The sequence below is a fragment of the Lissotriton helveticus genome, chromosome 2_1 (assembly GCF_964261635.1).
Source record: "Lissotriton helveticus chromosome 2_1, aLisHel1.1, whole genome shotgun sequence".
Classification (NCBI taxonomy): domain Eukaryota; kingdom Metazoa; phylum Chordata; class Amphibia; order Caudata; family Salamandridae; genus Lissotriton; species Lissotriton helveticus.
Genome location: NC_136059.1, coordinates 1,997,378,716 through 1,997,522,894, shown reverse-complemented (window position 1 = coordinate 1,997,522,894; position 144,179 = coordinate 1,997,378,716). Strand labels below are relative to the sequence as shown.

Sequence of the window (144,179 nt, the reverse complement as noted above, 5' to 3'; positions counted from 1 at the left end):
ACCTTGGGGCATATTCTCAAGGATTCATCGCCGAGTTATCGGCACTTTATCGCACCCAAAGTGGCGATACATTTTTCGCCCCATTCACAAGCTGGAGAAAAAAAAACAGAACACCAGTTTACCTGCGATAACAGCTTAAAAAAAACATTGCCACAGATGACCCCGGCAACTATCGCTAATGGGATGCAGAGTAGGCGTTCCCGAACCAAAAGCCGCAACAGCACCACTTCGCAACATTCTCAATGACCAACCAGATCAGCGATAAGAACCCAAAGCAGGCGATACTGCGCGTTAGCACCAGGAAATCAACACCTGCCCTGACCTGGTGTAAAGTCGGACGACAGCCTGCACCACAAAAGGGAGCCCAGGCCAGAGCCACACCTGAAGGGCAACAGATGCCATGGAGCCACTGATCATGCAGCTGGGAGCCCCAACAGGGCCACAACACCCACAGTCACCACCCCCAGAACCCCTCCCTGGGCAAAGACATGTCACATCAACTTCAAGAAATCATGTACAAAAAAATCTGCCTGATGTTGCACAGTCACAACAGGTAACATGCAAGTGCCGTCACAAAAATGAGCACCACACATTCACCTTCGAATTACCAAACGGAAATGTATTCAAAAGAACATTAATTAGGACTCATGGCGGGGCTCCTCGGGACAATCTGTAGGTCACAGCCTGCAAGACATAAATCTAGATAAGAAGGTGTGTCATGCGCTCATCAAAGGACCAAGAGAGAGCGAAGAAGAGAGAGAGATACAGAGAGAGAGAAAGAGAGGGAGAGAGAGAGAAAGACGGAAAGAGAGGGAGAGGAAGAGAGAGAGGAAGACGGAAAGAGAGGGAGAGAGAGAGGAAGTCGGAAAGAGAGGGTGAGAGAGAGGAAGTTGGAAAGAGAGGGAGACGGAAAGAGACGGAGGGATAGGAAGACAGAAAGAAAGGGAGAGGGAGAGGAAGACAGAAAGAGAGGGAAAGAGAGAGGAAGACAGAAAGAGAGGGAGAGAGAGAGAGACGCACAGAGAAAAGAAGAGAGGGACAGCAAGAGAGAGTGCCGACACTGCGCACCCAGGCCTCACTGCTCACCTGCTGCCACTGGTGTGTCTCCAACCACGTGCCGGTATGTACTGCAGTTCACCAGGTCCCTCATCTCAAACAGATCCCTCATCTGAAATAGAGTCCAAATACATGAACGGCAAAGTACATACAATTGCACATGTCATCATCGCCTGTCCGCCCCTGCTCACTCAGGCAGCTGCACCCCAGCTCCTTCTGCCGCCCAGCGGTGTATGCTCACCCTTGCACACCCAGCCAGCTGCACCCCAGCCCCTTCTGCCGCCCAGCGCTGCATGCCCGCCCCTACACACCCAGGCCTCACTGCTCACCTTCCACCACCGGCGTGTCGCAAAGAGGGCACACCATGTGCTGGTGCAAACCCCAAGCCCAGGGCCCGGGAACATGGTTCTTGATTTAGCTATGGCAGAGGACATACCAGTGCACATGACATCATTGCAGGCTGCACACCCGCTCAGCCCTTGAGCTGCCACTAACTCTGTAACCCGCGAGGCAATGCCACGTGGCGGTAGGTACACACTGCCCCTGGTTCATGCCTACACTGTGGTCTAGCATTGCTCACAACGATCGTCACCAGTCCGGACCAGTCCGGACCGCCAGGATGTGGCATCATCGCAGGCTGCACACCCGCTCAGCACTTAAGGTGCCCCAACCTCAATGCACCAAAAGTCACCGTACCCTGGCGGTGTGCCTGTGCCGGCCGCAGTGTATCCGGTACCACCAAGTCTGTGCCCCGCAAGTCATGGACCCTCTATAATTGAGTATTGTGGTGCAGACGACATCATGTCACCTCCGGCCCTGGGGAATGTGATGTTGCAGGGCCATAGGCCCTCATGCCTACATTAACACCACACGGATACACCCAGATAGTGAGTGGAAATGGCATCGAGCAAGTGAGCCCAGCCCTTTTTATTGGCAGGGTCACATGTCCTCTGACGCGTGTGCTGGATGGCTGTGGTGTGGGTGTAAACCAGCCGTGAGGGAGTGGCTGTGGCATGCTGACAACTAGACCTGTGATCTGCAGATCACTACATGGAAGACCTGGCACATGTAGCGATGTCGTCCCCACCATGAGCGTGAGCGGAGTGGGCTGGCCTGGCGTATGGCAGTCCAGCATAAGGGTTTGAACAATGACCCCGGTGCACTTGGCATGGTTCCGTACTCGGCTGGACAAGGAAGTAACTAATGCATGTGCCCCTGTTGTGTCGGTGCCACCCGGACCGCATTCTGCAATGTGTCACCCGGTGACCCAAGTCCAATGACATGAGCAACATGGACATAAGGGGGAATCACTGAGCCTACATTCATCCATACTTCCACACTTGAAATATCATAGACATGACACATCTGTGTGATTATGAATGTTTAATGCACATTCAGTGGAGTGTTGCAGCTGGAGCAGTACAGGGCAACGCAAACCCCACTTTACAGAGTCCTTCAGGGAATGACAAGTCCAAAGGAAGAGGAAGAGATCAGTCCGCAGTCTGATTGCTGTGTCATTGGCGATCAAACAGAATATGGCAGTCCATGTCGAGGTCCAAGGTGAGTGTTGCAGAGTGTATCGGGGATACAGTGGAAGGTGATGATGCAGAGGGCAGAACCAAGCAGAAACAGGCCATATAGAGGAGATGAATGCTACAGTTTTCTTCTTACCAGTAAGGCGGTTTCATCTGCATCTTCATCCTCTGCTGTTTCATGTACCTCACATGTGGGTGGTGGTGTTCTGTCTCCAGCACTGTGTTGCAGTGATCCCTCAGGAGCCGGAGGTGGAATGCCTGCCGCACTATGTGGCACTGACACTTCAGGGGGCGGCGATGTGGATGTAGTGGTAGCAGCGGCATGCATCAGCGCCAGGCCTTGTGGCAGCAATGCCATGAGGATGGTCCTGAGGTCATTAAAGAAACCCAGCTACCTCTCGCTGGTGTGCAGCTGTGGCAGCCGCTCTTTCCATCTGCGTCCGCTCCATGGTCTACATTAACCTCCGCATGTGTCCCAACTCCAGCGTGACATCCCTATAGCCACTCTGACTGGACAGTTGTTCTAATCTCTGAGTCAGGGCTCCGGCGATGTCAGCCATGGTCCGTTGGAGAGCATGGGGCAGACTGTGGGTGTCCGTTAGGGACCGTGAGTGGTCCCTGATGGGACTTAGACACCCACGTATGGCATCTACTTAGGCTTCCACGCGGTCGAAGTCCACCCGCACCTGTTCACCCAGATTCTGCTGGCACCCCAACACATGGCGTGGAAAGGCCATGTGTTCTTCGTGGGGGTCCTGGGAGGCAGCCGTGGCGGTGGGGGCTGCCTGCTGTGTGGTCTGTGCAGGGGGTGGGGTCTCCTTGTAGCAGGTGGGCTGCCCTGCTCCTGAAGGTGGGCTGCGGAGGCTCACCATGAGCTGTTGGAGGGCGTCGGAGTCAAAGCTGTGGTGGTCCTCTTCGTCAACAGAGAAGAGAGGTTCTGGCTGCTCTGCAGGAGGTGTTAATTCTCCTGCTGCAATGTGAAGGGGAGATGCAGTTTAAGAATGTGTTCACATGTATGTTGTCGCATTGTACATATTTTCATACAGACTGCATGACTATGTACATTGTGAGTGTTTGGGAGGAGCTGCCTATTTGATGGGGGACTGTGGACATTTCGACAACGTAACGGATGTATGTTTGCCAAAAGTAATTGGCCAATTTATACACACTAGCGGCACCAGTTGTGTCCTGTGTTCTGTTGTGGATGTGTTGCGGTTTGTACCACATTGGTTTTACTGCCACTTATTCGTTTCATGTGGTGTGCCTCTGACTTCTGTGCTTATACAGTGCTGAGATGTTGCATACTTGGGTACATTGGCCTCCTGGTGGGAGTTGAGGGCTAGGACATGGTTTGTCCGCAGATGTGCTCTACTTAATTGTACATGTGTGCGATTGTGCCTGTTAAACCTGACATCATTGGCGTGAGTCTCCCTTCCATTTTTAACGGATTACCTCCTCTGTTTTGAAATGTTTTTGCTGGTTATATGTTTTGGGCACTGTGCCACTGCTAATCAGTGCCACAGTGCAAGTGCTCCCTATGTTAAATTGATGTACTAATTGGTAATTCCATGATTGGGTTATTTGATTTATCTGTCAGCCCCTAGTACAGTGCACCATGTGTGCACAGTGCTTGTAAATCAAATGCTGCTGGTGGGTTTACATCACTGGTTGTGCCACCCACAGAAGCAGCTTGAAAAATGTGTCTCAGGCCAGGCAGCTTGAAAAATGTGTCTCAGGCCAGCCATTGCAAGGACTATGTGCAATCTAGCACTGCCATGTCGACTTGGCCAAGTGCACCCACTTGCCAGTCCCCAAACCTTCCCTTTGCTTCATCTTAGACACCCCTACGGTAGGCCCAAGGGCAGGGTGCATTGTAAGTATAAGGTAGGACATGCTCTGATGTGTGTAGCATGTTCTAATAGTGAATTACAGCCATTTCCGTTTTTCACTATTGAAGGCTACCTGTTCTCATAGGCCAGAATGGGCAGTTAGATTATTACATTCTTATAATCCCAACTGACTCAGGGAACATGGTAGAAATTCAAATTTAGTATGCCTGAACTCAGAATAATAAAATATACCTTTTAGTAAAGTTTATTTTAATATTCTGTGTTTGCAAATACCAATTTTAAAAAGCAGGTGTTTGCTTGCCTAACCATTTGAGCCTGCCTCTGCTGGGCTGTGTATTCCTTGTCTGGGTTTGTGAGTGACAGGGCTGGCTGATTCCAGGAGACAGGCTGGGGCAGCCGGTGGTGAATAGAGAGATCTGCATCTAGATGGGAGGGAGGAGTTGCACCTGGGACCTGAATAGGGCTGGGCCTTCCCTCTACAATGCTGGCTCCACCCCCTGTGGCTTGTCTGATGTCTCTGCCCTGCACTGTGAAAGGAGCGAAGGAATCATGTCAACAAAGTGCTCCAGAGCTGTATCTTCCCTCCCCTGTTCTGGCTCCAGCTCCTGTGGGGCGGCTGATGTCTCTGCCCTGCACAGTGAATGGAAGAAGAGAGTCATGTAAACAAAGTGCTCAGGAACAGGTTTGGACTAGGCAGAGGCCTCTCTGCCTTCAGAGAACAAAGGATTTTGGGGTATAAATATTGGGACCCTGATCCCAAGAAATTAGATCACTTCTGGAACAAGAAACCTTTCTGCCAAGGAGAAGAACCAAGGAAGCTGCAGGAGTTTGGACTGACCCTCTGCCAGTGTGCTGTTTGCTGGGTTGGCCTGCAGTGGTTGCTTCATTGCCAAGGGAAAGGAGAAGGAACTGTGTAAGGACTTTGTAGGAAGGTGGATACCTGACTATGGTTACCCCCAACTTTTTGCCTAGTGTTTAGCTGGTTTTCAACTTAGTTGGACTGGGATACTGCTATTCAGGACCCCAGGCTATCTGCTCTCTCTGTAAAATGGACTCCATGTACCTTAGGTACATCTCCAATTGGGAATTGGGTCACCTTATGAGCCCCTGTACAGTGTACTGTAGGTACCCAGGGCATAGGTGCCTCCAAGGCCTACCAGGGACGGCAGCATGTATTATGCCACCCCTGGCTGGCCACTCAAACTGACACAACTGGCTGATCACTCAGCTGGGGCAAGGTCGTGTAATCACCCCTTGCTTAGGTGTAGTATTCCCATACCTACTTATATATAGACACATAGTAACCTATAAGTCACTCCAATGTCAGGCCTTAACAATCCTGGAGGCAGAGTGCTTGGTTATGTGTGAGATGGTGCTCTATAATGAGCTGAGCCTGTCTGCATCTTGCGGAACTATGTCCTTATAGCTGTTCTATGATATCGCCTTACCATATACTCTTGAGTGCATTATAATCCTCGCGGTTGAATGCTAACTTTGGTTTGGCTTTATCAAAACATGTCGTGTAAGGTGTCATACGCTTTGGAATACTATCCTCTTGCTAATTCTGGTGACGGGGTAGCATTCCACCCTTCTAGAGGCAGAAGACATGTTGTTGCTGACTATCCCGGTTAAAGTTAACCAGAGCCCCAGCGTCACAAAATGGACGCTGCTGCCACAGACACAAGTCTGACCTCCTGCTGCTGGGAGTCCTTCCAGTCACGGAGGTTTGGACAATAGGTTTCCTGCCTGGAGAGGTGCGAGCACCATCCCAGACAGGACTTTGTGTATTGGGACAGGGAGGGCTGAATAGATTGAGACACTCCCTGGGGCCCACTAGGTGCTCCATGCATAGTCCAGTTCAAACCGGTGCTGGGGCACTCCAGCCCCAGCTCTGGCGCAAAACTGGACAAATGAAAGGGGGTGTAACAACCCCCCTTCCTGGTCCCACCCATAGGAGGGACCTAGAAAGTAAACCAGCCCCCTTTAGTTGTATAAAGGTAGGAGCTGACCCAGGAGACTTTAGATTAATCCTGGAATCGACTTGAAATGAAACTCTGGACCCTTCGACATTCACCTGAGCTGAAGACTGAAGAATCTCTCTTGTGGCCAAGGAGTGACCACCCTGGGCAACCAGGCACCATCCAGCAACTCGATGGGTTGCTTTGTCCCCGTTCCCACCGGAACCCAAGCAAAGAGCCTGACAAGACCTCGACTCCCGGACCTCTCTGACCCCACTGCATGGATCCAGCACAGCTGAGCCCCGTGGAAGGCGTCGGAACCCGTGGAACAAGGCAACTTGGAAAGTCTTCAACTTGCTAACAGCGCAGCTCCTGAGGCATCCTCGAAACTGTGCCCTGGGGACTGAGACACCCCGACACCGAGCTCCACCTGCACCGAGGACCAGCCCTCCACCCTCCACGAGATCTGCGTGGGGCCCTTCTGCTTGTGTTCTGCTCGACGCGTTGTCCCGGTTGCTGGCCAGTTGGTTAGTAGCCCTGTGACGACGATCCTTTTGAAAATCCATCGCTGGTCTGATTGCTCCAGACTGGCCCTTGCTTCCCTGAAGAGGTGAAGTACCTCAGACCCTCCTGGTCTGCACCAGAAGCCTTTTGTGTATCCTGCATGGGTTGCCTTTGCTTAGGCTTGTTGGCTCCGATCTTGAAGTCGACCCCTCCATCTGCGAGAACCTTCGTGGGACAGCTCCTCTCCAGCACCTGGTCATCCACGACGCCTCCTGGTCCGCGTGGCTGCAAAGACAGGCTTCACGACAACACCTGATTGCTCCTCGACGACGTCTGGTTCCTTCCTGGTTCCACCCGGTCACGGGCTAGTGACCTAGACTCTGTCCCCTCTGCTGTCAGGTCTTCTTCAACTCCGCTCCACCCTTGGATCCACCCGGACATCTTCCTCCTGGTCGCCTGCAGCATCTTCTTCCAAGGCTCCATAGGAATCAACGAGAAAACCCAACACACTTTGACACCTATGCACCCGCAGCCCGTGGGTGAGGTAACGAGAGTACTTCGGTGCTCCTGTAGGGATTGGCTATCCTAGTGTCTAGTTTTGTTTGTTGTATCTTCCTATTTAGACCGTAAGTGTCCCAAATCTTCGTTACTTACCTTTTTAAGTTCCTATTGACTTTCTATTGACTCTCGCGTGAGTGTACTGACACTGCACGCGCCGCCTGTGGGCCTCCTACTCCTAACCTAAGGTTCAGATAGCATAGCCCCAGCGATTCTCTAGGCCCTAGGCCTTTCCTTTTCCCGAGTCGTGGTTCTTATAACACTTACTTAGTATATGGTTTTACGCGCCCCTAGGGCCTAACTGTAAATTGTGCTATTTAAAGTATTTCTAAGAGTAACTTGTTATGTGCTTACGCCTCTGATCTCATAAAGAGTTCCGAGGAGTGTGTTAGTGAATAAATACTTATATATTTTATATACATCCTGTGTGGTGTCCTTTCATTTGGTATTCAAGGGGTTACATATGGTAAAACAGCTGGCTTTACACGCCCTAAGAGTCTTTTAGCCTAAGACTGTTCTGTCCACGCTACCTCTAGGATAGCTGGTCTATAAGGTTGACTTTACAACCATCACCATAAGGGTTGTTTGGACTGGTGCAAGGTGCTCACTAGGATAGTGAACATCATATACCAGGCCAACTTCTCACAGACTTTCATCTACATAATATTCTCCAAGGGCTTAAACTGTGCTTGCCTCTTGCTGAAGTCTCAGGGACAAAAGACTTCACCTCCAGCTCCCTCCTGAATTTCCTTGCTGGGAATTCCGACTCCAGACACTTGTGTGCGGCTGGGAGCTGGAAGCGCGACGCATCGAGAAGAAGCGTGTCGCCGCCGCAGCTGAAATTATCGCAACGCCGGAGAAGCGAACCTTCGTCGCATCTCCCTGGAAGCGTGTGTTCATCGTAGCTGCCTGCTGTCGCATCAGCGGAGAAGCATAACGCCATTGAGAGAGTCGCCATCGCATCACCGGAGAAGCGTGTCGCAGGGCCTGTCGCGGCTCCAAAGTACAGAGTAATCGCAAGGCTGTCAGGGCGTCATCGCATCGCCGCATCAAGGGCGCCATCTTCTCGCATCGCAACCGGATCGTCGCATCGCATCAAGGTGCCATCTTGCGCACCGCAACAGGCCCGCAAGCCGAGAATCTACGCATCACCTCCGCACCGGTAAGGCTCACGACGAGTCCCCTACTCTGCACAAGCATTGAGGAAGGACGCAACCATTCCCCCGGGTCACGTAACCGACGCATCTCCCCTTTTGCGAGCCTTTGTTCACTTTGCGTTACCCATCCAGGTACTTTGTTGAGAACTTTGTCGCATTTACCAACAACTTGAACTAAGGGACTTTAATCACCTTTTAAGTAATCTTAAGTGTAGTATTGTGGCTTTTTGTCGTTTGTGGTCTTGTTTTAAGTCTATATAAAGAATACTTATTTTTATAAAACCTGTGTTGTGTCCATCTGTAGTGTTATCACTGTATTACTGTGTATATTCGCAAATGCTTAACACACTGCCCCTGAAATAAGCCTGTCTGCTCGTGCCAAGCTACCAAGGGGGTGAGCAGGGGTATTAAGGAGTGTAATCCCCTTATCCTGACCTAGAAGTAAGGGTCCCTATTTGGACAAAGGTGAATACCATTGCTAACTAGAGACCCCTGGATCCAACAGTGCCCATCTCCCCCAGTCCCTGGCCATTACTCACCCTGGTGCTGTTGTGTCCAGTTTATGTTGAGCAGTGTCCGGTCCCTCAACTCCTGCCACTGTCTCCCCACTGATGACTGTGGACACCATTTCCTCCATCTCGTCCAGGTCCTCCTGTGGCGCAGGACTCCGATCTCCAGTCTGTATTGCTGCCTTCTGGTTGTTGGCAAGTTTCTGCTTGGTTTCGCGCTTTACATCATTCCAGCGCCTCTTGACCTCTTCCATTGTCCTCTTCAGCACTCCAACTGCATTCACCTTGCCCACTATGGACTGCCATAGTCCATTTTTTTTTGCCAATGACACAGTGGCGGCGACTAACAGTTGTTGATGGTGTTCTACCACCTCCGTTATCAGGATCCAGTTTTCCTGCAGACTGAGCGCTTCTTCCTACTCTTCTTCTCCTTGCCCTTCCCTGACCCCAAGGTCCCAGGCTGGTCCTCTGGGGGGTTTGTGGGGTTCTGGTTGTCCTTCGTACTTGCTCCTGCAACATCCATTGTGCTTCGTTGTTGTTTGGCAATTGTTTGTCCGTTTTTTTTTACTTTTATGGTGATTTTTCCCACCTGATGTGCGAATTGCAGGTCTGTAGCTGGTTTTCGCTGATTTTTGTATCGCAATTGGCCTCATCTTTTTTTGCGTTCGCGTTTAGCATTTTTGCGGCGTCACGTTGAGTTTATAACGAACATTCGAGGGGTTTTGGGCCTATCGCATGGTAACGCAGTGTTGTGAATGCTACGTTAACACAGCGTTATTTTACCGTGATAGACTGTGATAAGGAGAGTTGCGTTAAGCTAATTTAGCGGTAATTATCACACGTTCTTGAGAATATCCCCCCAAGTCTTTCCCTACTGTTGCTTAAGTGGGAGCAGGAATAGAACAAGCATTGGAAATGCAATAGGTCTCGCACCATTAGAGTTAGTGCTTTTAGAATTGTTTATGGGGTTTTTTTGTCAATGTTTAGCATTTTTGTTTCCTGTAGCCAATGCTAAAGTATTACAAATAAAAAAAGCCATAAACATTTCTAAAAGCTCTAACTGAAATGGTCTGAGAACTATTGCACTGTGTGAGGGTGAGTGAGGGTGAGTGAGGGTGAGTGAGGGTGAGGGGTTGAGGGTGAGTGAGAGTGAGGGTGAGTGAGGGTGAGTGAGGGTGAGTGAGGGGGAGTGAGGGTGAGTGAGGGTGAGGGGTTGAGGTTGAGGGTGAGGTGTTGAGGGTGAGTGAGGGTGAGGGTGGGTGAGAGTGAGGGTGAGTGAGGGGTTGAGGGTGAGGGGTTGAGGGTGAGTGAGGGTTTGAGGGTGAGGGGTTGAGGGTGAGTGAGGGTGAGTGAGGGTGAGGGAGAGGGGTTGAGGGGGAGGGGTCGAGGGGGAGGGGTTGAGGGTGAGTGAGGGTGAATGAGTGAGGGTGAGGGGTTGAGGGTGAGTGAGGGTGAGGGTGAGTGAGGGTGAGGGTGAGTGAGGGTGAGGGGTTGAGGGTGAGTGAGGGTGAGGGTGAGGCTGAGGGGTTGAGGGTGAGTGAGAGTGAGTGTTGTGAGAGAGGGGTGATGAGGCCTGGTTGTTGTGAGAGAGGGGTGATGAGTCCTGGTTGTTTTGAGGTACAGCTGATGAGGCCTGGTTGTTGTGCGCTCTGTGTATTTTCACATGGCGTTCTACATTCTTAATGGAGTGCCTGTAACTGTATATTCCACTCAGTTATCTCCAGTTGCATCTGGAGATCAACCTGGGCGGACGCCTTAGCTGTGCTGCAATAAACCTGCTTGTCTTCTTATCGTGGATTTGGCATCATTGTAATAAAGTCGTTCACTAAAAGAATTACATGAAATTACATTGGGAGATGAGGGTTGGAGGCGAGCTAGTGAGAGAAAGAAGAGGGCCGGCTTTCTGTGTGGAAATGAACACAGAACTGCAGCGGCTCCACTGTGGCGTCTGATAACAAATATTAAACATTATTTATCAGCATTGGGAGCCATTGAGAATGTAACCAGTGATTAGTGCTTATCTACTTCCATCGGATTTCCATTGTCTGCTGCGCAGCGCTCCTAGAGCAATGTTTTGTGCAGCAGGCGCTTAACAACCCCCTTCCCCATGTGTAAATGCACACGCACTATAACTCACTGCAAAGCGTTAAATGTCGCTTCGCCCAACAAATATTCATGACTTGCTGATTGTAGCGAATAAAGCAGATATAAGGCTGGAGACATTGTAGGCGGTGTGAAAAAGCTATGCTGCTTTCTGCCACGCCTATTCCTAATGCTGACATGACATTTTTCGATTACGGCCCCAGGAACGTTTTGGAACTTTGTTTCCTGTGACCGCAAAAACGCAACAGGCTGTTGAACAGCGGCCACCACTGACAGCTTCTGAATGACAGCAAAGTAAATAAAGAGATGGGCGAGCCGCGCAGAACAAAAGAAAGGCATGCTACCGCCATTATTAAAGATGAATAAAGGCACGCGCCGCCATTGTTAATGATGAAGCTACCCAACAAAAAAAAAAATGCAGTAAAACTTTCATTGAATAATTAAAATGTATCAACACATAAAAATGATCATCACTCCCCTAATTGTGCTACTAGATTGCATTAACCAGTTTCGCTGTCGGTGCCCCTCAGCTGAGATTTCAGGGAGAGTGTGTACCCACTGAAAGAACCTCCAGTAACCTCTTTCTTGTTCGTTCTCTGAGGTTCACGGCACAGGAGGACGTTAGTTACGAAGAAGCTGTGGCATGCAGTTACTGTGATTGGAACCTCTGTGCGGAGGAGCATGCGTGGGCTGCTAAAGGGGGCTGGTGGTGTGAAGGTGGCTTAATAGTCTGAAGCAGTAAGGTTAGGAACACGGATGTAAAGGGTACAGCTACAGGAACGTGAAAGCCAGCAGCATGCTTGCCTGAGCCAGAGAAACACTCACAAAGGGAGGAGAGCAAGCATCTGTATACATTAAAGTAAGGCACCCATGAATTGGGTGCCGCTCTAAGCCAGGGAAACGCTCATTCAAATAAACAAGCGAAAGGATCGGAGACACGGCGGGTAAAATAAACACACAAAAAAACGAAGCCGGAGGGAAGAGAGGGGAGGGGGGAGGAGAAATGCGACACGGTGGGAAGGGGAGGGGGCGGAGCGGGTCAAATCAACAAACAAGCCGAAGGGAAGAGAGGGGAGGGGGGAGGAGAAATGCGATACTAGATTGCATTAACCAGTTTCGCTGTCGGTGCCCCTCAGCTGAGATTTCAGGGAGAGTGTGTACCCACTGAAAGAACCTCCAGTAACCTCTTTCTTGTTCGTTCTCTGAGGTTCACGGCACAGGAGGACGTTAGTTACGAAGAAGCTGTGGCATGCAGTTACTGTGATTGGAACCTCTGTGCGGAGGAGCATGCGTGGGCTGCTAAAGGGGGCTGGTGGTGTGAAGGTGGCTTAATAGTCTGAAGCAGTAAGGTTAGGAACACGGATGTAAAGGGTACAGCTACAGGAACGTGAAAGCCAGCAGCATGCTTGCCTGAGCCAGAGAAACACTCACAAAGGGAGGAGAGCAAGCATCTGTATACATTAAAGTAAGGCACCCATGAATTGGGTGCCGCTCTAAGCCAGGGAAACGCTCATTCAAATAAACAAGCGAAAGGATCGGAGACACGGCGGGTAAAATAAACAACAAAAAAAACGAAGCCGGAGGGAAGAGAGGGGCGGGGGGAGGAGAAATGCGACACGGTGGGAAGGGGAGGGGGCGGAGCGGGTCAAATCAACAAACAAGCCGAAGGGAAGAGAGGGGAGGGGGGAGGAGAAATGCGACACGGTAAACAAAGACGGACATGCACGCGCCCGTGACTTTTAAGGTCAATGCGCATGCGCATAAGCTTAATGCGCATGCGCATTGACCTTAAAAGTCACGGGCACTGCAAGGAATCGCCACGATTCCTTGCAGTGTGGATAAAGAGTGGATAACTCGCAATACTCTCGCCTTGCTCGATGCGCATGCGCATCGACAGGCGAGACCTAAAAATCTAACCTCTCTGAAGTCCAAAACCTACCCTACAGATGCTTAGACTGGAGTGGAATAGTAAATCAAATCTCTCAAAAGTCCAATACCTTCCCTACTGTTGCTTAGACTAGAGTGAGAATCGTGAATCTAACCCCTGCGAATCCCAACTCATTCTCTAGTGTTGTTTAAACTGGAGTGGAATAGTAAATCTAAGTTTCCCAAAGTCCAACACCTTCCATACTGTTGCTTAAACTAGAGGGAGAATTGTAAATCTAACACTTGCAAAACCCAGCACATTCTCTACTGTTGCTTAAATTGGATAAATGTATCCCCTCTGAAGTAAAAAACTATTCCTACTGTTGGACTGAAATGGGAATAGTAAATGTATACTCTCCGAAGTCCAACATTTCCTTTGATGTTGTATACATTGGAGTGATATCAGTAAATGTAATGCATGCAAGGTGGAACACTTTTCAAATTTTTCTTTAAATTGGAGTTATTTTATTTATTTTTGATTTGCTGTTTGATTTTAATAGTTTTAATTTGCTTCAATATTAGGGGGTCATTAGGATGGTGGACGGACATCGGTCTGTTCACCATCGTATTGGATTTGGGACCGGCCGCCTACAAGGCGCCTACCCACCATCCAAATTATGATGCAACCACAACTGTGGTGGTCCATTACCTATATTTTGTATTGTGGCGGTGTTGCGGTCAGCAGCCCCCGCCACAATACAAAAAATAGGGTGCAGACATATCCCTGCACTACGTGGCAGGCACCATGTGGTGCCTTCCAAATGGTGCAGGGCTATGTAGAGGGGCACCGTAGGGGCCCCCCAGTGTACTTGTTCCTGCCCCAGGGATTAAGGGGGGCCTGCTTCGTGCCCCCAAATCCGTTCCGCCAGATGTTTTGGGGTGGATTGACTGTCGCAGAACGACCGGGGGAAAGGGATATCAAAATCCCTATGGCGGTGCCTACCGGGCACCGCCGCAATACAGGGATTAGCAGTTGGTCCGATGGGCGATCTGATTTGATCCACCCATCTGGACCGTGGGGGTTAGTCCTTCTGACTGCGACACTTCCCCCGCCATCATAATATGGTGGGAGGAAAACTGCATTGCAATGGTGGAGGGACAGCCACCGACAGCATGTCGGTGCCGGTCCCTCCAACATCGTAATGAGGTCCTTCGTTTTTGTAAATGTTTATTTTTTCAATGCATTTATTTGAAATACTTTTTCATATCAATTTCATTATTTGTATTTTTTTACTCTATCTTTTAAATGTTAAATGTAACTTTTTGTCACTTTCTAATTTGTTTTGTAATTTTTTTTATTGAGTAAAATGATTTTGTTTTACACTATATATAGTTTTTGTATATCTAGTTTAAAGTATTAAACAACAAGTTTTTAGGTTAATTTTAATTAAATTAGGTTAGATATTTTTGTTTTGTTCATGCTACTGTTAATATTTATATTAAATGTATTTAAAAATTGTTTGTTTTTATATTATATAAAGAATATATATGTACAGACGTGTGTATATATATATGTATATATATATATATATATATATATATATATACACACACACACACACACACACACACAGATTTGTATTATAACTTGTTAAAACCTTTAACTTTAAATTATATTTTTCACTAATTACACATTTCAAATAGATTATTCATGTATTTATTATTTCACAGAACAATATTCATATTTTTTGACGATATTCTCTTCCACAATATTTTTGTACTTTAGATTGTACATATATAAACACAATATTTTTGTAAACGATAATTTTGAAACTATAATCGTGTTGATCGATATTATTGTTCTTGATATTCTGTCATACAATCACTGGCCCATACAAAGTACAGGGCAGTAAGGTTATCCCCTTCAGAAACATTGAAACTAATTCCCAGGAGTCAAGCAGAGAATGGACAGAAAAACAGGCAACTGAAAACCACATGGAGATAACATGCCCTTTGTGGTGAAGAACCATCAAGTGACGAAAGAAACCGAAGAGAACAGCCCCATACAGACTCACTCCACATCCAACAACAGCAGAACAACAAGACACCGTAACACAGAACAGAGCCTAGCAAAATGGGTTGCAAGAAGAGTAGTTTGAGTCATGAGACTCACACCTGCTCAGTGCCTAGATACTCTCCGGGGTGATAGTGCACTCTACAAAACTGCATACCATGACGACACAAGACTCAGCGGAGAGGAAAAGTCCTAGTAAGAGGAAGGAGTTCAAATCCCACAGGTCACCCCAATGACAGATGATGATCTATTGTAAAGCTCATGAAGACACAGACGCCACCAGAAAGGAAAGGCACCAGATCAGACCCCGATGAGAACTGATAAACTGATATTGAGGTGATAATTTGTCCCCACTTTGGTCAATATTAGTGCTAAAATAACACTAACTGTGACCTGTAGGAATTAGAAGCCTACGCACGACTGCAAAACGCGAATAGATTACCACTGCTGTTAAACAGCTTCTAGAAATGTAGCAGGTACCCTGGGAAAGTGAAGTTAATAGAGTGAACCACTACTGCCCTCCAATGCCCTTATGGATCTACAGTGGAGCCACAAGAGATACACACATTGATATACAGTTAGGGTGGGTTGGGACAGTTTATAGCCCCATTCAGGTAACAGCTTTATTGTTTACATGCTGGAACTCCATGCAAATGCACAAGGCACTTAGAAAGATACAAAAAAACTCAGCCATGCTCCTCAAATGAAGGCAAATCTGCGGACAAACGAGATCACAAGTAACACCCTTCACCCACACACCAGCACCACCATGACTCTGACTAAATACAAAATACTGACCTGGAACAATAGGGGGTTGGAAAGCATGACCAAAAGGTACAACATGTACTCATAGTTGTGCAGGCCTGAAAGGGACATACCGAGCCTGCAAAGATGCAGCAACTAAAGACCGAAGGGATCAAAATACTTACAAAATGGAAATTGCAAATGTACTATGCAACATACTCATCACACTCAAGGGTAACACTAATATGGGTCAAATGAGGAGGGCCACTTGTAACATGTCACACCAAGAAAGACCTAGAAGGCAGATATGTGATATTGCAAGACACACTGGATGGTAAACTGATAGTCATAAAAAGCATCTATCCACCCATCTCCTCTTAACTAGAATACTTAGCTTCATTGACACCCTACTTGGTGGAACTTACATAGGCAACGTCCATATGAAAGGGCAAATGCATACATGATCTGATGCCAGACCGATCTCACCCACTTCTGCAGGGTACACTGCTGAGAGAAACGCTGAAGGATTCAGGGAGCGGATGCATAATTGAAAGTTGACAGCCACATTCATGCTCGAACTAAACTCATCTCCAACTGAATATACATGTTGTACCCCCTACAAGATCTCCCCTCTCGAATTGATTGATAATAATCTCTAAACATGCACAAAACAATAGATCATCTAAAGCACCTGGATCGCAAGCTATCTAACCATAATCCACTATTGGTACACCTAAACTGGGGAACGGATTCCTATCTGGAGATTTCACATCCCAGCCTTGCAGGACTCACTATTCAAAGGATGTATCAGGAATTAAATTGAACAATTTAATTGTCCTCAGCCACTGCCTAGGCATGCATGCATCCACCTCGGTGGTCAAGGATGGTTCACAGTGGGCCAGGTGACTTACTACATCTCACTCCAGCTTCAGTTCAGTTCATCTCCTTGACTGATGTATTGACTGATGCACCACATACAACGTCCTCAAGTCTCTGGCTGGGCTGAAGGTTGAGCCGAGGATCTGTCGCCAGCTTTAGGAGGGGGTGGGGGGGGGGGGCAGAGGAATCTGGAATTAAATTGTGCAATTTAATTGTCCCTGGCCCCAGCCTGGGTGCATGTGTGCCCGTGCCTCAATGGTCAAGGGTGGTTCACAGTGGGGCAGGTGGCTGACTACATCCCCTCCAGCTTCAGTTCAGTTCATCGCCTTGACTAACGGATTGTGCCACGTACAAATTCCCTGAGTCTCTGGCTCGGCTGAGGGTTGTGCTGAGGTCATGACTCAGACTTCTTTGAGGGGGTCATGTTGCTGGCTTCTGGTGGGCTGGATTGGCTCACGTTCGCCACTGAACCTGCTTGAGCTGTTGATCATACTCTCGGCCTGACTTCAGTGGAGGTAGACTCTGGGTAGGGCCCTCCTCGGAGTAGGTTCTGAAGGAGTCCTCCTCAGGTGACTCAGCAGCTGAGTCCCTGGCCCAGCTCCCTCTTGATATTAATTCCCGTGCAGCAGGTCCTCCTTTTTGTACCCTCACTGCCTCATTTTCTGCCTCTTGCCCTTGTGACATCTCTGCCTGATCTCCCCCTTCGTTTTCTTGCCCTTGTGATCTCTCTGCCTCTGTTTTCCCCTTCCTCAGTCACCGCAACCATCCTATTGATTTCATAGATCTACAAATGATACATTCACTACATGACTGTTCATTACCATAATAAGATTTTTTTTCGGATACCTGTATTACACTATAGACTATTTGATTTCACCATTGCTTCAGGACCAAATTATTTATCGAGTAATTTCAAACCTAAAATTGTCCTGTACCACCCTTATCTAAATGACATATTAAGGTGTCATTTTATACAGAAGCATTAATCTTTTAACATATATCCAGACTTCCTGTCTTAGCTATACAGGAATTTGTGGCCTTACTTCCTGTTGAAGGCGTCTCTAAACGCCGAAACACGCGTCGAATAATATACAGTTCAGCCACAGCACTATTTACTGGATCATGTTTTTCTCAAATACAATTGTCACATACATGTTTTGTATTTTTAAACCTTTTTAATAGTGAATATTATATGTTGAATGTTTACATTGTTTTTATACTCCAAATATTGAATAAAACCTAATAATTTGTCTTTCTATAAAATAGTTCCAATTTTATTATTCATGTTTGTTTGACTTTTTCTGCCCATGATTTATGAGACACATATTTTGTATTTGTTTATGGTGATTTATTACTGTCAAGGAAGATACTTACATTGTGATTAGCTGGGCTCTACAATTCCACTTTTTGAATTAACAATACGTTCACTACTAAAAATGCACTAGAGAAGATGCAATAACAGAATAAGAGATCTTCAGAGTTTTAAATGGGTCAACTGTGCCTATCCGTTTGCAGGTACATATAGCCATACAACATAGTGATGGTGATAAACCCACCCGGTTGCTAGCCTGGTTACTTACAAATGAGAGCCCGCAACACCCTATATCGACACTGAAGGCCCTAGAAGCTAAGGTTATTAACACACAAATTAGAATAAACAATATTTTGAAAGCATATATAATGAAGCTGCATGAGCCAGCTAGAGACTCCAACACAGACATACTAGACAATTTTTTAACAGAGTGGATTTGGAGAGACTGACGCCACCAGAACAAACCACAGTGCTGGATGAGCCACTAAATTTAGAAGAAATTAACAGGGCAAGCAAAACTCAGTAATCTGGTAGGAGGAACCCGGGAAGCAATGGGTTCTCTTCAGATTTGTACACCACTTACATCACAGCACTAGCCCCCAGGCTGCTACAAACGTATCAGATGGTCAGAAAGTGCAGATCAGTTTCATGCACCTGTAGGAAAGCTATTCCAGTCACTCTCGCCAAGTCAAACACTGTACCAGCACCCCTTAGACGTGTCCTCATAACACCCACTATGTTGAATACAAATACACTACTGGGTAAAATGCTTGCAAACAGGAGCATGCCTCTACTGGAGCTATACGTGGACACAGATAAGTCAGGATTCATTCTGCAGAGAAGCACAACAACAAATATTAGTCAACATTTCTGTCAGATGGGTTGAAAAGGTGTGCAGTAGTGTCCATAACTCTGGGAGTGTATTTGACTTGATTAATTGTGGATACTTATCTGGCATAAAACAGAATTTGATGCAGGAATAATTGGATGTACCAAACGCCTGTACAGTAACCCAGCATTGAGAATTAGAACTGGAAAAATACATACCAAGGATATCCACTATACCAATTATTTTTGCATTGGCAATGGAACTATCAGTGGTAATGTTCCACAGGAAGGGTGTGTGCCAGGTTACCTCCATTGGAGTACTTACACAAACCATGTCCCAATATGGGGATGATTTATGGCTCTATTTCTGGGATGCACGAGAAGACCTAGATCACTCATTAAAGGTCCACGAGACCTTCAGAGAAAATGTGGGTCTACGAATAAATAAAAAGAAATCGTCTGTATCCACGGAGATCACTAGTCACTAGAAGTACTAGGCCTTTGAGATTAACCCCCCTCTCTTGCTACAGTGGAAATCTGAAACGTTTAAATATCTAGGGGTGAAGGTGTACTGGCTAAAAACAAAAAAACAAAATAGTGGATGGGAGTATGATGAGAACTTTGTCTAAAGCCTGTGCATCTGCCTCATTCTGGAAGAAATTGCCTCTTTCAGTGGTGGGAAGAAACGCCATTTCTAATCTGGCGGTGTTGCCACTATGCTTCTACTCATTTCCAAATATTGCACTTGATTTAACCAAGGAGTTGTCCTCTACTATGGACAAGCTCCTCACAGATCTAATGTGGGGTGGGCCAAAACACAGATTTTCCATTCACCAAACTGCACCTGCCACTAGTTATGGGTGAATTGGGAGACCCTAACATAGAGAATTACATTTTAGTTTTAGTGGGGAGCATGGATAACTGGTGACCCAACTGGTCCTGAGGCCCACACTGTGAAACAATTACTGAGTAAGATTCTGGTAGTGACATATAGGCTTTCGAAAAACACGAGGAAGCAATTGATGAACACTGAGTCTTACTTAAAACCAAAAGAGGGGTAACTTTGCCCCCATACCTACACTAACTGTGGTGCCTGAATTTTCAAAAGAACTGAAGCTACAGAATGGGCATGTCAGAAACCATCTCAGAGGGCCACGGGGCAAGCAAGGGTTACTGCGGCCAACTGGAGGGGCTGAGGCCTTTTACTCGTGACGTCCCGTGGCCCGACATACTATGAGTTGTGCAAAAAAGAACAGATGATGGACGGAATGCTGAACAAATCAAACATTCACCCCCAGTCAGAGATCTGGTTTAAGTCCATCATTTTTTGCTCGCCATGCCTTTCCAGTTTGGACCCAGCCAAATGCAAATCAGTCTTGACCCTGGGACCGGTTTTGGGGTTCACAAACTGGGGTGGCATGATGAGCAAAAGAATGATGGATTTAACCAAGATCCCTTGACTGAGGGGGAATGTTTGAAAAGTTTCAGCATTTCGTCTATCATCTTGTTGTGTATACTATGGATTCTGAGCAACTGGGCCAAGCACCACTTATGTATTTGACTCTCAGGGTAAGGGGTCCATTAGTATGACGGGCAGACTTTGTCCGTCCGTCATCCTACCGGTGAATGGGACCACCCGCCATAAGGGCGGGGGTCCCGTTTTACATATTAAGATGCGCCCGCCACAGTGGCGGGTGATTCCCGCATTTTTAGCACTGCAGCGGGCGGTGCTGAAAGCACCGCCCGCCGCAATGCTAACAATGCACGTTGTGCATTTCAATGCACAACATGACAGGCACCGCGAGGTGCCTGTCTTGTTGTGCATTGAAATGCAGGGGGGTACCATAGGTACCCCCCATGTGCACCCCCCACCCCCACGGAGTCCCTGGGGGCCCGCAACGGGCCCCTGCAGGGGGACTCCGCATGCCTTTCCGTGGCGGCATTGCCGCCACGGAAAGGCATTCCCAAATGCATATCCTAATATGGCTGGTGGTGTCTAATAGACACCGCCACCATATAAACCCTTTTCCGCCCCGGCCGCAAGGCGACCGGGGCGGAAGAGCGGCGGACGGTCTTTCCGTCCGCCGCAGCCAACCATGCCATGATAATATGGCGGGGGTGTTTTTAGTCAGGATGGCGGGCGGATTGCCCCCGCCAGGCCGGCGGTGGCTACCGCCTGCCTGGCGGGGGCAATCCGCCCGCCATCCTGATGGACCCCTAAGTGTGGCCCAAGCAATCCAAGGTTCCCTCGGGGGGAGGGGGTGCAGGATACAAGGGAGTCAACTTAAGCTGCGTGCAGCAACAGCAATAACTCATTATCAAGCCAAATACTCAGAAAAAAATAAGTATTTTATTTCTACCACTAACAACATAAAATATGGCATCCCCAAACAACCACACAATACCCCTGAGGTCGGGGGTCTAGTGTTTCCTTTGCGGTTCCTGGTCCTGCTTCCTTCTCACTTTAGCGATAGTGGTTATTTCCCATTCACTATTGGCAACATCCAGAGTATGCCCACTAATAGTCTGAGTCTCAAGAGTCCACTCTGACTCTGTTCTAAAGTCAAAGGTGTACCAGTGTGAACACGGTTTTCTAGGCAGCAGTTTCCGAGACTGACTGACCCAAATTCTGTGTTATCTATGCCTACAGGCTCAGAGGGTTGGGAGTTCCAGAGGCCTCGGCGCAGCAGAAGCAGCTGGCCTAGGTAAGTTCACTGCAAGCATCCCAGGTAGACTACACTTGCTGATCTCCAATCTGTGTCACTTGAGGATGCGTTCCTGTAGCGACTGGAGATTCTTTGCGGCTCCTCGTTGCAGTCGAGGCTTTTTAGTCTCTGCCACGATGGGGTGGGAGGAAGATGACTAGAAGTTCCCGGTGCTGATCTCTCATCCAGGGGTAGATGTGTGGGGGGGTTCCCATGGCACCCTCACTCCTCACTCCACTTCTGGCTAGGTCTGGTGACCCCCTTGGACTTACGGAATCACCGCATCCCTACTGCACACGGGCACCAACCTGTGCAGCACAGCAGATGTCTTCCCGGCAGCTCCTTCTGGCGTACAGGGTGGACAATCCTCAGCTCCATATGGACACTGGTTAGATTGGCACAGTGTTCAACAAAGTTCATGTGCAACAGCTTCTCCTGGCATACGGGGTTGCCGGTCCTTCGCTGCACATGGGCTCAGGCCTGATCGGCACTGTGGTCAACATGGCTTCCTTCACGGCAACCCTTTCACAAGTGCAATGACCCAATTGGAGCAGCAGCCATTTCCTCACACCAGGAATCCACTCAACAGGTTTCCCCACTGGACATCACTGCCTCCCTCCAACTCCCTCCTCTTCCTCACAGGGCACACTAGACTTGGCAACCAGACAATGGGGGTCCAGGCTCCATGGCAGGTGGTCTTGGATTTCCTGGTTGACATCCCCTCAACCAGCAGGGAGCAGGTCTTGGTCCCCTGTCCTGGTCTCCGGCAGAAGCCTTGCAGAGCTTCCCCTCCTCACACAGCCTGTCTGGCTGCTTGGCCAATGTCAATTTTTTGAGTCTCAAAGTCCCCTTCTTATAGTCCATTTACAGACACCAAATGTGATTTAGGGTCTTACTCATTAAAGTTTATGCTAGGGTGTGTTTCTTTGCCCACTCCTCTGCCCTCTTCTTCCTCTTTAAAGCAGTCTGTCACAACAGGAGTGACTCCAAAGCTGATAGTCCCACAACCCAGTCCATGACAGTGACCAGAGTCAGCCACAGGGATGTGTGTATCAAAAGGTTATCCCAGGGCCCCAGTTCGGCCTTTTCTTCATGAGATGTGTCCAGGCCCCTTCCCCATGACCCCTCACTGAATCAAAGAACACCCTTTGAAGTGTGCAGGGAAAGCCTGGCCCTCCCCTCTTCAGTGGGTGTCCCACCCAGATTACAGGAATGCACAGATCTGTCTGTGAGATTTCTCTATCTCCACTCCATGTTTCACTATGCATGCCTGGGTCTCCCAAAATGTAACCTAGGGCCCTCCATGCATTGTACCATTCTCAGGCACATATACATCCAGTGCATGTCTACAACCTGCACAGAAATGCATCCATCATGTTCTAAATCACTTATAGGCACACATAAAACCAACACATCCATTTATCATGCATGCACTGCACATCACTATATTATCCCTGTATTGTACCATTTACAGGTACACATACACCCAGCACAGATACATGACTCATGCGCTGCACAGCACTACACACCTGCCTGATGCAGGCCAAGAGTGGGTTAAGCACATAGAAGCTGAACTTTTTTAATGAGTATGCCTGTATACCATAATCCAGTGATACATGTGAAAATGGACCTCTTCCCTCCTACTGATCAGTACACAGTATGCAGCCAATACCACGCACATGCTACTTAACTGCTGGTGAAAGCGATGGCTTCTCACCACTATGAGGATAACACTTAGGGTGCCCCTCCTGGTCCAACAAGACTGCAATCAGTTAGACAGACATATGTCAAAGTGCACACTCATGATCCATATTTGCCTATGACATGAAAATCAGCATTAAGGATCTAAATATCAGTACAGTTAGGCACTCAGGTGCACATCCATTACCATGCAGAGGACTTTTGCTTCCCAACAGGGCAGTTTGGACATATGCCAGAATTGGGACAGCAGGCAACCTGTATAATGACACCGGACTTCATAAATTCCAAACACTGCAGATGGCAAGCACCATACCATAGGGTGACTTCTTGATCTTTGGAGCACTGGTCAATGTGGTAAAAAAAAATAACCTGGTCACATGACAGTGAAGTGCCCCCAATGCATTGGGCACTGGAGACACTACTAGGGCCAGCATATCATAGAAGAGCAATGACCAGACGTATTACCTATGTCAGCGGTTGACTTGCGAGAATTAAAAAACACCTCCTGGGTGACAGACCTAAGCGTGGATATGATGGATTCAGAACAGAAAGTAATATGATGTATTGCCCTTGATTCTCCTGGGCACATTTTGCCTGTCAACAATACAGTTTGTTATGGAAAAACTGAAAGATATAATCATTTACCTAAAAATAGCCTCTAAAAAAATGCTAGATTCAAGCTGATGAAGCACAATATACTTCACCTCACATACCTGATACCTAATTGAAGGAACAGAATGTACCATACATTTCCAGATGTATGTCAGATATGCCACACAGGCAATGCAAATCTATTACACATGTAACAGACATGCACAACAGAACAATAAATCATGACTCAAGTGCTATCTACTGGGCTTCTTAACATGAATCAAGAAAGTGAGATACAAATGTAGGTTTGTGGACCTGGCATTTCTATTGGCCAACAGACAACTCAATAAAATCCCCCAGTGGAAGAGGGAATTTACGAGGTGGGCAGAGGCTGCTGAGACAGTGATAACTAAACAGCAACAAGCATTGGTAAATGCATTAGGTTTTGCCTATAGAATTAATAATATGTTGCGAGGCGTGGGAGCAGTGTATGAGTGCAGGGAGAATGGTGTGAGTGCTCTCTGTGCAGGGTGAGTGTTTCATGAATGAATCTTGATAAGTGTCTGAGTGCAGGGTGAAAGTGCCTCAATGCATGGGGATTCGTGTGTGTTCAGTGCAGAATAAGAAGTGCGTGAGCGTAAAGAGTGAGAGATGTTACCCTGTACAAGGTAAGAGGTGTGCGGGTATAGGGTGAGCGGTATGTCAATAGTATAAGTGCAGGATGAGAGGTGTGGGTAAAGGGTGAGAGGAATGCCAATGATGTGTGAGTGCAGGGTCAGCACTGTGTGAGTGGTGGCCAGTGCGACTGCAGAGTAAATGGTGGGTGAGTGTGCAGGGTGAGTGGCGTCTGAGAGTAGGTGAAAGGTATGAGAGTGTTGTAAAGACATGTTGGCAACGCAACCAAAAAACAGTCCAGTATATAAACCACTCTTTATGAACATGTAATTACAACGTGAATAATCACTAAAGGTTACTGAATCTCAAAGGTACAAAATGAGGCAAAGTGGTGCTGTGTTATAATATGAAGCTGGCACTCTGACCGCTTGCAGTAAGCGTGATATGGTAATATCATGCTCAGGTATTAAAATGCAGAATCATAACGTGAGGCGAAGATATGCTCCTTAATAAAAGCGAACTGGTATGTTAGCTGCCCGTAAAGTACATGATATGCTGGGATAATCATAAAGTGGACACAAAAATTAACACGACTAACTGTTAAACAGAAACCCATGAATATCTGAAAACGGCACTGACGAGCTAATATTGTGAATGGGTATTGAAAAGCAGGGTCATAATGTGAGGCAAAGACAACTTAGGAGCAGGCTGAGTGCAGGCAATGTAGAACACTGATGCTACTTAGCGGCAAGAGCAGCGAGGATGAAAAGGAACAATGAAGAAGCAGGGGGTTTACAAATTAGGGAAACAAGTTGGGAGATGCAGGGACATATAGAATAGGTGTAAGGGGGTGAGAAAAACACTTGAGAACAAGAAGAGGATTCGAGGGTGAGTAAAGCATGAGGGAAACAGCAAGAAAACACAAAGGACACTAGGAGTCTTCTCTACAGAAGAGATAGAGGCAGATAGATCCGCAATGCCCAATACTAAAGATATTAGCTGAATGCTCACTACCTGATAGTACGCGTACAATGAAACACTCTCTCTCCTTCACTTCTGACACCCATCTGATCCCACTGTGCCCAAGAATATCCAAGATCGGTTATATTGTCCAAGGCGTAGACTTTTATTCACGTTAACTCATATAAATCTACACAACCACAACAAGGGCCAAGTACTACTTGGATATATATATCATTATTCTCATGAACAGACCTTTAGTGACATACACATGACAAAGGCAGTAAGGAAATTGGGCATAACCTTATAATTGCTTTCAGCTTTGCCCTCCACATGGATTTAAATTTGTAGGCCGACTCGGCCACATCCCCATGACAATAGGCAGTAATGAAATTAGACATAACAATATATTTGTTCTCGGCTTCGCCGTACACATGTATTTAAATTTGTTGGCCAACTCGGCCGATCCAACATTGTGCCAGCAGGCCCCAACGCGCTACAGCAAACATTGCATTACTTGAAATACTGGCCACCGCATAGCGCACCGGGCCACCGATGTACCTGGACACAGGCCACCTCCCAAAGAGTCCACACAGACTATACTTAGCGGGATAGGGCAGTAAAGACAGAACCACCAGCAGGTCAGTCCCCTCCCCGCGCCTTCCATCGGCAGTAGAGTCCAGGAACACCAGCAGGTCAGTCCCCTCCCCGCCTATCCACTGCACAGCTCCATCATACCCCCTCTTGGGGTGCATCCAGTCGCTGAACCTCAATTGCTGCGCATGCCCCCTTTTGTGTTAACTGGCAGCGCTCTGCCCTTCGCCTTGCTCTTCTGCCGGGTGGGTGGGTGGTTTCCGATGCTCTTGCGGCTTCCCTGGGTCGTCCAAGGAGACAAAGAGGAGGAGACATGAGGGACGCCGCCTTATGAACCTAAATGCCATAAGTTTCGGTTTCGATACGTGTACCCACACGTCATCACAAAATCAGACACTGCAACCAGCCCCTCCATCTGGAGCTCGGTTTCACGGCACGACTAACAGCGCCCCTCCTCTAGGCGAGGGGGGCGCCTAGTCATAGTATGCGCACAATGAAACACTCTCTCTCCTTCACTTCTGACACCCATCCGATCCCACTGTGCCCAAGAATATCCAAGATCGGTTATATTGTCCAAGGCGTAGACTTTTATTCACGTTAACTCATATAAATCTACACAACCACAACAAGAGCCAAGTACTACTTGGATATATATATCATTATTCTCATGAACAGACCTTTAGTGACATACACATGACAAAGGCAGTAAGGAAATTTGGCATAACCTTATAATTGCTTTCAGCTTCGCCCTCCACATGTATTTATATTTGTAGGCCGACTCGGCCACATCCCCATGACAATAGGCAGTAATGAAATTAGACATAACAATATATTTGTTCTCGGCTTCGCCGTACACATGTATTTAAATTTGTTGGCCGACTCGGCCGATCCAGCTGCGCACATTGTGCCGGCAGGCCCCAACGCGCTACAGCAAACATTGCATTACCTGAAATACTGGCCACCACATAGTGCACCGGGCGACCGATGTACCTGAACACAGGCCGCCTCCCAAAGAGTCCACACAGACTATACTTAGCGGGATAGGGCAGTAAAGACAGGACCACCGGCAGGTCAGTCCCCTCCCCGCGCCTTCCCTCGGCAGTAGAGTCCAGGACCACCAGCAGGTCAGTCCCCTCCCCGCCTATCCACTGCACAGCTCCATCATACCCCCTCTTGGGGTGCATCCAGTCGCTGAACCTCAATTGCTGCGCATGCCCCCTTTTGTGTTAACTGGCAGCGCTCCGCCACAGGGCGAGTAGGTCCCTGGCGCACTCGCCCTCCCCTCTATAGCTGGCGCTGTCTGTGCTCCACAATAGCCGCCAGTACCGTATGGATAAGATCTCCATCCCCTCTGTAAACAGATGCACCCCATCCTCATAGAACAAACTCTCTCATCCCGGGATGTAGCAATTTGTGTCTAATAGAACCCATGGAGGACTTTGTTAAAATGCTTTTTATGAAATGGTTCAGCTTCTTTACAGATTCAATCCTGGCTTGTACCGTAACCCACTGGCTATGGCTGCTCTCAAAATTATTTCTAACCCCAAATCACTGTTTTTGGAAGACATTGTCTAAACTTACCCATGGCTGCAGCCAAGCCTCCAGCACCCCATGCCTGGCAAGGAACACCATATTATTCCCATATTATTCCCGCCCGCGTGGATGACTACAATGGCAGGTGGGGGAAAAAACTCTTGACTCGCCACACTTGTTCCAAGTGAGCAAATATATATCCGGCAATCCTAGACCCACAGCCCCAAACCAATGGTGCCTAAACCCCTCAGCCTTTCGTGCCTTTTCCAGACTGGACCCTCGGAAACTGCTGCTCCGCTCTGCGAATAAAGGGATGCCCACATCAACAAATGTGGAGGCATGGTATGTTATCCTAGGAGCCCACTCCCATGCTTTCACCCAATTAAAACAATGATAACATAAACCAGAACCAGAGGCCAGCCAGCAACTGGCACACTCTATCGTAGGAGAAATGACAACTGGGAACCTCCACTAACGCCTCATCCTAGCCAGAGTGCCTGGAGCCGAGCGCCACAAGCAAGGAACATTCACTGAGCTTCTCGGGTGAGGCCTGGAAATCCTGAACCACTGACAGGTGAGCCCCTTCTGCCCGCCTGGGACATAAGAAGGAAACTGCCGGCGAAGCCAGGTGCACCCTAAATCATATAAATGTACGCAACCACTACGGGATTAAGTATTATTTGGATATATGACAATATTCATATCCATCGTCTTGTTCTACATCCCCTGTCAAAGTTAGTAAGAACTTAGGCATAACCTTATAATTTATTTCAGCTTTGCCCTACACAAAGTATTTACATTGTTGGCCGACTCGGTCGACACACTCAGCTGTGCACCTGGTGCTGGCGGGCCCCAACGCGCTACAGTAAACATTGCATTATTTAAAATACAGGGTACCGCATAGTGCACCTGCCCTCAGCAGTAGAGTCCAGGACCACCTGCAGGTCAGTCCCCTCACCGCCTATACAATGCACAATTCCATCGCACCCCCCCTTAGGGTCTCTCCAAACGCTGAACCTACCCATGTGTTGGAGCTTGTCCATATGCATATAAGACCCAGGGTAAGCCGCCCCCCCCCCCATGAAGTGAAATTATATTGCACTGGAAATGAACCTGTGAATACGTTATCTTATCACCACCTATACCAAGCGGACCCAGGCAGACTGTATCGCCATGTACCGATGAACGGTCGGAAGAAAATTGGTCATGATACTGGATTGGAAACTACCGCTTGGCCTTACATTCGTGCATTGGGCACATTATGGCAGCAGGCACCAATGCACCACAGCAACCAGTTTATGCTTGCAATCCAGGGCACTTGGCCTTACATTTGACTTTGTATTTGGCCGACTTGATCGACCTGCTCCGCACATTGTGCCAACAGGCCCTAATGCGCCAAAGCCACCATCTCATTATTTGCAATCACGGGTGAATGGCATTGCAATTGAATGTGGCCCCCTGAGCTTATTACTTCTATGTAACGGAAGTGCCTATCCATTGTTATTTAACGTGAGTGCCCAGTCAAAGACAGATTGTGTTGGCGATGTTGAAGGCAAATGGTAGCTGCAGATTACAAGTATTCAATACCTAATTCTGGCCCACTCACCCACACACATCGTGCCAGAAGGCCCCAACGTGCTACCGCAACATTTCTTATATCCTTAATAATTGGTTGGCCCTGATACTCTGCGTGCGTACTGCTACTATCGCTAGTAGGGTGGCACCAAAGTTGTCGATCCTTTTAAGCCAATTGCCTCGATAAGGATTGCACACTGGCTCTGTAACTCTATAGACTTATTAGAAGGAGCAAGAGAACCCCATAAACTGGCCTGTTTTGCACACACCCAGCCATGTGTGTAGCTGCAAACATAGGTATGTAGACTGGTGCAGAACTGACCCAGACGAGCCACCATTGGACATGGGTGTAGTATTGGGACCGAACATACGGCAAAAGCCGGTGGCAAATAGCTACTGTTATTATCGCCAGGGCACTCAGCCCCGCAAGTTCAATTAGATCTGGAAGGAAAACTTTGCTGGGTCGACCTCCCCAGCCCTGCTTATTACAAGTTACTTAAAGTAGCAGACCATAGGCCCTAGTCCTGCCCCCGCCCATGTGCTGTGAACTAAAGTTATAGTAGGCAGAGTACGAGTAGTGTCTCCGCCTTATTATGGTGCAAGGAGAGGGACTGCATGGCTCTGCACAGGCCATGCTATATATATCGCTGAGCCCAATTGCCTATAATATGCAAAATGATTACAGGGCACACAATCCTTCCCATGCCTATCGGTACGGCTATGAACCATGACCGGTATCTTAGTTTCGCTATCTAGGCAGAGTGCCAGTAGTGTTTCCACCTTATTATGGTGCAAGGAGGGGGACTGCATGGTTCTGCACAGGCCCGTCTATATTAATCGCTGAGCCCAGGCAACACTATGTAGCACGCGCCAGCCCCGCTTCCATTTTGCGAGGCCCGATTCGAAGAACTCCTAATCCATCCTTCTGTTCCCTGTAAAGTGGCCAAATTAACCTTCAATGTGCTAAATAAATCCCAGGAATCGAACCCATGCACTTGTATCTGGCGAACACTAAGAGAATAAACCACTGAGCTAAACAGCTCGCAATCTACAATGCTACGCCAGGCCTCCTTGAAACCCACCGTACCACGCCGCCTCGCTCGTTTTCCGATGCTCTTGCGGCTTCCCTGGGTCGTCCATGGAGACAAAGAGGAAGAGACATGATGGACGCCGCCTTATGAACCTAAATGCCATAAGTTTCGGTTTTGATACGTGTACTTACACGTCATCACGAAATCAGACACTGCAACCAGCCCCTCCATCTGGAGCTCGGTTTCACGGCGCGACTAACAGCGCCGCTCCTCTAGGCGAGGGGGGCGCCTAGTCATGATCGTGACCAGAGTAGAGTCATATGGGGAGATTGACCAAATCTCCATGCAGCGCAGCCTCCCGCGAGGCTGTGCTGCGTTGCCCGACAGGGAAGGAGCAGGAGAGAGCCAAATTTTCAAAGATATGGCTCTCTCCTCCCCTTTCCCTTGCACCAGCGCTGATTACAGCTATTATGCGCCACACATGACCATAGCGCTAGGGTGTGTGTGTGAGCCTAGCATAGGTTTAGTACAGGAAGGGTACCCTTCCTGTACAAAATACTATAACTAGACACGAGGGAAAGCTTTTCCCACTTTGTATGCATGCTGCCCAGTGCTCCACACATGCAAAGTCGGAAAAGGAAGGCGAAATTAAAGCATTTCTCCTTCTTTGCACCTAGTTTAAAAGTGCGCAGTTTTCTCATGCTAAACCCAATCTAATGTGTTTAGTAAATTGGTTTTAGCATATTAAACCATGGGTGGTTGCACGGGAATGCCCAGGCACCATCCTTGGCCCGCTCCCATGGCGGTTACGTTATTTCCAGTAAATTAGGAAAAAAAGAATTTGCGCTGTTTTGTGTCACTTTTGTGACGCAAACACAGCGCAAAAGCTTAGTAAATCTCCGCCATTGTTTGTTAAGCCAGACGTGCACAGAGTCCCCAGCAGCTGACATGTGAACACGTTACTTTCCACTGTAATGTCATCAAAGAAAAGGGTCTAAAAATAGTCTCTACTAACCGTGCACAAAAAAAAATTCATTGCGTGGTCATAGACTTGTTAAGCACCTCGTTAAATTTCCAGGTTTGCCCACACCTAATATGTTAAAGTACCTGCCCAAGCCCGCAAGGGTTTATTGGGTTACCCTACCCCCTTCTGAATTCACACCTAATATGGGCGCTCTCATTTCAATTGAATTCGGTGTGCGTGGTGTGGCAGCTCTAGCAGTAGTGAAGTATAGCCATGAGAGCGGCTGAGAACTCCGTGCGCGCCTGGCTTACACTGTGATCGGTTACTGTGGCCTGATGCTGGAGCAGAAGAGATGTCAAGCAGCACGGAGATCCCCAGGAAACGATTCATTCTAGCAGTGCTCGTAACTACTTCAGCCTCTCGGGAAGCAAGGAGGAGCCTGTAGCGGCACTGGCCACGTGAGTGGCGATGTACCACTTATTGGATAATGGCAACGAGATCCTGCTGAGCGTACAGCGGCGGCCCAGGGGTGAGCTGAGACTGGACAACAAGGTATGGAGTGAGCTTAATTCAGTTTGCATCGGTCGGGAGCAGACTAGCCAATCCACTGTACATCCGGTCACCCTAGCGTATCTTCCCTGACTAGTCTGTAATGTACAGTATTTACCCATTTACAGAACTTCTTCCACCAACAGTATAGTGGAGTTGAAGTTAGTCTCAAGATTTCTTATTAGTGCGACCGCTCCAAAATGCCACCAGTCTCCTAATGGCCGAAACGGGGATGTGTCAAGATGATTGTCATTGAAGTGGTGCATCGAAGGAGGGAAAAGGGGTGGAGGAGCAGCATGACTGACGTAAACGAATTGTAGAGAGCCATACACTCAGCAGAAAAAAACAAGCAGAAGGGAACCGCTGTGTAGGCAAAAGTTTTAAATAAAAAAAAAAAGTCCCACAGAGCCGATGAATACAGTACTTGGGCCACGGGAGGCTGATAAGAGAGACACGGGGAACAACAGAAAATAGTATGCTACAGTCAATAGAAACAGAGTAAAAGTAAGCGGCAAGCACAGGAACCAATAAAAAGCAAGGAGGGGTGCAAGGCCCTTTTAAATTTATATTAACAATAGATTTCACAAGCACAGCATAAGCGCTGTGCAGGCGAAACCTAATAGAAGGGGGCTCTTCTCACCTTACCAGCTGGGACACGATACACCACCCTCCATCCTGTGACATGCTAAACCAGAGGGCATCCAAAATCAATCCCAATGGTGCTATCACTCAGCCTCATCACAGGAAGAATCTTACTACCATACATGTGCAACACACTCATTCCACATGTGTGACAAGTGCATGATTATGTAAATAAAAGGATCTGGGGCTCACATAACATTTGAACTTTACATGAATGGATCTGTAGGAAGTTGGCTCTACATACACTATACCAAAGTAAGGTATAGTGTGCACAGTGTCCAGTGGGTCCACAGAGGTATGGCAGAGGCTAAATTAGATAACCACTGCTCTATTTGTGGTAGTGTGGTCGAGCAGCTAGGCTTATCAGGAGGGTGTGTTAAGCATTTATTGTATTCACTCAATCAAGGCTGATGTTACACACTCAGACAGAATTCAGACCAATTAGGTAGGTATAAAAAAAGGCATACCTATGGTTCATTTATAGAACCAAGCAGGACTCTGTTCAGGTAGGTAATAAATACTTGCAAATGCACAACTGTTCAAGGAAATGCAATTGTTCTTGTAATTGTAGCAGTTACAGGTTGATATCGCTTTTCAGAATACTTGGAATTACACATAAAATACTTTTTGATTACTTTCGGATTACTTAACAGTAGTGCTCACTTTTCCCCATACATTAGCAGTTCTAAATAGACCCAAAATCTCCTATTATGGGTCCCTTGGGGAGGAAAAAAGGTTATCGAACTGGGAGGTAAGTATTTGACTTACAAGGTTTTGGGGTTAGGATTAATGTTCCCCAAGGTCCAGGTGGACACTCTAGTTGCACCACCAGCGGCACTGGGGTGGCCTGGTGCAGAGTGCATGGGCCCAACATTAGCCAATGGGCTAAGGGGGCCTTTGGTTGGGGTCTGCTGGCAAGCAGGCCACTTGGGTGTTGGAGCAAAGCACCTAAGGTTGCGGTCGACATTGTAGGGGCCAACGACCGTCACAAGACTGCATCACCAGTGGCACCAACGCAGTCGGGTGCAGGAGATAGAGTAGACGTTGTGGTCCCTGGACTTCTCAGTGGAGACCGTCAGTTTTGGATACACGCAGGCTCTGTCGCAGGGACTTCTTGGAGGCGACCCATGACTGGGAAGGCAACTGGGGATCTGGGAGGATGCTTGGACACTGTCCGTTGGGCCACCCAAGGCCAGGAAGGGGTCGAGGGCTAGGAATGTCTTAGTCATCGGTTTCCTTATGCTGCGATCAGTCGCAGTCAGCGTCAGTTGGACAGATGCAGTCGGACTTCCTGGCCCGCTTCGGTCGAGGGAATAGTTGTCTTTCCGCCTTCGGTCGCAGTCTGGGGGACTCTGAAAGTAAGGGCTGCAAGTTTAGTTTCAAAGCTTGTAGGAGGTCAGGGGTCACTGGATCCCAACTTAGGATCACTGGGGGACCTCTTTGGAGTATGGGGCCACTTGGCCTCAGCCGGTGGCAGCTAGGTACAGAATCGCGGAGTCTGGACTCTGAAGGTTAGTCTTTGGTTTGAGCAAATCTGGTGCTCACGGGAGACAGAGTCTGTTAGTTAAGTGCGGGGCAGGTCCTCCGGGCTCGGGGGGTCTGTTGTTGCTGGACACGCTGGTTTCTTCGTTGTAGGCAGGTCATGGTTGGGACAGGCTGGTAGGGCTTGGGCCAAGTCAGTTGGTGTCCTCGGTTTCTTCCTGGGTCAGCACAGCACTTTGGTCCTTCTTTCTTCCTCGAATCTGAGGAGGCATGTTTCAGGCTCACTCCTAAATACTAAATTTAGGGGTGTTAAAGGTGTGTGTAGGTTGGGGCCAATGAGTCCCATGCTTGGGGTAGGTACACTCCCTAGAATGCTACCCTCCAGTGGGATGGGCAATAGCCTCTTCCTAATTGGCTGAGTCCCCTCATCTTCAAGATAGATTGGACTAAGATGTGTGCTTCACCTCGCTTTCCTCACCTGAGGGGTGGGGTTGGCAATGGTTGGCACACCTCTATTCCTAGCTTGTATTTCCCACCGAAACGCCCGCCCAAGTAGGGGTCAGAACTGGTGGGAGCCAGTTGCTGGGGGCAGCAAAAGGCAGGACCGCGTCCAAAAGTGGCAGGCTTCAAAGCTTTCCCTTTCATTGGCGCAGCCCTACCTGGGGAGGAGGCATAACACCTCTGCCCAGGATGGGCTTTGATTCTGGACCCACAGAGCAGAGACCCTTTACCCAGGGGTCCAGAAACCTGTCTGGTGGTGGCAATGGCGGACAGTCATTCAGGAACCACACCAGGGAAGGTCAATTTTCAGGGGGCATCTCTAAGATGTCCTCAGAGGGCATTTCACATTAAATCCCACACTGGCATCAGTGTGGGTTTAATGTGCTGAGAAGTTTGTTACCAAACTTCCCATTTTTTAGTAAAGCCATTATGGAGCTGTGGAGTTTGTAATGCCCAACTCCCAGACCAAATACTTGTTATGGCTTTATTACACTTACAATGTCTAAGAATGGACTTAAGACACTATAGGGGAACAGGGTTCATGCCTCTGTACCCTTACCTTCGGACTAGTGCTCCCTGCTAGAAGGGTGAATTACCTAGGCCTTAGGTAGTGGATTGCAGGCATGCAGGGGTGTGTGTCATGTCGACTCTTCACTTTTGTCTGCACCAAAACACACAGCCTGCTGTGGCAAAGTGTAGGTTAAGGTGCAGGGCCTCTAAGGGTGTCACAATAGGTGCTGCAGCCCTCAGAGGCCTTTCTTGGTCACAGTGGTCTTGGTATCTTTTACAAGGGGCTTGTCTGTGGCCAGGGATGTGCCAATTGTGGATACAAAGGTACAATTATGGGAAAGAACACAGACCCTGGGAACCTGATTGGCAGGGACCCAGGGAACATCAAGTCGGGTTGCATCAGATATCAGGCAAAAATTGGGGGTAACCATGCAAAGAAAGGGTGATTTCCTACAGGGTCAGTAGACCACACTGACTGTCACAGAGAAAAAAGTCTGGTCACACAAATGATTCATGAACATTTGATACGCTGTCACTGCTGTTTTATGTAACTAACCACAGGCATGGACAGTTGTCTTATTTTGACTGAGAAGGCACTTTGTGCATCCCTCAAGGTCATGGAACAGGTTCTGGATTTAGCAGTAACAGGGACAGGTCTAGGTCTCGGTGCACACCTGCGATGAGCCTGTTGTCAAGGCCAAAAAAAATCAGGATATCAGTTTCTCAGGTGGTTGGGCACCCAAGCCAGGGGTACATGCATGTTTACCGGGAAACATCCTTTACAACGCAACTTTTACCACGTAGTGCTTTTACGACGCAACTTTTACAACACAAGCCATTACAACGCATTGCGCTGGGGGGCGCTCTAGGATAGGGAATAGGTTTAATGTACTATCCAACACCTTCCCTACTATCCACGGGGACTGGAGTTGGAATAGTAAATTAAACTATTCACTATCCAGCGCCCCAAAGCACTATGCGTTGTAATGGTATGCGTTGTAAAACTCGCGATGTAAAATCATGCGTGGTAAAAGCATGCATTGTAATGTCGTACATCCATGTTTACCATACGGGACACATTCTTCTCCCACCATAGAGCAAAAATTAGAAAACAGCAGTTTCCGAGCTACGGCAGGTCATGCAGGAAAGTCCTCTTCACTGGAAGGCGACGGGAACCAAGAGTTAGGTAACAAGTTAACCCTTTAATGCTATGGGGGTTATATGTTAGAATATCATGAACAGCTATGTCATAAAATAAATATTACAGCCTAAATATTTTTTACAAACTATTGTGTAACATGATGTACATTTTCTATTATTTACTCCAATTGGTCTTTCTTTTATAGTTAATACTTAGCACATAGTATTCATGTCAGGCAATATTTTGACAACGGTGTTCTTGTACTACACCTCCTACGTGCAGTTCAAGCCTGAAGATGGATGCAGCACTTGGTGCCTTTCTGTAAGTGCTTTTGTGAAAATAGATAGGTTTGCAAGCCCTCAGGACTAGGGTCTAGAAGTTGTGACAGGGTTTGGGGAAATACTAGGGATCAAGTTCAGATTGCATGTTGTATTGTATTAACTTGTGATGCGTCATTTCTTCTTTTAAGGTCAAGCCTGGGCAGCGCATGCTGTATTGGAGTATGAACTTGAAGCCCCGCCCACTCTCCAACCATATTTATCATTGGTGTGTGTCACTGTCCTTCATAAATGCTGCCTTCTGATTCCTTAATAGGCTTGTTAGTCCCTCCGTAGTACTGCCTAGTCTTCATTTGCAACCTCCCATGAGGACTGGCCCTTTTACTTCAGTTGTTATACAGTACATCTTATTTAGTCTGTAAGCACTATTTTCTTTAATGCGTTTCTCCTACTGCAGGCAATACATGATTTCCTGCAACATTCAGCTCCTTGCAAGCTTTCACTGGCACTTTTACAAAACAAAGCATTTGTTTGTCAACTTGATAAACAAATGCTTTTTTGGGTAAAAGCGCCCCATACCGCGCTTTCACTTTATTAGCGGCTGTGGACCTTTCTTTAGACACGGCTCGTCTAAAGAAAGGGGTGTGGCGCATATTAAAGTGAAAGCGCAGCATGGGGCGCTTGTAAACACCAAGCATTAGCAGTGCAATAGGCCTTGCATTTTAGAAACTTTGACCTATTGGTATTGTAAATGACAATGTCTTTTATTATTGCAGGGTTTTTAAACACATAAATAAAAAGGCATTGTCATTCACAATGCCAATAGCTCAATATCTCGCAATTTCGAGACCTATTGCATTGCAAATGCTTGTTTTGAGGGCCAATAAAAGCATGCAAAACGCCACCAATGTAAACCATAATCCTACCTTCAGGGTGTGCTTGCAAAAGAGACTGTACTCCTCTTCTGTCTAACACACTCACAAAAGGGCTTCACCAAAGGAGCCTGGATCTTAACACCATGACATTGTGGAGAGAAACAAAGGGATATGTTGCCACGATATTGTTTTGTGATTTAATACTCTTCTGAATTACCTCGATTTTCAATTAGGGTCAGAACATTTTAAAGTACAGACCTTTGCGCTGTTGTACATTTTATTGAGAAAATTTAGGCTAAACTTAATTTAAACAAGAATTAGAGAACTGAATGTCTGCACTTTTAAATGGGAGGATTACATACCATTGTAAGCTATGGCCCTCAATCACTGAAGACTGCTCAGTCCCTAATGCAATGCAAACAATATTTAATAGACACTATGGCTCAGACTCACTTTTTGATGCAGCCCCAACTCAAATTCTATTTTGGTATTTACTAAGCCACAAAACCCCTGATTTGCGTAGTAACGCAACACAGCACAAAGGCCTGCCTTGATTTACCTTGCATCAAGTGTTACCTGGCTGCAGCATAGTCCTTCTTGTGTATCCACCCGCACATTTTGATGCAAACCCATATTTATTAAAAACTTGCAACCCTGAGTTTGCGCAGAAAAATGGTGCGCCTACCCCGTGTAGGCGTAATGAGGGGGAAGTATATTTAGCTCTCATTGATTACATTTTTGCATGTGTGCTGCATTCTGCTATCCTGAGCTCAACGCAGGCGCTCTTGTGATATAAAGCAAAGGTGCCTGCGGTGCCAGCATTAGAAGAGCGGAGAACTGCACCAGACCCGTGTAAATCTGGTGCAGTTCTGCTCTCTCCCATTCAAGCAACGTAGCGCAACTGCCTGTCTTGCTGCACAGCGTGAACCTTTAGTAAATCTGGGCCTATGTGTTGCATCACGTTGCATTGATGTAAATATGCACATGCGGTCTAGTTTGAAATATAAACTTTTAAAAAGGTTTTTTCACATAGGGCTGGGCTCAAAGTACCAACACATAGTAAATCCAGCTAGAATTTCAGAATGGTAAAGCAAATGTAGACATCTTCGCTGGTATTCTTCATATACAAACGTCTCTTGCATATCCATTGTGAATATCTTGGAAACCTGACGAGATTTTACAGTTCAGTGGTCCAGTGAGCCAAGCTAGTGTTAAAGCACAAAAATGGAAGAACAACATCTGGGTGTAATATTTAAGTTAGGCCCAACTGGTTCTCTGCATACTTTTACTGTGGCATACTAGAGTGCTGTTCATCATAAACAGAAGAACAAGCACCAGGACAGTTAAGTCCTGGTTCGTTTTTTAGATTTTTGATTCTCATGAATGTAGCAGATCCCTTAAAATGTCCCAGTAAGACATATTGTTCAATCAACTTACTGAATTCACACCCGGTTGTAAACCATGTATTGGCAAAAAGGTTAAAGGGATCGTGTATTTTTACCTTAAACACACCGCACTAATGTGTGTGGTGTGCACGGCTGCTGTTCTTGTCGCTATGGGCTGCACCTTTTTAATCCTGCCGTTTCCCTGGTTGCTTCACTAATTTACCTGGTTAGGATAAAGCTGCTCAGTGGAGTTCAGTGTGGTGGCACGAGGGCACGTGAGGGGTATCTTCGGCCTTCATTCTTTGGGTAATAGTTGACATTTTGAACCGGTCGCCCTATAAGGCCAATGATCAATAAATGCGGTATTGCCTTTCCCTCATCGGAGGACTGCTTCAGTAAATACATATGAAGTGATTGAGAACCTACAACTTCAAATTAAAGGGTCTCACTTACGACCTTGCAAGTTGTTTACATTTTGTATTACAATTTTATTTGAACAGCAACATTTATCTCCGTTTTTGTGGGTGCTTCTGCAAGAAGAGTGGATTGGCTGCCCACTGACCAGACAGAGCAGACACAGCGGTGGTACCTTTTTGCCCCACCCCCTTTCTACCCAACCAGAGGTCAATCTACCACTTGCTATCGTCTACCACTCGGGGTTAGGTGTTTAGCCATCAACTTTCTCAGAAAGGCAATTCTTTGGAGAATCAACTTAACTCTTTTGTCCATTCCAATACATAGACTATTTTTCGTCTAATAATCGGTTCACCTTCAGCTGCTCCTGACGAGTTTGCCTGATGTCTACCAGATAAAGTGTGCTGACTTCTTCCTCTGGAACAGGCATGCCCCATTTTGTTTTGTTGCACGTTACTCTTAATTGCATGCATATGCAGCTCATCTATTTCAACTCAAGTACAAGCGAAACCCTTGTTCCAGAAATGAGCATGGCATGAAGGACACTGCTAAAGAACACTATCAAGGCAGCATTAAGGCTTAATAGCAAATGGTGAAAACCTCCTATTGAGACCTAGGGCTGAACACATTGGTGTGCATATGATTGGATCCCATCAAATCATCCGTGGACTACTCGGTAACAGGACGAGGGGGAAACGGCAGCCAAAAGAAGAGCATAATGTGCGTCCTAAAAAACCATGAAAGATAGGGGCAGTCAATGCAATATACAAAGTTGTTTTTTATGAATTTCTTGCAACACTCTTCATTGTACACAGTGGGACAATAAAGTGCAGAAAATGCAGCGTCAACATTATAGTTTTATGTTCAGCCAACAAACCTGAATGCTTGCAACCAAAGCGCTGGAACATCTCTAGATTTTAAGAAACAAGTCCTTTAATTGTTCTAAGAAGAAGTCAAAGTATGAATATAGCAACATCATAGCAAATTATAAACATAGCAATTCCATGTTACTGCATCAGCAGTCGAGCTATGCAGGAGCTGTTGATTCACCATGTTATTAGGCCTTATTGAGTAGTCTAGATCAATGTTCCCTCCAATTGTTCTCCTTTGTGTGCGGCAGAGTAAGTTCTGTGTGAACTGGAGCCAAGGCTATGTGCACCCAAGAAACCGACAGCACGTGTAGACCAGGGCTTTAATTGAGATGAAAAGCACGAGGGGGGTCTCTCAACGGGGCGTGGCCGAGGCAATTAAGGACGTTGCTTAAAAGCAATTAAGCTAAAAATCTGTGCTAAGCATAGTGTTCCACCCGACTGATATTTTGCTTCTTCTGTCATTGCATCCAGAAATTTAATACAAGTAACATTACACCTACAAAAAGCCAGGACTATTGGTTTTTTCAGTGGCATAAAGTTGTATATAATATTGAAAATGCTTCCGCTCTTGTGGTAGCGGTTGTGGCTTAATGCTCGTTTTGAGGGGTAGGGTCAGCAAGATATTACTGATACTTCATTGACCTCACTCCTTCATATATGGATGTACAATGATTTTATGCTTTGGTGGCAATCAAGAGAAGTGTTCCGTCAACCATCACATGAGTATTTCCTCTCTGGGAAGACATTTACTTCAGCCAAAAACTCAGGGATTCCATGCGAGTCTGGACAGTCTGATGGTACATTAGTATAGTATAGGACATTCCTTGTACAGAGTTTAGAACTGGTCAATTTGAACTTGTTTAGCATACTAGAGTGTAAGTAAGCCAATCATGACATTTCATGGCAAATTATCACAAATTGGGGATGTGATGTAGGCACCAAGGCAGATGAACTCTTGCCCCTCGGTCTAACTTGTGTACAGTGGCAATTCCACATGCTAATTGCTGAATTACTACCCCAGACAACTCTAAGCTTTACTTTGCGTGGACCTGCATTCAGTGCTACTAAATTATTTTCTGCTCACATTTTTCATCAGCTAAAAGCAAGTGGGAAATGTGAAGGGGGAAAGGGCCCTGAATAATTAAAACTCTCTGCAGTAAAGTGGCCCGCAATTCCAGGACCCACCAGCTATTCCATTTTTCGGAGCAAAAAGCTCATACGGGCTATTAATTGAGGTACTGATACCAACTTGCATCAGTAACTGCTGGCCCAGTATTGCCAACTGTTGTTACCAACCATCTTAGAATGATGATGTTGGAGTTAAGTGAGCCCTACACTTTTTGTTTGAAGCCAAATTTAGTAGCTTCTGCCATATTTAATCAGGACTGTCAGCTTTGCAAGGGCAGAGGCTTATCTGACGGAGGCTCTTAAAGGAAGGGCAGTAGTGGTCTATTATTAAGGGAATTTGTACAGATTCAAATATTTGTCTTTAGGTTATTCAATAAGTAAAAGCAAGAATATAAAGCCCTGTATGGCATTTCAGTAAGAGGAAAGAAATGGTGAGGACAAAAAGCAATTTTGGAATAATTAAGTCCTTGGACCTAACCTTTTGCTGGATGAGTTGTTCAAATCCTTACAAAAATGGTGGGTAAAGGTTCAACAGAAACATCAAGACCATTTCTTTTTAACAGCTGTACTTATTACTAGCTGAGGGGACTCCAGAAATTGTAAATATCTATGTTCCCATTCTGAACGAATAAGGACAAGCTAAATAAAGATAAATGCAAAGTAATGGTATAACTTTTGATATGATGTCATGTTTTGACTAGCTCGAAATCACCTCATCTAATTAGGTTTGCCTGATGAGATCTCCAGAAAAAATATCTGAAGCCCACAAAGTAAACATAGAAAACAAATACCTCTATGCTAGTGATAACGCTGGAATTTACAGAACCTACTCGCCACCAAAAGAGGTGGATTCACATGTTGAAATACAGTAAAGAAGTAAAAAAAGAAATGAACTGTTTCAGTCTACTTTCCCTCAATGTTCTGGATAAAAACCCCACCTTGGGTCAAATCGCAGCCCATTGAAACCTGAGCAATTGAGAAAAAATTCTCATCCGGACCTACTCAACCTTTCGAATGAAATGAAAGGAGTAACAACTACTTGAGTTGTAAGATCTACTATTTGTAAAGCAGGATATATTTCAATTTGTGCGACACTTTAAAAAGGGTCAATATCAGAAGAAAATTGATGGTTACAGTGAGGGTCACAGTGTTGAAAAAAAAGAGAAAACCAGCAGCAACTCATTTGGCCACAAAAGCAGAAAAGGAGCCAAAAAGAAGAATAAAATAAGAGTGACACGCTAGCAACACCAACCAGCAAAAAGCTGCCAGGAGGAAGGTGACGAGTCAACAGGCGGCGCTGCTAATATTTGGAAAACAACCTTCCCTTTTAAATGAGACACTGCTGGTAACGGTGATAGGGAATTTGCAATGAAAGGAAGGACAGGCAATTATAATCTGGCTGGGCTCCTCTGGACAAAAAGTGATGTACTTGAAAGCTGCCTTTGCACTCAGTAAATGTTCTTGTTATGGGCTGCTCAGCCTGTGACAGCCTTCCAGATGTCAATCAAATAATCATCTATCTACAGTTAATTTGGTTATGTAATTTGCAATATTCCTGACGTTTGTGATGAAATTTGAAGCACGGACTTTTGCCCTGCTTGCCCTGGCACTCGAGCAGGCAAACTGCTCTTTGCAAATGTCATGTGTCCGCTTAGCAGCCCCCCCAAGAGCGTGAGCTTAGCCACCATCCAGCCGCGCGAAGCGCTACCACATGCAAATCACGCCATCGCCAGGGGAGGAGTATGGCAAATTTGAATGTACTCTGAAAAAGTCAGTTTACATCAGTGCTCAAGGTGCGGCTTTACCCAGGCTAACAGTTTTTGTATAACAATGAGCCTAAATTAAAGGCGGAGACAAACAATAAAATGGTTTTAACGCTTCTGGAGGCTGAGAAATCCAAAATTAGTCAGGCTAGTGCCAGGGTGCCACATATGTCTCCCTCCCTAGGAGGCATTGCGGGCTTTCACATTTTGTTAATGCAGAGTTTGGTCACCTCAAATGACATATTAAGAAATGGAAATGAAGTGACTCTCCTATATAAACTCAGCGGCATTGATCATTTCCCGGCCTCCTTTGTGGACTGTGACTTGCAAACCCCCGAGACTCCTGTAGGTTGACTGGCATCCTCAGTTAGCAGTTGCTGGATCTCCAGGTTCCAAAAATGCCCTTCCATTTCTGGTGCTTTACAGCAATTCTAAGAACTTTTTAGAGTTTATCTTTGCACAAATGGGTGTAATTAATGTTTATATGTTTGCAGAGTCTCATTGCTTGATTTTGCTCCTTAGATAGTGTCACTCATAGTTGATAAAATGTCACTCATAATTTCACTGACATTATAAAAATGTCACACATAGCGATCTGAAACCTTGGCAGCTATGGTGAAGAGTCACTCCTCCCGTACTGCCTGCTTCCCTCCCATGACCCCTGCTGTGAACAGTCACTCCGCCCCTGTACACTTCTGCCTGCTTCTTACCCACGGCCCTGTGTAATTACTCCCTTCCTATGGTTGTGGCCTTGTCACTGCCTATCCCATCTTTTTGAGGATGGTGGAAAATATGGTGAATTTCAATTCAATGCGTTTTAGAAATTACCAGTGATTGCTTCAATCTCAAACTGTAAGACAAGGTCGAAAATAGAGACACAGCCTTGTATAAAAATCATTTTATTTCAATAAGTTGGTTCACAACAGAAGCAATGGGGCCACTCATAACTGAAGCAGGTGTTGCTAATGGCTGAATAACAACAATACTTTGCCCGATATTTTTGTGCCTTCAGACACTCGAACATTTAGCAAATGGAAATTGGTACATAAACGTGGGATTGAATTCTTCTGCTGCGCTTTCGCAGTCAGATTCTTTTATTACACATTACACGGACAATAAATTGAAGAGGGCGATGGATGATTCATTAAGGGCAGTCCAGGTCAAGATGTTTGCGGCACTATTTATAAAGACCCTGCCAGGTGTTGTCAGAACAATAATTTTCGGGTACAAGTTGGAAGTAAATAAAAATATCCTCTCGATTTTTTGTGGCTGGCTGGCTGCAGGTAATGCCTGGATGAGAGAGAAGAGCGTCCTATCCCGCTCTTGTACTGACGCCGACTTAAAAGCTGCATTTCTTATCTTAAAGGAGCGCAGCTGGGGGCCGATTGTGGGCCATTGTGAAAATATTTGTTAATTGCAGCGCATGATGGTGCTGTAATTAACAAATATTTTCACAAAAGCTCACCAACAGCTTCTGGCTGCGCTCCATTAAGAAATGAATGCAGCACTTGCAGGAGGAGCCACTGCTTGCACAGGCAAGCACCAAAAAGGAAATTAGCATTTTTCGCGACGCCGCTTTTAAATGCGAGCGGCGGAATGCTCTCCCGGGATGTGCTGTGTGTGCGCGCTTCACACACAGCACTGCACGCTCGGGGGAACGGAGATGCGCGGGCGCCCAGGCGCGCACGCTCCTGGGAACAGTGGTCTAGATAATGTTTGGAATATGTCCACATGTATGCAGTCGCCCTGCAATGGCAGGTTCTCCAGCCACATTAGAACCTTTAACAAATTAGCTGACCACAGTTTTAGCCTTCGGAATAACTAGAAATTGATTAGGACTCGCAAATGCAGGATGCATCTTCAACTTGAAAAAATGTGGTGGTTGCAGGACACAACAAAGCAGAACTCTTGCATGTAAAGTAAAGGAGCTTGTCCAGAAGTTGCAATTCACAAGGAATAGTTTGACGGCCATCCGACCGTGTCTTACACAGTAAGATACTCATTCTACATTGTGTTCAAGGTGAGAATGTGACTGCAGTCATTAAAAACTACAGGTCACATGATTTCCACAATGTTTAAAAACCATTTTCATCAGCTTCATAGTTTATTTCATGTTTGGCATGAGTCTTAACAACTTGTTCTTCAGGTTGGTCAGCCAGCCATCCAGAGAGAGAAAGGAATGAGGATGCTGGGGAGGGTGGTGGAAGGTCCTAGTCCCAGGCACATCATGGAAGCCAATCCCAGCAACACTGAAGCAAGAACACTGCGCTGGTCCCGGATGATCATCTTCACCGTCTCACAAAACTGAAAGAGAAATAACACAATTAGGGTAGCTCAGTGCAAGTTTCGCTGAACCGATATATCAGATAAAAAGTTACAACACTTCTCAATTCATAAGACAAGGAGGGACTCATTTCAATTTTCCACTCTGACCCAGAGGTAATTTCTCATGCAATTAATACCAATAGCACTAGATATGGTATGGTTTTTATTGGGTGCAGTATTATAGCACCATTCGAATGGCTGGTGTAGCGGGAATACCACATTTCCCCACATTTCATGGTGCAAGAACCCAGATGTGGCAGTTTTTACCTACAGAAATTCAAATGCGTTTTTCCGGGTAAAAATCATGTGGGGCCATTCCGCCATAAACCCTGACTTATGTAGATGCGCACATTCACAAGCGCAGACAGACTTCATTTACTGAGCATGGCATTGTGCTGATAAACATGCTTTTTTGGGGATAAAGTAATTGACATGATTTTTAAGACTATTCAGTACAAACGTGGAACTTCCCCCTGTTTTTGCTTCTTGGATATGTTGCACAGATTCCTAGATACATTAGGAAACTAACAGCTTTATTATTGCTCTTAGATACGTGGTGAGTGGAGTTGACATGGATGAGAGGACCATCGCCTCTGCTACAGTATGCTGGTGGATATCATTATTTGTAATGAGAAGGCATAGACACATTGGGGATGATTCACAGAACTAATCTGAGATAAAATCCTAAACGTACTACTTTTTGTATTCACAGAAGGCATTTAGTAGTAGTAAAGTTAGGACTCCTAACTTACTACTGGGTAATTGAATGGTAGAGAGAACCAATAGGTTGGTGAGTTAGTGAGTGACATAGTGCCAAGCAGGGTGGTTTTGATGAATGAACTGGAGGTCTATGCTAAGGCCGTGCAAGAACACCCTACACACTACCACAGGTGTGCCACCCTTTTAGGGTGTAGTGAGGGAAAATGTCCTAAGGTGAAATAAGGTCAGTCTGGTTGAATAATTTTGTGTCCAGATGTGTGTGGAAAGTGAAGTCAAGGGTGCTTGTAATGCAACGGAAGAGAGAGAAGGGGTATGATGCCTTCATGGGTTATCAAGAGGAGAGTTAAATTATGGAGAGGATATGGTAGTTGCTGACATGGCAAGGAATGCTGTGAAGGTATTGAAGGGGCAGTGGTGGAACTTGGAACACATAGAAAATATAGCAGATGAGAATTTGAGCTCAAAGACTGATGTATCCTATGGGATAGAACATGGGGAAGTAAAGCAACAGAGCAAGTTGGGTTTTAAAGATGGAAAGGCACTTCTAGGAAATTACATTAGTCTGAATGCTTATCAAATTTAAGGAGGTTGGGGCACATATATTAATCTTTCATGCAACGCAGGGCAGCAAATAAACTTGCTGAGCTGCGTTGCATGAAAGGGAGAGGGGAGAAATGCTCAATGTTTAAAAAGATATGGAGCATTTCTGCACTCTCCTTGTGCTGGCGACTGTGAGCCTTTAGCGCCAATGAAAGCACCCTTGAACGATAGTGCAAGGGTGCCTGCATTACAGGCAGGATTTGCTTTGTACACGAAAGTTAGCCTTCCTGCACAAAAACAATCTTTAGAGGTATTCTTCACTTTCTATGTGTGCTGCAAAATGCAGCAAATGTGAAAAGAGGAAACAACAATGAGATATAAAGATATTTTTCCTTGTTACCCCTCTCTGAAGGAGTGGTATTCTACTGTATTCCCAGGTTTCGCTACTTTAGTAGATCTGGAAATGTGCCAAAATCCATGGGTGGATGCATTGAAATGACCATGCTCTATCCATGAAATGCCTTCCACCTTGAAATGTAATGTGCCACAGCTGTGTTGCATTACATTTCTTGACAAAGCCACGTAAGGCGGCACAAGTCACTCCTTGTGTTGCTTTGCAAATATTACTGAACAAAGCAGCTGCCCCTGCTGTGGCAAAATAAACTGCTTCCATTCCTACCTGCCTCTGGACTTTAGAACCGGCATTGTTCAACTACCAGAAATGAGCAACTCGTCCCAAATGTGATAATTCTTTAATTGCAAGTCTTACGTTATAAAGAAAGAAAAGGCACTGCATTTGTAAGTCACCACAATACAATACAGGGTGAATGAATATAAATGTAATGTTTTTACAAAATAGTTAACATGGCAATTTTAATAGGTTAGCGTCAATTGCAAGACCCATAGTGCACTGAATTCGGTTAATATACAGAATCACCAAGTGTGTTTAAAAGCTCTGTAAAATAAACTTTTTTAAACTGTTGCAAAGATGGTAGTGGAACTAGGGATACATTCCTCCAAACAAACCCTCCACTGACTGCCCCCTCAAGGGTTCTTTTGCTGCAGGAGAGAATGTGGATGACAGATATTTAAAGTTCAAAAGAAGAAACTAGGAATTGCAATTTGAATGTGTGTTCAAACAACTTCCTCTAATAAAGTGTCTAGACAAAAGCACTGAGAAGGCAGAAAGAAAGCATGAATAAAATAAAGTTCCATCAGTCAAGAAAAGGAAAATACTGACAGAGACATTGACCCCTGTTGGACTTGGCCTTTTCCCCCCAAATATTTCGCTTTTGACCCCCTTATCTAGATTGTCTCCCCCATGGGATTAAACCTGTATAGGCCATGAGTGGTGTGAGACCCCTTTTGAAAAATGTAATTACATGAAATAACGTGAGCACTTGTAAAATCCCCCATTTTAAAACTGCACCTGATTGAAATGTATTGTATTTAAAATGGATGCCATGGCCCTGGGTTTTGCCACTGGAGTGCCATAGGTCAGCGGTCTAGATAATATTACCCAGCTACCCCTAGTTTTTGGAGGGAAAGCCTGGCACCCAGGGTGCTCACCCCCTCCCCTAGAACCAGTTTAGGCTAGATGTGCCAACATTCTAGAAGGTCCTGGCACTGCCTGGGAGGAGGGTATAAATAGGGAGAAGTGTCACCAGAGAGTCAGTCAGCGCAGGGACAAGGAAGAGAGGGGACCTGCTGTGAGGTGCTACCGCCACATGGGCCTGTGAGCTGGGCCCTGCACCCCTAGAACCCCCCCTCTGCTGTCCCCATGGGCCCCTGACAAGGGAGGGCCCCTGACTAGGTCCCTGTCACAGTTGGGATCTTGAACCATGCCAGCGCCGTGCTGAAAGAGCACTGGGAAGGGAAGGAGCTAATTGGATTCCCCCCCCCAGGAGGTGAGGGGTTTGCCCCTGAGGAACTGCAGTGGGACTGTCTACCCCCTCTGGAGGAGCTGTGGCCCCCCCCTTGGAAGCGCTGGGCCGTGTGGAGCCTCCTGGGGAGGATTGGGCCCCTGTGAGGGACTGTGGCTGTTGTGGCCCCGGAGTGCTGTTTGCCCAGGAGGGTGAAGAATGGCCGCCTGAGACATGTCTGGAAGACCTGTCTGCCCCTCGGGAGTGCTGTACACCGAAGTGCTGTGAGGCCTAAGCTGGCTGTGCTTCCCGCGACTCAAACGCTGTAGCATCCTGGGAAGCACTGGAATCAAAAGGCGCTCTTCTCTTCAAGCACCATCCTACTCTGCAAGGTGCTGCATTTTGCCCCCAGGCGCTCACCTGCTGTCTCCGGTGAAGTGAGTCTTGTGTGGTGCCACCGAGCGCCCTAGTTCTCCGAGGCGCTGTAATTTCCCGGCGCTGTCTGCCGCCGTAGCGCTGTGCCTTGGAAGCGCTAGCAGTCCCCCTCTTCGCAGCTGAGTTCGCCCTGTCAGGCGCGGTGATCTGTCCTGGGCGGCCCCCGGTGTGAGGAGAGGGCCGCCGGAGTTCAAAGTGGGCCGCGCTAGGCCCGAGAAGCCAGCCTCGACCTGCCCACGTGACGGGGCGCCCGGTCGCGTCATTGGCCGCGCCCCCGCCCTTGCGGCACAGCCATTGGCCCTTGCGGCCGCACCCCTGAAGGGCCGCACACGGATTGGTTGCCCCGCTGGGCAGCAGGAAAAGGCCCGGGTGAAGCCACCGAGGACGCCGCTGGAGAGAGGTGAGGAGGGGCCTCGAGATACGGAGGCTCCGAGAGATCTGCCCGACATCCGCAGGGCTCCCGTTGGGAGGCGAGTCCTGCAGCCGATCTTGGAGCCCCGGGTCCCCGAGAGGAAGAGGGGCCCGGGCAACGCCGAGAAAAGAGGGGGGGCCTCGAGGCACATTGCCGGTGCCTGCCCCCCTCCCCAGAAAGAACCCTGCTTTCGGTTGTGGAGAGCCCCGGGTCCCCAGGGGAGGCCTGAAGCCAGCCGGAGGTGTTTCCCGGGTCCCCGAGGGAGCCCCGGTTGGGCAGCGCAGGCCTGAGTGAGGTCTTGCGGGCCCCGAGTGGCCTGCGCAGGATTGAGAAGCTGCCTGCCCCCACCTCCAAGGAGAAACCTGCCAAAAACGCAGGAGCAACTGGTGAGTGGGGCCTATGTAGAGGGTGGAAAGGGCAACGGGGTACAGGGTCGGTGCCCGCCCCCTCCCATGACTGGTAAACTTAAGAGACCTCGTGATAGGGCACAAGGTTTTAGGGGCATCCATATCGGCCTGTATAGGTGGTTCCTGGAGAGGGCAGCCGCCTGGAGAGCGAACTGGCAGTGATGACTATTGGTTGCCTGTTACCTGTGATGCCTAAGGTCCCAGACGGGTCGTGAAACCCCTGTACAGGTGCTCATGCGTCTAGAGGATAGGCTTAACATTCAATCTATATTCCCCCAAGGAGGGTTTACCCTATGTTGAGGTTTGTAGGCCTATGGTTCTATGCCCCAGGGAATATTGTCTCCTCTAAGGTGACCCAGGAAGAGTTGTTGCCAATGCACTGCCTAAAGTTTATGTTCCAGGTTGAGGGCTGAAAAGCCATGTTCCCAGGTTACCTTTGATGCCTAGGGTGTATACCTCAGATATTATTGAATGCCAGGTGCCTTCCTACCGGTTGTTTTATACCCGTAGGGGGAGGGTGGAGTAAATCTGGGTGTTCCCTTCTACTGCAGGGGTGCCCCTAAGCTGGCCTGACGAGTTATTCCAGGCCCCTGTTCATGCCCCTGGTTAATGAGCCAGCCATGTTGATTCATGATAGGTGCTCCTGTCTAATATTAAATGTGCTGTGATGCTCTGTTTTTCCCTTACAGGGGTGGGGTTTGGCGTTATAACGCAGGAAGTGTGTTTATGCATAATGTTGGAGTTTGCAATTACAGCCTTCCCCCGAGGATGAGAGCCTGAGTTGGCCCCGCCAGGTTGGCCCCAGGTCTAGTTAACCATCCTTTTCCCTTTCAGCATGGACTTTGGACTCAACCTTTTTGTCCCTTGTAAATAATTCCTCATGAAGTACTTGGCTCTGGTGCCAGTTGGCGCCTTGTCGTGACTACCACTATTCTGTTCCTTTTTACCTTGCAGGTTGGAGACATAACTAAACTTAATCTTTTTCCAACCAAAGGTGGTGTCGTGACTCTTTTGTGGTGTGATTGGTGTATGGTGTGTCGTCTGTGGGTACTGCGTGAATGCTTCACATGTCCTCGAAGTTTGGCCTGCCCGCTTGATGCCATGCTACCCCCTTGGAGATTTGGGCAACCCCCATTTCCAACAACCCCCATCTGAGAATGCAGATAAGCAGAGTTAATCTTTAATAGGCAATATACAAACGTTACTACTAATAAAAAGTCCTAATATTAACAAATGGAATGAGGATCTTGATATTAATCACAAAATACATATTTCTAATAATTTAAACAAGTTAAACAAACAAGTACAAGCAAATACTAGATGTAATTCAAAGATGAGATATAAAAGTATAAGAAAAGTGCAAAAAACTGCAGTAAAATAGCAATGCAAAATTAACAATATCTTGAAGCGAACCTTCAAACAAATAGTACCTTAGGATAAGGTGCAATGAAGTTAATGAATCTAGGCTTATATTTCAAGAAAGTAACCCCCAAACCATTCATACATTTACAGCCTGCTCCATCCAATTCAGGTGCTTCTCTTGTTATAGTCCATGTAGGTACTCCAATATAGGCTCAGGTAATATCGCAACCTTTCACCTATACTCTCCCCTACATTACACACATAATGGTTCCTGACACGGACCTTTTACCTAGATACGACACTGCAGACTGAAAGCGGGATTTTCCCGGATAAAAGCCTCATACATTATGCATGAGGATTCTTGGAAACTCAGCAGGACTACCATCTCCTGTATAATAACTATGTATAAAGTTCATTCCCGACATCATCCTATGTCCGACAAGGGGCACAGCAAGGTAGAACCCCCCGGGGGACCTTTGGATATAAAAAAAAAAATCACATCTTGCTGAGACGAGTAGAGGAGGTCAGGATTTCCCAGCCGAAACAGTGACGCGAGACGCTGAGGTTCCTGCATGCAGATACTTCAGCTCACAGTGGTCTAACATCCCTTGCAGGGTATCCAACTCGAGACCAAGACGGGGTCCCACAGTCTCTCACTTCAGGTAATGGGGTTGACTTTATCCTAGAGGGATTCTTGGATTAACACCTAAATACATGCTAGGTACACTTAGGTACATCTAGTTAGGTTAGCATCCTAGGAGTACGCATTTTTATTGTTATGTATTTTATATACTTGCCTGTATTCATGGCTATAGCAAAATGGTAGAAATCTACCATATCTTTTACTGTCTAATGGTTGTTTCAGCGCACCTATTTGTCACTAGAATAACGACTGTTCAATAAATACTTATTAAAAAACATCCATACCATTTATTCTGTGTATCTCTCTGAGACTACGTGAGGATGAGCGACGGAGCGAAAAGTAGTACACTGTTTCCACGGTCCTGAGGGATCAGGGTTGTCATTTTTGATACTTGCCAAGAACTATTCTCTCCTTGGTAAGAGGAGTTTCTTTGTGGCACTGTGAGCTAGCTGGTACACAGGCCAACATACCCGGCGGGGGGGCTAGATTCAGTCTAACCCCAATCCTTCAGTGTATGTTGTCTAAACGTGCAGATCCTATATAGGTTTTATAGGAACTACATGACACTCTGATGCTGGTTAACAGCATGAGAGCAGTGCTAGGATTGGTTAGGGGAGTTATCTGGGGCCCGCGAAGGATGAGAGAAAAACACCGGGACCGGAGCGAGGACATGAAGCAAGGAAAGTTAATATTATTTTACTTTTTAAATTAATTGATTGTGCACTAAATGACTGACATGCATTTTAATAACATTTTAAGGTTAATGATTCTAACTTGAAAAGGATAATGTAATGCATGTCAGCAGTTTAGTTAAGGTAATTGCATGCACCCACTCCTAATTTTAGTGAAACCAATTCCACTCCGAGCCACTGAAATATTTAATTTACTTAATGAGAATTACTTTTACCTCTGAGTCCACAGTAAATCGTAAAGCAACTATTACTACTTCTTGAATACTAAATTGGTTCAAAGCAAATATGAGGGTTTAGGTACATATTACATTTTGGGTTAAAGATTGAGGCAGAGTTTAGACCATTTAGCTATAGTCAGATTAATTTGGCCTGTAATCTACATAGGTTACATGATATTAAATTGATGATCAGGAGCTTAGTAAATAGGTGGAGGTGATAAATGTGCAGGATTGTTACATAGTAGCTCCAGAAACGGATGCCAACTGGAGTCATCTAGCAGGTAAGAAAAGTACAAGGACAGGATGGGCAAAACATCTTGGAGTAACACAATTGACTAGTGCACAGCTGAGTCAGCAACTGACAGGCCCGCTCAGCCACAGTGGCTAGCCAAGCCAGGAAATGATGCCAGGGAACTGACACACTTTAATATTGGAGGAGATAGCTTCTTCTACAACAACACTTGCAAACAAGATAGACACTATCTTACAGACATAAATCACCTCAGGGCACAGAGGGCAAAAAAGAAACTAATACACTGGCTGACCATCTTCAAGGGGGCGTCTTGAAACGTCAAAACAAGATCAAAATGCTGTCGGCCCTGGCCACAGCTTAGTCAAGAGAGTAAGATGCAGAGGTCAGGCCCAAGTGGAACAATCTGTGTTTTCCTGGGTTTCCAGGGATGTCGGACAGCCTATTGACGTTCTTGAGGGACAGATAACGTGAGCTCTGAACCCAAAGGTCCTATCAATATTTTTTTCTGTGAAACGAGCACACTCAGTATGTCCGTAGGTCTGGTGCCCCGCAGTACAAAAGCAGACTGTCCAAACTTTGCAGCATTATACACAGCAGGTCCAGTGGCATTGCCAGGGAAGCAGAAAAACTGTGGGCACTAGGGTTATGTATGAAGGGAAGAGTCCCATTTTCACAGTAAACAAGCATTTACAATGCAATGGTCTCGGCAATATTATTGGTAGAGCTATTGGTATTGCTCATTATTTTTTTTTTTGTATCCCTAAATAAATGGCATTGTTATTTCTATTGGCATATACACAGCTTCCCGCGTGCGGCCATCTTCTGCGCACACTAGATGTATTCGAAGCCCTCACCGGTTGCCCCCACGGCCTGCCCTGCCCCCGCCACCATGGACCCCAGGGCCTGCCCTGCCCCCGGGCCCCCCGCGGTCAGAGTCGTTGTCATCCGATGGGCCTCTTCTGGCTGCTGAAGCCGCTTCCCCTGCCCCATTATCAGCTCTTCGCGCCGCACCCTCTGGCTGTGCGGTGACAAAAGGGACTGAAAGAGCCCCCGCCCGCCCCAGGGGGCAGCCACTTACCCCGATAGCGGGGCACTTACTGGGCAATAGTATCTGCATCCCCGCGAAGGGCAGGGGGCTCACCCGGATTTATGGCAGATACGCGCGCGCAGCCTGCCCATTTCCGGTCCAATGGGACATAATAGTACCCAAGCTTTGGCGCATTTTTTATATAACGCGAACTCGACCCGAAGGTATTGGACAGCTTTCCATGAGCACCGGGTTCGTGAAACATGGACACATTCTATTTTGGGATGCAGGAGGAGATAAGTGATTTGAACCTGGTTTCCAAAGCTCCAAATGCTGCTGCTCTGGCCCTTTAGCCACACCAACGTGTCACTAGGACCTACCGCACAGGCCATCTCGATATGGGAGGAGACACATTTTCACGTTCGCATCCTGCCCTACTTGCTACGAAAACGTAGCCTCCCTGCCCATGAGAATGTGTAAACATGGTGTGGTTCTCTTGTAAAGCGCCCCAATGCCCTCGAGCGAAGTTGGCGCTGCAATATATAACTAGGCAGTGTACTCGGGATATTGCCCCCAAATAAACAAGTCAATTTGGATAAGGAGTGTTGATACTGCCCCACAAATCTAGAACTTCTTCTGAGTTATACTGATGCGGCCTACCGTAGTACATGTTAATACTGCCCATTCAAAAACTGGCAGCTCTGCCCATAAGTGTGCCCCATTTCAAGGGTACAGTACAGAACACGGACAGCAAGAACTAATCGGTAATAATGTACAGGTCAAGGGTCATCAAGAGAGAACAACGTGTTTTTGAAAGAAGAAATTTAAAAAAATGTAAATTAGGAGACTGCACCGCACTTCTTAATTTAGCACAAGACTCGATTTCTTTCCACATATCCCGATTTTAAGTGGCCCATTTTTTGGTACAGTAAAATAATCTGTAAGTGGCTAGCGGTCATGCCATTGGGCGGATCGCATTCATTTGTGTATGACTGGTTATCAATTGGAATCAAGATCGATGCTGAACCAGAGCAAATATGTAGCGCCGTGAATTGGCTTCACTGCGCTACACGCTGGGCGCTAGCTGCAATTAAGCGCTTTCTGCACACAGAACGGAATTGGCGGGGTTCCATAGTTTGTGGACCCCAAATAACCAGTAGCTCGGCCGAAAGCTGCATAGCCGAGCCCGCAAGGCATGGCCAGGCCTGCTAGGGAGGGACGGGGCTGCGGCAGCGAAGAGACCAGAAACGGACACAGGGGCCAGCCTGAGAACCAGGGCTCCACGGTTCGACAGCCCAGCCTCCGCCCTTGAAACAGAGCGGATTTTTAATAGTTTTTTGATTTCGCAGCCACCCTGGAGGACCTGCGCGGAATTTTTGGAGATATCACAAATACTCCTCTCCCAATATTGGATGACACTTACAGCAGCCGGTGTTAGCGCGAGCTCCCGCAGCAGAGATGGCCACGTGCCAGCCGGAATTTATACCATTCAGGCAGCAGCTGCTGACTGCGAGCCAATTCCACGGGAGAGAATGTGAATTATGCGAAAACATGGAAGGCGCGCGCATACAGCTCGGCTCTCTCTCGGGGCATCTACTTCAGGGAGAGAAACCAGGGTGCGATATGAGGGCTGAGGAGCCTGTCAGGGTGAGAGTGTGTGGGGCTCATGATGGGTGAGAAAATGATGGGGGGGGGTGCGACGCTCAGGTACGGGAGAAGGGTTTGTTGAGGGGGTTTTCTGCGGATATGTGGGGGTCTCAGGTGACGAATGGAGCTGTGCAGTGCTGAGTAGCACCAGCATACAGGAGACAGGGGCTCAGGGTAGGTGTGCGGAAGAGGGGGCGTGCAACGATGCAGCATGGTGCTCGCAGGACTGTGAGGTGGTTAGCAGTGCTGAGGAGCAGGGGAGGGGGGAGCGGGTCGAAGGAGAGCTGCGGGCGGAGGGAGGGGGGAGCGGGACGGAGGAGAGCTGCGGGCAGAGGGAGGGGGGAGCGGGACGGAGGAGATCTGCGGGCGGAGGGAGGGGGGGGAGCGGGGCCGGGACGAAGAAGGACTGTGGGCGGAGGGAAGGGGGGAAGAGCAGGACGAAGGAGCTGCGTGCGGAGGGAAGGGGGGGCAGAGCTGGATGAAGGAGCTGCGTGCGGAGGGAAGGGCAGAGCTGGACAAAGGAAAGCGGAGGGAAGGGGGGACGAGCAGAGCAGCTCTGGAACCCACCACCGTCTTTCTCTGAGGCAAAGCAGAAATGCCTCAGAGAAAGCATGGTCATTTTCGCATTCGGGGCGTGTGTTTTGTTGTTCTGAGTGACGGGTGACGTCACTGGCGAAAGAACAGCAAAATGTACGCCCCCAAATCCGAAAATGACGGAGCTTCTTTGGAGGAACGGCTCTCTCCTCCAATGGCTGGCCTCCATTTAGGAAGCCAGCCAATGGAGGAGAGACTAAAAGAGAGGCGGGATGTTTCTGCACTCTAAGTAACAATAAATGTCCGGACTTCCGGTCTTGGCCTACGGCCCCGAGACCTAAAAACTGCTGTTTGGGACTGACTGGAAATGTGAGACGGGATGCTGCTCTCATGGGCGCTCTCCAAACCACACTGGAATGTCTGGTTCCACAACGGGAGCACTGGGGACCCCAGGAAATGCAAGCAGGTTAAGAAACTCAGTATCTACTGAGGTCAGGCAGGATACTGGTGCAGAAGATGGCACATTAACACAAAGGAAAGCAAGGAAGCGGGGAGCAAGAAAATGCGGAATACACTGGGATGGCAATGAAAAACAAAGCATTGGAAGGATAGGATTGTAATTCATGACGCTCGATGAAAGGCAAGTCTGCTTAGATGGCTCAGTCAAATATTACGCAGACGTTTACGGCTGTTTTGCTATCTGCATATAATTTTGCTATATACCGAGGAGGTTGAGTGGAAGAGAAATTGTCAGAAGGGACACATCCCCTTTCTCTTATCCCATGGAGTGAGGACGATCTGAGATGCTTGAAACAGAAGGGGGAATAGAGATTTTTTGGTGTATGTTGAGGGCTACACATCACGGGCAGTAGGGGACTTGGTTGGGAAGTCTAGGACTGAATCGGTAGGGATAAAGTATAGCAAGGGACCACCCATCCCACACATTGGCACAGAGTGTCCCAGAATAACAAGGTGCAGTATCATTGTTCTTAGCAAGGTAAATTAACAGGAAGGCGGGTTAAATATGAAGGAGGGTAGAAAAACCGGTTGATTACATTTTGTGTTTAAGCTGATCACACAACTGTCTTAGGAGGGGGACCTGGTTTGGTGATTTACCAGCATAGGCAGATAAATTCAGGTTGATATGAGGCGATCAACAGACACAATAAGTTGACAGGCAAAGAGGGACAGAGTTGTGGGATTGTGGAAACTAGAGGCACACCCATAAGTGAAGGATGACCACATACAGACAATGATAGTATTTTCTTCTTCACGAAACGTCAGTGCTTAATACATATTCAAAGAGATACGGAGTACTTTCATATTTGAAAAGCTGCTGGAGGTAGCCTTGTTGCAAGAAACACACCTCCCAGCAGGGGAGGCTGATAAATTGCATTAAAGAGGACAAGTGAAGGCTTATTACTCGGTTTACTCAACATACGCTATGGGAATAATGATATGGGTGGCGCTAGATATATACCGTTTTGGAAGCAGGAAATGACTAAGAAGGAAGAATGGTACGTGCTGCTTCAGGGGCTGTTAACTGGAAGGAAAGTGTGTATAGTTAATGTGTATACTCCTAATGGACAGAATAAATATTATTTTCAGGAGTTGCTCAAAGTGGCATTTGTTTTTCTTAATGCTTCCAGGTGGTTGCCAGTTAACCTAACCTGTGTTTACCGTAAGGAGGGACAGACAACCCTTTAGTATTAAATCTGTTTATTGAAAGAATATGACGCATATATAAACAATACATGTCCAAATGGCCCCAAATCCTTGTTATATTGCAAAATAATAAGCTCAGGTAGTAAGACGAACAAAGCCATGTCACCCTACAGAGTCTGTGGCAGGAACGGGAGCATTGTGGATGCGAACAATCTTTATCAAGAACAGAAAGAATCTATCAGGGGTGCAATCCCACTAACTCGTCCCAGTCGGATCCATATCCGACAGGCGCAGCAAGCGCAGGTAGCGAGGACAAGTAACCTCTCGAAACTCTGAAGCTAGCAAAGACAAGAATGGCTGCCACAGCTCAGAGTATTTAGCGCCCTCCCCCGCCAATGTTAAGGAAAGTTTCTCCATTCCCAACACATGCCGGTAGGTTGGGCATGATTAAACTACTGAAGTCGATAATGGAAGACATAGGGCTTGTGGATATCTGGCTTCAGCATCACCCCAGTACAAAAGAGTACTCTTGGTACTCGGTTACATGTGGGACACATAGCCAGCTGGACTACATTCTGGTTACAGGGAGAATTGCCAGAGATATGAGCAAGAAGAATACCATAACCGCATCCTCCTGGATTAATACAAGCTGCAGGTTTTCACAAAGTGTATAGTGGGAGGGAAAATGCGCTTATCAAAGGTCTGAAAGCTGAAGCACTACAAGATGGTGCATTTAAGGTAGTTATATGATAGAGGCACGCATGGCTAAACCACACATGCCTCTACCCTGCAGCCCAAACCATGAATGTGGCTTAACCATGCAATTTTGTAGTAAAGGCATGAATGGTAAGGGGGCATGTATTGCTAAACCCGCCACTACTCCGACCCCCTGCCCTAAATTACAAACTCCCTACCCGCCCCCTTGCCCTGATGCCCAAAACTTTCCCTGAAAACTACCCATTCCCCTCCGCCGGAGGCCTCAAACCCTGCCCCTTAACATACACTTCCCCTACCCACCCCGCGCGGTTCCTAAAACTACCCAACCCCTTCCACTGCCCTGAGGTCTAAAGCCCTAACCCCTAATTTAAAAAACAACCCCTTGCCCGAGCCCTAAAAACTACTGCACCCTCCCCCAAGCCCTAAAAAACGACCCCAACCACCCATTTCCCTGCCTTGAGGCCTAAAACCCTGCCCCTTAACATACACTACCCCGACCCCTTGCCCCACCCCCGTGCTGGCCCTAAAACGACCCCAACCCCTTCCACTGTCCTAAGGCATAAAACCCTAACCCCAACTTAAAAAAAACTCCGGACCCCTAAAAATTACCCGGATATGCATATGCATGGTTGAAGAAATTGTGGTATCGCTTGCGTTGTTGGAATACTCATGGTACAGCTCGCGTTGTTCCGCTAGCATCCCATTTAAGGTCCAAGTGAGCGAGGTTGTTCCTAGACCAATTTGGACTCCACATGGAGCTGAGCAGCAGAATAGGAAACTTTCAGAATAGTGTTGTGGGGGGAATACATAATCAAGGTATACTGCATCAAGCTGCTACCTCGAACGGGAGCTGGGCAAGCCTAGTGGTAGACCTCAGAAACCTGGAAAAAGAAGTAGCTCACAAGGAGGTGAAAAAACTAAATTAACAGCACTACAGATAACACCCGGTACATGCTTGACGAATACATTAACGAAGAATGGTTATCTTGTACAGACAAAACAACAGTGGAAGGTTCCCAAATAAACAGCACCTAGTCAAAATTTCTCCCAAATTTAAACGTATTGGGCCCACCCTCTGATCCTCGGGGCGGTAAGTGTGCACACTGCAAAAATACCCACTGTTACAGTATAAGTTCAAAGAACATGAACTAAGAGGATTTTAGAAAGGACAAGGTGCACCACTTGAGCATATATAAAGACTGTTTTCTCTAATAACAAAAAAGCAGTAATAATCACAATCAGATAATCCTTGTATTTTTGGTGATTCTTTATTTGATTCCTTTTGAAAAAAACGGTTGTACACAGGATCTACAGCCGACGCGTTTCGTCCTCAAGGGACTTCTTCAGGGCTGTTTACAAGAAAAAGACAATATACAGACATACAGTTAAAAACTATAGACATAGATATTTTAAAAAGCAACTAAGCTAGTGCAAAAAATGCCGGGCTTCAACAACAGTTCATCATAAACTTATTCTAGTTCAGATCATGCGTTTTCTATATTCACACGTCTAGGTGTAATTATCACCCACTTCGGGAGGTTGTTTGTGCAAAACAATGGTTAACAACTTCATACAAAATATGATTGTGAAAGAAAAAACATAAATCTCTAGATTTTTTACAGTGGCACAAGTTGTGAACTATGGACCATACTTGCTGTGGTCACATCAAACATTATTCTTTTTTTTGTTCTTTTTTTTAAAAAAAATGAACACAATACCCAAAACGGGCATCTCATTAGTTCTTGCATATTAACTTTTTCCCATATCGGTATATAGACATTTTCCCCATCTCCTCAGTATATATAGACCCCCTGAATTTTAGAATCGGCCAGGAACCCCAAATGTTGAGGTGGTAGAAACTAAGCAAAAAGGCAATGATAACGTGTGTATCATATAAACCCTTAACCATACCATAAAAAGTCGCTAACGATGTCGCCCCTGGGTCCTCTCACGTGGTTAAAGGAAGCGTGTATTTATCCAAATGGTTATATTGTGGACCAGTGGCAACTGTAAATGGTCAACGGAAAAATATCATTGGAAAAGCAGCTGAGAGGACAGATATGCTAAATGTACCAACATCGTACGTGGCCACAGATATAACTGATAGCCAAAAAACAATTAGGAAGATGAAATCTTACCCCGTTAGTCGGGCACCTGTCAGTTTGTGAAATTCTGTCCAGACAATTCACTTGATATATGTCGACTAAAACCGAATCACACCCAAAATAATGGTTTAAGGAAAACGTGTATTCATGGCCACCTATAAAATGAACAACAATATTTGCTTTACCAAAAATTACTAGTGCTATCTTCGTTTTCACAAAGTTATTCAAGTATAGGCTTCAGCAGGTAAGGGGCAGAATTATAACACTCACTCTCGGATATCTGGATAGTGGTCCACTAACAGTTGAGAAACCAGGGTAGAGGGATGGTGGAGAACTCCATATGTCCTCTGTAGAAAATAACGAGATAAATAATTCAAGATCCCATTAATTCCTAAATGTCCGGGTGGCACGCCCAGGATTATATAAGATGCCGCCCTGTCACTGGCAACATGTGACAAAAGTGCTGTAGTATATGACTACCTCTCTAATAAACAGTTTCTCTTACCTATTAAACTCTTCTATTCGGCTGCTAGCTTCTTCTTATCAGCGGACAGTATAGAATTTCAATTTTGCCAAGATACTCTAAAGAGAAAGAAAATTAAATATTTCCATTGGGTTTTATCAGAGAAGGAGTCCCAAAGACAGTTAGTAATCTAGAGACTGAAGAAAGCGTAGAAATTTCCATCACCTGCTCCAATCTAATTGCACTGCATAGTAAACAAGTAGCAGGGCTCTTTTTAATATACTAAGCCAAAATATAGGCAAGTATGTTTATACACCTCAGATTATCAGAAAGGCTCCTGGAGTTTAGGACTCCTTTACTAAGTTGTTAATAACATCTCCCCCTTACCTTGATAAAGTAGCCTACAGCATCCCCTGGTTCCTTCAGTGGCTCAATAAAGCAGCATGCAGAGCGACGTCCTCCCCCTTCCAGAAGCGGCAGTATACTGACCTCTTTTGCTGGATTTATATACCTTTGTTAAATTCCCTAATTGACCGCACCTGAGGACCCTTAATTAATTAGGTCAAAACAAAAATGCGGTGGCCATGTTGTGTAGTCCTCGATTTCAGTGTAGGGCTACAGGGTGAAGTAATGGAGCCGCCATCTTGTGTAAGGCCGATAACTGTCTCGTGGTACAAGTCTCGTGATGTATTTAGTTAAATACAAAACCTTCCTTCTTGTAAAACAAATAAGCAGCGTGTGCTCGATATAAATAATTTGTACAAGTTCCCTGATTTACCGCGTCTCGAACCCATTTAATCATATGGTCGAAAACAATTGCGGTGGCCATATTGGATAGTATTTTACCCATGTATAAAACTACAGGGTGAGGCTATATGGGCGCCATCTTGTGTAGGACCGGAAAATAAATCCCGGTACTCGAACCCATGTATAACACGGAATACCTTAATTTAAACACTAAACTATCCATTTCGAAAAATGAAGGAACAACTTATGAGTACATGACATACTTATTTGGAAACGAGCCGAAAGAATGAATTTCTCTCGAAGAGCATCGGTAATGCCAGGGCATGCGGTGGCCATTAGCGTTTGGGCAAAGATATAATAATTGAATAAAATGGCTGCCATTTTGGTTTGGGAAAATAAAATAACCATTCCGGGCGGCCATAACCTTTCAGGCTAATATTTTTACAGGGCAGACTATGACAATCTTTCTTAATTCTCAAAGCAATGTGGAATCTACATCTAAATTCCTAAATTAAAGAATTTTATGGAAACGATTAATATTGATCCATGAAGTCACAACTTTTTCAGAAAATGAATTTTAATAGAAATTAATTAATTTTCTCTGCGTAATAATAATGAATTCTCACAAGTATTTGATAAGATAATAAATATATTGGCAGTAAGCATCACCAATTCTCCCAGAGATAGTTTAGGGACAATGGTGGTCGAATATGGTAAAGACAAGTGCTGTCCTAAGTCATTGTACGTCCCTGGTTGAAATACCATGGCAGCCAACATGATAGGGGTCTAGTATAATGCAAATGTTTACCAGGTATATACTACCGACTATGAGAGGGAGCAAAGACAAGGTGGGGGATAAACCAGTGAACCGAACCTGGTGTAATGTAAATGTGTTAAAGGTTCTAGGTATATACTAACAATTATAAGAAAGAGTAAGGGAAGGACAGAGGAAAAACGAAAGCAAACCTCCCCACGATAAGGGTCATACTCTGGGTAACAGAGAACATCCTATTGTCAGGACCCCTCATGTTGTATATGGGATGGAAAGATAAATATGCAAGAACCCTATGCTTACAAATGAATCTTGTTGTACCTTTTACCAAATCCAATTGTTCTTTACTTTTAGTATTTTACAAATCAATAACACTGGCAAGCACAAAAGAGTACACGTAATAAGTGATATGCAAACAAGGTATATCATTTAAAGCATAATAATTTACTTGTCTACATGTGAATAGCTCCTACAACGGGAGACATGCATTCCCTTCTCTTATTTTGAAATGTGTCAAGGTAGTCAAAAAGTTAAAGGTTCAGAAAAGACATCTAAGATGACACATGGGCAGTAAGAATAAGATTCACCAATATTCATTCATCTCATCACAGGACTCTATGAAATGAGAAAGTGCATTTCATCATCATAGTTGTGCCCCAGTTCAACACTCCTCATTCTACATATCCACTCTGCTTCACATTTCCTAAGAGCTAAGGTCCGGTCACCTCCTCGTGGATTAGGGGGGGACATGGTCAATTCCCATAAACCATAGTGTGTCCTCTGGCTTATGTTTCTCCTGCATATGGAATGTCATCGCATATTTGTGATCATTATTGCGATGAGCCCTGACATGTTCCTGAATCCTCTGTTTCAGGGGCCGTTTTGTGCTGCCTACGTAGATTTTCTCACATGGGCAGCCTATGATGTACACTACAAAAAGGTGTGTTGCAATTTATTAGATGTTTAACTTTATGTGTCTTCTTTGTGTTGAAACAGAAGGTTTTCGTTTTGTCCCTTCCCAGACTACATACATTGCAATTCCTGCATGTGAAGAACCCCACCATTTTTGGTGGGAGCCAACATGGCTTCTGTTTCTCAGTGGTCACTAGACTGGGACACAACATGTTCCTCAAGTTGTGGCCTCGCCTGTAGGTGATTTTAGGTTTGGGCGGAAGGTCATTTTTGATACTGGGAATCTCTGTCAAAAGGTGCCAATGTTTTCTTAGGGTATTATACACCCTGCTGTTTTCATCAGTAAATTTTGTACAGAAAGCCAAAGGAAATTTGTTGTCTCCTTTCGGAGCTCCACTTTCCAGTGTGGTTTCCCTAGTTACTTTGGCTACTCTTGCCTTTGCCTTATTGAGTATCTGCCGTGGGTAACCTCTTTGGAGGAACCGTTCTTCAGTATCCCTGAGGTTTGTCTTGAAGCTAAAAAAATGGTGGGGTTCTTCACATGCAGGAATTGCAATGTATGTAGTCTGGGAAGGGACAAAACGAAAACCTTCTGTTTCAACACAAAGAAGACACATAAAATTAAACATCTAATAAATTGCAACACACCTTTTGTAGTGTACATCATAGGCTGGCCATGTGAGAAAATCTACGTAGGCAGCACAAAACGGCCCCTGAAACAGAGGATTCAGGAACATGTCAGGGCTCATCGCAATAATGATCACAAATATGCGATGACATTCCATATGCAGGAGAAACATAAGCCAGAGGACACACTATGGTTTATGGGAATTGACCATGTCCCCCCTAATCCACGAGGAGGTGACCGGACCTTAGCTCTTAGGAAATGTGAAGCAGAGTGGATATGTAGAATGAGGAGTGTTGAACTGGGGCACAACTATGATGATGAAATGCACTTTCTCATTTCATAGAGTCCTGTGATGAGATGAATGAATATTGGTGAATCTTATTCTTACTGCCCATGTGTCATCTTAGATGTCTTTTCTGAACCTTTAACTTTTTGACTACCTTGACACATTTCAAAATAAGAGAAGGGAATGCATGTCTCCCGTTGTAGGAGCTATTCACATGTAGACAAGTAAATTATTATGCTTTAAATGATATACCTTGTTTGCATATCACTTATTACGTGTACTCTTTTGTGCTTGCCAGTGTTATTGATTTGTAAAATACTAAAAGTAAAGAACAATTGGATTTGGTAAAAGGTACAACAAGATTCATTTGTAAGCATAGGGTTCTTGCATATTTATCTTTCCATCCCATATACAACATGAGGGGTCCTGACAATAGGATGTTCTCTGTTACCCAGAGTATGACCCTTATCGTGGGGAGGTTTGCTTTCGTTTTTCCTCTGTCCTTCCCTTACTCTTTCTTATAATTGTTAGTATATACCTAGAACCTTTAACACATTTACATTACACCAGGTTCGGTTCACTGGTTTATCCCCCACCTTGTCTTTGCTCCCTCTCATAGTCGGTAGTATATACCTGGTAAACATTTGCATTATACTAGACCCCTATCATGTTGGCTGCCATGGTATTTCAACCAGGGACGTACAATGACTTAGGACAGCACTTGTCTTTACCATATTCGACCACCATTGTCCCTAAACTATCTCTGGGAGAATTGGTGATGCTTACTGCCAATATATTTATTATCTTATCAAATACTTGTGAGAATTCATTATTATTACGCAGAGAAAATTAATTAATTTCTATTAAAATTCATTTTCTGAAAAAGTTGTGACTTCATGGATCAATATTAATCGTTTCCATAAAATTCTTTAATTTAGGAATTTAGATGTAGATTCCACATTGCTTTGAGAATTAAGAAAGATTGTCATAGTCTGCCCTGTAAAAATATTAGCCTGAAAGGTTATGGCCGCCCGGAATGGTTATTTTATTTTCCCCAAACCAAAATGGCAGCCATTTTATTCAATTATTATATCTTTGCCCAAACGCTAATGGCCACCGCATGCCCTGGCATTACCGATGCTCTTCGAGAGAAATTCATTCTTTCGGCTCGTTTCCAAATAAGTATGTCATGTACTCATAAGTTGTTCCTTCATTTTTCGAAATGGATAGTTTAGTGTTTAAATTAAGGTATTCCGTGTTATACATGGGTTCGAGTACCGGGATTTATTTTCCGGTCCTACACAAGATGGCGCCCATATAGCCTCACCCTGTAGTTTTATACATGGGTAAAATACTATCCAATATGGCCACCGCAATTGTTTTCGACCATATGATTAAATGGGTTCGAGACGCGGTAAATCAGGGAACTTGTACAAATTATTTATATCGAGCACACGCTGCTTATTTGTTTTACAAGAAGGAAGGTTTTGTATTTAACTAAATACATCACGAGACTTGTACCACGAGACAGTTATCGGCCTTACACAAGATGGCGGCTCCATTACTTCACCCTGTAGCCCTACACTGAAATCGAGGACTACACAACATGGCCACCGCATTTTTGTTGCGACCTAATTAATTAAGGGTCCTCAGGTGCGGTCAATTAGGGAATTTAACAAAGGTGTATAAATCCAGCAAAAGAGGTCAGTATACTGCCGCTTCTGGAAGGGGGAGGACGTCGCTCTGCATGCTGCTTTATTGAGCCACTGAAGGAACCAGGGGATGCTGTAGGCTACTTTATCAAGGTAAGGGGGAGATGTTATTAACAACTTAGTAAAGGAGTCCTAAACTCCAGGAGCCTTTCTGATAATCTGAGGTGTATAAACATACTTGCCTATATTTTGGCTTAGTATATTAAAAAGAGCCCTGCTACTTGTTTACTATGCAGTGCAATTAGATTGGAGCAGGTGATGGAAATTTCTACGCTTTCTTCAGTCTCTAGATTACTAACTGTCTTTGGGACTCCTTCTCTGATAAAACCCAATGGAAATATTTAATTTTCTTTCTCTTTAGAGTATCTTGTCAAAATTGAAATTCTATACTGTCCGCTGATAAGAAGAAGCTAGCAGCCGAATAGAAGAGTTTAATAGGTAAGAGAAACTGTTTATTAGAGAGGTAGTCATATACTACAGCACTTTTGTCACATGTTGCCAGTGACAGGGCGGCATCTTATATAATCCTGGGCGTGCCACCCGGACATTTAGGAATTAATGGGATCTTGAATTATTTATCTCGTTATTTTCTACAGAGGACATATGGAGTTCTCCACCATCCCTCTACCCTGGTTTCTCAACTGTTAGTGGACCACTATCCAGATATCCGAGAGTGAGTGTTATAATTCTGCCCCTTACCTGCTGAAGCCTATACTTGAATAACTTTGTGAAAACGAAGATAGCACTAGTAATTTTTGGTAAAGCAAATATTGTTGTTCATTTTATAGGTGGCCATGAATACACGTTTTCCTTAAACCATTATTTTGGGTGTGATTCGGTTTTAGTCGACATATCAAGTGAATTGTCTGGACAGAATTTCACAAACTGACAGGTGCCCGACTAACGGGGTAAGATTTCATCTTCCTAATTGTTTTTTGGCTATCAGTTATATCTGTGGCCACGTACGATGTTGGTACATTTAGCATATCTGTCCTCTCAGCTGCTTTTCCAATGATGTTTTTCCGTTGACCATTCACAGTTGCCACTGGTCCACAATATAACCATTTGGATAAATACACGCTTCCTTTAACCACGTGAGAGGACCCAGGGGCGACATCGTTAGCGACTTTTTATGGTATGGTTAAGGGTTTATATGATACACACGTTATCATTGCCTTTTTGCTTAGTTTCTACCACCTCAACATTTGGGGTTCCTGGCCGATTCTAAAATTCAGGGGGTCTATATATACTGAGGAGATGGGGAAAATGTCTATATACCGATATGGGAAAAAGTTAATATGCAAGAACTAATGAGATGCCCGTTTTGGGTATTGTGTTCATTTTTTTAAAAAAAAGAACAAAAAAAAGAATAATGTTTGATGTGACCACAGCAAGTATGGTCCATAGTTCACAACTTGTGCCACTGTAAAAAATCTAGAGATTTATGTTTTTTCTTTCACAATCATATTTTGTATGAAGTTGTTAACCATTGTTTTGCACAAACAACCTCCCGAAGTGGGTGATAATTACACCTAGACGTGTGAATATAGAAAACGCATGATCTGAACTAGAATAAGTTTATGATGAACTGTTGTTGAAGCCCGGCATTTTTTGCACTAGCTTAGTTGCTTTTTAAAATATCTATGTCTATAGTTTTTAACTGTATGTCTGTATATTGTCTTTTTCTTGTAAACAGCCCTGAAGAAGTCCCTTGAGGACGAAACGCGTCGGCTGTAGATCCTGTGTACAACCGTTTTTTTCAAAAGGAATCAAATAAAGAATCACCAAATATACAAGGATTATCTGATTGTGATTATTACTGCTTTTTTGTTATTAGAGAAAACAGTCTTTATATATGCTCAAGTGGTGCACCTTGTCCTTTCTAGAAGAATGGTTATCTTGCTTGTATAATAGGCAGCCATGCGGTGTGAGGGAGTGCATGGAAAATATGTTGGTAGACATTGGATTGCCTCAACTAACAGAGAATCAGCTTGAACTGATTGAATCGCCAGCATCTATAGAAGTAATTTTTGCTGCACTAAATTTGTTACAAAAAGGAAAGCCCCCACGGGGATGGGGGTGTTTGCCAGTGGATCTGTATCTTGATTCTGTAGGACAAATTGTTAGAAGTTTTCAAGAAGCTCAGGTCGTAGGGGGAATAGCTGCCTTCGATGTGTGATGCAGTCACATTAATGATACTGAATTTGATACGGAAACCAGAGCAAAATCAACGGGAGTGGAGCTCCTACAGACCACTATCAATGCTAAACACCAATCTGAAAATGCTAAGTTCTTGGCTAATTGATATCTCGGAATTTATGGAAGCTGTGATGCACTCTGATAAATGCAGCTTTGTACCACATAGGAATATACTGTTAAATGTACGTATTCTTGGCGTGGCCTACATGCTGAGTTCTCAGGAGTGCATGTAGTCTGGCCTGGAATAAAATGTTATAACCTGAGTCAGGAGGAAGGCTGAAGACTGGTCAGGTGATCTCTGAAGGCCCACCCGAGAAAGGGGAACTAGGCTGGGGATGGAACCGCTGAGTTACATTCAATGTTGTGAAAAGAGAGAATGGTGTGAAAGTGCAGGACACCACACTTCTTGTGTCGATATATGCGGAATGACAATGTCGGTTGTATGACAATCCATCGTACTGAATCACATCGCGGTAATTCACATCGCCGTCACTACATCGCAAATGCAGTCACATCGGCCGTTTTAGCATCGCACGATGTAGCAACGCAAATGCGGCCATGCAATAGGATCGCATGTCACATCGCGCGACATGACAACGCGATGGTTTAGCCCGCAGCACCAGGGTAGCGTGTGAGACCCTGTATGCAACTGTGAAACTCCCGCATTCGACAAGTGGAGGACCGCATGGTGCACGCAGCAGGAACAACCAGGCACTGAACTCCTAGGACTGTGTACTCTATGCACACTCTGTGTGTATAGCACAGCGCGGGAAAGAATGCGCCTCTGTAGCCCATGCACACTCCCATGTGTACTGACGTATGTCATAGTGCTGGACACGACGCGCCTCTGTACTCCATGCACAGACACACACCCTCTCTGCGGCGGTATCTCACAGTGCTGGACACAATGTATTACTGTGCTCCATGCACACTCCCATGTGTTGTTCTGCAGTTCCTGCGGGCCCTCCATTTACAGGACCAGGATGCTCGTTACACTCAGTGAAGTTTCCAAGCAGTTCCGGCGGACTGCACACTTCCAGTCGTCATATTCGCCGCGGCATGATTTACAACATTTCTGGGCTTGCTGCAGGAACCTCATGTGAGTTTTTGCCTGTGCTAATATTTATTTACCTGTCATCCCTGCCGCCTGCTTAAGTGGCCCCTTGAAATGACTGCCAAAGAAGTGTCCTTTCTGTAAGTGCATTATCCGGGGCACGGCTGCTCGGTAATTTTCCACCCTCCCAGACACTTCCTGCGCTGATTGTGCTTAAGTTGTTTAGTTGCCTGTGTCTGTCAGCGCGGCGCCCTGCACGGCCCGCAGGGCAGGGCCAGCCTGCTCCCTGCGCGCACACTGTCACATTACAACCTGACGCCACACAGCGCCTGGAAGGGATGAGCGAGGCACCAAGGTGAAGCGAGGAATAGACATCACTCCAGCAAACAGGAGACAAGAACAGCAAAGCACACCAGTGCCCCCACAGCACCCCCCGAATCATCAGCACAGGCGGCAGCAATTACAGTTCAAGTCCTTATCATTCACGGGCTGCAATGCCTGGGAGTGTGCGTTTAGCCTACCACCCATCGCCACCGTCAGCGGCACTTGTAGGTAGACAGCCCTCATTCCACCCATGTAGGCAGCTTTTATGAAAGCATCTGTCTCTTTAGTCATCTGTTCACACATGAGTCTAGTGTACCATCCATCCAGCCGTCAATCTATTGCATAGCAACATACCAAATGACGTACACAACCAGCCCTGATGTACATCTTCACCTTCCATCTGTCCGTCCGTCCATCTTGTCCACTCCACCCAACGATGCAACCACCCATTTATCTGTCAGTCGATTAATTCATACATTCATCTGTTTAGCGATTCGCCTATCCCTGTAGGCATCTTTTTAACCGACTGTATACCCTTTTAATCTTCGTTGTGTGCTCCGCCCTTCCGTTTAGCCATCCACCCATCCAGTTACCCTTTGGTTACCCATCCACTCATTTATGCATTCATTCATCCCATTTTGGTGCCCATCCTTATGTACGGATCCATTTAGCAGCCGAACAAACCTTTTATCGATTAAATATGCGTGTGTGTGTGTGCGTCTAATGGCTACATTATCCTGTCAGCACGTTTCCAAAATGCACTTTTCACCGTAAGCGAGTACAAAATGTGATACTTAAGTATTGGTTTTGTGTGCTGAGTGAATGCGCAGCTCACAAAGCCAACAACTTAAAAAAATATCAACACATTATATTTACTAAATGACGGCATGCTGAAGAACGTTTTTGAGATACATGTTGAGAGTTGCTAAATTCTCCAGAGCAAAGAAAACGTACTGGCAATTGTTCGTTTTAAGATCCTACAAAGTCCCAGATATGATACTTAAATAGAGCTATACAGAAAATCATCTGTATTCATTTTTAACAGGGCCTTTCTGTCTTCAAGTGCATTTTAATTGCAAGTCAGTATGCCATCCACTCATCCATCCACCCATCCCACCCACCCACCCACCCACCCATCCATCCATCCATCCAGGCACCCACACATCCACCCATGCATCCATCCAGGCACCCACCCATCCACCCACCCATCCCACCCACCCACCCATCCACCCGATGTTTATTAAATATGTTGTATTCATTTGACGTCAGTATATTGATATGAGGGGATGTAGCCCACCTTGACCCAATCCCCCGCTCTAAAAAATGACCTCAAATGTGCGTGATAAATACACTTGCCATCAAAGGTTTTTAAAAAAAGAAGTATATGCTTCCCATTTTATGTCATTGTGCTCGCATATTGCAATGACTTAAATAAACATTGTTCTTTAATAATTGTGCTCGCTTCCCATATGCGCTGCTTAAAGTAAACACTAGCAGGTGTTTATGAAATATCATGTTCATTTGAACACATGTAAGTATATTTTTGTTAATTATAAAATATATATGCTCTTGCTATGAGTAGATGGTAGGAGGCTTGAACCTCGTCTGTCAGCACCAAAGTCTGTCTGACGTGCAGTGATTGACGCTGATGTTTCGCTTACTTAAATAAACATACTTCCAAATATGCGCTGCTTTGCTTGTTTGTGCTCGCATATGCGCTGCTTCCCATTTTATGTAAATTGTGCGCTTTAGTTGATTGGATTCGCATATGCGCTGCTTCTCTTGTCAAACATTGTTCTTTATTAATTGTGCTCGCTTTATTTAAAGTGTCAGCATATGCGCTGCTTCCCATTTTAAGTAAATTCGATGTCATCGTTAACGATGTAATAGTAAATGCGATGCACTTGCATGCGTCCTGATGACATGCGATGTGATGACGTGCACGATGTAATCGCCGCGTTGCAATGTCAGCGCGATGCGATGTATCCGATGTAAGGGATGCTTCCCGACATCTTCTTGTATCCATGGAACATGATAGTTGTTAGTGCCACTTTCTTTGCAGGCATTGTCCCGCTTTAGAGAAATGTCAGGCTGCACGCGAATCAGGCAAAGAGCAGACTACTTCCTTTGAGGGGGATTAGACAGGAAAGCAGTGGATTTCCTCAAATGGGAACCAGATGCCTGTAGATATTTCGGCACTCAAGTGGCACACACAACATAATAATGGTATAGGTGCAACATGGGTTGAATTTTAATAGCGTTGAAGAGATCAATTTCTTTTTGGAACACTCGGGACAGTGTCTGTCATGTGAAGAGTATTGCTAGCAGAAATAGTCCTTTTGCTATGCTGTTTATATTCTCTGCCGAGAGCGACGTGTCCGCTGCCAACACGCTTGTTTAAAGAACTGCATCATTTACTGATGGAATTGGTATTTTGCCGGAAAGTGGAGCAGGGGGAGCTGGGCTTCAGGAAGCTCCTTTGGGAGAAGAGCAGACTAGGGTTCCCTTGGCAACTAGAGCAAGCAGTTCACAGATCGGGTGACCAGCCTAATTGGGAGAAGAAGCTTCTTGGACAAACAAACCTATAGGTATTGCTGATAATGGAAACTAGAATACCTAAAAAATACCCGTACATTATTCAACAGATAAGTAGTCTAAAAGATGGCATTGAAAAAGTTACTCACATTGGCCCCATTTGTGCATGATCTCTCTCCATCTATGGTGCCTGCCGCCATTCAAGAGGGTAAAACACGAAAGGATAACAGTGAAGAGAGAGAATGCCTAACAGCAGGAGCCTTGCATCCTGATGGGAGATTGATAACATTTAAAGATACAAAAAAAAATTTGAAATACTGCAGGGACAGTTTTTAGAAGATGCAATGCTGGTGAACATAACCAGAGAGCTCTTGAAGAGGCTTCTTGAAGCACCAGTGATAACTGAAACCATAATAGCATTATTTAGCTTTGCCTTGGGGTGAAGGCTCGTCACTAAAATATATGTAGCATTAAGAAAGAACTGGAGGGAGGGGGGGGGGCGATCCTCAAAGGACAACTGGACGAAGACAACCCTGCCCAGATCACAGAGCTACCGAAAAATGGGAGAGGGTGTGTCTTCAGGTGAAAGTAGTATCCAGCAATGCCCGGTTCAATCTGGTCGATTTTATCTAAAAAACAGATCTGTCGCCGGTTAAATTTCACGGAATTTAAATGGAACCTTATCAGGCTGTGGGTAGTGCTTGTTTCCTGTACACAAATCTGGTCCTGCCAATCTATACAACATTTTTGGTTGGAAGTTCTGTCCATCCTGCACCCAACAACTTGGGGATCCTGCTAAAAATGCTGAGCGGAAGTCATTAGGAATTGGCTCCAGATCAGAGAGGTAAATTACCATGTATGTTTGCCATGTTAAGAACTGTATGGTCAAAAGGCTAATCGCAATCCATGGGCCAAACCTAGGGAATGGACAGCTGGATGAGAGATTTGTTGGCACTACGGGAGAAGGGCCACACGAAGAAATGTAAAACTCACGGAGGACTGATTTTAGAGATTTTCAGTTGGGCATATTATTTCCAATGTAATTTTTTTACAAGGGATTATATTTGAACTGGGATTTTTGTATACACTAATTATTTTCATCTGGTGTTCTGTTGAGAACACAGATTCACTAAGTGAGTTGGCGAGTACATGATTTTGACAGGAATTCATTCTGAAAGTCAGTTTTTCAATAGGATTTCGTATGGGAATGTTTATTGATTTCCACTAGAAATATCTTCATAACAAAGGATTTTGATTACATTCAGCCCTGGGCCTCGTGTTTTTATTGTTGTCAGTTCTGGGAGACAAGATGATAAAGAATTGCCCTTGTGTTCAAGGGAAGATAAATTCCTTCTTTTTCTTATTTGGAAATACAGGATTCATATTTGCTTCTGTTTTAGAGCAGGGGGTTGAGACCATCAAATACATACCTAAATACGAGTTTTAGTTTTTGTTTGTGTAAGATTATGATTGGGGCAGCTAGGTAATACATGGAACTGTATTGATGAAACTCCTACCTTTTTCAACATCTTGATGTCCGCCATTCATGTTTACCTTTCTCCATTTGCCTCACCAAGATATAAACCTGACTGAGTGGGTATCACTTGGAGGGAAATGAAAAACATCATTATTATATTCTGGATATGATTTTCTGTTTGCTCTTCCCACTCACTACTTCATATTTATAAAAAATGAGATCTGCACTTATGCTATTTCGATGTATAGCTCTTTGTGGTTTGCATTTTTGGGAATCGAATCTGCGAAAAACATTTGACAGCCTGTATACACCACCTTTATTCCATATTCAGTCAAGAATCTTCAAAATAAATCTTTTCAGAATGCACTGACTTTTGTAATAACTGTTAGATTCCTACATATTTGCTTTTACAGAGTTATTTGCAATTACCATGCAAGTCATGTGATGGTTTTCATATTGAATTTATGGCTTTAAAAACAGTAAGTGAAAGAATTAATTAAATCTACTTTTGCTTGCTATTATTTGTTTTGATTAGTTTTACATGAGAAGGTTTGTGGTTTTCCCATTGTTTGTTGCGGATCTGATTTCTATCACTGTGTTGTGGCATGCTGCATTGCTAATTTGAGATTGTAATGAAAATACTTACATTGTACAAAATAACAATGGAACACTTTTGTTCTAGAAAAAGACGGTCAGTTTTCTCGTTTAAAAGCCGATGTGTTTGCACTTGGTGTTGCTCAGCAACACCTCTGTGATGACAAGTAGCTTTTTGTACATAGTATGAATAGTCGCCCAAATGTCCTGGCTGTGAGTCAACGTGAACCAATACTAGGAATCCAGAACCTTACCATTCATACATTTCCATAGTTTCTCTCCTAAAAAAGTAGGGAAGTTGTTGCGAGGGAAGCACATTGTGCATAAATGAGTTTAAAACTGCACTGGCAACACTGGGCATGTTGGGCAAATAAGAACCTTTTCTTGCAGCTTCATAATGCACACACTGAATATGGTGTGGCCTCCCAGTCATCCTGCACAGTGAGGCTTTTCTGGTACCCAGCTGTTAAAAACAAATATCCTCAGTCCAGCTATTGTCTCCTAGCTTTCACGCTTTGTATCTCCTCATTGTAAGTCTTTGTACGTTTTGGAAATGTGTCGGTATTCTAAACACAATTCTGTAATACGATCAGCCTTTTCAGAGTCCGGTACTATTAACCTCAAGAGCTGTAAAAGAACGAGTATAAGGAGACGGTATTTATTTATTTATAAAGTTTTATATAGCGCGAACTTGGTGACAGTAAAACTGCTTCATCTTGGTAGCAGAAAAATCACGTTTGCTATTATATAAAAATATCACCAGTAACCCTGGCGGTGGAATTAGATTGCCGAATGTCTTTGGATGTATAGATGTTACACACATACAACTGACTAGTGATTATATATATCCACACATATACATACATACATACACGTCACAGACACGCACAGATATGGGTATTGGATGTAGATCTTGTTGGGAATATGAAACAGACCAGACACCAGGAGTGTAATACTAGGCACTTTTTAGGGGCAAAATTGAATGTTATAGCGTGGGACTGGACACTTCAGTTACTTTATAATTCAATGCAAGTTAATATGTGCACTCAGTGTTCAGTGTGCATATGGTAAATGTGCGGTGTTTAAAAAAAATGTAAAATCAATGAAGTTTGGTTTAAGTAAAATAAATGGGCATTGGGTAACATGGACCACATATAGCCGAGCAGCATAGTGCACACCATTCCACTAACACATGTTTCTGCACCTAGCAGGACAAAAATCCTCAAATAAGCCCTTCTCCCTTTGTCTCCTCATACAATTTTTTTCATCTAGCCATTTTCTCTCACTCTCCTTTTCTCCTATCTTCTTCCTCTTTGAACGCTGTCTCTATACTTTCTCCCTCCCTCTCTCTCTTTCTCTCACTCTCCTGAAGCCTCTGCCAGTGCCTTCTGCAATTGACCTATGGGAGCTGAGGAAAGTGACAAGAGGCACGAGGAGCCGCCCTGGGCTTTTAAAACTGGCCTCGGAGGACTCCTCCCCACCAGAGATATGCCCGGCGGAATAAACGGCCAGTCTGCATATAGCCACAAATATCATTTGATGGTTGCCCCTCAAGGTGCAGCCGGTACTTGGAGGTTTCTATACACACAACAGCATCTTCCACTAAAAACAACACACAACACATAGCAGCTTAGACAGAACAATGATCACATGTCCAACAAAGGTTAGATGCTCCATATAGCTGGGTTTCATCGAGTCCGCATCACTACCAGCCATAATAATCAATCAACAATCACAACCTCCAGAGAAATAATCTGTCAGAAGGATACAAAGTCCTCCAACTCTGCTCAGAGGCACTATATAATGGCAACTCACAACAGCACTCCACTCTTTGCAATCCCTGACAAGACATAACATACCGCCAAGCACAGGTTTTGTACTTTAACAAGGCACTTCCGGCATGAAAACTATGATTTGACATAGTTTAATACTTTTCCCACTTTGTAGGTATGTTGTACAGTGCAGCATACACCTGAAGGTGGAAAAGTGCTCCAATGTCACACCAGCCTTGAGAAGGTGTAACTTTTTGGCGCAAATCCCCATCTACGAAAATTTGTAGATCGGGATTTGCATCAAAACCCATGGGTTGTTCATGGGAATGCCCATACACCTCCCAGGGGATGCCCCTACGACGCAAAGTAGCACATAGTCCTGCTTTGCTATATTCTAGGCAAATTTCCATTGTAAAACGTGATGTGCGTTGTAAACTAAAAACCCAACAAAACACTTTGCACTGGGTTTGAGCCAGGTTAATGTGGAAACTCGGAGCAAAGTATTAATACATTTCCCCCTTAGTTACTCAAAAATATTGGAAAGTTGTAACACACTTTTGTGAGTTATTTTGCCTTTGTATAAATTCCGTATTCCAAACTATACATGTTCATCTTATCGGTCTATCTTTTTTGCGCTACAAACAGTATTAATTCAGCAATAAAATGCTCATTGTATATTGCCCTATCGCGCTTCATCAGAAACCTTTCAAACTTCCTCCTTGTCGACCTGTAAGCAAACAAAATATAAACACTGCAACTCTTCTAGAAATTAATACATTAATAAACAACAGCACTAGTAAAGGATGTCCCTGTTAATCACATGATAAATAGGTGCGTTTAGAATGATCGTGTGCTCCTCAATATATATTTCCAAGAACATTATCTGAAGGTCTTGGCTTATTCCAGGTACATAACTCTATTCTTTCATAGTCAATACTCCTCTTTCTCCATGTCAAGCCTTTGAGTGAACCTTGAACTTCACTGTGTCATGGAGTATACCACATGGGAGATCCTCCCGGCCGCAATTCTACATGCGAGTTCTCATCAATTTAAAAAGTGGGTGAGCTAATTAGAAACTAAACCCATGAGCGTCACTATTTGCATGACTTGTAAGAAACAGAATACCAAAATGACGTATTTGGAGAGACAATACTTTCTGGGATTGTTTTGAGAAACTATATTAAAATATTTCCTGAGTGTTTGGCACAGTGCATGTAGATCGCGTGTGGCCATGATAGAAAACCTCAGCAAGGGAGGATACTAAACTTTCTTTTTTTCTAATGAGATAGTTAACACTAGGGTTAAGACGCATTATGCTTCTTACAAGTTAAAGGATGGAGAATACCTCTCCTTGTGCAGTAGTTCCTGCAAGGTCCGAGAGAAGCAACGACCCATGGATAAAAAGTAAACTCTGCATTTGTCCATTCTATATGGTTGTGCCTGCTTGAGAGTCATCTTGAGTGAGATGGGTGTGTTCACCTATATAAATAACTGACACGACTATTGGAAACAAAAAACACTGAACAGTTTGGCGACCATCTTGTGTGTTCTGAAAAAAGTCCTAGTTATCTGTTGTGAAAAAGGGGACAGATAAGGGTCAAATATAGCATTAATGTTTAGGAGCAAAAGCCCTTGCTCCCGAGTTGGTGGCATGCTTCATCATTGGGCTTGTGCTCCTTGTCGGACTGGTGCTGCAATGCCCAACGAACCCTTGGGAGCTTATTTGCTGGTGATCTCTTTGAAAAAAAATCAGCCAAAATATCCAAATGTATGGACTAGAAATGTATGCAGGGTAGATTAGCCAAAATGGTAGGTAAACAGAGTTAAAATTAACTAAAGGAACCTCCTAAATCATTTACATAAGTAATATTCCATAAGATTTGATCTGGGTCAAACATGTTTCTTGGCTATTGTAATCCCTAAATAGATCAGTGGCTACTCATCAGTACCAACTATTCAAAGCCTAATCTATGGATAGGGTTCTACCTAACTTAAGATATTTAAAAAGTGCCCCAATATAGACCCACACATGGTCTCATATAGGTAGAAAAACTACAGTTACCCCTATCCTCGAGGGTACTTATGTGTTGTTGTAGGACTATTAGTGATTCTAGTCCCATTGGTATGCATGGCAGGAGGACCTCGATTTGGACAACTTGCCTCGGGAAATGTCCCTGCCTCTAGCCTACCCGCCTCCGTAGATCCTGAATCGATCTAAAGCAGTAAACCAAGACTGTTTGGTGGCCATCTTATGTGTATTGCGTGTAAATAGACATATCTCAAAGGTAATTTGGAAGCATTCTGCTCTGTGTCTTTGTTAGATGCATTTCTACTGTCTGTACGTGTATTTGCATTGCATATGGAGCTATCAATGGTTTATTCCGGTTTGAGAACGTGACTCTGTACTTCTCTGAGATTGAAGATGGAATGGTCAAGAGGTGGGACTTCTGGGTACTGTAGGCAGAGATGCCACTGAAGGTGAATTTACCCTAAGAAGATTTACATTATGGAGAGAATGCAGCAGTGGTTAGAATAAGAACAAACCTGCCTTTACCTCCTGTTTATCCACCAATAAATTGGTGGAGTATTGCAAGGTTACTGATTCACCAATTCCCACATCACTCAAAGTTATATACGCTCAAGTTGCTGGGAACCATGCAACTGGTCTCCACATCTATGAAAACAAATTCAATGCTTTATGGAAGCACTCCAAATAGCATATAAATAAGACTTAACAAGAATGTAATATTTTTCTATATATTATATGAATCAACATAGAACATATTAGGTTACATCAAGAGAGGTCAATTCATCTATGTTCTTTAGCCAAAGAATTGGTTTAAAGTAGTTCATAAGTCCATATTTTGAGATTTGTGATATAATTACAGACATTTGCAGAGTCTCAGTTCTTCTTTGTTGGGTTTGAAAAGTTTTGTGATCAAGTTAGCGAGCCGGATAAAATGCCAGCCTACACACATTTCGCTCTTCGAGTATCTTTTTCAAAGCTTAAATCTTAGCTATGTATGAAGTACTGTGAATTCCCAGCTACACTTCACAGTAAGGAAAATTACTATTTTACATAGGTCAAATAGTTGTAAGGAGGTTTTCAAATTAATGCAGATGTCAGGTTGTGTATGTAGAACCCTAGGTTTAGAATGGTTTTGAGCTTGCATGAGCCTGGCAGTCTGTCCACTTTGATTTGAGCAACCAGACATTTAAATTATGCAGAGGTAGATTTGGAAGATATAAACAAATTAAGGCCCCAAAACCTCAACCTTGCACCACAAACTTAATTGCTGCGAGTTGCTGAACTTTATGTTCTATCTTGTTTCGTGACAAGAATGTATATAAGCAGTGCCAGATGTACCCAAACTTGTATTAATTGTGTGGTCAATCTCCTGCTTTACTCTCCATTGAACAACTTTTCCAAAGACAATCCCATCATAAAATATCTTTATAATGTATTCAATATTTAGTTAGAACACTGAAATAAGATCATTTTTTCCAAATACAATTAGTTGAAAACTTTCTTATCATAGATTTTATAGCAGATTTATTATAGGAAATATGGTGCAGCAGTGGAAAACCATCATTGATATTTTGTCTAGGTGGTGACCCATGAATGGCTACCACTATTTAAGTAATGTACTGTTCCACTGCATTGCTTTTAAAGCACTGCATTGGCTTGACCTACTTATTTTAAACACAGATTTGTATGGTATGTTCCCGAAAGGCAGCACCGATCTTCATCACCTTTTATCTTGTAGTTCCAAGGACCAAAACTGATTGGGGGAGTCGAAGGGAGAGTTAGAATGTGTGGCAGGCACAACCACAATGTGAAAGTCTTTACCTCTGGCACTGAAGAAGGAATCTAATCTTCTTTCCTTCCGCAAACTTCTAAAAACCTGGCTGTGTAAAAAGTAAGGTCCCATAAATCCTGCATTCCCTATTTTCTGTAGTTGTGTCTTCTTTTCTTTCTCTTAATCTGAGCATTTGCTCCTAGACCTTTGGATTGTAGTCTGCGTTATACATTAAAATGTAATTTCCATTTCACGGCAACATATCAAATTTCCCTTAACATGTTTTACAAAATAATTTATCAATGTATAGCCAAAGTTAATTGATATGATTGCCCGTCAACCTGAGACTAAGGGAATATTTATGTTTTATTCAGGTTAAACTTTGAAGCACTACTATTCTGACAAGTTGAACAAAACAATAATAGGACATTGTTGGCACACGCTGCAATTCTTAAAAGAAATCATCTGCCTGTGATTCCTAATTTTCTTCCAGGTGATGTCAAAGTTAGAATAGGCAAATGGGGGATGTGGTAACCATATTATATTCCTCGAGATAGCAAAGATTTTCCTGGCATTGGATGGTTCACATGGTCAGATTTTGCAGAGCAACTATACAATACCTTGATTATATCTGCATAACTTGCTTGTATACCATGCAACCTTAAGACGGGAAACATAAAAGACCATTCGAGCTAACTGGCTGCTTTTCTCAGTGCCAGTGAAGGTTATATATCAGTCCTAAAATATTTGGGACCGATCTCCATTTTAAGGATCCATCTTGATCATGTGTCAATAATTTAGATACAAATTCATCTAGCTATCCTTAGCAAAACTATTACACTCAGTATTAATTATAGACATTGGTTTATAATTGAATAACGGAGTTTGATCTGTTTGGGACAATACAGTCATTGATATCATCGGAGTGTCCGCACATCCACAAATTTAATTTTAATCTTGGAACAATTATAACATTTTTAGAATTAGCAGTCCTAAACAGTCACAAGCCTTCACTGTTAATCCATCAAGATCGAAGGTCTTATAATTTTGTCTCCGAGAGTAAATGGGGAACCTAAGGCTTAGAAGACAATTTACCTTTTAAGGAAACGATAAATATCAGAATAAAAAAAAAATCTACAATCAGTACCTAAAGATTTCAGCTAACATAATATTCTGTGTAAATGTTTATAGTATCCTTGTCTTTGATGTGGTGTGAACCATGTTTATTGTTTATTATTATAACTTTTTTAGGTCGTTGGATAACATTGAGGATAGCAAAGAAGCCTTGCATAAGGTTGCTTCCTGTATGGAGTCGCGGAGTGGGCAAAAGAGTAGAACTACAATTATTTATTCAGTGACTTTCACTGGCTGAATTTTTGCAAGCATTCCATCCATCACTTTTTGTTGTTTTAATGTGACACTCTAACTACGAAAGGTATGTCCAGAAATGAAACCCCTGCTCGCTGTGCTGTATGATCAAAGCTGCAACTCACTGACAAGGACGAAGCTAGTCTTGGGTTAATTGGGGTTCTGTTCGGGGGGGGGGGGGGTTGGGGAGGGGGGGTGACGCTTGTGCAAGGGTGTTTCTTTTGAAACAGGACTAAGACTGATTTTCATATGGTTGTTTCCTGCACGTTTGTCAAGGAAATATTGTACTGGGATGAGACTTGAGACCTTCACAATGGCAGAGACTAAGTATTACACATATCACCTTGGTTATTTTACTCCAAAAGAGAGGCATGGAAAGCGGTATGTCTGCCTTTACTCTCATATTTTCCTATTGTGAACAAGAAAAGTATTCTAAGGTGGGGCAATGTCATTTCCCAAAAAATAACTAAGGTAATACAAGATATTGAGTGCATAAAAGGCACTTCTTCCTGTTCTCCTTCATTAACATAGTTGCAAGGAGTGCAACGCTTTGAAGCACTGGCTGTGTCTCTATCCACTTCAAACATAAGTAACAGAAGTAGAACTATGCCTTGGAGCTAGTGTGACTTAATTTCCAAAATCCTCAGGGGATTATGCTATGCTGGATCACTCTTCTGGAAGGATTTGATCAAAGTCCAGCCAACGCAAAAGTATTCAAATATTTGAATGCTTCTTCTTGATACTGCAAATGCTTCTCTACTGATTGTCGTATCTTACTTCTTGTATCTGTTTAAGAAAGCTCATGGGTCAATTTTACAACTGACTTGGTGGTTCTTGTCAGAGTAGGTAACAGTGCCTATGTTATTAAGCTGTAGAGAATTATTTGTCACAAACTCTGCATAAAGTGGATATGAGAGGGAAGAGAGCTGAAGAACATTTAAAAAACACAAAGCAAAGGGCTTGAGGCACAAGGAAAGTAGGAGGAGGGGAAGTGTCCTGTCGCATTAAGGTAGAAATATGCTTTGCACCAGTTACCCATAATTCTTGTTTTAATAGAGCCATTTATGAAGAAATGTCAGGGTTCAAAACTTGAGCCCTTCCAGTGGTCAATGCTTAGAAAAAACAAACAACGACCACTACCAAGTGTTGAACAGCCATATGTAAATATATACATTTTAATGTAAAAATGTATCTCCAGTGGTCCATTAAGCAACTGCCAAAGAAGCAGTAGGCTATTCTTCCAAAACACCCAAAATACATTGTTAGTGCAATATTCCATGCTGGGGTGGCTGTCAGTATCTCTACTCCAGTGTTCATAAGAGTTCCCCCATTAAAGTGAAACACTTTGTGGCACTGTATTGCTAATATTCTAGCCATACACTCCTTTACAAGCCTGAGACTGTAATTGTTGGTATCCCAGCACACTCTTGTGACTATACCATTTACTTCATAAAATTGCCATGGTTATTTCAATATGTAATTTCTAGTCACTAAGGGGACCGCCCGCCTACAAGGCAAATTGGGATGCAGCCGCCACCCTGGCGGACACATTGTCCATGTTTTGTATTGCGGTGTGTGCTGTGCTCTGCAGCAGGACAAAACAGACACCCCACATATATCCCTGCATTACATGGCAAGCACAATGTGGCGTCTACCACATGGTGTAGGGATATGTAGGGGTGCGCCCTAGGTGACCCCCCAGGGCCTATGTACCCAAATCGATTTCAGTCTGCCGCTTTGGTGGGGGTTGACCACCGCAGAACGACCAGCGGAAAGGGATATTGCAACCCCTACGGCAGTCAGGGAATACAGCAAGGTCCAACAGGCAGTCTGATAAAGACCACCTGTCAGCACCATGGCGGTCAGTGTTTCCGACCACCACACATCCAAATGCCATGATAATATGGCGGACGGATATCCCTAGTGAGAACGGCGAAGGATGGCCACCGACAGCAAAAAACAACCTTCTTAGGTTTGATAGCTTTCATCCTAGAGCGTTAAATGAGAATCTACCACATGGTCAATTCCTCCATCTACGATGTAACTGTAGCCAAATAACAGATTTAAAAAATTAAGCAGAGACAAATAAGCTAAGAGCAAGGAAATATCCAGAGCACATAAACCAAAAGGTCAAACAAAATAGCAAAGAACCAAAAAAGAGATTCACTCCTGGAAATGTTTTCTTGTGAAAAAGCAAACCCGCCACTAGTGTGTGTCACTTCATACAATACAGCATCAAATCAAGTATAAAAAATAAGCAACACAATTAGAAAATCTTAAATGTAGGTGGCAGAAAGTGGAAATTACTCTCCCATAAAAGAGCAAAGTGCTTATGGGATAGTCTGGTTCACACAAGACCGAAACAACAACAAAGACAGAAACAGACACTACAATCTGGGACTTCCACCAGTTATAGGACACTATCCATGTGGCCAATGTAGTGTTTGCTACATGACATCAACAGCCAAAACAATAGACCTAGGACTGACCACCCAATGGAACTGAGAAAGCACACAAATTGCAACACCAAACAAGTAATCTATCTTATTACGTGCCCTCGCAACCTTAAGTATATAGGTATGATGACCAGAAAAATAGGCATTATAGAACATGGAAGCACAATAAGATGTAAACAAAATACCACCAAAATAGCAGATCATTTCATAACCAGCCATCATACTCCAAATGACATGAGATGGACAGTCTTGGAACATTTGACGACGGAGGACCGAAATATTGAGAAAATCTTGTTTGAAAAAAAAGAACAGCGGTGTGTGTATAGAATTTCCACACACAAATTATGAAATTCCATGGAACAGTATACTATGATGCTACCCCCATTAATTACGAGGCAAATCTTTTTTTTTATCCATCTATAAATAAAGAAGACAATCCAAGACGCCAGATGAAACATCACTGAATAACTAGAATTGTCTGAGTGATGTTTCACGAAAAAATAGGCCTCTATGCACAAAAACTTATGAGTCAAAAACTCAATATCCCGTTTGACCTCATTCTCCCCTGCTTCCCTCCCCTAATATGGTTTGTATACTTATAGTATTGCTTTTTTCCCTCCTCATTAGTACAGATATCCTACTGTATCGTGTTTATTGCCTTGTTTGTTTATTTAATTTTCAATAAAAAGAAATATAAAAAAAAAACTCAATATCCCACATCCTGTAAACTGATAGGAGTGAGACATACATACCACAAAATTCGAACATCGATAAAAATACGGACATGATCAATGAACCAACCACCTATCTGAAAAGAATGGACGGTCCATACGAAGATCTAATAATAAAAACACTAAGCCAAGGGAAAAGAATAATCACAAGACAGGCACCAACAAAAAATATAAACCTAGAACAAGAGACAAAAGTTAAAATGAGTTCACAATTACAAGCAGAAACAAATAAATTGATATTTATACCGGAATACCAGACATCAGGACCCCAAGATTTTCTGAATAGAGGAAATATAATGAGGCTATTAAGAGAAATCCCAGAATTGAATGACATAGAATCTCAAGATCTCTTGTCAGTAGAATTTAGATGCACCAAAAACATGTCAGAGGTGGAAGAGTCATTAACCACCTGGTCAACTAAAGAAATAGTTGATAGAATATGTGAAAGGAGTTTGTCATTTGAAGCCTGGGGCATTAAACTGAGGCGAGACGATCGGAAAAAATATCCATTTCCACTTTTAAGAACTTTAAATATATATAAAAAGTCAAAGACAGAGGGGAATAGCCAAAAATCATGTTTAAAAGGAGCGTGTGCAGTATCTCCGCAAAAAAATACTCCACAAAGTAGACACGAAATTGCAGTGGCTCAAGGAGGCGCCCATGAACAGGCAACTGACTGGACCTGGGTGGCTTCGGCCTTGAGCAAAAAATGCTCCTAACACGACGAGTCACTTAGGAAAAGACACCACGTCAAACCAACGGATAACAGTTGATAATCAAGTGGAATCCATTGCAGCGAAACCGCATACGATCAGCCTCCGTTCCTGGAATGTACATGGTTTCAACAGCTTGTGTCATGACCACGAAACTGCAAACTTCTTGGATCAACATGACCTAATTCTGCTACAAGAAACCTGGAACCTGCGCCAAATCTCCATCCCGGGATACATCGAATTTCACGTCCTCGCCGAAAAACCTTCTAACTTTGGTCACCCTAGAGGAGGCCTATCTACGTTCATCGCCCAACAACACAGATGGCATACGGAAAAAGTAGACTCTATGGTAAACTGGATTCAAGTAATAAAACTCACGGGAAAGTTGGTCTCAGGTTCAAGTTCCTGCTATCTTCTATTGCTTAACGTTTATGTTCATCCGGAAAAGAAGGAGAAAAATGAAAAACTGATTACTTTACTAACTTTGATCAGGGCTTTGCAAATCACTCATGAGACGTACTCCATGATTATATCAGGTGATTTTAATAGCAACCTAACAAAAGATGACAAAACAATGCAAGCTCTTGAAGAACTGGGCCTTTTTATCCTAAATAAAAAAGTCAGTGGGGATAGTGGTATACCTATAACCTTCTTAAGCGGTAACCGAAAGTCATCAATAGACTTCACAATACTGAGCAACAGCCTGTTATCAATAGTGAGTGCATTTTCAGTGGAGCAACGTGTGGAAAGTGACCAGTTCCCTCTAATCACCAAAATGTTAATGTTGGTTACCAAGACGGAAAAACAAAACACCGTCATCCAGTATACTGAAAAATTCAACCTACGTAAACTAAAATGGAGAGGAAAGGATTTAAAACCAACAATGGATAAACTCAAAAATAAACTGCGTAGTTTAACACCGGAAGTAAAAGAAAATCTGGTAAAAACATGGGAACACCTATGTGAAACAGTAACAAGAAACTCTCCACGAACACATCAAAATTCAATAAAATTCAATACTGGCAAAAAGCCTTGGTACACAACTACCCTGAGGGAAGAAAAAAGAAAAATTGCACGAGAAGTCCGCAAACAGGCACTATTGATAAAAAGTGGAAAAAAAACAAACAAATCGGAATTGAAAACTATGCGAAAGAAATATAAGATCATGCTCAGTAGCGCAAAAACACTGTACCAAGAGGAAATGTGGACTAACCTACTAATCGCTAGCAAACACAAAAATGCCAGAACATTTTGGGGTATTATCAATAATCTGACAAGGGGGAACACCCTAAAACAGGAGGCAGGTATTGGAGAAAGTATATGGACCCAGCATGTCGAAAAGATGTTCAGCGACAGGACAGGAGGTGAGAACGGATACTGTAAATTGGAGTGCAAAGTATGCACTAGAAACAGCGAACATGCAGAAAACTTGATAGGTAAACGAGCTAATGCACTAGGAGACAAGCTGAAGCAACCGTTGGGTAGTGGAAATGAGAACAATCCTGAACACTCGCAGCCCAGCAAATCAGAAAAACTAGTGAATGCCGTGACCGACACCCTAGTAACAACAGACCAGCTCAAAGACAAGATAAATCGCCTGAAAAAAGAGGGTGCGGCGGGTCCAAACGGGCTTCCAAATGCTATCTTTAAATATTCACCTGAATTTTGGGCAGAATACTTAACCCCACTCTTTAATGCAGTCTACAATCAGAACAAACCACCAAGATCCTGGACCGGGAGCATAATTCACCCCATTTTTAAACAAGGTGACCACAATGAGCCAGGGAACTACAGGCTGATATCGCTAATGGATGTCGAGGCAAAACTATATGGATCATGCCTATTATCACTCCTTCAGGACTGGATGGAAGATACGAACATAATACCAATGTTCCAAACTGGCTTTCGGCCAAGGACGGGTACACTGACAAACTTGATAACCCTGGCGCTCTTGAAAGAAAAAGCTGTAAAAAGGGGAACAAGACTGTATGCTTGCTTTATAGACCTGCGAGCAGCTTTTGATAAAGTGAACAGATCCCGGCTATGGGAAAAACTAAGATCATGGGGTATCCCGAAGAAGTTATTGGAGGCTATTATAGTCCTGCACAGCAACACCTGGGCTCGAGTAAAACTGGGAGACGGTAGCAGCGTAACAGCCGAAATAAGAACACAACAGGGCCTAAAACAAGGCTGCGTACTGGCCCCAAGTTTATTCAACCTGTACATGGCAGATATAGTCAACCACATGGAGATCGGGGAATGCCATCCACCCCACATGTCAAAAATCCCTATCCCTTTCCTGCAGTATGCAGATGACATCGTTGTTCTGAGCCAAACACCGATAGGGTTGCAAAGATCGATCAACAATTTGACAACTTATTTGGAGCACGAAAGCCTGGAACTGAATAAAGATAAAACTAAAGTTGTTCGCATTGTGGATCCAAAAAAGCAAATATTTAAATGGTATGCAAATAGTTCTCCAATAAAGGAGGAAACATCATACAAATACTTAGGTTTGAAAATGGGGCGAGGGCCGACGAACAAAGAACATAAAACCGACCTAAAAGCAAAAGCACAGTCCTTGATCTATGCATACCGGCAATTACAAAAGAAACTAAGTTGTCCAAATTATACACACCTGCTGAAAGTAATAAAAGCTCAAACCTTACCAACCTTGTCATACGCATTGGCCACCTGGTGTGGCAAAGAAGCAGGGCTGTTAAACAGCCTACAAACAAAAGTATACAAGGCAGTCCTAAATCTACCAAATTCGTCGGCTCCGGCGCAGGTCCGTCTAGAATTTGGCCTTCTAAATCAGAAGTTTCGCAGTATGGGAACCTTTGTGAAACTCTGCCATAAAACACGCTTGTCGGAAGCCAATTCATTGGACAACCTGTGCTGGAAAGAAATCGAAACCCAGCAGGAACAGCAAGTTTCAAACAGTTGGGGAGGCTACCTGTCTCAATCCCTAAATTGCATAGGAATTGAAGAAACTTGGGACACGAAGCCAGATAGATCCACTTTTGATAAAATTGTAAACAATGCGGTAAAATGGAAATCCTACCTCGAAGACAAGATGAATATCGCAAAAAGACGACACGGGTGGACTGTGATTAATTCATATTCTTGGATAAAACCACAGACCTACTTAGAAAGCCACTTTAACAGTTCGTTAAAACAAAGATATATAAAACATCGACTAGGTCTACAGTTCTCAAAGGACTTGCTACCAACCTGGAAAAATTGCCATACTGACCCCCATTGTCGTCTTTGTGGATACCGAAATGAAACCCTAACGCACTTACTATGTGTGTGCCCTGTACTTAAAGACCTGAGGAGACGACTTTTAAAGAACATTTTTAACAAATTGAACATTCGGACTTGTAGGCAAGCCGTAATCCGATGGCTAGATGGATCATGTCCTATGTTGGCCTGCAGGGGGGTCAAATTTATGATGAAAGCCCAATCTCTCTTACAGCAAGCTGACCTTGGAACTATACCTCCAAACTGAAACGTTTGACAAATTGCCAAAATTTTAAAAAGTGTTTTATGTCTTATGATGGCCGACATGCATTTTTGTAATGATTTTTAATAATTTTATACAATAAAATTGACTTTGACTTTGATAGGAGTGAGACACATTATACAGAAGACACAGTGGGATGCATAATACTGTCTCAATGCTTAGATTATTAATATAAGCAACCCTTAAACTAAGGGAGATGAGAGAGAGAAATTGAAAAGGGCTGGCGCCGAATTTTCTTTTACAGTTCCGATCACATGACTTACGTCCTACACTCATTATTGAGATAGAACTAGAGCTGACCCTGGAGCATAGCGAAGGGGCAAAGATACCAGAATAAACGCTATACAGTGTGAGAGTAGTCTGTATAGTTAAGATGGAATAATGAAGAGATTTTACAAACATGGCATGTAAAAAAAAACTACGGATTAAACTCGATAACGTCCACATTGCATGTGGTGGAACACCTCGTTCTGGCGGGTTTAACCTCTTCCATGCTCATGACGGCTCCCGGCCGTCATGAGTCATGGTGGGTGTGTGCTGATGACGGCCGGGAGCCGTCATGACCACGCTCGCGATTGGAATCTCAGCACTGCGGCGAAATTCGCGCCGCAGCGATGAGGTTAAAACTGAAGCGAACAGAGACGAGTTACCATGCAGGGAGACAGGGGCACTGCACGAGTGAGGGGACACATGACAAAGTAAGGTTATTTCTTGGTAATTCTGTTATAATAGCATGGAAGCACTCTGATACTATACGCAGTCTAAAATCGTGAGTTATAGTTATGTAGGTTATCATTTCCTAGTATTTTACCACAGGAAGGGTCCACACCTGAAATTCCTTACGATGTCAGCAAAATTAACTAGACATTCTAACCAAATCTTGCCTGAGTGTGGAAGCAGCGCTACTGTCATTAGACGCTCATATGGCGTTCAACAGTGTCAAATGGCATTACCTGTTTGCGGTCTTGGATAGATTTTGGTTTGGCCCTCGGTTTCAGTCCTGGATCAGATTGCTCTATAAAAAGCCATTGGCTAGAGTATTGGTGATTGGCTCCATCTCCCACTCCTTCCCTTTGCATAGGGGAACGAGACAAGGTTGTCAGTTATCCCCTGTGTTGTTTGCGTTGGCTCTGGAGCCGCTAGCGGCATGGGCGAGTGGAGACCTGGCGACCTCGAGATCGTAGGCGGCGGACAGTGGGAAGAGAAAATATCCCTATATGCCGAAGATGTCCTTCTATATGCAACTATGCCTCGTTTTACACTTAGTAGACACTTAGTAGACTCTTACACCTATTCGGGGGATATTCAGGTCATCAAATCAATTGGGAAAAATCCCTCATGTTCATGCTCTCCGATGATTCGCCACCCGCTCTTCCCTGGGAGATAAAGCTCCAAGTGGAAGATAGTGATAGTGATACCCAATATTTGAAACTATCACTAAAACGGAAACAGAATTTATAGAATGTAATCTGATGCCCCAAATGGAACTCCTGAAAAGAGATGTGGCACATTGGAGGACATTGCCGATCTCTCTGATATCATCGCTGCATCTGGTTTATGTCCTTCAGAACACCCCATACAAGATACCTGACAGATTCTTCAGGGAAGTGGATAGTGAATTATGGAAATTACTGTGGGATGGGGGGAGGCGCAAGAATAGCATTGGTCAAACTCCAGCGAGGCGTTTATGAGGGTGGCTTGGCAGTACCAGATCTTAGGAAATACTACTGGGCATCACAGCTGATAACTATCAATGACTGGGTCTTTGGAGATGAAAGTGACCCGGCATACCGAGTAGATTTCCTCGTGATGGACCCCAGAGGAAATCAAGGTGCACTGAATCACCATCAAGCTGGGAAACACATGCCCTCACATACAAAGACCGTAATGGACGGGTGGGACAAACTGACAGAATGTACCCCACTATGGGATAGTGATATATTGAAGGAGGTTGGCAAATTACAGGGTTTCAGTAAATGGAAACTGCTAGATATCGCCCATCTAGGAGACGTATGGAGGGGCACGGCGATAATCTTTTTGAAGGATTTACAGAAGGAGATTCAGCTAGCTGAAACAGAAACATATAGATCTATGCAGCTAGGGCATGCACTTAGTAGACATATCAGAGAGGGGGGAACGCATTCAGACCGACTTTTACTGGATTGGATCCCAGAAAAGGCACTATCCCTAACATATAGGAAGATCGTAACAACTCACCTGGTCCGGGCGCTCCAGGAGGCCTGGGAGACTGATATAGGCCTACTGGAAGAGGATGATTGGATATAGGCCATACAAAGTCCAAGAGAAGTAGCTGTCAGAGCGCGATTCAGATTAGTACAGTTAAGAATTCTACATAGATCTTATGTCACGAGTGCACTTATGCACAAACTTGGGCATATCTCCACATATAGCTGTATGAGGGGCTGTGACCGCTGGGGTACCTTCTTCAACATTATTTGAGAGTGCCCAATTATACAACAATATTGGGGGAAGGTAATACGTGTGATGCCTACGGTCCTGGGGCAAGAAATCCCTATGGACACCAGGTGGCACATACTGTGTGTAACGGGGAACAGATATGTCCTGAATACCAGAAAATTTGGCTAATGCTGACAGCAATGTTAGCTAAGAGAAACATTTCCAGGGCGTGGGGAGCCACCCTCCCACTGAAGGAAATCCGTGGAAGACCGACCTGGACTACTGTAGTGCCGCTGAGAAGGTTGTATAAAAGAACAGTGGTTGTCCCAAAAAATGGGGGGAAATATGGTACCAATGGGAGACAGAGGGGTCTGTAAAGTTGGGAGGGGTAGGAAAGAAGGACAGCAGGCATGATAACAGATTGTGAATGTGATGTTACAATATCAGATGTCAGAATTGCAAGGTTCGATATATCTGGCACTCTAATGGACCAAGATACTCCGAATGTATGCTTTGATGTTTGTATTATCAACTGCCCGAAATATTGTACTGTATTTACATGTTCAATAAAAAGATTTGTGAAAAAATGTACTAGACATGTAGTTAGTGTATGCATTATAGTATTGTGTTGGTGTTTGTTGGCGTCGACTGAGGTCTTTTTGTTTATCTTTTTATGTATAAATAGAACACTGATCCTTCTTATTATCAAGGGTCGAAATAATTCACACTTATATGATCACATGAGATGGCATGCATGCTAATACAATAGTACCCTTTTTTGACACAGCAATTTTCTCTTTTTAGCTATGACCATAAAAGGAAAAGGCCCTTAAAGTATGGTATGTACGATATCGTGCATGCTTTCTACAAGAATAACTGCATAAGCAAATGGCTATTATTTGTTATCACACTGGGTAACACAAGGTCCTGAAGAAAGCCAAATGACCTTTCGGGGATGTGGATTGGCTGAAACATGACGCACTAAATTGATACCTGGGAACATTATATCCTAGGAGCATCACACTATTTTGAAACCTAGCGCTTTTTCCTTCAAAACAATTGAATAAGTGAGCATGATGATACCAATTTAAAATGTGTTTTTGCAGCAAAATGGTCAAAATACATTAAACTGGATAATTTAAAAAGGATCTACTTTTAGGGCAATTATCGGGGGAAAGGTTGCTGATTTTGCAAAGCAGTAATTTCAAAGCACTTCAAGTAGAGTACTATTTATCATTTTTTATAGGAATTTCATAATTCAAGGCATTTAAATAGACCCAGGGATACAGGGTCAAGGCTGTTTAGGGATGACACCCAGTCCTCTAGTTCTGGTAGCCTAAGTGCTAAAAGAGACCAGGGTAGCCATAGCGCTATGAAAGACTATGGTGTCCTTTGTGGCACAAAAGGACATGGTGCCCTTCACGGCACAATAGAGGACCAGGATATACAATGCCTGGATGTGTTCAACATCAATGACGATAATGATAGAGGGTTGGACTAATTCGTTTTTGATCCTTATGAGGCCCAAAATGCCCATGATGGGCTTGATGGGGACTTGCAGGGGACTTCTGCTACCAAGCACACATAGGAACCTTTGGGCCAGGACATGTTTAGCCCTGATTCAATCAAATACCCTTGGTGCACTGAGTGTTGGCCGCTCAGCCATGGGACAAAATTAATATCGCAATGGATTAGGAGCCTTCTAGAAATACAGCACTGCAATCTGATGCGGGCCGAGGGCCCCAGACCACTGCTGGATGATAAAGCAGGACGAATGCCTTACTTGGACCCAGAACTAATTACGTTTATATTTAAGACCCACAGAAGGGTTTGGAATGGTGCCTGAAGCAATGCCAGGGCTGATTACTTGAAGTGTTGGGTACTCTGGCACGTATTATTAATATGGTAGAGGAGTCTTATATTAATAACTCCGATATAGACCGAGACGTTCTTAGAAGTTGGAGCCAGTGGGCAATCTGCATGCTGGGAAATGAGAACTCTAGGCTCATAGCTAAAAGGAAGAAAGTCATCCTTATGAGGAGGATCCCAAAGCTCACTGAGCTAGCTAATAGAGAAGCTGGAGGGGGGGGACTAGGAGGCATCCTGTTTGGTCAGGATTTCATAAAATTACTCTGCAAATATATGTTTACCTTCACCAACCAAGAAAAGCTCAGTATAACCTCTGACGTCTGTTTGGGTTACATGTTTTTGGGAGGGCTGACAGGAGGGGCTGGCTGTTGGCCGAGGTGGAACAAGAAGGTCCCAGTTTTATGCACAGTACGGTCAAGGAACCAGAGAACAAGGTTGCGGTTACCAAACCTCACCAGGATTCTACTCACAGAGGGGTAGATTGAGACCAAGAGGGGGAAGAGCTAAATCGGCTACCTCTGAATTTTTGCTATTTCTTTCCTAATAAAAGAAGCTGTAAGGTTGAGACTTTTTACTCACCGATGGGAGGAGATAATAAGAGACCCCTGGATTCCAGAGGCGATCTCGGGTTTCAACATCGATTTTTGGGAGAACCCAATTTAGCCTTTTCAACCTAGAGAGATTGTTTCGGCTTTAGTGGATATGGAAGTGGTCCAAATGTTACCAAAAAAGTGCATTAATAGAGGGGGCGGACATTCAAGATGGTTTTATGATGCAATTTTTCTAGTACAGAAAAAGGACAAGGGATGGCACCAAGTAATACATGTAATTTGAGATGTCATGAGTGATGTCACTGACCATGTCATGAGTGATGTAATATGGGATGTCATCAGCAGTGCACTGCGGGGCACAAGTTATAGTTAGCTCAGTTAACTATAATGGCAGATTTTTTCTGGTTTTCTACGAGTGAAATGTCAGCCTAACTATAATGACCCTGAAACCTGTGCTTTTTCAGTGAATATCTAAGGTTTTTTAAATGATAATTACTAATTAGAACGCCCTTAAAACCTGTGGTTTTTTCAGTGAATTTCTATGGTTTTTTTAAATGCTAATTTCTAACTATGCCTACATTAGGTGAAACGTGCAGAAAGAGAAAGAAAGGTGCAGAAAGAAGCAAGAGAAGTGCAGAAAAAGGCAAGAGAAGTGCAGAAAGAGGCAAGAGAGGTGCAGAAAGAGGATGAAATGTGCAGAAAGAAGTAACAGATGCAGAAAGAAGAGAGTGTGGTACAGAAAGAGGACAGTGAGGTGCAGTACAAAAAGAAGCAACATATGTGCAGAAAGGAGGCAAGAGGTGCAGAAGAAAGAAGCAAGAGAGGTACAGAATGAAGCAAGAAAGTGCAGAAAGAGGCAAGAGAAATGCAGAAAGAGGCAAGAGAGTTGCAGAATTAAGAAGAAAGCTAGGCACAGAATGAATCAAGAGTGGTTTGTGCACTATTAGTACCAATCTACCACCAACATTTAGTAATAAGTAACAGGTGACCATTCAAGCTTTGCAAAGGGCCTTCCACCACGCTGAAACACTTGTTGCTGCATTTTTGGTAACGTTTGAGCTAGAATCAAGGTTTTTTTTTCTTCAAAGCTACAGATTATGCGGCAGATGATGCATTATGTGGTAAATACAAAAAATGTATAATTATGCGAAAATCGGTGCAGCCGAACAGTTGCATAATTCCAGTGGCCCTGCTCATACCTCTGACTAGGTCCAGAAGTGCTCCTCAGTGGTTTCTTCTTTTTTGTGTCTCATTGAGTTTATAGTGTAGCTTCTATGAAATGAGGAAGACTAATCCTGAGGTTACCACTCCACAACATAGATTACCTTACCACATAATTACTCTCAATAACACATAATCCCACTCTACATAATTCCTATACACTAAATACCACACACTTTCTATCCACATAATTTCACTGCACAACATAACACATTATTCCACTACACACAACGTACATCCACTCCACTTCAAAAAACGTTAGCAAAAAACGTTTACATTTACAACGCAAATAGCTGTAACTGTCTCAGTGCGAGACCTATTGCACTGAAAATGCTTCTTTAACTAACAGTCGCGTTTGCAGAGTGGTGGAGAAAGGGGGCTGGGCCGCCGACCAGCGCTCTGGAATTCCACTGTGTAGGTCTTACAGGAGGGCACCAGGAGGGCTTCTTGGTCCCCATAGTCCCTCAGGAGTAAAGTGGACTTCATTCCCCAACCAGTAGTGTGCCAGGAGGTGCATTTGCAGAGTGGTGGACAAAGGGTGGCCTGATCTCGGAAGACCTCTTAGAAATAACACTGTATGGGACCTACTGGAGGTAACAGATGGGGTAGTGGATTACAGCATCAAGATGGCGCCCATGTAGGAGCAGAATCTCGGAGCTCTGCTGCTCCACATCGCTCTTTGGCAGATCCCGGGGGTCTGGTCCTTCTTAGATACCGGAATCGGAAAGCTGTCAGCCGTAGGATGCCCACGGATCTCCGCATAGCCGAAGGGAGGTACGGGTGTGGGACAATGAGATTCCCTTTGCCGAGGTGCCACTGGGATAAAATGGGGGTCGGAAGATTTGGAATGGAGCATAACGGCTTCTGAGCACTGGAGGGGCTGCAAGGTGCTGATTGTTCCCCCTTCGGGCACCACAGGCAAGTGGCAGGCGCTTGCGGCCCTGGGACATCACCTGAGCGCACAGCGGGGTAAGCTCAGCGGGGCGGACAAGCAGGCTGTGAGCCGTTCTCCCCCACACCACAACATAACGGCAAGTGCTACCCATTTACAGCCTGAATCTTGACCGCCTGGGCCGCATGCCACGCGACAGACTGCATGGAGACATCAGCAGCGTGCGAAGCGAGGTGCAGGCGAAACCCAAACTGACTCCTAGGACTGGAGTGCCAGTACAGCTTCCGTCAAACAGACGAGCAGTCGGCCAGCCACTAAGCAGCAAGGGCCCCCCCTTGCATCGAAACCTGATCAGTGCCCGGCTGCTGGCCTGGCCCCGAGCGTGGACCAGTGGGTGAACGGACCATGGGAAGGGACACGTGAGAAGTTAGCCCGTGGCCCGGGGATTGCTACTACCCCACAGCGGCCTCCAGGGTGAGCGACATAGCGCCTCGTCGAGGCCTGGGCCCACCACATGGTCGCAAGAGACTCATCGGCATCTGCAATTGTCCGCACCATACGACGGAGGAGGGGGCCCCCTGGTGTTCATGCTCCCGGGGACAAGAGACAAGGTGAAGAGACAAGGTGAGGAGCTAGAGCTTCGGCCAGGAGCTCCCTGGTTAGGGATTGCCTTTTTGGCCCTAATCCTCGTGAATCTACCCTCTCCTTTTGACCTTTATACTTACCTGGGGTTCTTATTAACTGCAGTGTTTCGACTCTCCTACTCCTGCATTTGATCTCGAAACCTCTGAAGAACCATGAATTTTTGTTACCAATGACGGAGCCCTAGTACATTGCCGATGCCCGATGGAGCTGCCTAGTCAGCTATAGAGGAGATTGGCTGTGGATCACCTTCTCCACTATCAACTACCCAGCCGGAAATAGGGCATAGTTTCATCGTCTCTCCACGGAGTCTCTTTCCTCCCCCACCTTTCCGACGAATTCTCCGATGATCTGCCGATGGCGGAGCAAGATGATGACCCGGGTCTACCATCTTAGCGGCTTTGACCGATTCTCTTGCGACTGGACTGGTCCCTGAGTCGCCTGACTGCCCTTTACCTCTAGTCGACCCCCCCCTTTGTTCTCTTCCACCCCTCTCATCTTGTACAGTCACAGCGACACTGGATGTGGCGATTGGTGATCCCCAGCTGGTTTGTTTGACACTCTGGCTTTTTGGTTCCTCTGAAGTTCTTTCCTCCTTGCCGGTCTGCCTGACCCAATCTGCATTTCAACCCCTTTTTACTTTCCCCCCTCTACCATCTTTTTCCCATAGGATATGTGTCTATTTTATGCTATGCTCTAGAAACTCATGATGTAATCTTTGTAACTCGCTAATCCTCATGTAAAGTGCTCGGATACCTCCGGGTCTAGCCAGCGCTATATAAAACTCTGCAAGTAAATAAATAAATAAATAAATAAATAAATAAGATGGGGTAGTTGGCCCACAAGGAAATCCTTGGGGGCCAACTACCTCTCCTATTAACTCTAGTAGGTCTCACACAGCAGAATTGCTATGTTCTGATAGCAGGCCATGCCCCCTTTGCACCTCACTCTGCAAACATGCTTTCTGGTGCGCTCTTGGTTGAGAATTAAGTCCCCTTCACTGCTGGGGATCCTTCGGTGTATGCAGCCACAGTTGGTTCTGTGGAGGAGGTTATATTTCTTTAACAAGAGCATTTAATTTTTCACAAGTACTCTTTTTGACCTTGCAAATCAATCGAGCCGTAGTATGGACCACAATTTATAGGACACAAACACGATAGAGTTTGAAAATACGTATATTATCAATCATATATCGTAAAGTGATGGACAAAATAACAGATCACAAAATCACACAGGAAAGGGAAGGTAACCATTTTTAAATCCCGGTCTCTCTAATATAAGCTCCAATAACCCTAGAAGCAAGTTCAAGAAAACTTGTCTCAAAGATCATTACACACAATTATTTGTGAACTACTCTTTCCAATCCAAAGGTGGGAAATAGGAGTCTGTCTTCCTTTAGCAGGGTTACTATATTAACAACTGGGCAATCGATCTTCTTAGACCTTGAGCACAGTGAGAATTCAGAGGTTTCTCCTAAAGGATTCAGATATATTGGCATGCCACATATTAAAGCCTATGTTAACAGGTGGCATCCATACTTCTAACGCGTACGTCAAGCCCAAATTATGGTTAGATGACTAAGTGATCACATTCTCTTTAATGTCGGACTGTAGTTATATAAAAACAATGCCTAATTGTAAGGTAGCCTAAACCAGAGCTGGCACTAATGGAAGGACTGACACTCAAGATGCCAAAAAGCATTCATCCTGAACTTTCCAACTGCTAGAAAAAATACCAGCACAGAAACATATTTCCATCACAGAATTACAAGAATTCTGGGCGTAGGCGCCTCACTACAACTCCTAAATGATCAATCCACTGATAAAGCAGTCAACAAGTAGTTGAACTTAGAGTTTGCCTATGAGTGGGCAGAAACTGGAGCCCAAACAGAGAACATTGTTAACAGTAGCGGACAAATAGAGCTGTAAAGGTCAATGGTCCGACACAATTCCATTACTAATTGCTTTTGCTTCAGCACCATAACATATCTGTAGCAAACTAACAACAATGTATATCAAACCAAACTTCCAAACAGCACTAGCTAAATAGGGCAAGCCCACCCAATCACCACTTTCTTGCCATACAAAATCACCACTGCAATAGGACTTTCACTAAGCCTGTTCAAGTAATTATATTAATGAAATATTAGATTGGATTGGCCAATTTTGATAAAACGGATTTGTGAAGGACGAATTCTTAATATACAGGCCATAAATTCAAGTAAGGAGTTTTAACTCTACATTTAACATGGAAATATGATGGTAATTGTTCAAATTAGAGCGCATTTTTCAATATTTGGGATTAAAGAGCTCAGGGCCATCCAAAACCAGGGCAACAAGTCTAGTAAACTTACCACAGAATTTCAAAGAAAACCATCTAACCAAGGGTTACGTGGTTTAAGAATATAGAGTACTTGTAAAATTATCTGAACAAACTGAATAACTATGAACTTCTTCCTGTAAAACGCCTGGTCCATGTAAATCACCCCAAAAAGAAGAAATTACCCCAGCATCAGAAACCGCCTGTTTTTTTTTTTTCAATTCCCGCAAGAACATTGTCCTCTTCCTCAATATTACAATTTACCAAAAGTAATTCTTGTGTCTTTTAAATTCTACAATGCAAAATGTGCTCGATCTCTCACCCCAAAACTAATCACTGTCTCTGTTCCTTGAATAAGGCTAATTTCACTGTCAAATTTTAAAATCTCACAACAGAGGTACCCTGGGGAAAACAGTTTTTCTTCAGATTTAACAAAAGCACAGCTTTAATCCTAAAATTTCTATTTCTTTTCCAGCTTATCAAAACCAATAATTGAGATGTTCATCTTTGCAGGGGAGTAACTTATGATCATACACCTAAAGTAAGCAATGTGTAAGTTCTTCGATGACTGGAAAGAATGAAGGTTCTGGGTGATTCGGCGATGGATCGGAGGGTCTAAGAATCGTTGATGTGTCAGTTTCATGTATGCGAGTCAGTGGAGTAAGTGTTCTTAGATAGTCATGGGTAGACCGGAGATCGTCAGTCAAAAGGCTAAAAACTGGAACAGGTTGTGTTCCATATGTGAAAAGTAGAAATAGAGAAATATGAGGGAGACACCAAGAGAAAGAGAGGCAGTCTCTGGCTCATAAAGGCAATATGAGAAGCAAGAACTAGGAGAACTGTGAGAACTGTGGAAAGGGAGCAGTTTGGAGTTCAGCTTGTTTGCCCCTCCTTGTGATAAGACAGGGTTGCTCTTCCAGAACTCGTTTAATTTTCTGGCTCTCCAAGTCCCGGAGCACCTTGTATTCTCATTGTTTTCATTAGACTGGAAAAGCCTTGCATTTTTGTGTCTCACGTCCTAACAATCAAGTACTGGTAGTCTCTAGTTAATGCTGGGAAGATGAGTGGGGACTTTCCTCTTGACCAGTCATTGCATATTTTGAGACATACTTTAACTCTCTGGACAGAAGGTTTTATAGTAAGACCTCCATCTGTCTAGTAAGAACCACTTCCTCAAGGTATATTCAGTCCTTGGATCCTGTTCAGTGGGGGTTCCCCATTGATAGTTTTGCATTTTCCTTCAGAGGCTAAGGGAAGGTAGGTCCTGCACAGTGCTTGCATGGAAGAGGTGTGGTACCCCAGCAGGTTGGAATATTTATAGGAATACAAATTAAGCATTCTGGTGTAAAAATCCCTCTTTACAATGCAATATTTTCTGCCACCCCATCTCGCTCATACAATCAATGTTATGTTATGTTATTTTTACTTATACCGCGCACAGCTGCCCCAGCGAAGGGGCGTCCTGGCGCTTTGACAAGGCAAACACAACACGACACAGAAAAGAATCAGGAAGGCCTAAGAAAACAACAAGAAAACGAGACAAATAAGATAGTCTTGACGGCCCGTCTAAACTGGAAAAGATCATCCATTGCCCGGATGTGGGGAGGAAGAGAATTCCACCACTTTGCCGCTAGCACACGAAAAGAGCGGCTACCAGCTCTGCTCAGTCTGTAACACACAAACATCCCTCACCTCCCCCCAATGAGTGTTAATGAATTATTAGAGCACCTAGCCAGCTGTAGCATGAACACTAAAACTGTAAGCAGCGCTGGGCATTTTCCCTCAGTAGGGATAGTAGAGAACCTGCGCAGGGTGACTGGCTGATTTCACTGGATCCAAATGGCAAAACATTTTGTAAAACTAAGTATAACTTAAGTGGGAAAAATAATGTGCTGGTAAATTATCCTATTATAATCAGAAGGGGGAAAGGATCACTTGTCCTGCTTAAACCTTGGGTTCACAAGTCGAGGAACTGGTATCTCCCAACAAATATGACCCTCATACACGTGTATGTTGGTGATTTCTCTTCAGCGGTATATACTGTGTCCCCGCTTTTCTACACGTGCGTGCGTAATCATTGAGTCATTTTTTGTATTGTGCACCCTCCACCAGGAGGTTTTGCCTTAGGTTTAAGGCAGTAGTGATCGTGGAAATTGGGGGGTCTAGTGGTGGTGTCGTTATTAAAAGTCCGGACAGCCAGACAGAGGCAATTTAATAAGTCTGGATTCGGACTATAAGTAAAAAGTTAGGTGCACTCTCTGAATTGGTAAGGGATTCAAGTGCACTTAGTATATAGGGTTTAAAAAGAGGTCAACATGTTTCAGCCTTTGGTAGTCAGAGGATCTTAGGCTTTCGTCAGGACCAATGGGGGTGAATAAATGGTTGTGAGAAGAATAAAGGGTTATTGACCTGATTCTTCGTGGGTTAAGGTTTCATTGTACCTGAAAAAAGAAAACACACACAAACAGCAACAAACAGGGAGACGGGGTACGGGAAAACACATAATTATGTACAATAGTACACTTTTATTTTTAAGGAACTAGAAAATGGCAATACTTTTCATCATACTCATTTCAGGCGTCAACTCTTCCTTTGTCATACTTCGGTGGGCAGAAAAGAATCGACTAATACTGTATTGAGGTGCCCATAGTTTTAACATGATACTTTCTCAGTGCGTGGTCTATAGTGAGAACCGTTGTAATATGTGGCCGCTTTGTGGTTGCATTCACACTGCAGACATTCCTTGCTCACTTTCACAAATCATTCGAGTGTGTGATTCTTACGTGCTAAAATGAACTCTTCACATGCTCTTTGGACCAAAAGTTGTCCGTGGGTCATTATTTCGTGATTGAGTGATGCGTGACTAGAGTGGTATCGAGTGCGCTATGTGCGCTATGTGCGCTTCGTTTCTGATGCGTACCTTATTATGTCGGAAAAATTGCTTCCTCTGGGATTTAGGCTGATCGAGAGAGGCCTTACTGGAGGGGTATTAAAGGAAAGACATTACAGGGCGCGGTCTTGTACTTGCGGTTTGTTCTTGTACTCGGCGCGCTTGGGTTTCCGCATTACCTTAGTGCCTTCTTACTCGGTCCTGGCAGCATGTGCTGGCTCTGCCTGTCATCACCCGGAACTACAGTGCGGTGTAGTTCCGGGTGGATTTGTACCTAGTGATGGTGGCGATGGAAGAAATACTTCTCGATCGCTCTTTTATGACAAATAGTACTATTCCAGTTAGCTTTACAATTAAAATAAAATGAAATAAAATACAATAAATGATGCTGAATGATTATCGGTGGCAAACAGGGATTGTAACCTTGTAAACTTTGTTTTGGAAAAGTGCTTGCACCGAATTTATAAATGCACCAATTTTTAGGATTCAAAAGAAATACTTCACAAACGGCCTGTGACGGCAATTATTACTGTTATTAGTTATATTCAATGGCCAAATTGAATGTTTTAGTCATTTGATTCGTAAGGGGATTAACATGTAGTAAATTTAATTAATTGTGATTATGTTGGAAAGGTATATGCACCGCTGGGTGCAACAGTTTATTGCCGAGTAAGTGGTCTAAGGTACACGCATTGAGGAAAATGCAATTTTTTATTTTTTGGTGTGTTGTGGTTGGCATGGAGATTACCATGCTTTGTGGAGAGCGCAAAGGTTTAATTGTTTCTCTCATAAGACACTATTAGAAGTCACTGGTCTGCAATGTAAGCTGGGTTATTAGGCCACTTGTGTTCTGCACTTGAGGTAAAATGTTATAGACGGGCTAAGGATATTGAATCATCTGTTGAGGGACAACCAAGGAACAGAATCGTTAAGGCCCTGGGTATCTGTTTTGAGCCTATGGACCCAACGTTGTTCCTTTTCAAACAGTATATTGGCTGCGTTTCTGTCTACTGTATCTAGGCTTTCTAGGATTACCCAATGCAGGTCATTGGCTGTATGTTGTTTCTCTTTGTAATGCGATGACATCTTTGTCGTGCTTTTCTTACGGTTGACATTGCTCCTGTGTTCACAGAGTCTCTGTTTGGCTTTACGGCACGTCATCCCAATGTATCTCATGTTACAAGGGCATGTGATCATATACACAACGTGGCTAGTGTTGCAGTTGGTATGTTTTTTCAGTTTCCATGCGAAGTCTGGAAGTAACTGCAGTTCTTTCGTTGGTTCTGTGGTTGCACAAACTACGCAGGTCCCGCAAGGGTAGTGTCCAGTGATTGGAGGGTTATTCCATAGGCCTGGTTGTTGTTTCTTCTTCTTCGGAGGTGGTCTTGTGTGGACCAGGAGATCTTTTATATTACTGCTCCTTTTGTTCGCAAATCTCGGTTTTGACCAGGTCAGGGTGTTAGATGTTATGATCTTCCAGTTGCGGTTGATTATTTTTTTCACGTGATTTGTTATTGGGCTATAGGTTGTGACACATGTAGTCCTGTCATCAGTCTGTTTTGGGTGACTTTCAAGTAGAGATTCTCTGGGTTGATTTCTGGCTCGTTTTGCACAGGAGTTGATTATTCTTTTAGGGTAATCTCTAGCCGTTAGTTTTTCACAGAGATCAGTTGCTTGGGATTTGTAGTCTTTTATGGAGCTACAATTTCTCCTCAGTCGTAAGAACTGACTGTACGGAAGGTTTTCTCTCAAAGGGCGGGGGTGAAAACTGTTAAAGGATAGCAGACTGTTTTTGGCAGTAGGCTTCAAGAATGTTCTTGTTTGTAAGGTGTTTCCCTCGGCGAAGATGGTGATGTCAAGGAAGTCAAGACTATGCGCATTGGATGTAAATGTAAAGTTCAGGCATTCATCCTGATTGTTCAACCACCTATGGAAATCTGTTAGTGATGCATTGTCTCCTTTCCAGATTAAAAAGATATCGTCAATATATCTCTTCCAGAAGAGTATATGACGAGAGAAGGGGTTGTTTACATTATGGATGTAAGTCTGTTCGAAGGTGCTTACATAGAGACCCGCCACGCTGGGAGCAAAGGTACTACCCATAGATGTACCATGTTGCTGGAGATAGAGGGTGTCTTTGTATTGGAAAAAGTTTTCCATAAGGGCCAGTCTGCAGCATTCCAGTACGAAGTGTCTTGGAGTTCGATGGGGCCATTCGATGTTAAACAATATTGATTCGAGAGTCTCTAAAGTTTTCTGTTGTGGAAGGCTTGTGTAGAGGCTCTCGACGTCTAATCCTACTAAGAGCATACTGCTCTCTGAGTACTCGAAGTTCTGTAGCTTATTGATCAAGTCTCGTGTGTCTTTAAGGTAGGTTGGCGTGGTTTGGACCAGTGGTCTCAAGTACTGGTCTGCAAATTGTGACAATGGCTCTAGAATGGAGTTGATCCCCGAGACAATTGGTCTTCCTGGTGGGGGCATCTTATCTTTATGTGTCTTGGGCAGAGAGTAAAAATATGGCGTGACTGGTGCTTTAGTTACCAGATAGTCCGCCTCTTTTTTAGATAGCCAGTTGTTACACTCTGCTTCCTCAATCATCAGGGCTATTGTCCTTTGCAAACGTGCTGTTGGGTCAGTTGTAATCACTTGATAGAATTTGGTGTCTGCTAATAAATTCATACATTGCTTGTCATATCCTTCTGCTGATAGTAGGACTACACCTCCGCCTTTGTCCGCAGGCTTTATGACAATGTCATGGTTGTTTTTCAATTCTGTCAGAGCGATTTCTTCCGCTTTAGATAGGTTCTGGAAAGGTCTCGGAGGATGTTGATTTAGTTCTTCAACTTCCTTCATGATGGCCTGTTCAAATGTACTAATCTCAATGGGTACTTGCGAGTTAAGTGGGCAAAAGGTGGACTTATTTCTTAAGGTGGTGTCTCCTTCTTGAGGCTGCTGTTCTCCTGTGAAAAACGCTTTTAGTTTCAGCGTGCGGCAAAAGTTTGCAAGTTCGCACTTTGTCTTGAAAATGTCTGTTTTTGGGGTTGGCACGTAACCTAATCCTTTGTTCAGGACACTTGTCTGGTTCTCTGTCAATTCTAGTCCTGTTAAGTTGACTATTAGATTGTCGGACCTTGTCCTGTGTTGGCTTTGGTGACGCTCCTGGTTTGGACCTGTCGCGTCTGGTCGGACCATGTTACTCCTTTTTGCCTGGACCTCCGGTTGTTCTGGCCATTCCCTAAAAAAGGACGGCCTTGCTGGTAATTTTGGGCACCTTGTGGTGGCATTTGGTGGTTCATGGGTATCGGGAAGTATGGGTTTGGCCACCCTTGGAACTGGGGGTTGAATGGATGGAATGGTATTCCTTGTCCATTGTTTTGAAAAAAAGGGGGGCGCCAGTAGTTGCTACGGCCTCTATGTTGCCTCTATGTTGTCCTCTTTTCTCTGAAAACTCGTCTTGACGAAATAAACAAAGAAATGAAAGATAGCCAAGAATATTTAACACAGACGAAATTGCAGAAACTTGCAAAAGAATTGAAGAGGTTCTCCTTGGAACGCATTCACCCTTATAGTAGCAAAGACTACAAACTCAACGATAACTCAGATACAAACAGTATGTCTTCTGACAACAGCTCAGATCAGAGCGGAGATGATACTACAACCCGAGGTCGTGGGAACTTCAGGAACAAAAGAGGACAACATAGAGGCCGTAGCAACTACTGGCGCCCCCCTTTTTTTCAAAACAATGGACAAGGAATACCATTCCATCCATTCAACCCCCAGTTCCAAGGGTGGCCAAACCCATACTTCCCGATACCCATGAACCACCAAATGCCACCACAAGGTGCCCAAAATTACCAGCAAGGCCGTCCTTTTTTAGGGAATGGTGAGCTACCACTGGTGATCCTTGTACAGGGTCTTGACCCCTACTGTCTTTTCTAAAGTGTCCCACATGGTGACACTTATAGCAAGTCGCCATCTTGGACTTGGAAGAACCTTCTTGCCCTCTCCCCTCAGTTTTCTTTGGGGATGGGACAGAATGAGTTCCTCAACAAGAATTAATATATTCCAGGGTGAAAAAAAAATGAATGTGAAACTGCATCGAATTCACACATGCCGAATACCCACAAGGTGAAAATTGCACACATGTATGTTTTCCTAATGTAAGTACACTTGGAAATGTATGTCTTGGATAGTTATTAAAGGGACAATACTTGGTTCTTTAAGAACACTACTGAGATTCTTTGTGAATCCTGCTAAAATTGCATTTGCTCTACACTTAGGAGTAGCACTGGGGAATAAATCCCGAAGTTCGAAGCTAGACATTTGTGAATCTGAACAACTGTGCAGCTGGCAGGAGCAACCTTGAGGATGGGTGAACTGGGAGGTGCCCGTGGGTGCTGAAGCATCAAAGAGCATGTGAAGCTGCCGACACAGCAGTGTGCCATGCCCCAAAGATAAAGGATTTCGATTTTCTGTGTCTAGCAGGCTACCCAGGTGCCTGTGCTTCTCCCAATCCTCTAAATACTTCTTTTTTCTCACCCCGCCTTCGCGTTCATTAAGCGCAGGTAGCTTGACAGTCACAAAGTGACTGTAGAACCAGTGCAGGAAATGTGAGAGAACCCACCAGATCCCAGTTCTAGCAGATATTTCCGAGCCATATCTGGGATCCGGATGACCCAGTGAAAGATGATGAGTTTTTCCTGATGGACTTTTCTGGCATCAGGGCACAATTCAGCAGCGCTTGCATGCTGTCTGCTTTCCGTTCGGAGCACCAACAGCAATGTGCAGGCGGTAGTGGGGCTTTCTCATTGTACTTCCAGGTGGATCTAAAACAAAGGCCTGATTTAAAGGGCAATCAGAAATTCTATTGTTCAAATATCGTCGTGGTTGGGAAACAAATAACCTATGCAGTGGAAGGAAACAAAGACACACAGCTTATCAATTCACAAATACTTTAGAGACACTTGATTTTGAGGCACTTTTTTTTACTTTGTTCAACCCAGCTATGTAAGAAACGTGCATGCACTGTAGTAATGCCAGTGGATTTGTGTGTGTGGGTAATTAGACAAATAAATTAAATGACACTAATTTACTTACTGTTAAATTATTTTATAGCGTCAATCATCCCAGTGTAGGGTGTCAGAAAACTTGACAGAACTCACAAAGAAATAAATAATATAAATGTGAGCAGATCTATATACAGGAAGTGCTACAGAAGACAATGAGGGTTAGAATGTGTAAGAATCACACATCGGCCACACTTGTAGACATTATTTGTTAGGAGTGCATGGTCCAGATGTACTAAAAAGACTTTATTACTACCCAAAGGAACCCTTCTTTGCAAACTTAGATTAACAGCAGATCAGGGAAAAATAATAAAGGTAACTTGGAGTTTGCGGGCTGCTCATTAATGCCGGTTCATAGCTCACTGTGCTATATTTTTATTGCAATTTATGAACTTTTAGTCACAAAAGGCTCTCTGTGACAAAAGCAGTAACTCACTTACCTATCTCCTTAAAATACAAAACTGGGATTTGCATGTACTTTGCAGCAGGTACATTAACTCCAGGCTACTTTTAAAGTGTCAAGACTGGCTGGACAAAACACAGAACTCTCCTGGAACAGCATTACCCACCAGAGTTACTTATTTATGAAAATTGCTGGATACACAAAGACCATTCCAGCAGCACTGCCTCCATGGGAAGGAACTATTTGGTACTCACTACCTGCACTTCTTTAATTTGGACGGGATAGTACTGGCACTTTTCAGCACTGCTCCAAAGATTTTAATGGAAGAGTATCAGCACGTCTCATCAGCATACAGGTACTCTGTGACAAGGAGTACCTGCACTTCTATATTTCCATTTCAAGCACTGTGCAGCAGGTGTCTTAACCATGTTAGATATTTTAAATGCAGCCTCTCTGTGAGCAATTAAGGAAGCTGGAACAGATTTACTGTCTCATTTGTCCCTGTTGCCAAATACTTTGCGCCAACTTTTTGAAAAAATAAATCTGTAAATGGACGGTCACACTCCACTTTTCATGACTCCGCCCCTCGTGACTCCACCTCTGTTCCTCTTCTACACATTGGCCTCAATTTAGGAGTTTCCGGAGCAAATGCTTTACAATTCCGGCTCCGAGTAGAACCATGCATAAACCAGGTTCCTATCATTTGCATTTTGTATGGTTGCTTCTTGAGTGTACAGTGCTTGTAAAATGCAGGCTTTAGACAGCAGTTAGCAATCACTTAGGATGATGTTTGTTTCATTAACAGAGTGATGTAAGCAATCTCCAACTCGTGGCACTTTGCCTGGCCCAAAGCGAGAGAAAATATAAATCACAGTATAAAATACTCCAATACTGTTATTGTCCAAAAGGAGTTCTTCTTACAATCATACTTTGTCAATTTTTAAATGTTTAGCCATATATTTGTATTCAAAACAGCATGGTTACATTTTATTCTTTGTATTTGTCACCCCAAGAGGGACGGGGATGCCAAGACGTGGGCCCTGTGCTTGCCATGTCACTGGATTGAAGCTATCCTGGCTGATGACGGGTGATTTCCTGAAACCAGTCCTAGGATGCTTGTTTCCGGTCCAGTGAGGACCTGGCTGTTCCGACTGGACTGTTCCCATGGGGAGCAGGGTCAAGACTGATTTGCATATGGCTCGGTCCAAACTGGGGAGGCGTGGTGAGCAAAGCAACAATGGATTTAGGCATACATTTCTGACTGGGGTGAGTGTTTGACATTGCTCAGCATTCCACCCATCATTTTTATTTATTTTTTAACATTTCTCACCCCAAGTGTGATGGGTGTTCTCGGATGTGGGTTCCGTGCTAAGCTATCGTGGCTGATAAGAGGTGGGAACTAGTCCTAGGATGCTGGTTTCCGCTCCAGTGAGCAGGACCTGGCCTGGCAGTTTGGGCTGGACTGTTCCAATGGGGAGCAGGGTCAAGACTGGTTTGCACATGGTTGGATCCAAGCTGGGGTGGCTGATGGGCAAAAAAAACGATGGATTTAGGCCTAGATTTCTGACTGGGGGTGAGTGGCACTGTTCTGCATTCCGTCCATCAATTCTTCTTTGTGCATTAGCAAATGCGGAGATCAGACGTGGTAGGTTATCCAATCAGGTTTTCGAATGTGCATTCTGGTATCGGTAGTTCTATAATTAAAAGGCTTCATTGAAGCTAGAAGGGTGGTTTCAAGAAGGCAACAGGGTATGTCTATTTACAGGACGTGGAGGTACAAGATTAAGCCATCTGGACAGAACCCAAGGCGGTTGAGCCGACGCCGGGATTCGAACCTGCTTCCCAGCTCCAAGGACACACTGTAGCACTTAGATCTCATCTCCTCCCTTAGTAACAGCTGTCTCTACAAACACTTCGAGCAGCTAAAGATATTGAATTTGCCCTAATGATCCTAGAACAATCCTGGAGGTATTTTCTGGTCCTGTAACTTTACAAATATGTTCTTTCAGCCAAGAATCCTGACTCGGGTAGTTCAAAGCTTTGCAGGCAGGTTAGGGCACTTGGTTATATTGCTGTAAACGTCGTGTGCGTGTCAGAGGAACGTGTACTGCCCGTGTTTACCTATGCTGATTGTACGAAAGCTTTAGTTTCTGTTAAAATGTGGGATTTTAATAGATTAGGTTCATCTATATTGCCGCTCGAGGCTGTTACATCGTTACCAGGACTGTTGGGTGTATCTTTTCCTTTCCTCTGGGAGCGGAGGTGGCCTGTGTGGACGGCGGCGGCAGGAAGAGTGGGACTGCGAGTCCCAGGAGCGTCAGCGGCTTGCAGTTGGCCGCACCTGTGAGACTTTTCCCCCTTGAGCCCGCCCCCCTCCCGGGAGCTTTAAAACCCACGCCTCGCGGCCCCCGCTCCGCGGGAGCCGCTCGAGGTTGTTACATCGTTACCAGGACTGTTGGGTGTATCTTTTCCTTTCCTCTGGGAGCTGAGGTGACCTGTGTGGACGGCGGCGGCAAGAAGAGTGGGACTGCGAGTCCCAGGAGCGTCAGCGGCTTGCAGTTGGCTGCACCTGTGAGACTCTTCCCCCTTGACCCCGCCCCCCTCCTGGGTATTCCGAAAGACCACTGGCCAGAAGAACAAGGCAGGCCCACGCGGGACGCGCGCGGGCTAGAGCCGGGCTAAGCCCGGGCAAAGGGCGGACCGTTTGAGGCCGTTAGAGAATGGTAGTGACCGGACCGGGCCACCCCCCTAATGCCCCGGTTCCCAGGTTCTGTTCATTTGGTTGACTACCGGCAAGACGCTTCATCATGGCCAGCAGGGAAACTAGAAGCAAGTCTGCTTCCACTCTCTCCGGAACATTGGACAAATTCCTCTTTAAAGTTAATCTCGTGTCTAATAATGGTACCTCTGTATCCAAGGAAGGTGTAGATAGTTCTTGCTTATCTTCGCCAGGGTTATTAACAAATACTACTACACCGCTCCCGCTTGATGCGACCCACCTCTCCCTACTGGATAGTATTGACCAAACTATTGAGTCAGTTTTGCAACAACTTAGGACACCGTCATCTGTGCCAAAGGATAGAGGTACATCACGCACTATTAGTGATGTAGAGGTCTCCTCCGTCACAGAGATTGTGCCGCCCGGGGATCAGGGTATGGATCCCAATCTGTCAATGTGTACGGGTGATAGTGAGGATCCCGTAACTAAAAGGAAACTATCCAGCAAGCCCAAAGGCGTTAAAAGGACTAAAACTAATCATGTAATACCTATTGTGGAGGAAAATTTGGGTGCACCTGAGCTTACAAGCTCGGGAAAGAAAGGGGCCATTTCAGGTGTTCTACCTATTGCATCTACACCAGTGCTCACACAGCCATTTATATTTGGAGGGGTTGTCCCTAACACCTCGGATTCCCTTATTGCCCCACACACCGCTGTCCTCGAAGGTCTTTTGAATCCTCTTATTCTTAAATTGGATTCGATAGATTCGAGATTGACAGTGATTGAGAGATTCAGTATGGGTATTCGAACACAGAGTGGGTGTGGAGCAAATGCCGATGGAACATTAGGGAGTGGTATGATTGTCCCCTGTCCTCCCCTGTCAACTATGGCTCATGTTCCTCTTACATGTATAGCTCCCACTGGGGAAAAGAGTAATAACACTATAGTTCCCGGTGCTCAAATTGTTCCTGTACCACTCCCCAGGTCTGCACCACCAATTCCTCCCCCCAGAAAGTCAAAACAACCAGTCTCAGATAGACAACACACCCAGGAGAGTCTAACAAATGTGCTAGTTCACAGCTCTAATTCACAGGACAGCTCTAAATCTAGGCGTATGGCAGTTAACCTGCCTCCTGAGGCGGCGGGCTATACTGCAATACTGACGGGGGTCCCTGAGCTGGCCAACGGCGTGAAGGAGTCTTATGACTCCTTACGCAATAAAGTAATTAGTTGGCTTAATATCCAAAGGCCACTTCCATCTGATCTAAAGGGAGAAGTCTGGTTAGAAGGGTGCCTTGGATTGGGTATACTGCCAAGAAAACTGTGGGGGATTGTATAATCGTCAGTTTTAAGAGCCCTCAGGTCGTTACCTACATTTGCAACTGGCTCGGTAGCATAGGTAACACATCTATTGAATTGGTCCCTCTCTCGTATTTTTACCCTAAACCTTTGAGGAATGATGACGGGTGGGTTTTGCTGTAGACGGGACTAGATATAGGCCCAGGCACAACGTCCATCCTACCACATTCAACTTCGCCCATCCAAATAGATTCAACTGCCTTGACGAGGTAGATTGACTCTGAAGGGGTTTCTCTACGCAATCTTGCATAGCCAGCGTAGTTGAACCTCCAGGACAGGGGATGGGTGTTTTAGTGACTGACACCCCAAATAGTGAACCGGAAGATTGTGGTTTGAAATTGCCTGGCCCAAGGGACCCTTTAGTGACCCGTTCCGTAAACCAAACTGGCAACGTACAACCCCCCCCCCCCCCAAGTCATCTGTGCTGCTAATATAGCATCAACTGCCCAATCTACCCAGGTAATAGAAGTACATCGGCCTGCACTCTTAAATGCAGGCATTACACCTGAAACACTGGATGGGTCCCCTTCCAAACCTATCTCTTAGACTTTGAAGGTCCTCTCCTGGAATGTGGCAGGCATTGCAAATACATTATATACACCAGATTGGGAGCATCTATTAGAATCTACTGATATCTGCCTTTTCCAGGAGACGTGGGCTAGGGACCCATTGACTAGACAGGGTTTTGCAGTTTTTGAAATTCAGGCTAGGTAGAGTGGAAAGGGGAGACCTTCGGGGGGTCTAGCGACTTGGGTGGCTAGTCACATTGGATGTACTGCAGAAAGCATTCCTACGTTTTCGCACGACATCCAGTGTGTACTTCTTAGGTGGCCCAATGCAGCCAAATTGGCTATTGTAAATGTCTATTCCTGCCCTGTCAGTGTAGCTAAGGAATCTCCCACCCTGGAAGATCTCTCGTCTTTTCTGGGGTCATTACCACCTGACTACAAAATTGTGTTGGGCGGGGATTTTAATTGTCACTTCGAACCTCTGGAAGGTTTAAAGGAGGGCGCTCTTACCTCTGAAGATGATTTCTGGGTTAGTCCACCCTGTTCATCTCCCCATCCTAAATCTTGGTCCCCACTTGCAGTGCAAATCCTGACCCTTACTTTGAATTATGCATTGAGGGCCTGCAACGGTCGTACCCTGTCAGACAGCCCCTCATTGTGTACCTTCAATAGGAAGGACCATGAATCGAGGTTGGATTACATCTTTGTCGACCTCGGTTTGTGGTCCAAGGTCCATGATTTTAGAGTATTCCCCAGAACGGATAGTGACCATAATGCTCTCCTATTAGATCTGAAACACCCCGCTCCTGCTTCTGAGGTACAACCTGCCAAATCCCATGACGACCCAGGTAATTTGGCCCTTTCTTCTAACAGGCGAAGGGTAAAATGGGGCAAAATCGTAAGCTCAGAGGAAAATATAAGAAAAATCTTTGACATAGCTCTCCCGAGGTTCATCGAAATAGATGTTTTAATTGAAGAGCCCAGATCCCAAGATTTTAACAATAAACTGGCAACCATCCATGAAAATCTAGTGGGATCTCTAGCGGAGGTCTTTTTTCCATTGGCACCCCCACGGCGTAAGCAGACCCGGGTATCATCATGGTATAACTCAATCTGTAAAAAGGTTAAATCCGAGTTAATTGCCGCTATCAAAGCAGGAGCAGACAGGACCTTAGTTGCCAAACTTAGGAGCCAGTATAAGGAAACTATGGTCTTGGCGAAAAAGGAGTGGGATTGGAATCAATGGCATGACCTCTCCTCGGCTTTAGAAACCAGGGATTCGAAAAAATTCTGGACCCTGGTGAATAATGGCGCGGGAGAGGTCAAAGCGGCAGTGGACTCCAACATTGCATCATCCGCCTGGGAAGACCACTTCGGCAGACTGTATCAAGAGATTGAACAGCCTGCCTATGAAGCGGCCCTTAGTGATACATCCATCCTCGGAGATGGCCTAGAATTTACCCTTGGAGAGGTGGTTAGTGCAATAGAGAGATTGGCCATGGGGAAGGCCCCGGGATTAGATCGATTGCCCGGTGACCTTTTCAGACAACATCCAGAGATTTGGGGTCCATACCTCCTTATTCTTTTTAATGCCATCTTGGGAGGTATGGAGATCCCCTGTACTTGGCTGGGAGCAGAGATAGTGCCTATTTACAAAAAGGGTTCCCCTCTTCTCCCAGCCAACTACAGGCCGATCAGCCTCATAGATGTTCCCCAAAAACTCTTCTCTCGCCTCCTTTTGGACCACCTCAATGACTGGATGGAGGCAAATGAAATCTTGAGTCCCCTTCAGGCTGGCTTCAGAAAAAACACGTCCACCATGGACCAGGTCTTCCGCCTCATCCTCCTGTACTGGAAGACAGTGAGGATTGAGGGGGGGGGGGTGGGGGGGGGGGAGGCTATACATGGTGTTCGTGGATCTTAGGTCAGCCTTTGATCTGGTCCCACGGAAAAAACTCTGGCAGGTCCTCAGGGAGATGGGTGTTCCATCTCATCTGTTGTACACCATAACTAGGCTCCATGATGGCAATTATGCGCAGGTTAGGTGTGGCAGGGACGGGGCGTTGTCATCAAGATTTCCTGTTCTCAGAGGGGTAAGGCAGGGTTGCGTCCTGGCGCCCACCCGGTTTTGCTTTTTTGTTAACAGCGTCATATCTCACCTTGATGACGTTCAAGATAATGACGCCCCTCTTTTGGCCGGCAGGAGGGTGCCAGCTGTCATGTTTGCTGACGACACCCTCCTGCTTTCCAAAACCCCCACGGGGATCCAAAGGATTCTAGATGGATTTGATCTTTTCTGTAGACAACATGGTCTAGAGATCAATACAGAGAAGGCCAAATTCATGATCTTCAATCCATCCACAAAAACTAGACCCAATCCCACTCTGGGTTCTGTCAGCCTGGAAAGGGTCACAACCTTTCAATACCTGGGGGTAACATTACATGAGAACCTATCCTGGGAACCCCAAATTGTAAGATCTCGGCTTAAGCTGTCTCAACTTTCCGGTGCGATTCTGAGGGTTGTAAATTCGTCAACCATCAAACCAATAAGTCCGGCACTGGAATTGTATAAATTGCAGGCCAAAGCGGCCGCTTCATATGGCAGTGAGTTATGGGGGCATAGAGCAGGTTCGGTTCTCGCCAGCGTCGAACACAACTTCCTTAGACGTCTTTTGGCCCTCCCCCGGAGTACACCTTTGTTTCCCTTAAGACTGGACATGGGTTTACCTTGTATCACTGCCGAGCTGGAGTCTAAGCCAATAAGATTCTGGCATAGGCTTTGGTCTACCAGTGAGCTTGCCCATTATAGGAGTGATCTTGTCCATGTAATGGAACTGAACCAACGTGATACAATTCTTTTTTTATGTAGGTCAACCAGGGAATTTTATCGGTTAAAAATTACCTGAATTATGGGAGGCACCTGAATCGGGTTGTCAAAGGCTTTCCCGCAAACGTTTGGTACAGATCCACAAGGAGAAAAGCTTGGATCTCCTCCTGACCTCGACCAAACACGGCACCCTAACCAAATGTTTCCTACAATCCAAAAATTCATATGAATTTGAAGGTTTTATGGATATTATTTACCCCATTTTAGCCAGGAAGCTGTTTATACAGTGGAGGCTTGGCACTTTGCCAGTCAAAACCTTCACTTGTAATTGGCTTCACTCCGATGACAAAATTTGCCCAGGGTGCAACTCTCATGATGAAATACATTTTTTCTTTTTCTGTCCTGCATACCAGAGACCGAGGAAATATTGGTTGGTCCCCCTATGCAGGAATTTGGGATTTAGGAGCCATATGCACGCGTACAGAGTATTAAGAACTAGTACCTTGCCCCACATAGTTTTCGCAGTGGCAAAATTCATCTTTGCTATGTGGCAGATCAGGAAAAAACTGTTAAACGCACAACTGTCGTAAATATTGAAAATAGTTTCCACATCACGGACTGTGCTTTCTGATCATGCCACGAATTGTGTTTCTTAACTATGAATTGGTTTCTTTCCAAAATATGTTCTGAACAACCTGGCAATTCATTTTTAGGGCTCGGCATCGAGCCCTATTGCAGTTGAGTTCGCTCTCAAGGGAGGACAGAGCGGTGCACGAGCCTACCAGCGTCTGTGGACGCGCACACACACAGGCAGGCAGGCACGCCCCAGACACACACAGACAGACAGACACACGCACACACACACACACCCTCCCTCTCTGCCCACTCCCTCTCTGCCGCCCCCCCTCTACCCCCACTCACCGGGCTCTTTCCCTCCAGCGGGTCAGTCACGGCAGCAGGCAGACTCGGTGTCTTCTCCGGCGATCTTCAGCTGATGTGCACGCCCACGCTGCGTCACGTGCGCGCCCACCACGCTGTTTCGCGCCCGTTGATCCTCAGCTTGTTATATACTTTGGCTATGGACAATTAGACCACCGTTTTGCTCCGTCAATCATGTTTTCTTGGGCTGCGGTGTCTACAAGGCAAGGGGGCAGTGCACTGCACATGGATTTATCCTCGTCATCGCCAATCGGTATTGTTTAATTTTATTTCTTTCGATCAGCATGTTTTTTGTAATCTCTGGGAGAGCGGACGCTGGGACTTGAACCCCATTCCACAGTGTCAAAGTCCGGACACGGAGTGAAAGAACGTGGCTGTGCAAGCTACCACTGGACCCACTATACCCAGTTACCATGAGGTGGCGATATCTGCCACTCACTTTCCTCATTGCACCTTTGTGTTAGCCACGATGATCATAATCATTTCTATCCACTTCCATAATAGGCTTGTATTTTCAAAGATATCCTCTAATACTGAAAAGAAATTAGGGCAATAAATATCTATACAGCAGAGTACATAAACACAAAATGTCATGACATTTTGCACACTGTTGCAGGTCCGCTGTAGTCAAGGAGATTGTCTTTTGAGAAGTGTTTACATCCTCAAAATGACTTTCCAGTGTAGAGGACCATTGGTGCACCTGCTTATCTGGCAATATGCATAAGGATTACTACCTATCTCACTAATATTTTATCTTCGTAAATAGTTTGTTCACAGTACATTGTAAATTGTTTTCACATCATGGGAGCTCTAAAAATGGAATTCTGTTCATCACTTCTAAATGAGGCGCTTTTTTTGCATTCTTCGACAATGCTTTCAAACTAATTTCTGCTACTGCTGTAGATGGATGGCACTCCGGAGAATATTGTGTTGATCGGTATAGCTCTATAAGCCGTGCGCGCCCCTGGTGACCCTCACGCCCGACCCCAGGTCTGCCCAGTAGAACGGCGCTCACTTCATCCCTCTGTGAGGCAGAAGGTGAGTGTGAGTGCAGAGTGCGCAGAGTGTGAAGTAGTGAGTTCAGAATGAGTGTGCAGAATGAGTGTGCAGAGTGAGTATGCAGAGTGCAGAGTAGTGAGTGCAGAGTAGCGAGTGCGCAGGGTAGCGAGTGCGCAGGGTAGCGAGTGCGCAGGGTAGCGAGAGCGCAGGGTAGCGAGAGCGCAGGGTAGCGAGTGCGCAGGGTAGCGAGTGCGCAGGGTAGCGAGTGCGCAGGGTAGCGAGTGCGCAGGGTAGCGAGTGCGCAGGGTAGCGAGTGCGCAGGGTAGCGAGGAGCGCAGGGTAGCGAGGAGCGCAGGGTAGCGAGGAGCGCAGGGTAGCGAGGAGCGCAGGGTAGCGAGGAGCGCAGGGTAGCGAGGAGCGCAGGGTAGCGAGGAGCGCAGGGTAGCGAGGAGCGCAGGGTAGCGAGGAGTGCAGAGTAGCGAGGAGTGCAGAGTAGCGAGGAGTGCAGAGTAGCGAGGAGTGCAGAGTAGCGAGGAGTGCAGAGTAGCGAGGAGTGCAGAGTAGTGAGTGCAGAGTAGTGAGTGCAGAATAGTGAGTGCAGAATAGTGAGTGCAGAATAGTGAGTGCAGAGTGCCGAATAGTGAGTGCAGAGTGCCGAATAGTGAGTGCAGAGTGCCGAATAGTGAGTGCAGAGTGCCGAATAGTGAGTGCAGAGTGCCGAATAGTGAGTGCAGAGTGCCGAATAGTGAGTGCAGAGTGCCGAATAGTGAGTGCAGAGTGCCGAATAGTGAGTGCAGAGTGCCGAATAGTGAGTGCAGAGAGCAGAGTAGTGAGTGTGCAGACTAGTGAGTGTGCAGACTAGTGAGTGTGCAGACTAGTGAGTGTGCAGACTAGTGAGTGTGCAGACTAGTGAGTGTGCAGACTAGTGAGTGTGCAGACTAGTGAGTGTGCAGACTAGTGAGTGTGCAGACTAGTGAGTGTGCAGACTAGTGAGTGTGCAGACTAGTGAGTGTGCAGACTAGTGAGTGTGCAGACTAGTGAGTGTGCAGACTAGTGAGTGTGCAGACTAGTGAGTGTGCAGACTAGTGAGTGTGCAGACTAGTGTGTGTGCAGACTAGTGAGTGTGCAGAGTAGTGAGTGTAGGAAGGGGCGATCCCCGAGGGTCAGGTTGTGCTCACCCGACCACACCCGGACCCACCTCTCCCCCAGAACTTGCCGAGTCTTGATTGTGAGGTCCTCACCGGGGAGGACTTCGGGCCTAGGATCGTACACACTGGGCTCTCACCACACTACGAACAGACACCACACCGGTGGGTTTTAGTAACAAGATCTTTATAGAGCAAATAGGGAGTGTTAGACGGGGACCTGGAGGGTGGGCCGAGCACAGTGATCGCACAGACAGGTAACTTCCCCCCCACAGATGGACACCACACAAAGTTCAGGGTAACACCTTTTATAGGCACTTCTGGGAGTAGAGTGGTACGATACAAGGCAATCAGGACACGATGATCCTCTCAATTCTAGTCTCTAGTAGGGGAAGGGGGTAGCGGGACAGTCTGGGTACCCACGGGTACGGGGGTGTAACGGTGATGGCTCACAATCCTCGAGCTCGGTGTTCGGAGGGGTCAGACCGCGGCAGCGCCGGCAGGTCCCGAAGAGGTCGTAGGTGGCAACGGGCCGCGGCAGCGCCAGCAGGTCCCAACGAGGATGAAGGTTACAACGGGCCGCGGCAGCGCCAGCAGGTCCCACGAGAATGCAGGTTGCAACGGGCCGCGGCAGCGCCAGCAGGTCCCACGAGGATGAAGGTTACACCGGACCGCGGCAGCGCCAGCAGGTCCCACGAGAATGCAGGTTGCAACGGGCCGCGGCAGCGCCAGCAGGTCCCACGAGGATGAAGGTTACAACGGGCCGCGGCAGCGCCAGCAGGTCCCAACGAGGATGAAGGTTGCAACGGGCCGCGGCAGCGCCAGCAGGTCCCACGAGGATGAAGGTTGCAGAGGGCCGCGGCAGCGCCAGCAGGCAGGACAATAGTTCACAAGGCAGGGCTGTGGCAGCGCCAGCAGTCCGTCAAGGATGAGTTCGTCGCGGTGTCTCTCGACTCCAGGATACAACTGCCTTCCTGTCCTGGGGCTGCCTCAGTTTTAGGTCTGGCGCCCTTTGATGTCCGGACCCTCGCTCTTGGAGGTCGGGAGGTCTGGGATGAGGGAGCCCAGACACCCAGCAGGGGGGTGGAGCCAGCGCCCGAGGAGGCTGGGGGTGCTCGGCACCTGGCGGGGGAGAGCCATCGACACTTCATACTCCCATTGACCTGCCAAGTGGGCCGTTCACCTCCTGGGTGGAGGGTGGTGCCGGGATGTCGGGGCCTGGCCAGGCCCAGGGTTGGGGTCGGGCTGAGGCCGCACGGCCGCGTGGTGCCGTGTCCAAGATGGCGGCTGGGCCGGGCAATGGTGCTGACGGTGGCCCGGGCCCTGTCCTGCGGGGAGGGAGCGAGCCCTTCATGTGGCCTGTCCAACATGCGTCCCCCCCAGCTGAAGGCGGGGAGAGTCACCCATCTTCTTGGGGACTTTCCTCGTCGAGGCGGAAAAAGCGGGACAGGCCCTCCGCGTTGGCGTGGTCTTGGCCGGGTCGATGTTCCACAGTGAAGTCCATCCCCTGCAGGGAGATGGACCAACGTAGTAGTTTCGGGTTTTCCCCCCGCATCTGCATGAGCCATTGCAGGGGTCGATGATCGGTCTGGACCCGGAAGTGGGTGCCGAAGAGATAAGGCCGGAGCTGTTTGAGGGCCCACACCACGGCGAAGGCCTCCCTCTCGATGGTGCTCCAGCGTCGTTCTCGGGCCAGGAGCCGTCTGCTGATGAAAGCCACTGGCTGGTCAAGTCCTTCGGGGTTCAGCTGGGAAAGGACTGCCCCAACGCCATGGTCGGAGGCATCTGTTTGGACGATAAATTCCCGGCTGTAGTCGGGGGCCTGGAGCACCGGGGCGGAGCACATGGCGGCCTTCAGCTTCTCGAAGGCCGCTTGACAGTCTGGGGTCCAGTTGACCTTCTTTGGTTGGTTTTTGGAGGTAAGTTCCGTGAGGGGCCCTACGATGCTGCCATAGTCCCTCACGAACCGTCGGTTTTAGCCTGTGAGTCCCAAGAAGGCGCGGACCTCGGTCTGGGTGATGGGGGACTGCCACGACTGGATGGCAGCGATCTTGAGTTGCAGAGGGGCCACCAGACCGCTTCCCACCTGGTGCCCGAGATAGGTCACGGACCCCTGGCCAATTTGGCATTTGCTGGCCTTGATCGTGAGGCCAGCTCGTTGGAGGGCCTGTAGCACCTCTCGGAGGTGGTGGCGGTGGTCGGACCAGTGGTGGCTGTACACAGCGATATCGTCCAGGTAGGCTGCGCTGAATCCTTAGAGTCCTGCCAGGACCTGGTTTACTAGCCGCTGAAAGGTTGCTGGCGCATTCTTCATGCCGAATGGCATGACCTTGAAGTGATAGTGGCCATCAGGGGTAGAGAATGCCGATCGTTCTTGGGCCCGGGGTGTGAGACCGATCTGCCAGTAGCCCGCTGTCAGGTCGAAGATGCTGAGGTAGCGGGCAGCTCCCATGCGGTCGATTAGTTCATCTGCTCGGGGGATGGGGTGTGCGTCTGTTCTGGTGACTGCATTCAAGCCCCGGTAGTCGACGCAGAACCGGAGCTCCGGCGTGGCGCCGGGGGCGGCCGCTTTGGGGACCAGTACCACTGGGCTGGCCCAGGGGCTGTCTGAGGGCTCGATGATCCCGAGTGTGAGCATCTTGGCCACCTCCTCTTGGATGCAGGCCCGTACCCGATCTGGTACGCGGTAGGCCCGATGGCGGATAGGGGGACTGTCTCCAGTGTCCACGTCGTGTAAGCACCAGGGGGTGACCCCTGGGGTGAGGGAGAACAGGGTGGAGAACTGGAGCAGGAGGACTCGGCAGTCTTGGCGCTGTTCCAGGGTGAGGGCCTCCGAGAGTCGGACCCCGTCCACGGAGCCGTCCTTCTCCCGTGACCGTAGGAGGTCAGGAAGGGGTTCGGAGTCCTCCTCGGTTCCATTGTCGGTTGCCATCAGGAGACTGAGTTCGGAGCGTACAAAGTGGGGTTTCAGTCTATTAGCGTGGAGGACCCGGAGAGGGTTTCGGGAAGATTCCATATCGATGAGATAGGTGACAGGGCTCTTGCGCTCGATTACTTTGAAGGGCCCCGTCCATTTGTCTTGCAGGGCGCATGGTTCGGTGGGAGACATTACCCACACTTGTTGGCCGGGTTCAAATTCGATGGAGGATGCATTTTGATCGTACCACCTTTTCATGTCCTCCTGACTGGCCTCCAGGTTTGTTTTTGCCATCTCTCTGAACCTTCTGGTCTGGTTGCGGAGGGTTAGGAGGTACTTGAAAACATCTGGAGGGTTCTTTAGAGGGGGCATTTCCCAGCCTTCTTTGACTAGGCTGAGCGGGCCTCGCACCGGGTGTCCATACAAGAGTTCGAAAGGGCTGAAGCCGAGGGACTTCTGGGGGACTTCGGTAGGCAAAGAGAAGGCACGGTAGTAGCACATCCCACTGGCGACGGAGGGGCTCTTCCAACCCCCCAATCATCCCTTTGAGCGTGCGGTTGAACCGCTCAACCAGTCCGTTCCCTTGAGGGTGATAGGGGGTCGTGAATCGGTAGGTGACCCCACACTGTTGCCAGAGGGACTTCATGTATTTTGAGATAAAGTTCGTACCCCTGTCGCTGACGACTTCCCGGGGGAAGCCCACTCGAGAGAAGATCCCCATCAAGGCTCGACCCACTACTGGGGCTGTTATCGTACGAAGGGGGACCGCCTCAGGATAGCGGGTAGCGTGATCCACCAGGACCAGGATGAAGCGATGTCCCTGTGCTGTTCGGGGGTCCAGGGGCCCCACAATGTCTATTCCCACCCTTTCGAACGGGGTGGTCACCACGGGGAATGGTTGTAGGGGTGCCTTGAGTTTGCGGCCGCTCTTCCCACTGGCCTGGCAGGTCGGGCAGGACCGGCAATGGTTGGATACGTCATTTCTCATTTTGGGCCAAAAAAAGTGAGTCACCAGGCGGTGGTAGGTCTTGTCTTGGCCCAGGTGCCCGGCCAGGGGGGCATCATGGGCTAGGTTCAACAGGAAGTCTCTGAAGTGGAGGGGCACCACCAGCACTCGCCCGGCCCCCAGTTCTGCGATTTTCTGTTCGCTGTACAATAGATCATTGTCCCAATAAACCCAGTGGGCCCCGGTGGTGTCTCCTTGGCTCTGGGCGAGCGCTTGCTGTCGCAATCCCTCGAGGGAGGGGCAGGTCTTTTGCTCCGGCCGGAATTGTTCCTGGGTGGGCCCCCCTTCTTGACGCCACTGAGCCAGGTCGGGAAGCTCGGGGGGCTGTGTGGACCCCTCTGGGGTGGGGTCCGGGTGGTCGGTCTGGAGGAAGTCTTCTTCTGGAGTGATCGAGGGTGGAGGTGCCGCCCATTCTGGTTCTTCTGGTCTAGGGATGGTGCGGGTGGCCATGGACCGGGTGGTTACGCACGCCCAGTCCGGGAGACCCAACATCCCCAGATGCTCTCTTCTTTCCACAGCGGCCCACGGGGAGCTCTCGAGATCGTTCCCCAGGAGGCAGTCTACGGGGGCATCGTCACGGACGGTTACTTTCAGCATGCCGGACACTCCTCCCCATTCGAAGGGGACGCAGGCCATCCGACACAGGCTCTCCGAGTTATCTGCCGATCGGACGGGGCAAAGTACGTTTGGTAGGATTTGTTCTGGGGTCACCAGGTGACAGCGGACGGCCGTCACACTGGCCCCGGTGTCACGCAGGGCCTCGGCCTTGCGCCCATTGATGCTCACCCATTGGCTGTACTTCCGAGTGTTGGCGGGCAGGGGAGTCCGCGGGACCATGTCTCTTCCCCCTAGGCATGCCAGGGTCATGGCGGCGGGTTCCCACTCGAACTGCTCCGACTCATAGGTCTCCGTGTCTTCGGAGACTTGTTCTTCTCCCAGGGCGGCGGCCGCCATCTGGCGGGGCCCGGGGGCCTGGTTCTTCGGGCAGGTCGGGTCACTGGCATAGTGGCCGACTCGCTGGCATCGATGACACGTCACGTTAGCTCGGAACCCCGGGCGCATCGGGGGGTTTCCCCGGCCTGCTGGGGCCGGGGTGGCGTTAGTGGGTGCGGCCGGGGCGGCGTCTCTGCCCCGGCCCGGGCCTCCTCCTCCTCCTCGGGGACGATGGTGACCTTGGTTGGTTCTGTTCTGCTCATTCGGCCCACTCCGGGCCACTCGGGTGCTCTCCCACCGGTCAGCCTCGGTGGCGAGCTGCCGGGGTTCAGTCAATTTACTGTCGAGGAGGTGCTGCCTGAGCTCGACAAAGCAGTTGTTGGAGAGGTGCTCCCACACAATGAGATTGAAGAGTTGTTCGTAAGTGGTTACGTTGTTACCCTTGATCCACCCCTCGAAGGCTCGGCTGAAATAGTTCACGTATTCCAACCACGTCGTACCTGAGATCCTGGTGCAGTTGCGGAACCTCTGGCGGTACATTTCGGGTGTGAGTCCATATCGACTGAGGAGGGCGGCCTTCATGTGGTCATAGGACGTCATTTGATGGTCCGGAAGCTGCAGCAGGGCATCACGACCCTCGTTGACGAATCTCCCCCATAGACCGGCTCCCCAGTCACTTCGAGCGACCCGGTGGGCGGTCATGGCAATCTCATAGGCCTTGAACCACTGCTGTATGTCGTCGTTCCGGTGATATTCTCGGACCACATCCTTGGGGATGTGGACCTTCTGCTCGGTAGGACCCGGGGAGTGCGGTTGCTCGGGCACCCCTAGGTTTTTGTTCAGTTTGCGCATTTCTATCTCCGCTAGTTTGCACTCGTGCTCGTATGCCAGTCTTTTTTCTTCGAGGTCTCTCTGTCTCTGTTTTTCCTCTCGCTCTTCTCTGAGCCGTAAGTGTTCTAAGTTTATTTTTTGTTCCGCCAGTTTCAATTCTCCGTCTAATCTGAGTCGTGCCAAGTCTAACTCGTGTAATCTATTTTTTTCCCGCTCTTGGATCTCTTCATGGTAGGGGCCTGTTCTCCGTTCCTCCGTCCGGGTGGTGTTGACTTCCGGGGCTGCGGGGTCCCGGGGGGTTGCGGTATTTGTCTCTGTCCAGGCCTCTAGGACGTTTTTGAAGTCTTCTTTTGTGCTTAGCCCGGTGGTAGCAATGCCTAAGTCCATGCAAAATTGTTTGAGCTCTCGGTGGTTGTATTCTTCCAGCTTTTCCATCTGGAACTTCTCCGCCGATCCGCTCTCTTTGGTCGTCATTGTGGTTTTAGTCGTAGGGTGAGTTACTGTCTGTACGGTACGCGTTGGTTCGGATCGCGCCGCTAGCCACCAATGTTAGACGGGGACCTGGAGGGTCGGCCGAGCACAGTGATCGCACAGACAGGTAACTTCCCCCCCACAGATGGACACCACACAAAGTTCAGGGTAACACCTTTTATAGGCACTTCTGGGAGTAGAGTGGTACGATACAAGGCAATCAGGACACGATGATCCTCTCAATTCTAGTCTCTAGTAGGGGAAGGGGGTAGCGGGACAGTCTGGGTACCCACGGGTACGGGGGTGTAACGGTGATGGCTCACAATCCTCGAGCTCGGTGTTCGGAGGGGTCAGACCGCGGCAGCGCCGGCAGGTCCCGAACAGGTCGTAGGTGGCAACAGGCCGCGGCAGCGCCAGCAGGTCCCAACGAGGATGAAGGTTACAACGGGCCGCGGCAGCGCCAGCAGGTCCCACGAGAATGCAGGTTGCAACGGGCCGCGGCAGCGCCAGCAGGTCCCACGAGGATGAAGGTTACACCGGACCGCGGCAGCGCCAGCAGGTCCCACGAGAATGCAGGTTGCAACGGGCCGCGGCAGCGCCAGCAGGTCCCACGAGGATGAAGGTTACAACGGGCCGCGGCAGCGCCAGCAGGTCCCACGAGGATGAAGGTTGCAGAGGGCCGCGGCAGCGCCAGCAGGCAGGACAATAGTTCACAAGGCAGGGCTGTGGCAGCGCCAGCAGTCCGTCAAGGATGAGTTCGTCGCGGTGTCTCTCGACTCCAGGATACAACTGCCTTCCTGTCCTGGGGCTGCCTCAGTTATAGGTCTGGCGCCCTTTGATGTCCGGACCCTCGCTCTTGGAGGTCGGGAGGTCTGGGATGAGGGAGCCCAGACACCCAGCAGGGGGGTGGAGCCAGCGCCCGAGGAGGCTGGGGGTGCTCGGCACCTGGCGGGGGAGAGCCATCGACACTTCGTACTCCCATTGACCTGCCAAGTGGGCCGTTCACCTCCTGGGTGGAGGGTGGTGCCGGGATGTCGGGGCCTGGCCAGGCCCAGGGTTGGGGTCGGGCTGAGGCCGCACGGCCGCGTGGTGCCGTGTCCAAGATGGCGGCTGGGCCGGGCAATGGTGCTGACGGTGGCCCGGGCCCTGTCCTGCGGGGAGGGAGCGAGCCCTTCATGTGGCCTGTCCAACAGGGAGGTAGCCCTCTTATATACACAGGGGTCAAGGGACCACAAAGTCTTGGAGGATTCGGGAAGGGGGGAAGCGGGACAGTCTTAGAGTCTCTGGGACAGTACGAGGCGTACCCTACGCACAGCTCTCAATCCTCGAGCCGGGGGGTACGGGATGATGGTCGTACTGGCTGCCTCACCTCCGTCGAGTCGGCCCGGTCGTGATGGTGCTCTCGATGGTCCAGCCGGACCAGAGTACTCCTCGAGCCGCGACGAGGTCAGCAGGGCTCGATCTGGAGAAGGTCGTGAGGAGCCGCGACAGCGTCAGCAGGGCCCCGATGGTTACAAGGTCAGCTCGAGCCGCGACAGCGTCAGCAGGGCTCTGATGGTTACAGGTTCAGCTCGAGCCGCGACAGCGTCAGCAGGGCTCCGATGGTTACAAGTTCAGCTCGAGCCGCGACAGCGTCAGCAGGGCTCCGATGGTTGCAGGTTTTAGCTCGAGCCGCGACAGCGTCAGCAGGGCTCAGAGGTTCCGGATGAGTCTTCTTAGGGTCAGCCGCGATCAGATCAGCAGGGCTTCAGGTCCAAGATACAACTGCCCGCTAGTTGTCGGGCGGGCCCAGTTATAGTCCTTCTGCTCTTTGATCTCCGGACCCTCGCAGGCGGAGGTCTCAAGCCCTGGGGGGCTGGTCGTTGGCGAGGTCCGGCGGTTGGCTCTTTGATCCCTTTGAAAGATGGGTCCGGGAATTCCCAGACGCCCAGCGGGTCTGGAGCCCGCCCTCGGGGAGGCCAGAGGGGTGATCGAAACTGGCCCACAGGGGAGGGCCAAAGGTGTGACAGATACCAGCCCCTCAGGGGAGGCCGGAGGTGTCATCGAAACTCCCTGGCTTATCTCCCTCGGGAGCCCTTTACCCCCCAGCCGGGACTGGCGCGCCTTTGGAGGCTGGGTTTCACTGGGGCCGGGGTCACGCTAGGCCCAGGGAGACAGGGATGGCGAGAAGGGAAGATGGCGTCCGGGCCTTGTGGGGCATGCAATGTTAGGCGCTCGGAGCCGGGGGCGGGACGGGGACATGCGGCCTGGTCGTGGGTTTACGGGGGTTCGGCCTCATCGGGGGTGAGACGACCAGGCTGCTGGGTGCAGGCTATTCTTGCAGGACGCTGCGCAGGGGCTCAGGGTGCAGGCCTACGCTCGCAGGGTTCTGAGGGACAGAGACGGGCCACGCCACGAGGCCGGGTCCAACAGTGAGTGTGCAGAGTAGTGAGTGCGCAGAGAGTAGTGAGTGCGCAGAGAGTAGTGAGTGCGCAGAGAGTAGTGAGTGCGCAGAGAGTAGTGAGTGCGCAGAGAGTAGTGAGTGCGCAGAGAGTAGTGAGTGCGCAGAGAGTAGTGAGTGCGCAGAGAGTAGTGAGTGCGCAGAGAGTAGTGAGTGCGCAGAGAGTAGTGAGTGCGCAGAGGGTAGTGAGTGCGCAGGGTAGTGAGTGCGCAGGGTAGTGAGTGCGCAGGGTAGTGAGAGCGCAGGGTAGTGAGAGCGCAGGGTAGTGAGAGCGCAGGGTAGTGAGAGCGCAGGGTAGTGAGAGCGCAGGGTAGTGAGAGCGCAGGGTAGTGAGTGCGCAGAGTAGTGAGGGCAGAGTAGTGAGTAGTGAGTAGTGAGTGCAGAGTAGTGAGTAGTGAGTGCAGAGGGTAGTGAGTAGTGAGTGCAGAGGGTAGTGAGTGCAGAGAGTAGTGAGTGCAGAGTAGTGAGTGCAGAGTAGTGAGTGCAGAGTAGTGAGTGCAGAGTAGTGAGTGCAGAGTAGTGAGTGCAGAGTGCAGAGTAGTGAGTGCAGAGTGCAGAGTAGTGAGTGCAGAGTGCAGAGTAGTGAGTGCAGAGTGCAGAGTGGTGAGTGCAGAGTGCAGAGTAGTGAGTGCAGAGTAGTGAGTGCAGAGTAGTGAGTGCAGAGTGCAGAGTAGTGAGTGCAGAGTGCAGAGTAGTGAGTGCAGAGTGCAGAGTAGTGAGTGCAGAGTGCAGAGTAGTGAGTGCAGAGTGCAGAGTAGTGAGTGCAGAGTGCAGAGTAGTGAGGAGTGCAGAGTAGTGAGGAGTGCAGAGTAGTGAGGAGTGCAGAGTAGTGAGGAGTGCAGAGTAGTGAGGAGTGCAGAGTAGTGAGGAGTGCAGAGTAGTGAGGAGTGCAGAGTAGTGAGGAGTGCAGAGTAGTGAGGAGTGCAGAGTAGTGAGGAGTGCAGAGTAGTGAGGAGTGCAGAGTAGTGAGGAGTGCAGAGTAGTGAGTGCAGAGTAGTGAGGAGTGCAGAGTAGTGAGGAGTGCAGAGTAGTGAGTGCAGAGTAGTGAGTGCAGAGTAGTGAGTGCAGAGTAGTGAGTGCAGAGTAGTGAGTGCAGAGTAGTGAGTGCAGAGTAGTGAGTGCAGAGTAGTGAGTGCAGAGTAGTGAGTGCAGAGTAGTGAGTGCAGAGTAGTGAGTGCAGAGTAGTGAGTGCAGAGTAGTGAGTGCAGAGTAGTGAGTGCAGAGTAGTGAGTGCAGAGTAGTGAGTGCAGAGTAGTGAGTGCAGAGTAGTGAGTGCAGAGTGCAGAATAGTGAGTGCAGAGTAGTGAGTGCAGAGTGCAGAATAGTGAGTGCAGAGTAGTGAGTGCAGAGTAGTGAGGGGTGCAGAGTAGTGAGGGGTGCAGAGTAGTGAGGGGTGCAGAGTAGTGAGGGGTGCAGAGTAGTGAGGGGTGCAGAGTAGTGAGGGGTGCAGAGTAGTGAGGGGTGCAGAGTAGTGAGGGGTGCAGAGTAGTGAGGGGTGCAGAGTAGTGAGGGGTGCAGAGTAGTGAGGGGTGCAGAGTAGTGAGGGGTGCAGAGTAGTGAGGGGTGCAGAGTAGTGAGGGGTGCAGAGTAGTGAGGGGTGCAGAGTAGTGAGGGGTGCAGAGTAGTGAGGGGTGCAGAGTAGTGAGGGGTGCAGAGTAGTGAGGGGTGCAGAGTAGTGAGGAGTGCAGAGTAGTGAGGAGTGCAGAGTAGTGAGAAGTGCAGAGTAGTGAGGAGTGCAGAGTAGTGAGGAGTGCAGAGTAGTGAGGAGTGCAGAGTAGTGAGGAGTGCAGAGTAGTGAGGAGTGCAGAGTAGTGAGGAGTGCAGAGTAGTGAGGAGTGCAGAGTAGTGAGGAGTGCCGAGTAGTGAGGAGTGCAGAGTAGTGAGGAGTGCAGAGTAGTGAGGAGTGCAGAGTAGTGAGGAGTGCAGAGTAGTGAGGAGTGCAGAGTAGTGAGGAGTGCAGAGTAGTGAGGAGTGCAGAGTAGTGAGGAGTGCAGAGTAGTGAGGAGTGCAGAGTAGTGAGGAGTGAGTGCAGAGTAGTGAGGAGTGAGTGCAGAGTAGTGAGTAGTGAGTGCAGAGTAGTGAGTAGTGAGTGCAGAGTAGTGAGTGCAGAGTAGTGAGTAGTGAGTGCAGAGTAGTGAGTGCAGAGTAGTGAGTAGTGAGTGCAGAGTAGTGAGTATCTTGGCAATTGAACTATCATACTGTCCGTCTATAAGAAGAAGATATCAGTCAAATAGAAGACTTTAGTAGATGACATACGGAGTTCCCCGCCATCTTTCTACCCTGGTTTCAACTGTTAGTGGATCATTATCCAGATATTCGAGAGTGGCCACGAACATACGATATCTAAAAACCTTATATTATGGGTGTGACTCGGTTTTAGTCGACTATGACCAAGTGATCTGTCGGGACAGAAATTCATAAACCGACAGGTGTCCGAAAAACGTGTTGCCACTGGTCCACTATATAAACTGCATGGATAAATTCACGCATCCTTTAACTACGTGAGAGGATCCAGGGGCGTCATCGTTAGTGATTTTCATGCCCTGAAAAGTCCCTTGAGGACGAAACGCGTCGGCTGTAGATCCTGTGTACAACCGTTTTTTCAAAAGGAATTGAATAAAGAATCACCAAAAATTACAAGAAACATTTGATTGTGATTATTGCTGTTTTTTGCAATTAGAGAAGACAGTTTCTATTAACGTTTAAGTGGTGCACCTTGTCCTTTCTTAAATCTTCTTAGTTCATGTTTTTGAACCTATACTGTAACAGTGGGTATTTTTGGAGTGTGCACACCTACCGCCCCTAGGACCAGAGGGTGGGCCCAATACGAAAAAATCTGGGAGAAATTTTGACTAGGTGCTGTTTATTTGGGAATCTTCCACTGTTGTTTTCTGTCTGTAATAGTGAGTAGTGAGTGCAGAGTAGTGAGTAGTGAGTGCAGAGTAGTGAGTGCAGAGTAGTGAGTGCACAGTAGTGAGTGCAGAGTAGTGAGTGCAGAGTAGTGAGTGCAGAGTAGTGAGTGCAGAGTAGTGAGTGCAGAGTGCAGAGTAGTGAGTTGAGAGTGCAGAGTAGTGAGTTGAGAGTACAGAGTAGTGAGTTGAGAGTACAGAGTAGTGAGTTGAGAGTACAGAGTAGTGAGTTGAGAGTACAGAGTAGTGAGTGCAGAGTACAGAGTAGTGAATGCAGAGTACAGAGTAGTGAGTGCAGAGTACAGAGTAGTGAGTGCAGAGTACAGAGTAGTGAGTAGTGAGTGCAGAGTACAGAGTAGTGAGTAGTGAGTGCAGAGTACAGAGTAGTGAGTAGTGAGTGCAGAGTACAGAGTAGTGAGTAGTGAGTGCAGAGTAGTGAGTGCAGAGTAGTGAGTGCAGAGTAGTGAGTGCAGAGTAGTGAGTGTGCAGAGTAGTGAGTAGTGAGTGTGCAGAGTAGTGTGAGTGTGCAGAGTAGTGTGAGTGTGCAGAGTAGTGTGAGTGTGCAGAGTAGTGAGTGTGCAGAGTAGTGAGTGTGCAGAGTAGTGAGTGTGCAGAGTAGTGAGTGCGCAGAGTAGTGAGTGCGCAGAGTAGTGAGTGTGCAGAGTAGTGAGTGCAGAGTACAGAGTAGTGAGTGCAGAGTACAGAGTAGTGAGTGCAGAGTACAGAGTAGTGAGTGCAGAGTACAGAGTAGTGAGTGCAGAGTACAGAGTAGTGAGTGCAGAGTACAGAGTAGTGAGTGCAGAGTACAGAGTAGTGAGTGCAGAGTAGTGAGTGCAGAGTAGTGAGTGCAGAGTAGTGAGTGCAGAGTAGTGAGTGCAGAGTAGTGAGTGCAGAGTAGTGAGTGCAGAGTAGTGAGTGCAGAGTAGTGAGTGCAGAGTAGTGAGTGCAGAGTAGTGAGTGCAGAGTAGTGAGTGCAGAGTAGTGAGTGCAGAGTAGTGAGTGCAGAGTAGTGAGTGCAGAGTAGTGAGTGCAGAGTAGTGAGTGCAGAGTAGTGAGTGCAGAGTAGTGAGTGCAGAGTAGTGAGTGCAGAGTAGTGAGTGCAGAGTAGTGAGTGCAGAGTAGTGAGTGCAGAGTAGTGAGTGCAGAGTAGTGAGTGCAGAGTAGTGAGTGCAGAGTAGTGAGTGCAGAGTAGTGAGTGTGCAGAGTAGTGAGTGTGCAGAGTAGTGAGTGTGCAGAGTAGTGAGTGTGCAGAGTAGTGAGTGTGCAGAGTAGTGAGTAGTGGGTGTGCAGAGTAGTGGGTGTGCAGAGTAGTGAGTGTGCAGAGTAGTGAGTAGTGGGTGTGCAGAGTAGTGAGTAGTGAGTGCAGAGTAGTGAGTGTGCAGAGTAGTGAGTATGCAGAGTAGTGAGTAGTGAGTGCAGAGTAGTGAGTGTGCAGAGTAGTGAGTAGTGAGTGCAGAGTAGTGAGTGTGCAGAGTAGTGAGTGTGCAGAGTAGTGAGTGTGCAGAGTAGTGAGTGTGCAGAGTAGTGAGTGTGCAGAGTAGTGAGTGTGCAGAGTAGTGAGTGTGCAGAGTAGTGAGTGTGCAGAGTAGTGAGTGTGCAGAGTAGTGAGTGTGCAGAGTAGTGAGTGTGCAGAGTAGTGAGTGTGCAGAGTAGTGAGTGTGCAGAGTAGTGAGTGTGCAGAGTAGTGAGTGTGCAGAGTAGTGAGTGTGCAGAGTAGTGAGTGTGCAGAGTAGTGAGTGTGCAGAGTAGTGAGTGTGCAGAGTAGTGAGTGTGCAGAGTAGTGAGTGTGCAGAGTAGTGAGTGTGCAGAGTAGTGAGTGTGCAGAGTAGTGAGTGTGCAGAGTAGTGAGTGTGCAGAGTAGTGAGTGTGCAGAGTAGTGAGTGTGCAGAGTAGTGAGTGTGCAGAGTAGTGAGTGTGCAGAGTAGTGAGTGTGCAGAGTAGTGAGTGTGCAGAGTAGTGAGTGTGCAGAGTAGTGAGTGTGCAGAGTAGTGAGTGTGCAGAGTAGTGAGTGTGCAGAGTAGTGAGTGTGCAGAGTAGTGAGTGTGCAGAGTAGTGAGTGTGCAGAGTAGTGAGTGTGCAGAGTAGTGAGTGTGCAGAGTAGTGAGTGTGCAGAGTAGTGAGTGTGCAGAGTAGTGAGTGTGCAGAGTAGTGAGTGTGCAGAGTAGCGAGTGTGCAGAGTAGCGAGTGTGCAGAGTAGCGAGTGTGCAGAGTAGCGAGTGTGCAGAGTAGCGAGTGTGCAGAGTAGCGAGTGTGCAGAGTAGCGAGTGTGCAGAGTAGCGAGTGTGCAGAGTAGCGAGTGTGCAGAGTAGCGAGTGTGCAGAGTAGCGAGTGTGCAGAGTAGCGAGTGTGCAGAGTAGCGAGTGTGCAGAGTAGCGAGTGTGCAGAGTAGCGAGTGTGCAGAGTAGCGAGTGTGCAGAGTAGCGAGTGTGCAGAGTAGCGAGTGTGCAGAGTAGCGAGTGTGCAGAGTAGCGAGTGTGCAGAGTAGCGAGTGTGCAGAGTAGCGAGTGTGCAGAGTAGCGAGTGTGCAGAGTAGCGAGTGTGCAGAGTAGCGAGTGTGCAGAGTAGCGAGTGTGCAGAGTAGCGAGTGTGCAGAGTAGCGAGTGTGCAGAGTAGCGAGTGTGCAGAGTAGCGAGTGTGCAGAGTAGCGAGTGTGCAGAGTAGCGAGTGTGCAGAGTAGCGAGTGTGCAGAGTAGCGAGTGTGCAGAGTAGCGAGTGTGCAGAGTAGCGAGTGTGCAGAGTAGTGAGTGCAGGGTAGTGAGTGCAGGGTAGCGAGTGCAGGGTAGCGAGTGCCGGGTAGCGAGTGCCGGGTAGCGAGTGCCGGGTAGCGAGCGCAGAGTTGTGAGTGCAGAGTTGTGAGTGCAGAGTTGTGAGTGCAGAGTTGTGAGTGCAGAGTTGTGAGTGCAGAGTTGTGAGTGCAGAGTTGTGAGTGCAGAGTTGTGAGTGCAGAGTTGTGAGTGCAGAGTTGTGAGTGCAGAGTAGTGAGTGCAGAGTAGTGAGTGCAGAGTAGTGAGTGCAGAGTAGTGAGTGCAGAGTAGTGAGTGCAGAGTAGTGAGTGCAGAATGCAGAGTTGTGAGTGTAGAGTAGTGAGTGCAGAATGCAGAGTTGTGAGTGCAGAGTAGTGAGTGCAGAATGCAGAGTGAGTGTGCAGAGCAGTGAGTGCAGGTGCAGAGCGGTGTGTGCTGTTGAGTGCAGAGTGCTGTGTGCTGTTGAGTGCAGAGTGCTGTGTATTGGCAATGTAAATGACAATGTCATTTGTTTATGATTTAAAGAAAAAAAAAAGAAATGTCATGAGCAATGCCAATAGCTCTTCCTTTAATGATGCCGAGACCATTGCATTGTAAATGCTTGTTATGATGTGTTTTTATAATTGCATTCCTTTTTTATATAAATGTCTAAATGTATTTGTAATGCATCTTTTATGGTCTAGATCAGTGTTTCCCAAACTGTGGTCCGCGGACCCCCAGGGGTCCGTGACACATTCCCAGGGGGTCTGCAGGCAACAGTTTTAAAAGCACAGAAAAGTTTCTTGTATAATTAGCAGCTTTCCAGCAGCAATAAAAGTGTCAAGATAAAGCCAGTGATTAATATACCTACTGGAGCGTGAGGAGAGTTTTGGTTAGTGGCAGCTTTGACTAAACTAATGTAGCACAGAGGGTTAATGTGCCTACTGCAAAGAACATGTAACATGCATTTTAAAAAGCAGCATTTTATGTGCATAGGTTTGTGGTTACTGCTTTGTCACAGAGATTCTTTTGTTACTGTGCACTTCAAAAGTGACAATCGTAATGTAGCAGAGGGACCTATAAACTGTCATCAAAGAGCTGCCTGCAAACTGCATGGTACCAGTAAGTAACTTTTGTTTTTCCCAGTTATTCATTATCCTGATGCTGCTAAAAAGATTTATTTGGGTGGAAATACATTTTTAATGTTAAAGTCAGTGCTAGCCACTGTGTTGTGTTCTGAATCCAGAGTTTGTGCTTTTCCTGACCAAGCACTCTTTAAACATTTTAAATACACACAGTTTTACATGTACAATTTAATGTCTCTATATGTGTGTGATGTAAAGTGCTCTGACATCCCTTGGAAGGGGCATTCCCTTCCAAATTGCGAGTCTTAAAACCATGTACAAATGTTTTGCGGTCGCAAAACACTCGCAATTACCACTTACTTCAAGTAGATGGTAATGCATTTGCAAAGGGGAAGTGGTCCCCAGGGGACCCCTTCCCCTTTGCAAATGCATGCAAAATTATTTTTTAGGGGCAGGCAGTGGTCCCAGGGACCTCTGCCTGCCCTTAGAAAATGAAACGAAAACGTTTCATTATTTTTTTTTAAATGCATGGTAAATGGGCTGCATTTTTTTTTAACTGCTTTATTTAAAAGCAGTCCCAGACATGGTGGCCTGCAGAGCCCAGCAAGCACCATACCTAGGAGGGCTGGCATTCCCAATAGGCTCGCAAATTGCGAGAGGCTCATTAATATTAATGAACCTCGCAATTTGCGACCCCATTGGGAATCCGAAACAGTGTTAAACACACTGTTGTACATTCATTTAGCGACTCGCAATTTGCCACTCGCAATGTGTCACCAATTGCGAGGCGCTAAATGAAATGGTTCTACATCTGGCCCCAAAATCCTTAGGGGCAGATTTACAAGCCCCTTGCTCCTCTTTTACGCCACCGTTGCGTCACTTTCGTGATGCAGCGGCGACGCAAATGATGCGCCATGGTGCAGGGTATTTACAATGTGACGCATCTGAGAGATCCGCCACGTTGTAAAGCCCTGTGCCAGAAAGAGGCGTTCTGGCGCAGGAACGCCTCCTAAAAGTGGCTGAGTGAAATCTACAAGATTTCACTGTCACTTTGGGGCCCATGCTGCGTCAAAACCAGGCGCCTGCTTAAAGCAGGCGTAGGGATTGATGCAGCATTATCGCCCCCCCAGAACATTGCTGGAGCTGTGTCGCGCTTGCGACGCAACTCCAGCAATGCGCCACCTTTACGGCACAGATGCGTCACTTTCACTTTAATTAGTCTTTATTCGATATATTTCAATCATAAAAGACAATTTCCAAAACAAAAACAAAATGCGTTGTTTTTTATCCCACCCCATCCCCCCACCCCACAGAAATACAGAATCCACATCAATTAATATAATAAATAAGCAAAAAAAAAAGCAAAATATTAAAAATCTTCCTATCTCATGCTATTTACACTACTACTATATATACTACTTACATCTTTACACAATCTTACAACATCCTATTTACATTTTTGCCTAATCTTAAAATATCCAGCTAAGTTCATTAGAATCCAATCAAACAAGGATAAAAAACAACAACTATATGTTGGAAATTACATATTTTATCACGTAAAATGTAACTTAAGAGAAACTAAAATAAATGCAAACTGTGCGGCATCGAATAGAGATCCTAACTTATTCCAAACAGATTTTGCGTGCCCGAATTATCCACATCCAGTGAAGGAACTTTGCCATAGCTATAACAACAGGCTGGGAGAGATCTGTCCTTAAAATCCTGACAGCCTCATTTGACGTCTTTATACCTAGCTGGATGCAAATTGGTTTAAGCCATGATTGTCTCGGTATTCTATATTCGGGGCAGGCAAATAACACATGACCAATGTTTTCATTATGGTCCGAACAGAAGGGGCACCTTGGAGTTTGTGCTTTATACCATTTCGCTATTAGGGCATTCAGTGGGAGTGTCCCCACCCTCATCTGATGGTACCTCTTCCGATCCCCTGGGACCGTAATCCAATCCCAGTATAATTCTAGGGCCGGCGAGTGTTTGAGCTCCAAATAGTCATATGTAAAAGAACGGTCAATGTGATTCCTAAAGCACTTAATCTCCACCATACTCCAGTAGAGTTCCCGAAGTATCTTTTTTGATGGAAAGACACTATTTAGTGGATCATCCCACATTTGGGATAGGCCCAATGCCCTATATAGAAGCTTAGCCTCTTTCAACCAGACTATCTTATTAGCAGTATCTAGGGATCTCACCTCCAGGAAGCCTTGGGCATACTGAGAGAGCTCCGGAGTTGTCCATAACCTTCTCCAGTAGGCCACAATTCTATACTTGGCTATATCACTAAAGCTGTAGATTCCCAGATCATACTTTAAAGGTATCAATGGGGTTGACATTGGTAGCCCAGTAATGTTGCGGAGAAATTTATTCTGTGCAACCGTCAGCTTATTCAGATTACTGGACCCCCATAATTCTGCTCCATAAAGAACAGCTGCTCCCACCTTAGCATTGTAGATTTTTAAGACAGGTCTAATTGGTTTAGTGTGAGATGAAAAAAGCTCCTTTGTGAGAGCTCCTGCAAGTTGAGCATGCTTTGTGTCTAGTTCGTTAGTATGGTGTTTCCAATCTAGATTGTAAGTCAGATTGATGCCAAGATACTTAAAGACCTGGGTCTGCTCAAGCTGAACCCCATCCATAGTAACTCTGCCTCTAATGTGTTTTCGTTTATGCATAACCATAAACTTGGTTTTGCTGGTGTTAATTACAAGGCCATGATCCTTGCAGAAACCTTCAAACACCCTGATGGCCTTTTGTAGCCCCTGCTGCGTCTTTGATATCAGCAAGGTGTCATCCGCAAACATCAACAGGGGGATCGGCCTTCCTGCCAACCTAGGGGCATCCGTGGGCTTTTGTTCAAAATAGCCGATCACCCTGTTGATGTAAAGCGAGAAGAGAGTTGGTGCCAACACGCACCCTTGACGTACCCCCCTCGCTATAGGGAACTTCTCAGTAGTACTACCCTGCTGATTCCATCGGACTTGTGCGAAACTATTTTCATGCATCCTAATCAATAAAGACAGGATTTCTATTGGGATGCCCTGTTCGTGTAGGATATTCCACAGTTTGTGGCGGGGAACTAAATCAAAAGCTGATTTTAAATCAACAAAAGCTGCAAAAAGCATCCCGCCTTCTAATAAAACTGTGCGCCAATATAATAAAACAAATCTAAAAATTTGATCAATAGTGCTGGTATGACTACGAAAACCAGCCTGCAGGGGAGATAATATATCATTGTCATCTATCCACCCATGGATTCGCTGTAATAATAGTCTTGCCACAACTTTTTGCATACATGCAATCAGGCTAATAGGCCTATAATTGCCTGGATCCGAGCATGCCCCCTTTTTAAAGATGGGGATAATCTCGGCTCCCTTCCAGGTCTCAGGGATAGGCGAGCCCTTTGCGATAGCATTGGCTAACAGCTGAATGTAGGTGGCCCATAGATCCTTGTCATGCATAAACAAATCTGCAGGGATAAAATCTAGGCCCGGAGCTCTGGCTTTAGGTATACAGCTCAGAGTTTTTAAGATATCATCTTTTGAAAAGACTAAAGGGCTCTCGAGGATATCTTCAAAAGCTAGACATTCCTCTTCGACTTCATCCTCAGCAGAAAAGTGGGTATAAAAATGGGATACCCAGGCTTCTGGTAGCACATGGTTAATGGGTTCTCCTCTACTAGAGCCCCTTCCCCATTTGACGATATTCCAGAAGGATGTCATGGATCTTTCCCTACTGGCATCAAGTAGGTCCCTCCAGTAGCCTTCCTCCCACTCCCTTTTTGCACTAAGTTGCACTTTTTTGTACATAACTCGTGCCTCCCTTATTTTAGTTTTGTCTCGAGATTTTACCGCATCTGACAATAGTCTATAGGTAGTCCTGCAGGACTTGTCATACCACTGATCCTCCTTCCTAATTGGTCTATGTGGCTTTTTCTTAGCTTTCTTTACAAAAAATGATTTTAAATTGTTAAAAAATTTATCGTGGATCCTGCTAATTTCAGCTATCGGGGTATTATTTTCAAGTGTATCCTGGACTTCTTGAATGGCCAAAATTGTAAGGTCCTTTATGGCTACCATGCTTTCCTCATTAGCTGCACAAGTTGCCCATCTAATGTGTCTTTGGTCGTTAGTGAGGTTTATCTGGACAATTTCCCTCTCCTCCTCATTTGCCATCAGATCGAACAATTTAAAGGTTAGAATCAGTGGATCATGGTCGCTTTCCACCCTAGTCTCAACCCTCATATCAAGAACATTCCCCCAATTCTCTTTATTAATTAATATATAATCAATACGGCTTTGCGTAGTTCCATTAGAGAAAGTAGGGGCGCCCTGCTTGTCCGATGGCGTTCTTCCATTAGTGGCCCTCAACCCAGACTCGACACATAATACCTTTAACTGTAATGCAGCCTCAGTCCATCTTTTGATGGGTATCAGGGAAAGCTGTGGGATTTCCCAGATGAAGTCCTCTTCAGTAGTGAGGTCAACATCCTGGTTATCAAGTGGTTCAAAACAACAATTAAAATCACCACCAATAATGATATCAGCATTCAAACAGTGTTGATTTAATAGTATATCCAATATCTCGACCGCCTTGGTGGATTTGCCACCCGGTAGGCCCCTTGAGTAAATATTAAAAATAAAGATGTCCCTACTTGGCGGTCGCTGTAGTTTGACCAGTAATATATCAGGACTATTGGTATCTATTTGTAACACTGTATAGTCATTCTTCTGCTTGATCCATGTAACCAAGCCACCTTTTGCCCTTCCCCTTGAACACGGGGTGGCTGGAATAAAATAATGTAAATATCCCTGGATTGGATCCGGTTCTATCTGCCAGGTCTCCTGCAAAAGGATTATATCCTTAGAATCCAGGAAGTTTAGCAGATCCTGTGATAAAATCTTGTTTTTTAACCCTGCCACATTCCATGACAACAAGGTACTTTGTATGTCAACATTGTCACTGATAGGTTTTATGATGTTGGTTAAACCTTTACCATGTCGCTGAGTAAAAATATATTCACATGCATTACCTTCTATAGTACCCAATTCAGGGGAAAGAATCTCATATGACTCAAGTATATCATTATTTGAAGTGAGTTTGGGACATTCAATACACTGTTCAGCATTAATCACATTACCAGATTCGACCTGAGTGCTACTTCCATTGCTCAGAACATCAGCTAATCCAGTATTTAAACGGTTGCCCATTTCCCTAGCCTCATAAGTGACAACAGGAATTAAAAATTTTTCAAGACTATTACCCAGTCAATCACAGTCATTTAGCCCTGATAAAGCATCATATCTATTACCTAGAACCATACCCCAGTCTTTTTGGGGAACACCTTGACCTCTGTTGTTTCTCACAGTGTTCCACATAGGTCCGGGGGTCCTAGGAAAAGTCACATTCTCTTGCTCTCCGTAAAAGAATTTTAACGTAAGGGGAACAACAGATCCTGCTCTTCTTTGGGGGGGATTGATATGTTTTAGAAGATTAGGCAGAACACCTGAGTGAAAAAAGGTCACTAAAACACAATCTCCCTTAAATACTTTCGGTCGATTTCCAATCCACGCCACCCTCTTAGTAGATTTAATCTCAGACGCAAGTTGATGTTTACCTCCTGGTGCCATTTGCATGTTGTTTGTTAACCAATGGAGGGCTTTGCTAGACAAAGATTCCGATGTTTCAGGTTGTGCATCTGCTGGCGAGGGAACATTTGCCAGAACCAGGACCACAGGAGACGCTTCCTCAATAAATTGGAGGGGATCTGTTTCCTGACAGTTTAATGGCAAGTTTTTCAGTCCTGATACCCCGGCTATGTTTGGAGGTCGAGTGATAGGATGAGTTTCATTCCCAACTGTGCTTTCTGGGAGCATAGGACTTATCTCCTTTTCTATAGGGCTCTTTGCCTTGGATTCAATTGATTTTACCATTTGTGTTACTAAAGTATTGGCCGTCTCAGCCCCTTCCACAGCTTTAACTTGAAGAGTAGTCATCTTTTTTACCTCCGCATTCAATTTATCGATCTTAGCGATCAAAGGCTTTATGATAGTTTGGATTTTGGAATCAATAATGTCTGCTATTTTCTGAAGCAAATCATCTTCATTATAGCTTTTTCCATGATTGCTTTTATCAAAGACATTATTATCACCATCATCTAAAGTTTTTGACTTGTTTTGACCTGTTGGAGAAACATTTTTCCTCCTATTACTGGAACGTAACCCCATCCGTTTTTGATGAGTTCTCCTGTTTTTCCTTGTAGGTCGAGTTTCCTGTTCAGGAGACAATAAATCATCAGCATTATGCACCAAGATCTCATGGTCATGATCAGTATTTACTCCTTGGTCTAGTTGTAAGGCATTAGCGGCATCATCCAGATTGAGACTAATCTGATCGTCCAAATTTGGAGTAGGATGAACCGTAATGTCTATTAGGTTTGGGGTATCATCCAGTACTAAAGAACCTGAATGTTGAGGACTTTGAATTGGGCTTAATAACTGTAGGTCAGGCGACTGACTTAATCCCAATGATTCTCTTCTGTCTTTATTTATTTTGGTAATGACTTGAAGCATGTAGTTTTCAATGGGCTTAGAGTTGACTATAGGCTTAGAGCTAGCAGGAGGCTGTTTTTTGGAATTCTTTTTAGACATATTAAGAATATGTAGTCAATTGACCAGGGATTATATAAGCTTTGCCTGTACACACCGGGTACTTGTATAAATCCTTACGTGATGACACTATGTAGGAAAGTCAGTAGAGAAAAAGATTTGCTTACTTGCTTGTGTTGGAGACGTTAGAGGGGTTGCCCAGTCCAGTCCCAGCCAGTCTAGGACTGTCTAAGACTGTCCCGCCCTTGTCCCGGGCTTCTCCCGGGCGCTCCCGCGCGCGACTCGCGGGTGCGAGGGGTGTTCCGTTCTTTCAAGCGCCTCCGGGCGCTCGTGCGGCGTCAGTTCCGCCGCCGGGGCACCTGGGAGTTGTGGTGCTGAAGCGCTATGTGGCTGAGCGCTGGTAACGCTGGCCGTTTCCCTCACGGCGTCGATAGAGCGCTGGAGCGCTATACTGGTAAGCTATCCTCGTCCTCGATGGCCGTTCACCTCACGGCTTTTGGAAAAGTAAAGTGTCCCGCCGGAGCTCTGGACGCTCCGTTCTTTCAAGCGCCTCCGGGCGCTCGTGCGGCGTCAGTTCCGCCGCCGGGGCACCTGGGAGTTGTGGTGCTGAAGCGCTATGTGGCTGAGCGCTGGTAACGCTGGCCGTTTCCCTCACGGCGTCGATAGAGCGCTGGAGCGCTATACTGGTAAGCTATCCTCGTCCTCGATGGCCGTTCACCTCACGGCTTTTGGAAAAGTAAAGTGTCCCGCCGGAGCTCTGGACGCTCCGTTCTTTCAAGCGCCTCCGGGCGCTCGTGCGGCGTCAGTTCCGCCGCCGGGGCACCTGGGAGTTGTGGTGCTGAAGCGCTATGTGGCTGAGCGCTGGTAACGCTGGCCGTTTCCCTCACGGCGTCGATAGAGCGCTGGAGCGCTATACTGGTAAGCTATCCTCGTCCTCGATGGCCGTTCACCTCACGGCTTTTGGAAAAGTAAAGTGTCCCATGCGTCATATCTGTGCTTTTTTGCCCCATGAGGCGCAGCATTGAAAATGCGGTGTATCAATGGTGGCGGAGGCATGGCGCACAATAAGTGGCGCATCCCTGCTGATATGCATGGATGCGTCACTTACTGTAAATCTGCCCCTAAGTACTTTGAGTATCTGTTTTGTGTGCACACGTGTGTATTTTTTTCAAAATACTGTTTTAATATTTGAACTTTAACTCCTACAAATTGCTTGGGGGTCCCCGGCTTCCAGTGGTGACTCAACGGGGGTCCTCAGGAGTCAAAAGTTTGGGAACCACTGGTCTAGATGACCGAAATAAAGAATTTTGGGATTGGATATTGAATTTGCCCTGATGATCCTAGAACAATCCTGGAGGTATTTTCTGGTCCTGTAACTTTACAAATATGTTCTTTCAGCCAAGAATCCTGACTCGGGTAGTTCAAAGCTTTGCAGGCAGGTTAGGGCACTTGGTTATATTGCTGTAAACGTCGTGTGCGTGTCATAGGAACGTGTACTGCCCGTGTTTACCTATGCTGATTGTACGAAAGCTTTAGTTTCTGTTAAAATGTGGGATTTTAATAGATTAGGTTCATCTATATTTTAGAAATACAGACTGTACCAGCCAGCACAAGCAGACTATATGAAGCAAAGAGTGTGCTGGAATAAAAAAAAGACAGGGTTGCTATTATTTTTATGCACAGCCCCAGAGACAAGAAAGTGTTTGCTCTGGTTTTTTTTTTCTTGAGTATTATTTCAAGCACCTCAATCCTGGGCACCTATAAAGCTGTAGCAGAAAAAAAAAATAAATAGTGTTGTCACTTTCTGGAATGTTACTTACATCTTTAACGGGCAGCAAAAAGACACACGTGTATTACCATCCCATGTCAAGCTGCGAGTGCGCGCATGCATGCGCATACCTGCCAACTCTCAGTGCCCCTTGTGACGCGATATTGGATCACATCACAACAGGCGTGCAACACCCATTGGGCTCACGGGGCTTCTGCCGCCGCCCCCCCCTGCCCCCCTCTTGCGTGTCAGCAGCTTTGCCTGCTGGAGACCGTCTGGTTGCAGCCACACCCGAGTAGGTACAGGTCTTTAAAAGACCATTTACTTGTAATTAGGCATTGTTATGTTTTCAACCCTTCTTACAGCCACTCTGTCTATGTTGGGAAGAATTAGCCCCCCCCCCCCCCCCGAAATTTGGCTCTAGTTGCCCGCCCGCATCACACGGCCACCCGGCGAGGAGCCAATATCGCATGGTAGCAGGGAAGGCGAGCTGAAAACCACTGTAAATAGTGGTTTTCAACTCCTTTTCCAGGGTTTAGAAACTGCCGACCTCTTTGACGTTCCAGGGCATGGACTCAGCGAGCTTTTTTAGGAGGGGGGGAATCAAAAGTGCCTCCTAAGAACTTCTCGGTACGAGGCACCGCCCCCTCCTCACACGGCGAGACTCTTCTTCCAGTTGGCAGGTATGTACGCGTGTGTCAGAAAGTGAGAGAGAGAGAGCGTGTCTGGAGAGAGATTTCATGGCTGCACACACTCCCTGTCACTCCATTAAAAACAAACACTGTTCATTGACCATGCAAGACTGTGGTTAGATGAACATGTGGATAAAAAGTGCATCTTGAAAGAAGCATTCTTCATTGAGTCTCGTTCACATATTTGGTAAAGAAAATCATGATCTGCATTTATCCTAGTTTTTGTAGATATATTCCATCCCAGCTTTTTCATAAAATGCATCTCCTGAAGCATACCTGCCAACCCAAACACTCGCCGTGAGAGAAGAGGGGGGGGGGGGGGGGTTATTGGGTCGAGAAGTACCTAAAGGCACTTTTGAACCCCACCCTGCCCCCAAGCCCCCTACAAAAAAAATAGTTTTGAGTGAGACTGGTGCCGATATCGGCTGTTCGAAGCCTCGGGAAACGAACTGGAAAACCAATATTTACAGTGGTTCTCAGCGCGTTTCCCCTGCCACCGTGTGATTTCGGCTCTTCACCAGTATTTTGGGAGCCGATATCGTGTGTCACACGGTGGGAGTTGGCAGGTATGTCTGTCTTACATTCAGTGATCCGACTGCGCCGTGATTTTACGCCGAGGTATGTAAGTTTTACAAGTAACCACAGCGGCGGTGGTCTTTCACTGCCCCCGCCACACGCGCTGTAGGTATTAGTGGTACTTGTAATCCATGTAAACGTTACCTTGTCGGTCTGGAGGCTGGCCGGGCTGCCGTACCTGCAGCGGGTCACAAAGTGCTCGCAGTTGTTCCACAGCAGGCTGTACTCCACGGCCCCCACCAGCTGCTCGGCTCGCCGCGCCACCTCCTCCGCGGGCAGCGCCCCCCGTGGGAAGCTCCGGTCCAGGTGGTTGACCAGGATGCGGCTCCCGTAGGCGAAGTCGTGCACCGAGTCCAGCCGCACGCTGGCCGCCTTGGCCAGGACCCCCAGCACCAGCCGCTTGTTGGTCACCACCTTCCGAAGCAAGGACGGGTCTTCGGACAGCAGGGGCAGGATATCCGGCATCAGGTGGGCCACCCGGTCCTCCCCCAGGTAGATGCCAAAGTGGACGAAGAGGGTGCGGGGCACCTCCAGCAGGTCCCCCCTTTTGTATAGAGAAATGTCATAGTGCCATTCAGGGGTCACTTCATCTTCGGACACACTGAAGAGTTTGAAGTTGGAAATCAGCAGCACTTTCTCGATGAGAAAATAAAGCACTTCCATCACTGGGGATTTCATATTTCCCTCGCTGCAGGTTGCACTTTTTTGCTGCTGCTGCCGCCCCTGTTCTTTCTGCAAATTTAAAATACTGCCTTCCCTATAAAGGCTTTATGACGGGAAGGCGGGGGCTGGTTGATTGGAGGGGGCTTCCACGGTTAAACAAAAGTGGCTTATGATTGGTTGAAGGCATTTTGGCAGTATGGTAAATGAAACTTTTTTTAGCTTCCTCAGAGACATTTTTCAGAAGGACCTCCCCTGCTCCCTACGCCAGATACAGCAGTGCCGTGCTTTCTGCGATCCGCCCACCCCAGGGTGCCTGCAGCGGTAAACCGGACAGCGTTATCCTGCTCTTACGTGGGATGAAAAAACTGGGGGAGTGTCTCGTAAAAGGGGCGTGGCCGATGTAATTAAGGGCGTGGCTTAAAAACGACGTTAGCTAAAAATCTGTGCTTCTGTGGCTTCACTGCTATTTTTCTGCATCTGAAATTGCATCCAGATACATAATACAACATGTAACATTGAAATGATCACTCTTTAAAGTCAACAAGCTCTGCGTCTTTTAAATGCCCCCCCCCCACAAAAAAAGCTCATCGTCTTTTAAATGTCCAACATAAATTAATCCCATGCCATAGTGCATGAGGAGATGGTATCCGAATGCAGTTTAGAGATGAGCAATGAAAAGTTGCCTTGTGATGTGCTGGCTTTTGAAATCATTATGAACACGATGTAAAATGGACATTATCGTTATCATACATTTTCTTTTGTGTCAATCCTATTCTTCAGTATTGATAGTCACATATATTAGTCATTATTTTATTAAATTGTACCACACCCGCGCAGGGAGCCTTGCTCCCTTCCCTTCTCTAACCACCTAACATAATCTGGAATTTCAAGATTTCCACGAGCAAAAACGATTTCTTAAGGCATTTTCTTTCATGTTGCGTCTCAGTAAAAACGTCATTTTTTTAAATCATTGAAATGTGTAAAATTATGCAAACGCGCTCTACGTTTATATTTATTCCCCAGACATGTCACTATTTACACAAATGAGCTCCCGGTTGTGCAACGGAAATAACCCCCTTCTCACTCTATCGACGTTTATTTTGAAGTGCTGCCTGTTCTCTATTTTCATGTTAAATCGAGGAGGCAGCGTGGAGACCTTCAGACGGACACGGTCAGCTTTTTATATTAAGAACTTTGAGAGTGAGGGCAAAAATAGAGAGCCCGATAGGGACCCGTCTCCGCACCCGACCACTTAAAGCCCTGGCGCCGCTATTCACAGCCAGCCAGCAGGGAGGGACATCACACTTAAAAAATACAAACAACCAACCGTGCTACACACTCGTCGGGAAGGACCGGTATGTACCGGTACTGTGAAACATGAATATTCCACCCTGCCCTGCAG

General features: G+C 46.2%; 1 protein-coding gene and 1 long non-coding RNA gene across 2 annotated transcripts; both read right to left on the bottom strand.

Annotated features, from left to right (window-relative positions):
- Nucleotides 1-43,630: 43,630 nt before the first annotated feature.
- On the bottom strand, nt 43,631-142,802 carry LOC144819997 (lecithin retinol acyltransferase-like). Its single transcript, XM_078677662.1, has 2 exons — nt 142,259-142,802; nt 43,631-45,046 (listed from the first exon to the last, which is right to left on the bottom strand). The coding sequence occupies exons 1-2, from the start codon at nt 142,790-142,792 to the stop codon at nt 44,894-44,896; spliced, it is 687 nt and encodes a 228-aa protein (XP_078533788.1). The 5' UTR covers nt 142,793-142,802; the 3' UTR covers nt 43,631-44,893.
- On the bottom strand, nt 60,117-61,331 carry LOC144819996 (uncharacterized). Its single transcript, XR_013607662.1, has 5 exons — nt 61,157-61,331; nt 60,812-60,888; nt 60,577-60,653; nt 60,340-60,461; nt 60,117-60,208 (listed from the first exon to the last, which is right to left on the bottom strand). It is a non-coding gene; the product is annotated as an uncharacterized LOC144819996 (long non-coding RNA).
- Nucleotides 142,803-144,179: the final 1,377 nt, after the last annotated feature.

What these genes read in the sequence shown, in the direction of transcription:
- LOC144819997 (XM_078677662.1), bottom strand. Translation starts at nt 142,792, where the DNA reads ATGAAATCCCCAGTGATGGAAGTGCTTTATTTTCTCATCGAGAAAGTG. An exon ending in CCAGCCTCCAGACCGACAAG is followed by an intron (nt 45,047 to 142,258) that starts GTAACGTTTACA and finishes TTTCTCTTTCAG; the next exon opens with TTTTGTGAGACGGTGAAGAT.